The sequence below is a fragment of the Salmo trutta genome, chromosome 15, assembly GCF_901001165.1.
Source record: "Salmo trutta chromosome 15, fSalTru1.1, whole genome shotgun sequence".
Lineage (NCBI taxonomy): Eukaryota > Metazoa > Chordata > Actinopteri > Salmoniformes > Salmonidae > Salmo > Salmo trutta.
The window spans coordinates 39,645,380-39,762,812 of NC_042971.1; the positions used below are offsets into that span (position 1 = coordinate 39,645,380).

A 117,433-nucleotide genomic window follows, 5' to 3' on the forward strand; every position below is an offset into this window, starting at 1 on the left:
TCATGCTGTGGGGATGTTTTTCAGCAGCAAGGACTGGGAGACTAATCAGGATCGAGTGAAAGATGAATGGAGCAAAGTACAGAGAGATCCTTGATGAAAACCTGCTCCAGAGTGCTCAGGACCTCAGACTGGGGGCGAAGGTTCACCTTCCAACATGTTAATGACCCAAGGACGCAGCCAAGATAACGCAGGAGTAGCTTCGGGAAAAGCCAGAGCCCGGACATGAACCCAATATAACATCTCTGGAGAGACCTGAAAATATCTGTGCAGCGATGCTCCCCATCCAACCTGACAGAGCTTGAGAGGATCTGCAGAGAAAAATGGGAGAAACTCCCCAAATACAGTTGTGCCAAGCTTGTAGCGTCATACCCAAGCAGACTCGAGGCTGTAATCGCTGCCAAAGGTGCTTCAAAAAAGTACTGAGTAAAGGGTCTGAATACTTATATAAATGTGATATTTCATTCTTTTATTTTTTATATACATTTGCAAACATTTCTAAAAACCTGTTTTTGCTTTGTCATTATGGGATGTTTTGTGTAGATGGACCGTTTTCACTGTAGCTATCGGCTGGAAAGTCTCCCAGTTTACAGCATTGTAAATGTCGGATTTCTTACTGGGTAACACTTTTTGCTTGTTTGAAGCAAGCTCTCACACGGCATATTTACAGTGTGTATGAAAACACAAGCTGAAATACAGATTAGTGTCAAATTCCATAATACACATTGAATTACACCTGAATAAACAATTGTGACTAGTTTGACATATTGAGACTATAAGATGTCATATGTATAACTCTTTATATTTGTATGGGAGGAGCCAGGAATCAATGACACAGCCAATCAGATAATGCCAACATGACATGAGGGCTTGAGTATTTTTCTCTCCAGTTATTCTTACAGTATTAGTACAGCATAGTGATCACCTACAGTACAATGAAGGTATTCAATTCCTCCAACATACAGTATATACTACTCTGGATGTTTGCAGCTGTACACAGCCCACACAGCACATGCTGCAGCTGTACATAGCCCATCTGTAAATAGCCCATCCAACCAACTACCTACCTCATCCCCATATTTCTTTTTGTTTTTCTGCTCTTTTGCACACCAGTATTTCTACTTGCACATCCTCATCTGCACATATATCACTCCAGTGTAAATTGCTAAATTGTAATTACTTCACCACTATTGGCCTATTTATTGCCTTTCCTCCTTACTTAATTTGCACACACTGTATACAGATTTTCTATTGTGTTATTGACTGTACGTTTGTTTATTCCATGTGTAACTCTGTGTTGTTGTTTTTGTCGCACTGGTTTGCTTTATCTTGGCCAGGTCGCAGTTGTAAATGAGAACTTGTTCTCAACTGGCCTACCTGGTTAAATAAAGGTGAAATAAAAAATATAAAAATTTAATTTTGGAAGATAAGTACAGATACACGGTACACTCAAGTATAAAACTGTTAAAATTAAAGGCCTGTACTGTGTATGTACAACCCATTCACATAGCATTACAAACAGTAAATAATAATCAAAATGCCACTCTTCTTAGAAAAAAGATGACGACAACAACAACAATAGTAGGGATTAAAAACTAAGCAGCGAGAATTTTGGGTGAGCCAGTTGTTGAATGACCTTTGACCAAGACGTTGAATGACCTTTGATACATACTTGATGGAGCACATTTCAGTTTTATGGCTAATGATTAGTAATTGTTTTTTTTATAGGGAGATTTAAAGAATTTTACTTTACAAATATAAGTGGGAAAGCCCAACTCAAAGCCTAATGCAGAGGGATAATGAGTAGTACAGCACCTAAGCCAGAGTCACCTGGTATCGCCTGCTGAGACTCCCTGGCAATGAGGTGGAGGAGATTGTCCCTAACTACCTTTTGACCTGTCACCTTTTTAATCAGTTAAGTAAAAAACAATGTAGATTGTTCCAAAAGAGAATGTAAGGGAGAAACTGATTGCATCAGTGGCATTCATTATAAGATTAGCAGTGTTGGGGAGTAGTTTACTACATATAGTTCAACTAGCAATTAAACTAGAGTTTGCAGTAGCTTGGTTTAAATCTACATCGTGTTTTCAGTAGTTAATTATTTTTTTGCTAAAATTAAATTAAATATGGGTGAAGTAGGCAAGAATGTCCTTTATTTTCAGGCATCAGACCTGCCTAATTCTCCTCTGAAACATTGTTTTTGTGTTTAATAGCATAAATGACACATTATGTTATTGCATTTGTATTCTATGACATTTCAGATTTAAATATGAGAATTTCACGAGGTAGTCAAAGTAGCTTTAGTTAAGTAAACTGTTCTTCTTAAAGGTAGCTTTAGTGTAGCTTAACTTCTTCAAGTGTGAAGTAATTGCCAGCTTGGTAAACTATATTTTCAGAGTAGCTTTCCCAACACCCATATTTAGGGGTTCACAGCGAGGCTGTCAAACCTATTTTTATTCTTAGATTTTTTTTTCTCTTGACATGGTCAAATAACTCAAGTATAGATTGGTAACTTTTTTCTAATTTGGCACACAGAAACTAGAGGCCATGAGTAACTTGGTAAAAACAAAATGGCACGATTTGCCTATAGGTGGGTCAGTTATAAGCAGTCTCACTTAAACCCTCCACCACTATCACTAGCAGGCCCGCTAGTTTCTGGAAGCTCCGCTACAGCTAGCTTCACAGTTGGGTGCACAGTTCACATATGCCGGTGTAGGGTGTGCGTAGAACCGGCTTTATATGAGATTTTGTTTTGGCAAATTCTACACTGTGCTCTAACATTGTCTACATTCTTAAAATGCATCCACATGCTACTGTGCTTCCGACTCATTTTCCAGCTGTTGTTTTCACAGCTGTCCTTCCTTTCTCTCCTCGCTGCTAAGTGTGTGACTGTGAGCGAGTTGACTCAGCCCTCCCTCATGCATCTTTGGTTCATTGGTTGACACAGTTTCTGATTGACAGGAACAACAGGTGAGGCTGTTAGTCTGAGCAGACAGTCCGAACGAATGTGTGTGCACTTCGAATGTGTGTGCACTATATTTTATTTCTTTTTTTGTTCTTTGAATTAGTTAATTCTATTCATTTAAATCTTTTGATTATTCATATCTTAATGTTTTCATATTTTTATTAATAGATTCGGCTCTTCCGATATGCGAGCCGGCCACAACGTTCACCACAACGTTCACCACAACGTTCACCACAACGTTCACCACAACGTTCACCACAACGTTCACCACAACGTTCACCACAACGTTCACCACAACGTTCACCACAACGTTCACCACAAGAGCCGACTCCGTTCGCGAACGACCCATCACTACCACTCATAGCTGCACCCCTACACAGTCATGTAAAATCCATAGATTAGGGCTTAATTTATTTATTTCAATTGACTGATTTCCTTATATGAACTGTAACTCAGTAAAAAAATCACTAAAATCTTCCAAATTGTTGCATTTTGCGTTTATATTTTTGTTTTGCATAGTTCACTACTCCCCAGCCCTGGGTGAGAGACTTGAAAGGAAGAAGAGAGAGGAGGTGAAAGATGAGGAGACATGTCTTTGCATGTCTGTGGGGCTGGATTAGTCAAGATTTCTGCTGAGTGGTTTTGTTACCACCACCGCTCTCTTTGTTTGCTGACTCAATGTTGTACTTGTATGCAATATTTTCTGCTTCCTCAACTAAAAATGCATTTCAAATGAAAGAGAATTTACAGCATACCAGCAGAAAGTAGGGTGACTCACGTCAGACTTACCAGTACTACCATGGCCCCATACACAAAAAACAAAAGCAGGATCCTTCCTTTATGTGTGCATTTATAGTTTTTAGTATAATGATGAAAATAATGGTTTTATTCGTGAGGATCTACCTGGCTGTAGACCTGTGTTGCTTTGCTCTGCAAATTACTGAGCCTTCTTCTTTCATCTTGTTTGTTTACACACAGAGACACATCTACACACACACACACACACACACACACACACACACACACACACACACACACACACACACACACACACACACCAACGTAAAACTTTATTGCCGACTATATAGCCTATTACTAAAACAAACCTTGTAGACCAGAGTATGTTGAATCCTGGTTCTATCCATGCTGTTCGATCCAATTGAAATTACTTATGACAAACGCATTGTAATTTATCTATACAGGGAAGTCATCAAAGTATTATTTTGCTGAAGGTAGTTTTTTCTTTATTTGGTACGGATTCAAGTTGCTTTTTAGTTGTCTTGGGTCTAATAAAAGGATGCGGGTTGTGGAAAGTTATTGCTTTAATAGCTAACTAAAGACAGCAGGCGTATGTTGTTTCGCAAACACACCCCTCTAGCTGTTGTGCGCCGCTATTGGCTGGTGGGCGGTCCCACCTCCGGCAGAGCAAAGTTAGACGTTTGCTCACGAAACTGCCTGGCTTTGTGTGGTGAGCGAGACTGGGGAAGACAGAGCCTCCGTATACCACTCTCGAAAAACGGCTTCGTGATTTAATACCTCTTCGGTCTCCCCAACCCAACCCACCACTACCACACCTCCAAGAGAGTGACATAGGCCTACAGTTATTTAAAGTACAGTTTCTACGACGGTTACAGTGGCGGCCAGCATGAGCTTCAGTGCGGACTCCACCTCCCCCAACCCATTTCACATGTGTAACATCTGTCAAAAGGTGATAAGGAAAAAGGTATGGTGTTTTCAGATTGATTTCTCCAAATGTTATTTTTACTAGTCGACCAATAGCATGTTTTATCAAGGTGATTAGTCATTCCTTCCAATTTAGATAAAATATCATTGAACCCTATTAAGTTTTCAATTAGATCCTGCAGGCTTTGATTAGATCTACTGATTCAGCAGACATCCACATTTCTTTTCACAGGTCTAATCCTTCCCTTACTGATATTTTTGTATTACATTCTGTATTTCAACATCATCTATAGAATTGCTTCAGAATCTACATTGCTTTAGATTTAGGTCTATTTTAAATCATCTCAAATCTAATAATTTAGTCATCGATCATGGCCTTTTTTGCAGTCCAAGAACAACCTGAACGTTAATTACATTTACATTTTAGTCATTTAGCAGATGCTCTTATCCAGAGCGACTTACAGTAGTGAATGCATACATAAAAAAAAATATATATATATTTTCTGTACTGGTCCCCCATGGGAATCGAACCCACAACTCTGGCGTTGCAAACACCATGCTCTACCAACTGAGCCACAGATTTGATGACAATCAGGCTGTTTTTCCATTCAAACATATCAGACAACAATCTGCATTGATTTAATTCCCTGGATGGTCATCAATCAGTATGATAGCAATAGAGTTGGGGGGGAATTGATAAGAGTCTCTCACTCACTCACTCACTGCATGTAAATGAAAAAAAAGACTCATTAGAAATATATCTGCATTTTGCACACAGATGGCACATATCCATTACATAATTAATGTACTCAAAAACATTTAGCAGAACAAATAGAGACTGCCTTTGATATTAGTTTAGCATTGTGATCATATTTCCACTGCATCACTTCCCTTTACTCTGCAGATTCACTGTAAAGTACCATTTGTATTTACATTCAGCGGTAATATTTGTATAGGCATGTGAGTGTATAGATTTGGACAACTATACCATGAAACCTATATGCTAAAATGATTGTAATCTTTCATAGAATACTTTTTAAAATTGTATTATTGACTTCAAGTGTAATATTCATTTCAAGTACATTTCTAAATACACTGCTCAAAAAAATAAAGGGAACACTTAAACAGCACAATGTAACTCCAAGTCAATCACACTTCTGTGAAATCAAACTGTCCACTTAGGAAGCAACACTGATTGACAATAAATTTCACATGCTGTTGTGCAAATGGAATAGACAACAGGTGGAAATTATAGGCAATTAGCAAGACACCCCCAAAAAAGGAGTGGTTCTGCAGGTGGGGACCACAGACCACTTCTCAGTTCCTATGCTTCCTGGCTGATGTTTTGGTCACTTTTGAATGCTGGCGGTGCTTTCACTCTAGTGGTAGCATGACACGGAGTCTACAACCCACACAAGTGGCTCAGGTAGTGCAGCTCATCCAGTATGGCACATCAATGTGAGCTGTGGCAAGAAGGTTTGCTGTGTCTGTCAGCGAAAGTGTCCAGAGCATGGAGGCGCTACCAGGAGACAGGCCAGTACATCAGGAGACATGGAGGAGGCCGTAGGAGGGCAACAACCCAGCAGCAGGACCGCTACCTCTGCCTTTGTGCAAGGAGGAGCAGGAGAAGCACTGCCAGAGCCTTGCAAAATGACCTCCAGCAGGCCACAATGTGCATGTGTCTGCTCAAACAATCAGAAACAGATTCCAGGAGGGTGGTATGAGGGCCCGACATCCACAGGTGGGAGTTGTGCTTACAGCCCAACACCGTGCAGGACGTTTGGCATTTGCCAGAGAACACCAAGATTAGCAAATTCGCCACTGGCGCCCTGTGCTCTTCACAGATGAAAGCAGGTTCACACTGAGCACGTGACAGACGTGACAGAGTCTGGAGACGCCGTGGAGAACGTTCTGCTGCCTGCAACATCCTCCAGCATGACCGGTTTGGCGGTGGGTCAGTCATGGTGTGGGGTGGCATTTCTTTGGGGGGCCGCACAGCCCTCCATGTTCTCGCCAGAGGTAGCCTGACTGCCATTAGGTACCGAGATGAGATCCTCAGACCCCTTGTTAGATCATATGCTGATGCGGTTGGCCCTGGGTTCCTCCTAAAGCAAGACAATGCTAGACCTCATGTGGCTGGAGTGTGTCAGCAGTTCCTGCAAGAGGAAGGCATTGATGCTATGGACTGGCCCGCCCGTTCCCCAGACCCGAATCAAATCAAATTTATTTATATAGCCCTTCGTACATCAGCTGAAATCTCAAAGTGCTGTACAGAAACCCAGCCTAAAACCCCAAACAGCAAGCAATGCATGTGAAAGAAGCACAATTGAATCCAATTGAGCACATCTGGGACATCATGTCTCGCTCCATTCACCAACGCCACGTTGCACCACAGACTGTCCAGGAGTTGGCGGATGCTTTAGTCCAGGTCTGGGAGGAGATCCCTCAGGAGACCATCCGCCACCTCATCAGGAGCATGCCCAGGCGTTGTAGGGAGGTCATACAGGCACGTGGAGGCCACACACACTACTGAGCCTCATTTTGACTTGTTTTAAGGACATTACATCAAAGTTGGATTAGCCTGTAGTGTGGTTTTCCACTTTAATTTTGAGTGTGACTCCAAATCCAGACCTCCATGGGTTGATAAATTGGATTTCCATTGATTATTTTTGTGTGATTTTGTTGTCAGCACATTCAACTATGTAAAGAAAAAAGTATTTAATAAGATTAATTCATTCATTCAGATCTAGGATGTGTTATTTTAGTGTTCCCTTTATTTTTTCGAGCAGTGTATGTTTTGGTATATTTCTAGTTAATCCCTACTTTTATCTAACTCCACCTCTTAATTCCTACTTCTTTCTAAATCTCTACTTCGAGTCTAAATCCACAGAAAAACAACATTCTGTTGAAGAACTTCAAAAGCAGCTCTCAGTCAATGAATGATTCAATACTCTGTCCTGTCCCTGTTGCCACAGTTATCGGTTTAACAACAAAACATGAGGACATACAGATTACAATGCCTAGAGACAGCTTTGTCTGTATGCACACCGGAGTCAGCCCTTTCATGACCAACATCACTGACTGGAAAAAAAACACTTTCATGTCTGCCTTCTACAGTTACCAATAGATACTGGTAAATACTCTATGCCTCAATCAGATATACATATACTGGTAAAGGCAGAAACTATTGATATTTTATAGGTTAAAACCCAAAAGGTTTCATACAGGTTGTTCTCAACAGACAACCTATTGGTTGGAAATTAGAGTTTACTGAGAGAGAGATAAAACTGTCACTTGACATTTTACTTAATTTATCTTTAATTATGATGTAAGATTCTTGTTTTTGATTACTTCATTACTTATTTAACAAATACTTATCCCACAATTATCACACAACTGTCTATTTGTTTTTTTTGTGATGGAGACAGACAGATCCAGGCTCTTTTTAGATCTGCACAGGCCAGGCTATATAGGAGCATTTGAGCCACATCTCTCTGTATCATCTCAGGTAGTTGCATCAGCCACACTGCCCCAGCAACAGACTCACATCACACACAAAGGGCCAGACAGCCAGAGGGCAGAGAGAATAGGAGAATAGAGGGGGATAGCAAGAAAGAGGGAGGGATTACTACCAGGTTGCACCTGTCTGCAGCACAGGGCAGGTCTGTCTGTCTGTGTGTGGCAGTGGGAGACACAGGGCTTCAACCCAATTAGCTAAATTCACGGGAAATTGCCTGTCTGTTGACAGAAGGCACATTCAAAGGTCTGTTATGTAATAAGACATATGCCACTGGAACAGAGAGGGGTCTCTCTGACTCGTTCTCCCCCCCATATGTATTCAGCATACACTGTTGTTAGCTTTTGTGACATAATTTTACTGTTCTTGTTTACAATGTCCTTCATAAATATTATACCCTTCATGTAAATTTGTTCAAAATTGTATAGATTTTTTCTGTATCGGTATATTGGACTTTAGCTAAATTATTTGCTGTAATATTATATCTGCCTTTTCTGGAGGATAAAATTTAAATTGTAGCCAACTCTGTATGACTTCATTTAAAAAGGAGGATACTTTAAACAGGCATCCATTGTCAATCCACCAAAAATGTAAGGTTTTAATCTGCAAAAAGGCAAAGATACCACTCTTAAAACATTGGATGGGCCTCTCTTAGTAGCTTGCTAGAAATCCTATTTGGATTTACAGTAGATACAATTTTGGTACAATGGCGGCTTTAAGAGAGGTTTAATGTCTTTAATATTGAATAGTTTAATGCTCATGTTCGTTATATAAATATGCTCTTTTAACTTTATCTGGTTTGCCATTCCAAATAAAGTGAGAGAAAAAAATGTCTTGCATTATTTGAAAAAAGGATTCTCCTGGAGTCGGTAGAACAAGACTAAATATGTCAACTGTGAAATCACTAGAGAAACTGGTACATTTTTCCAGTTACCAAACAATTGATTCACATTCAAAATCCTATTTTCCCTAAACCTAATCCCTAAATCTAAAATAGCCTTTTTTCTTGTGGGGTTAGGATTAGTCATGTCCCCAATTTTCTTTGTTTTACTATCCTTCTGAACAAAAATATAAAATGCAACATGCACCAATTTCAAAGATTTTACTGAGTTAGTTCCTATAAGGAAATCAGTCAATTGAAATGAATTCATTAGGCCATAATCTATGGAATTCACATGACAGGGAATACAGATATCCATCTGTTGGTCACAGATACCTTTAAAAAAATGTTTAGGGGGCCTCCCGAGTGGCGCAGTGTTCTAAGGCACTGCATCACCACTAAAGTTCCTGGTTCGAGTCCAGGCCCTGTCCCAGGCAACCGAGACCAGGAGACCCATGGGGAGGCGCACAATTGGTCCAGTGTCGTCCGGGTTAGGGGAGGGCTTGGCCGGTAGGGATGTTCTTGTCCCATCGCGCACTAGCGACTCCTGTGGCGGGCCGGGCACAGTGCACACTGACACGGTCGCCCGGTGTACAGTGTTTCCTCCAACACATTGGTGCGGCTGGCTTCCAGGTTAAGCGGGCATTGTGTCAAGAAGCAAGAAGCTGGGTTGTGTTTCAGAGGACACACAGCTCTCGACTTTCACCTCTCTCTCGAGTCCGTACGGGAGTTGCAGCGATGGGACAAGACTAACTACCAATTGGATACCACGAAATTGGGGAGGAAAAAAATGTATAAAAGAAATATATATGTTAGCGTCGTGGATCAGAAAATCCATCAGTATCTAGTGTGACCACCATTTGCATCATGCAGTGTGACATCTCCTTCACAGAGTTGATCAGGCTGTTGATTCTGGCCTGTGGAATGTTGTCTCACTCCTCTTCAATGGCTGTGCGAAGTTGCTGGATATTGGCGCAAACTGGAACACGCAACCCAGAGCATCCCAAACATGCTCAATGGGGGACATGTCTCTTGAGCATGCAGACCATGGAAGAACTGGGACATTTTCAGTTTCCAGGAATTGTGTATAGATGGCACGACAATGGGCCTCAGGATCTCGTCACTGTATCTCTGTGCAATCAATTGCCATCGCTAAAATGCAACTGTGTTAGTTGTCCGTAGCGTATGCCTGCCCATACCATAACCCCACCCCCACGGGGCACTCTGTTCACAATGTTGACCTCAGCAAACCACTCGCCCACATGATGCCAGTTGAAGCCAGGATTCATCTGTGAAGATCACACTTCTCCAGCATACCAGTGGCCATCGAAGGTGAACATTTGCTCACTGAAGTCGGTTACGATGTCAAACTCTTGTCAGGTCAAGATCCTGGTGAGAAGGGTGAGCACGCAGATGAGCTTCCCTAAGATGGTTTCTGACAGTTTGTGCAGAAATTCTTCGGTTGTGCAAACCCAGAGTTTCATCAGCTGTCTGGGTGGCTGGTCTCAGACGATCCCGCAGGTGAAGAAGCCAGATGTGGAAGTCCTGGGCTGGCGTGGTTACACGTGGTCTGCGGTTGTGGGGCTAGTTGGACATGTGTACGAAACTAATTTGTCTGCCGTTGTGGGGCTAGTGTACGAAACAAATTTGTACACAAAATTTGAGGGAAATACACTTTTTGTGCATATGGACAATTTCTGGGATCACCAACACTTTACATGTTGCGTTTCTATTTTTGTTCGGTGTAGTATTTAAAAGTATTTTTACTTAATTACTTTACACCACTGCCTCTGGGAAGAGATCTCTTTAACCTCCCTCTCTCCTCAGAGCTCTCAGTACATTAAGTTCAATAGATGTACAGGTGTGACATACACAACCTAACATAAAGCTACACTTTAACATGCCAGACACACGCACGCACACACACACGACAATGTGAACCATAAAGCTGCCGTTCTTTCCTCTGCCCAGGACTTGATCCCAATGTTCCATGGCTAATGTGTGTGCACACAGGCTGTTTGCTCATCTCAAAAGGTTACAAGAGGAGGGGGTTACTTTACCTCTGAGCAAACGGATTGATGCACCAAGGCCTGGCTGTTACATTTTAGTCACTTAGCAGACATTCTTATCCAGAGCGACTTATAGGAGCAATTAGGGTTAGATGCCTTGTTCAAGGGCACATCGTTAGATCTTTCACCTAGTCGGCTCAGCGATTTGAGCCAGTGTACTTTTGGTTACTGGCTCAATGCTCTTACCCACTGGGTTTACCTGCTGCCCATTACATATAAAACCTCACTTCTATACAGTGCATTCGGAAAGTATTCAGACCACTTCCCTTTTTCCACATTTTGTTACGTTATAGCCTAATTCTAAAATTGCTTAAATTAAATGTTTTTCTCAGCAATCTACACGCAATACCCCATAATGACAAAGTGAAAACAGGTTAGACATTTTTGCACATTTATAAAATAACAATAAATACCTTATTTACATAAGCATTCAGATCCTTTGATATGAGACTTGAAATTGAGCTCAGGTGCATCCTGTTTCCATTGATCATCCTTGATGTTTCTTCAACTTGATTGGATTCCACCTGTGGTAATTTCTATTGATTGGACATGATTTGGAATATATAAGGTCCCACAGTTGACAGTGCATGTCAGAGCAAAAACCAAGCCATGAGGTTGAAGGAATTGTCCGAGCTCAGAAACAGGATTGTGTCGAGGCACAGATCTGGGGAAGAGTACCAAAACATTTCTGCAGCATTGAAGGTCACCAAGAACACAGTGGCCTCCATCAATCTTAAATGGAAGAAGTTTGGAACCATCAAGACTCTTCCTGGAGCCAAAACTGAGCAATCGGGGAAGAAGGGCCTTGGTCAGGGACGTGACCAAGGACCCGATGGTCACTCTGACAGCGCTCCAGAGTTCCTCTGTGGAGATGGGAGAACCTTCCAGAAGGACAACCATCTCTGCAGCACTCCACCAATCAGGCATTTATGGTAGAATGGCCAGACAAAAGGCACATGATGGCCTGCTTGGAGTTTGACAAAAAGCACCTAAATGACTTTCAGACCACGAGAAACAGGATTCTCTCGTCTGATGAAACCAAGATTGAACTCTTTGGCATCACGTCTGGAGGAAACCTGGCACCATCCCTACAGTGAAGCATGGTGCTGGCAGCATCATGCTGTGGGGATGTTTTTCATTCAGCGGCAGGAACTGGGAGACTAGTCAGGATCGAGGGAAAGAAGTACAGAGATCCTTGATGACAACCTGCTCCAGAGCGCTCAGGACCTCAGATTGGGGCGAAGGTTCACCTTCCAACAGGACAGCGACCCTAAGCACACAGCTAAGACATTGCGGTAGTGGCTTTGGGACAAGTCTCAATGTCCTTGAGTGGCCCAGCCAGAGCCCGGATTTGAACCCGATCGAACATCTCTGGAGAGACCTGAAAATAGCTGTGCAGCGACGCTCCCCAGTCAACCTGACAGAGCTTGAGAGGATCTGAAGAGAAGAATGTGAGAAACTCCCCAAATACAGGTGTGCCAAGCTTGTAGCATCCTATCCAAGAAGACTTGAGGCTGTAATCGCTGAAAAGGTGCTTCAACAAAGTACTGAGTAAAGGGTCTGAATACTTATGTCAATGCAATATTTCAGTTAATGTTATTTTGAATAAATTTGCTAAAATTTCTAAACCCATTTTTTCTTTGTCATTATGGGGTATTGTGTTTAGATTGAGGGGGAAAAAAACAATTTTATCAATTTTAGAATAAGGCTAATGTAACAATGTGGAAAAAGTCAAGGGGTCTGAATACTTTCCCGGGCACTGTACATGCCCTCTTTTTCACTTCATTTAAGTTTTTTTCTTTGTTTCCCAACATGGCTAAGAGTTCATTTAGGTTGTGCTTAAAGTGGGGTTGTACATCTAAGTTCCTTGTGTACTACGGTTCCTTAGCTAACCCAGTTTCCTTATCTACCGCTCTTGTCTCGTCTCAGGAGAAAGGAGTCAGAGTGCCGCGACCCTTCTCCAGTGGACCCAGTGCCTTCATTCCAAAGGAAGAGGTGAGAAAATGCTTTCGTTCTCTGTCTTGAGGCTATATTTCCCCCTGTCCTGCTTACACTCTCGTTTTCTGTCACTTTTGTTTAATCTCTAGAACTTTTTGCCCTTTGTCTTTCTTTCCACCTTTATGTTCTCCTAGCCTCGAATTTAGAGGTGTAAACCATATTTTAGATTACAGCAGCATATTTTTTACTGTAACACAATTTCAATACACACTGCCTGACTGAAACCTCTCTCTTCACTGTCCTGCCGGACCCCTTCCCCCTATCCCTCCTTCCTGGTTCCAGATTGTGGAGGCGTCCCAAGTGGACCCCCTCACAGAGCAGCTCCTAGCCGAGGCCTACTCTCCGTTGGGCCATGTGGACCACCTGACCCAGGTGATGGGACTGCACCCCCACTACCTGGAGTCCTTCCTGCACAGCCAGTTCTACTTGCTGAGGATGGACGGCCCCTTGCCTCTCCACTGCCGACACTACATCGCCATCATGGTAAACACTGGAGTAGGATGAACAAGAGATTATCATTGGTTGTGTCTAAAATTGCACCATAGTTCCCTATATAGAGCACTAATTTTGACCAGAGCCCTGGGAACAGGTCAAAAGAAGTGTACTAATATATAGTGTGCCATTTCAGACGCAGCCATTGTTCCCTGCAATGGTTGAGGTTAGGATATAGGTAAGGTAAGCTGATCCTACAGGCAACTTCTACCTGAAGCTGCATGATACAGGATAGGTCAAAGGTCAAGCTAAGCCGATGGGGATGTCTCCTGCATAGACACGTCCTCCCTTAGATTCTCCCTCCCTGCTCAGGAGACCTATCTAACTCATCTACTGATTTATATCATCTCCATATTCACCCATTTCCCTAACAACCAATGGCTGTCCCGACGTGACGGGTTATATTTTTCTTCATGGTGTTTAAACTTTCGTCTCAGTGCTGAGATTCCCCTGAGGGAGGGAGAGAGAGAGAGAGAGGTGTGCGCGCGCTTAGGCACACTGTCCACTCAACACTTCCATCTGTGGAGCTTTGTTATGCAGCCATTTCAGAGGGTCCTCCCAGCCCACCTCCAACTCACCCAGTTCCTGATGTGGCCCACAACTAGGCCAAAGTCTGCCCCCTCACTCTTAACGACGCAGCATGTTATGTCAGGAGGAACAGCTGAATGCAATGCATTGTTAAAGAACCATGTGGAAACAATCAATGTGCAGATTAAAATAAGTCATGCTTAGAATTGACAGTATACAACGTGCATAGAAAATGTTAATTTAGTATAGATCATGCATATACAGGCAGTATGTATGCTTTATATTAGTCTGCCATGCCAGCTACATGGTGAATGCCAACTAAAACAGGACTGTTAAATACAGTACTACCCAGAATATTTATTTTATTTATTTCACCTTTATTTAACCAGGTAGGCTAGTTGATAGCAAGTTCTTATTTACAACTGCGACCTGGCCAAGATAAAGCAAAGCAGTGCAACACAAACAACAACACAGAGTTACACATGGAATAAACAAACATACAGTAGAAAAACTCTATATACAATGTGTGCAAATGAGGTAAGATAAGGGGGAGGTAAGGCAATAAATAGGCCATGGTGGCGAAGCAATTACAATATACCAATTAAACACTGGAGTGATAGATGTGCAGAAGATGAATGCGCAAGTAGAGATACTGGGGTGCAAAGGAGCAAGATTAATGAATAAATGAATACAGTATGGGGATGAGGTAGTTGGATGGGCTATTTACAGATGGGCTATGTGCAGTGATCTGTGAGCTGCTCTGACAGCTGGTGCTTAAAGCTAGTGAGGGAGATATGAGTCTCCAGCTTCAGTGATTTAAAAAAAAAAATTGCAATTCGTTCCAGTCATTGGCAGCAGAGAACTGGAAGGAAAGGCGGCCAAATGAGGAATTGGCTTTGGGGGTGACCAGTGAGATATACCTGCTGGAGCGCGTGCTACGGGTGGGTGTTGTTATGGTGACCAGTGAGCTGAGATAAGGCGGAGCTTTACCTAGCAAAGACTTGTAGATGACCTGGAGCCAGTGGGTTTGGCGACGAGTATGAAGCGAGGGCCAACCAACGAGAGCGTACAGGTCGCAGTGGTGGGTGATATATGGGGCTTTGGGGACAAAATGGATGGCACTGTGATAGACTGCATCCAATTTGTTGAGTAGAGTGTTGGAGGCTATTTTGTAAATTACATCGCCGAAGTCGAGGATCGGTAGGATGGTCAGTTTAACGAGGGTATGTTTGGCAGCATGAGTGAAGGATGCTTTTTTTTGTGAAATAGGATGCCGCTTCTAGATTTAATTTTGTATTGGAGATGCTTAATGTGAGTCTGGAAGGAGAGTTTACAGTCTAGCCAGACACCTATGGTATATAGAACAAGAATATAAATAGTTTAGACAGTAGAAAACAACAAAGTATATGCAGTAAAGGAAGAGTTTTCCCAGTAGGCTATAAATAATAGAAATATGAAAGCCTCCCCTCTTGTTCTCTCCAGGCTGCAGCGCGTCACCAGTGTTCCTTCCTGGTGTCTCTGCATGTGCGTGAGTTCTACAGGATGGGGGTGTGTCTGGACTGGCTGAAGGGCCTGCAGTACATCCCTCAGAGACTGAGGAACCTCAACGAGATCAACAAGCTCCTAGCACACAGACCTTGGCTCATCACCAAAGAGCACATTCAGGTTAGAACACAGACATGTATAAAACATACACTTATTCAAGTACATCATCCACATATGCACATACTGTATCTATTCAAAAACACGACTTTTATCCACATACGCACACAAAGTAACTCGCACCAAACCTTTCTCTTCCCCTCTACTTTAGAACTTGGTGAAGACAGGGGAGCACAGTTGGTCTTTGGCAGAGCTGGTCCATGCTGTGGTCATATTGGCCCATTTCCATGCCCTGGCAAGCTTTGTGTTTGGCAGTGGCATCAACCCCCAGGTGGACACACAAAACGCCAACGGCTTCCAGGCCGTCTACATCAGCAACTACTGTACATGTGACCTGGCAAGCGACCATCACCTGGACCGAGATCTCAGCAGTACCAGCCCTGAGGTGAGATTTAAATATGTGTGTTTGGAGGGATTGTGTTGGAAATGTATCTAAGTATGTGTAACTCTATTGTCTTAATAACAGAGTTCTGGTTTGTTGTGTGTTTTTCAGACCACAGACTCGGTCAGTGAGTTGGAGGCGCTGATGGACAGAATGAAGAGGCTGCAGGAGGAGAGAGAGGAGGATGAGGCCTCGCAGGAGGAGATGGCCACACGCTTCGAGAAGGAGAAGAAAGAGAGCCTACTGGTGGGCTCTGGAGGTACTGCAACCACACCTGTTCCTGTTGTCTCTCTCTCACTGAGTAAAGGGATTATGTGATTACTGATTATGATCCATCTCCATTGTGACTCTGCAGATTTGGAGGATGAGGTGATGCCCACATCTAAAGTGTCTCAGTTTGTGGAAGATGCCACCTTCGGGTACCAGGACTTTTCTCGACGAGGAGAAGACAATCCACCAACCTTTAGAGCACAGGTGGGTGATAATGGAAAACCTTAATTCCACTGTCATGCCTGAACAACTTCACTCGCTTTCTCTCTGTCTGTAGGACTACTCGTGGGAGGACCATGGTTTCTCTCTGGTCAACAGGCTTTATTCAGACATCGGGCTGCTGCTGGATGACAAGTTCCGGACAGCGTGTGACCTGACCTACTATAACATGGCCAGTCACGAGGACGTGGACACCACCATGCTCCGACGTGCACTCTTCAACTACGTGCACTGCATGTATGGCATCAGGTAAGGCATCAGTGCCCTCTCTGTCACATACATTTCTCATTCACTATCAAGTGTGGACACTTAGCATCAATCAAGTTAGTGTGATAATGATAATATTTAAATGAGTGAGTAAGTGTTTATTGAAGCCCTGAAGTAGTCCATACTGTAAAGTGATGCTCCAGGCTTGATGTCCTGTCTGCAGATATGATGACTATGACTATGGGGAGGTGAATCAGCTATTGGAACGCAGCCTAAAGGTCTATATAAAGACGGTAACATGTTATCCAGAGAGGACCACGCGTCGCATGTACGACAGCTACTGGAGGCAGTTCCGTCACTCCGAGAAGGTTAGAAAACTGCAGATGCTCGTGTTTGTGAGAGTGTATAATCGTATGGTGTTTATGTACGTGTGTATCCTTTGAAAAACAACGTTTTGCTTTGCTTTACACTGTCAACAGCCATAAAAAGGATCTTGTGAATCCTGATATGTCTTTGTAACTAGGCCAGAGTTCAGTGGCAGGGCTGGTCATGCTGTTAGATTGTGTTTCTGCAGGAGGCTTTGGCTCATGAGTACACTAGAACTATTGAGCAGAGCTGGAGGAAATGAAGCTCTTGGCCACAGGAACATGCTGTTATTGTGTTTTGAGTTGTTCTGCAGAGGCCCCATATTGGAATCTGACTGGGCTGAAAGAGATGAAAGACGAGCTTGAGTTATTATTAGAACCAGCAGCGTGGAAGTGGGTCATTGTCTTGTTTTTAATGCTCAGGTCAAGACAACCTGGAACAAATGTCTCATCCCTGACGTAATGAGGACAGCAGCATTCACTTTAGTTAGTAATTATGTCTGTACAAGCATATTTTCCTTCGGACCCCATAACGTTTCTCAACAGAATCTCACTTGGTTTACATATCCGACTCAGTGAATTGTCTTTTGTCTCTTATAGCCTTGTGCTACATTCTGCAAATGCATATCCATTTTACATCTCAATGGCTGTCCATACTGCAGTCCATACCATTCCAGTTATATAAAGTAACTGCACTGTGTTATAGTATGTATGGTATGCTAATCCTCTGGCCACCATGCCCCTTCCAGGTCCATGTGAACCTACTCCTAATGGAGGCCAGGATTCAGGCAGAACTGCTATATGCCCTGCGCGCCATCACACGCTACATGACCTGACCAACCACAGCAGGCCATCTGTCTCCAACTGACCAATAGAAACCCCAGCCCACGTCCCCCCAACACCACTACTGGCCTTCCCCTCTCCAGGAAACTGGAAACTGTCTCACTACCAGGCACATGTCTCTAACACTGGCCTCTTACTGTATGGTTGGATGGGGACTTTGAACTATTTTTTTTAGCTTAATGCCCTTTTAAAAGAGGAAGTATGTGAAAATGAAGGAAATTGTGAAATTGTGCAAATTTTTGCCAAAATGATATTGCCAGTTTGGCTTTAGTGACATAGTGAAGGGGTTGGAGTTCATGACTAACTTTAAAAAATATATGTATTTATCCAAGCAACCTTAAAGTACTGCACTGTGCTCTAAGGAAGATACTGAATAGCCGGAAACGGTGTTGCACAACGCAGAATATACCTCTGAATGTAATGCCTTGATTTGGTTCAGTCCCACCAATATCAGGTGCAAGATGAAAATGTTATCTGATTGAGAGAGCAAGCCCTTTTGTGGCACTATTTTAAAAAGTGCAATATTTCAAAAAAATGTGCAATTTAAAAAGGTAGACTCAGCTAAATGATGTTGCCATGAGCAGCACCGCAGATATTGAGATGAGTGAGATAAGAAACTTCACTCTAACAGTCACACACAGTATCTTCGCATGTGTATGAGTTCGCTTCACACTTACAGCATGGTAGCCAGGAGACCAAAACAGAAGTTGAACGTCTGGCTTCATCACTCTTAGTTGTTGCAGAAATTGAGCCACTATGCTGTTTACTTTATGCATCTGTCATATCGCTGAGTTTACCTTTTAAAAGGCTGTGATAGAATAATTACGCTTTTCAGTATATTTACACCTTTGTCAATAAATCTGGCTATTTAAAATATTTCTAGAGAACTATTTATCTGCAATGTTTGTCCTAATACAGTCCTAATACAGAATATATATCACAGCAGGTAGCCACACGATTTTGTGGCAATGTTATCAGCAATTTTAGGACTTCTCTCATCCTGCTCTGTGCTGAATGTTTCTCACTGGGTCTGTAAGATATTAAGATTGCATACTTGTCCATTTCTACCAAAGATGCAGTGTACAGATGTTAGATCCATGAGACATTTTCAAAGCATTTTTATATTCCATTAGGAAGTACATTTTTAGAACTGCAATAAGTTATGTAATGCTGGGAATGTGCTCTTTGTTTTATAATTACTGAAGTATCACCACATGAGTGTATTCCTAATCCTAAAATCTGCACTGTTAACTTTGTCTCACCAGAATTTATTTGATGCTTATTTCTTCACCAATGTAGGGTTGAAAAAAATCATGGTGTTTTTGTGAATGATTGTTGCTCTTTGCACATCTGTATCTGCAAATGTAGGAACTGCTGATGGCAGTGTCAATCAGTTTTGCAGATATTTACTGTAGGAAAAAAACTCCCAGTTGGAAATATGCAAGAAATGTCAGTATTTCCTTAACTCCTCTCCCTCAATCTTTCTTGCATTTAATTTCTCAGATGTGAAATGTGTCATATTGTAGCACCCCCCCCATGTATAAGTTTAGTTACAATGTTTAATCAATGCCACTGTGAACTCAGATGACATTCACCAAAGTACTGTTTGCTTTTTGCCAACCTACCTTTTTAAAGGGATATTTTTTTCATTAGTACACAATCATGATGATGCTGTATTAACAGTGGACTAAAGAAAAAGTGGATTTTCCCTTTAAGTTTAGTGTTTTTCATATTTTATTTTAATAAACATCTTGTGTTAACACCAATTAGACTATGTATCATCTGAATTATAACTGATGATGGAAGCTGAGTTGTCCAAACTTTACAAAATGATAATCTACTGGTCTGAGAGTTAAAGCTGCACTTCTCTCTTTCCCAGGTTGTGCTTCAGGATTGTTGTAGTAGTTTTGGGAGGTCGTGCCTTCATCAAAGCCACATTCAGCCATTTGTCCCCCCCCCCCCCCCCAAAGCTAAAAGGACAACAGTGCAACTGAAACTGTGCCTCACACAGTGCCTGTAAGGACATTTTCAAAACAATAAAGAAGTTACAAATACATCTGTTCTGTTTATTTGATATATCAACATGCATACTGGTAACTGGATGTATGATACTGGTATGTGTGTATCTGTAGCATCAGAAAATATTAGCATAAACGAAATTCTAGATAAAACTGTGGCATGAAAATCAGGCTATTTAGAAAAATGTCTCCCACAAATACACATACTGTAAAATCAGGTTTCAAAATTGCTGTTTGACCTCAGAGGTTCAACTGGTTAGCTAGACATGATAACGTCACAGAACAATGAGCCAGATATTTCATTGGATGTATAAGTGTGAAGCATCTGCTTGGCATTTCCACTCACTGCCAAATATGGTAATGAGAGGAAGCCCAGTGACCAGCAGATGGAGAAGTTGGATTTTGGCCAACATTAAGCAAATTTTCTCATCAATTAAACGTTTGATCTCAATACTGTTTTCTGTTCCCAAACTAGAATATGTTATGAACAGAGTGGACTAAGTCATGTAGATTTTACTTTTTGCCAAATAAACAATATTGTTGTTTAGAAGGAGGCGAATTGAGTTATTGCACATGCGCATGTAACAGAGTAGGCTTTGGATGTCAATTAAGGCAGCAGAGGGGTTGGGTTGAATGCATTCAGGTGTACAACTGACTAGGTGTCCCCCTTTCCCTTCCCTTTCCCTAACGGAAATATGCAAATATATGCTAGAACGTGCCAATAGGATCTCGTTAGTGCGTGCTTGGCTCTGTCCCCCTCCTCTTAGGATCCCTAACCCTGGACCCATCTTTCTCTACTACTCTTCACTGCCTCAGCATCCAACACCTTCTGTACCACTCTGATCCTGGCAACCTCAACCAGCCTTTCTCTTACCAGACACCTCTGATCTCCAACATCATGGGTAACCCTATAGTTTACACACACAACTTTTTCCACCTATACACCTTCCTTTGTATCATGTCCTTCTGCACACTTCTCAATTTATCCTCCTCAACACTTAACGCCACTCCAGTTATCACTCCTTTCAATGTTGCCCTGCTTTCCGGAGAGGAAAGCAAGTCACAGTTCTTGACGCCAATCGTGTGGCACACGTTCACTCACTCTGGACGGCAGAAACGCAAAAAATATACACGATTCCACTTCGAGTCATCATGCAAAACTACAAATCCCTGTAAGCTCCTGCAAGTCATCTCTAGCTGATACTTTTGCTAACAGTTAGTGTCATTTTAAAACTTGCACAAGACAGTTCACAGAATTGTCCATTTAAAGAAATGTTGGCAATTTATTCATTACTACATTTAGCTAACATTAGCTAGTTAATCCAGAGATTCTTACCTTTGCCGATTCGGTAGACTTGTCCAGATCATCATGGTATTTGTAGTTATTTATGTTAGCCACATTAGCAGCTAATTAGCATTTCATTTTGGGGGGGGGGGGGGGGGGGGGGTAAATACAGGCAAATATATTGCTAAAAGTCACCTAGTCCTAGACAGAATTATACAAAACGTCACGCCAGGGTAAGCCTACATGATACACAGCCCTTATCAAATCAAATTTTATTGATCACATACACATACTTAGCAGATGTTATTGCGGGTGTAGTGAAATGCTTGTGTTCCTAGCTCCTAACAGTGCAGTAGTATCTAACAGTGCAGTAGTATCTAAAAACAATTCACAATAATACACATACATCTACAAGTAAATGGAAATATGAGAAATATCTAAATATTAGATTGAGCAATGTCGGAGTGGCATTGACTAAAATACAGTAGAATAGAATTCAAAATATACATATGCGATGAGTAAAGCTGTATGTGAACATGATTTAAACATTATTAAAGTGACTGGTCTTCCCCTATTAAAGTGGCCAGCGATTCCAAGTCTATGTATATTAGGGCGGCAGCTTCTAAGGTGCAGGGTTGCGTAACTGGGTGGAAGCCAGTTAGTGATGGCTATTTAACAGTCTGATGACCTTGAGATAGAAGCTGTTTTTTCAGTCTCTCGGTCCCAGCTTTGATGCACCTGAACTGACCTCGCCTTCTGGATGATAGCGGGGTGAATAGGCCGTGGCTCGGGTGGTTGATGTCCTTGATGGAGGAACTTGAAGCTTTCCACCTTCTCCACTGCGGTCCCGTCGATGTGGATACGGGCGTGCTCCCTCTGCTGTTTCCTGAAGTCCACGATCAGCTCCTTCGTTTTGTTGGCGTTGAGTGAGAGGTTATTTTCCTGGCACAACTCTACCAGGGCCCTCACCTCCTCCCTGTGTAGGCTGTCTCGTAATCAGGCCTACTACTGTTGTGTCGTCTGCAAACTTGATGATTGAGTTGGAGGCGTGCGTGGCCATGCAGTCATGGGTGAACAGGAAGTACAGGAGGGGGCTGAGCACGCACCCTTGTGGGGCTCTGTGTTGAGGATCATCGAAGTGGAGGTGTTGCTTCCTACCTTCACCCCCTGGGGGCGGCACGTCAGGAGGTCCAGCACCCAGTTACACAAGGCAGGGTTCAGACCCAGGGCCCCGAGCTTAATGATGAGCTTGGAGGGTACTATGGTGTTGAATGCTGAGCTATAGTCAATGAACAGCATTCTTACATAGGAATTCCTCTTGTCCAGATGGGATAGGGCAGTGTGATGGTGATTGCATCACCTGTGGATCTATTGGGGCGGTAAGCAAATTGAAGTGGGTATAGGGTGTCAGGTAAGGTAGAGGTGATATGATCCTTAACTAGCCTTTCAAAGCACTTTATGATGACAGAAGTAAGTGCTATTTGGCGATAGTAATTTAGTTCAGTTACCTTTGCTTTCTTGGGTACAGGAACAATGGTGGACATCTTGAAGCAAGTGGGGACAGCAGACTGGGATAGGGAGAGATTGAATAGGTCCGTAAACACTCCAGCCAGCTGGTTTGCGCATACTCTTGAGGACGCGGCTAGGAATGCTGTCTGGGCCGGCAGCCTTGCGCGGGTTAACAAGCTTTAATGTCTTGCGTCGGCAACGGAGAAGAAGTCCACAGCCCTTGGTAGCGGGCTGCGTCGGTGGCACTGTGTTATCCTCAAAGCGGGCAAAGAACGTGTTTAGCTTGTCCGGAATCAAGACATTGATGTCCGCAATGGGGCTGGCTTTCCCTTTGTAGTCCGTGATTGTCTGTAGACCCTGCCACATACGTCTCGTGTCTGAGCCGTTGAATTGCGACACCACTTTGTCTCTGTACTGACGTTTTGCCTGTTTCATTTTCTTACGGAGGGAATAACTACACTGTTTGTATTCGGCCATATTCCTAGTCACCTTGGAATGGTTAAATGCGGTGGTTCGCGTTTTCAGTTTTGCGCGAATGCTGCCATCTATCCACAGCTTCTGGTTTGGGTAGGTTTTAATAGTCACAGTGGTTGCAACATCTCCTATACACTTCCTGATGAACTTAGTCACCGTATCTGCGTATTCGTCTATGTTATTCTCAGAGGCTACCTGGAACATATCCCAGTCCGTGTGATCAAAACAATCTTGATGGATTCCGATTGGTCAGACCAGCGTTGAATAGATCTTAGCACAGGTACTTCCTGTTTGAGTTTCTGCCTATAGGAAGGAAGGAGCAAAATGGAGTCTTGATAAGATTTGCCTAAGGGAGGGCGGGGGAGGGCCTTGAAGGCATTTCGAAAAGATTAGTAGCAGTGGTCCAATGTTTTACCAGTGCGAGTACTACAGTCAATGTGTTGGTAGAACTTCGGTAGCGTTTTCCCAAAATTTGCTTCATTAAAATCCCCAGCTACAATAAATGTGGCCTCAGGATATGTGGTTTCCAGTTTGCATAAAGTCTAGTGTAGTTCTTTGAGGGCCATCGTGGTATCGGCTTCCCTTGGGTGGTAATACGGTCGGCATTTGATTGTGAGGTATTCTAGGTATGGTGAACAAAAGGACTTGAGTTCCTGTACGTTATCACAATCACACCATGAGTAGTTAATCATGAAACATACACTACTGCCTTTCTTCTTCCCGGAGAGTTCTTTATTCCTGTCTGCGCGATGTACTGAGAACCCAGCTGGCTGTATGGACAGGGACTGTATATCCCGAGAGAGCCATGTTTCCGTGAAACAGAGTATGTTACAATCCCTGATGCTTCTCTGGAAGGAGATCCTTGCCCTGACCTCGTCTACTTTACACGAGGTGAACATTAGCGAGTAATATACTTGGAAGTGGACCTTCCGAGTACATGCTGGTGGATGGTGTGCACTTTTCCTGAGTCGGACTAGAAATCCAATCCGAATACCTCTTCTCCGCCGGCTGTGTTTTGGAGCAGCCTCTGGAATAAATTAAATTGCCCTGGGGTCTACGAACGAAGGCTCCAATTCGGGAAAGTCATATTCCTGGTTGTAATGCTGGTGAGTTACCGCTGCTCTGATATCCAAAAGTTCTTTCCGGCTGTATGTAGTTACACAAAAACAATTCTGGGCTAATAATGTAAGAATAACACACACACAAAAAATATATACTGCAAAGTTGCTTAGGAGCTAGAAGCAGAGCTGCCATATCTGTCATCGCCATCTTACTATTTTAAGTGCTTCTAAAATCCACTATGGGAAAAATGAATGGTGGAAAAACGATTGGAACCATTTCCCTGTTTGACCGCTAGGTTTTATGGGAATTATGACTCATACTGTGGTACTCTATATTGGCAGCCATCTCATTCAGATTGCACCTCGGTTAAAAAATGCAGAGTTAAAAACGTTCAAAACAACTGGGACCTCAGAAATGTCCGACTTCAGTGCATTCAAGATAACTGGGGAACTCAAAAAAAGATATACAAAAAAGCTCAGAATGGGAAAAATCGTTTTGAATGGTCATCCAACTCGGAATTCGAAGTTGGAAACTCAGCCATCATTCTACAGCTCGTACATTCCGATTTGAAGATCATTGACATCATGATTTGGCCTCGTTTTTTGTTCCCAGTTTCTTGAAAGCACAAAAAGCAACATACGGACAGTTTGTAGAAAGGTAAAAGTGCATCTGTGAGACGTCACACACCCAAGAAGGCTCACCAATCACCCGTCATAAGTCATTAATGATAATGCCTTTGCCTCCGGCTATCCTACGAAAGGAAAAATCGCATACGGCGTAACGTCACGTTTCAACCCGTCCAGTTGGTGGCGGCAATACACCTTTTTGGGTTGCAGTCCGCCATAAAACCCACAGAAGAAGAAGGACGGCGTGACGTCACTGTTTACATCTAAAGGGCCTTTCTCTTCCTCATAGTGTGAGGAAAAAGGTACATTTCCTCGAAATTATTCCATATTAGCTTGCTAGCTAGTTGTTTTAAAAAAAACATTTTGAAATATAGTTATATTTTAGTAAACTTGTAGCTTTGGTTACTGTATGACTGTTATTTTTCTCGCTGAAAAGATAGTAAAGCTAACGTTAGCTGGCAGCCAGCTTGCTAGCGAACAACCCCGGTACACATAACTTACTACCTAGCGTAGACGAGTGTGCTGGTGTTTGCACAGCAATAATCAATACCAAGTTTGTACTAAATTCCACGCAATGCTGAAATCGTTACTAAATTTGCTTTACTAACTAGCTGTGTCGGTTGGTTAGCTAGCCATATAACTAGCTAGCCTAGATGTCTGTGTTGATTAAGTACAGTACTACTAGCTAGCTAACGTTTCTCGCCAACTACTCTGTATCTCAGACGTCCACCGTTTGATTGTTTCATCATGGCGAGTTAGCTAACTAAATACGTATTGAGTTATGTTAACGTGACATTAAAAGACGTCAAGGGATTTGATGTGTTAATAGCTGATTAACGTTAGCTATGTATGTGTTGCCCTTTATGTTCTCGCTAGCTAGCTATGTTTCCTTGGGTTTTTTATTTTTAGAGCTACCAAAAATGACAACAGCCGCGAGACCAACGTTTGAGCCAGCGAGAGGAGGGAGAGGGAAGGGAGAGGGCGATCTCAGTGCCTTGTCCAAACAGTACTCAAGCCGAGATCTGCCTGGTCACACAAAGATCAAATACAGGTGAGTGACACAAGTAACAAAACCTATACTTGTTGTGCTTTGACATCTTGGCATCAGTCTTTCCCCATACCATATGGCTTAGTGCTGCACTGCACTGCACCAGTAGTTGGGAACAGGTCCCTCTGGTTGAAGATAAAGTGATGTCTCACTGTGTCCCTGTCTCATCCCCTCAGACAGCCCACCCAGGATGCCCCCGAGGAGGTGCGTGCCCGTGACTTCCGCAGAGAGCTGGAGGAGAGGGAGCGTGTTGCTGTCCGGGAGAAGACCAGAGAGAGGGGACCAAGAGGTGGGTATCCAGGCATACACATAATCTCAGACCTGAGGTAAAGATTGAACTGAATGTAAAATATTGTCTGCTGTGTGTAAAGAAGATCAAGAGGATTTAGCATCTGACATACCATTATGCCCAAAGGTGCAGGGGCTTTCATCTCAAGCAAGTATCATTGAAATTGTGGTTTCTCTTTTTAATTTTCAGAACACACCACATCTTCATCCTCGTCCTCAAAGAGGCCCAGACTAGATCAGATCCCTGCTGCCAACCTGGATGCAGATGACCCCCTCACTGACGTAGGTGCCACATGTTCATCCACCTGTCACATTAAAGTCTGCTTTTTTTTTTTTTTTTTTTGAAAGCTCAGCCTCTAACCTTTTATTGTTTTATGTTTTTGGGTGTAGGATGATGAGGAAGATGATGACTCTGAGGACAGTGATGATGATGACACTGCAGCTCTGCTGGCTGAACTGGAGAAGATCAAGAAGGAGCGGGCTGAGGAGCAGGAACGCAAGGTAAGGCCGCCAATGCAGAGATACGAGTCGCTAGAAGATAATCAATAGCTGCAAGGTCACAGTCGTGCCAGTTGAGTCCAGCCAAGTGCAAATGGCTTTCTCTGGTATTGCTGAGTAGTAGAAGAGAATAGGGCTCAATTGACCTGCTAAATGAATGGGTTGTTTTGTTTGAAAAGTATGTGGTCACCTGCTAGCTGAACATCTAATTCCAAAAACATGGGCATTAATATGGAGTTGGTCCACCCCTTTGCTGCTATAACAGCCTCCACTCTTCTGGGAAGGCTTTACACTAGATGTTGGGACCTTGCTGCGGGGACTTGCTTCCATTCAGCCACAAGAGCATTAGTGAGGTTAGGCACTGATGTTGGGTGATTAGGCCTGGCTCTAAGTCGGCGTTCCAAATCATCCCAAAGGTGTTCAATGGAGTTGAGGTCAGGGCTCTGTGCAGGTAGTCAAGTTCTTCCACACCGATCTCGACAAACTATTTCTGTATGGACCTCGCTTTGTGCATCAGGGCATTGTCATGCTGACACAGGAAAGGGTATTCCCAAAACTGTTGCCACAAAGTTGGAAGCACAGAATAGTCTATAATGTCATTGTATGCTGTAGCGTTAAGATTTCCCTTCACTGGAACTAATGGGCCTAGCCTGAACCACAAAAAAAAAAATTGCTCCAGACCATTATTCCTCCTCCACCAAATTTTACAGTTGGCACTATGCATTTCGGCAGGTAGTGTTCCCCTGGCATCTGCCAAACCCAGATTCGGCCGTCGGACTTCGATGGCGAAGCGTGATTCACCACTGCAGAGAACGCATTTCCACTGCTCCAGAGTCCAATGGCAGCGAGCTTTACACCACTCCAGTCGACGCTTGGCATTGCGCATGGTGATCTTAGGCTTGGCTGCTCGGCCATGGAAACCCATTTCATGAAGCTCCTGACAAATAGTTATTGCGCTGACGTTGCTTCCAGAGGCAGTTTGGAACTTGTTAGTGAGTGTTGCAACAGAGGACAGACTATTTTTATGTGCTACACGCTTTAGCACTCACTGGTCCCGTTCTGTGAGCTTGTGCGGCCTACCACTTCACGGCTGAGCTGTTGTTGCTCCTAGATGTTTTCACTTCACAATAACAGCACTTAGTTGACCAGGGCAGAAATTTGACGGGGCCGCGTTGAAAGTCACTGAGCTCTTCAGTAAGGTTGTTCTACTGCCAATGGTTGTCTATGGCGATTGCATGGCTGTGTGTTCGATTTTATACAGCTGTCAGCAATGGGTATGGCTGAAATAGCCGAATCCACTAATTTGAAGGGGTGTCCATATACTTTCGTCATTGTAGTGTATAATCCTGGTCAGACATTTTCTGACTTGGATATATACATGTTGATTCAACTGTCAAACCCCATCAGAACCCAAAATATAAGATTGGAGTAAATGCCTCAAAACATGCATGAAACTAATGTTGATATATTGGATTGTCAGTCCTTGCATCTATAGCTCTGTCTATGAATTTCAGAGTGGTTACATTTGTTTCAATTCAGGACTGGTCCTTTAAACATGTCTACCTTTTTTGTTGATTTTTGAGATGCTTGCAAGCAACTATTTGAGCCTTTTATCAAGGCCAATCAGAAAGTGGCTAAAGTATTGATCTTAGCAACAATGAGAGCTTAGCACCTGGTCCTCTCTGTCCACGTTTTGTGTCCTGTACCAGGAGCGTGAGCAGAAAGCTGAGGAGGAGAGGATCCGCATGGAGAACATCCTGAGTGGGAATCCTCTGCTCAACCTGGCAGGACAGCAGCAGCAGCAGCAGCAACAGATGGTCCCCACCCCGACTGCCTTCAGTGTCAAGAGGAGGTAAACGCACACAAACACAACTGCCTGGGGCATCGCTGTGGATGACAGTTGTTTTATATCCTCTCCTGTCTCTTTCTCTCTAAGGTGGGACGATGATGTAGTGTTCAAGAACTGTGCAAAGGGAGTGGATGAGGCACGCAGGGAGAAACGCTTTGTCAACGACACTCTGCGCTCCGAGTTCCACAAGAAATTCATGGAGAAATATGTGAAGTAGAACTTACAACTCTGCTTTGAAGGCGTTTCATTTCACTCGGCTCTGTTTCCAGTACATCACTGACTGATAGGGATTCGTCTGAAAACATTGAATGAACCTGAAGAATGGAGGGACCCCCACGCACCGAATCCTCTGTATATTAATGAATCTAATGCTTGACATAAACAGATTAACTAATTTTGTTTAGTGTTAACAGCATTTTCTACCCTTGAAAGGAATGGTTGCAATTGTGACATCGTCAAAGTTTTGTTATTTTGCTTTTAGCCTTTTTTTAAGCGACGTTAATAAAAACAATAAATAAAACCTGTCTGTGAGAGGGCTTTTATGGTTTTGTCATTGTTTTAGCTTTGTGCACAGGAGTTATAATTCTGCAATGGCAAGCTCCACATCATGCCTTTTCTCTCCTTTTATCTTTTGGGGGCTTATTTTGTGGTCATTGAAAGCCTATGTGGCACATTACCTTTATGACTCATGCCTTTTAATTGAGATGAGGTTAAACCTTTCTGCAGAGGATGTTTATTTTAAGTGAAGTGTTGGTTATACTTACTGTCAGCTGCAACCCACCCCGACTGACTGCCTTCAGCATCAAGAGGAGGTACACACACACTGGTGAATGAGTCCACTGAATTAGACGGGAGATTCAGTAACTCTTTAACGGACAATGGAAGTTAAGTAAAACTAATGCAATGGCCAAAAGCCGAAACACTGGTTTTACTTGTAATGTTGTAACTTCCATTGTCCTCAAAGTTGCGAAATCTCCCCTTTACTTTAGTTTGCTCTTCAGTTCATGCACCTTGGTTGGAGAGCGAGGTTGCGGCAGTGCTCCCTTTCCTTTGGTGAATGAGTCCAGCCATAATCATCATGACGCATCACACTACTCAGTGTGGCAGAGAAATGTGGAAGGATGAATAAGTATCTGTTTTTTTGTCTGCTTTGATGAGCTAAGCTGTTCCCACTGAATGTCTTCTCTCGTTTGAATTTAAGCTTGCCAGATGTTATTTTCCTCATGGTGATAAAGGCAAACATTTAGCTCTGCAGATGTGTGTAATATTCATATGTGAATACATACCGAATTATAATTGGATGCATTTTACCGCCGTATCCTACTGTGCGGTGATTGGTTAAGACCACCCAGACGGTTAGGTCATGGCCAGTGGATCGTGGTTGGAGATAGGCGATCATGCAATTGTAGCTAGTTAAAGAGTTATGTTAAGAAACATCATGTAGTTCTGCGTTTTATTATTTTGTACAAAGCGTACAAAACAAGACATGGTGTCAGAGTAAATGGTCTTAAAAGATGGATTTTTCTGGAGTTCCTTCACCTCGAATGGACTGGGAGTCTACAAACTTACCCGATGCATGGCGTAAGTACAAACAGCATGTGGAGCTGATGTTCACGGGTCCTCTGAAGGCAAGAGGAGAAGAGGAAAAATGCAGCTACCTGCTCCTCTGGATCGGTGAAAAAGGGGGAGATATTTACAACACATGGACACTTACCGAGGCTTAATCAAAGTTACTGAAAACATACTACGATCGTTTTGAAGCATATGTTGTGCCGAAGACTAATAAAATTTTCGCTAGGTACAAATTCCATGAGAAAGTACAGGGAGCTAGCGAGTCTTTTGAACAGTTTGGGACTGAGCTGCGTCTGCTTGTGAAAGACTGTGATTATGCAAACAAGGGATTCTCAGCAACTCAGCTTTCCCTGTAGAAATGACATCTTAACATTTCAAACAAATACAATAGCAAAGCATTTCAAGGGAACTTTCAATAACACGTTTACAGTCTGGAACTCTTTTAGGGCAGCGATACGCCTACACCCTTTGACATTTCACAGGTCGAGGACAGCTCTGGGCTTGACCTCTCTTCCTGACCTTGTACGATATGATGCTGAGCATGCTTCTGTGTCAGTCATCAGTTCTTGTGGTGTTTCAGGTAAGTGTGGTGTATGTTGTGCTGTGTGTGTGTTTAGTCCATCATGTTCTCTTTCAGGGGAACAGTTCATCTCATCAGTGTGTTGTTCTTTTGTGTTCAGTAGGTGATGACGATTGTGGCGGTACACTGCTCCTTCTGCTGTGCGGACGTGATATGAACGTTCAGTGTCAGCTGGCTGGATGACGACTGCTGGTTTCCAGAGGCCATGCTCCTGGATTCTAACTGACTCACCGTCGATCAGTGGTGGCAGTGGTCTAGCTGACCTGTCATAGTATCGCTTTTGTTGTTGTTGTCTCTGTGCACGTTTTTCATGCATTTCCTTGTAGCTGACGACCTCAGGTTGCAGCTGCTGGTTGGTGCTGGGAAGGGTTGAGCGAAGTCTGCGGCTCATCAACAGCTGGGCTGGTGATTTGAAGTTGTCAACTGGAGTGTTGCGGTATTCAAGGAGACTGAGGTAGGGGTCTCTCTTGTCTGCTTTTGCTTTGTCCATGAGTGATTTAGCAATCTGCACAGATTTTTCAGCAAGGCCATTACTTTGAGGGTAATGTGGGCTTGTGGTGACATGTGTGAACTCCCATGCTTTTGTGAAGGATTCAAACTCATTTGATTTATAACAGGGCCCATTGTCAGATATTAAAGTCTCTACAATGCCATGCCTGGCAAAGGCTGCTTTCAGCTTGTGTATCACAGCTGCAGATGTGGTGCTGTGAAGCTTGTCGAGTTCGAATTATCTGCTGTAGTAGTCCACTGTTACGATGTAGTCCTCGTGGTGGTTTGAGTCATTCAGAAAATGGTCATGTTTAACCCAAGGTAATGTATATACAATTTATAATAGGGAGAATAGTGTACAATAGCAGGCCATACCCTCATCTATTGCCTGCACTAGCCATGGAACTATGTGATGACATAGCCAAGTGTCGGGTTCAAACTGTTCGGTCTTGGTCTGTGCTCTGCTCCATAACAATTTCATTAAATATGACTAATGATCCCTCGCAACAACCACACGTCCGTGATGGAGTTCACAAAGGAAGCAAATGAAGGTAAACAAAACAATGGAATGGAATGATAATCTAGGCTATACCAACTGAAGGGAACTAACAGTAAATTGGCAGTTGAATATGTGTTGTTATTAGGCCTACTGAGGGTCGAGACTGATCGTGGTATTTAGAAAGTTGGGGTAGCCTGTAATTACAACATTTGAGAGTGCCCATCCCTACAAGTTAAAAGGCTGTAAAATGTTTATTCTGCATATTGGTGTAATCGATGTGAAATGGCTAGTTAGTTAGCGGTGGTGCACGCTAATAGCGTTTCGATCGGGTGACTTCACTCGCTCTGAGACCTGAAGTAGTTGTTCCCCTTGCTCTGCAAGGGCCGAGGATTTTGTGGCGCGATGGATAACGATGCTTCGAGGGTGACTGTTGTCTGTGTGCAGAGGGTCCCTGGTTCAAGCCCAGGTTGGGGCGAGGAGAGACAAGTGTCATTTATATTTACAATTCCCTTACCCAAACAGATTACTCATTTACCTAGCTCTTATCAATAGCGTTGCAAATTACAGTGCATGGACAATGGTGTTATTTCTGTCGGAAAAAAGTCAATTATTTTTCCACTTGGTAGTTCGCTGGACCACGCGCTTAACTCAGGTTGGAATCAGGGCCATAGTGATTTGCTGCTGTAAAAAAAGGAATACTGTATGAGATGAGCAAGCTGCAATAGCAAGAGGCTGACCTGAGCTGAACAAGGGTTATTCACACTCCCATTCACAGCATCAACTGGACCATTGATCCCTCTTTGATCTCACTTTGTTCAAAGTGCCTGTATATTTCAGATCTTGTTAAAATAATGATATGGTTCAGCCTGTCAACTACCAGAATTTAGACTGACTAAATAAGGATGTAATTGAAATGTTACTCAGCATCAGCAACCATCTAATTCTCTGACATTCTACTTGGCACTGTCAAAATTAAGCCAGGAAATTAAGATAGGTTTCTCAAATTGTAATTTTTGTTTTGATGAAACAAAAGCTAAGAAAGACAATCACCACTACGTCAAATTTATTTGCATAGAATCCAATTCTAGGTAGGAGCAATGTAAAAAAAATAAAAAATAAAAGTGTTCTATTAAAATGCTCAATTTGCTGGAAGTTATGAGTTTTTCCTACAATGGTTATTGCTAAGGTCCACTCATTAAAGAGCCAGTCTTTTCCAGACATTCCATTTATCTGTAAGCTAAGTGCTTCAGTATTAAAAAAGGAAAGGGATTCCATGCTTTGGATTGAAACCCTCCACTGGCCAGACTGAAGGTGAAATCTCTCCAACTCAGTATCCTGTACCCTCTATGACCACAGTACCCTAATGTAGCAGCTACTATTCAAATACATTCTGGCACATCACACAAAAAACAAGAAAGAGAGACTGAAAGCCAGCTTCTATCTAACATCATCACATCCACAACAAGGACATCAGCCAACTGAACCACGGCCTGAAGGTGGAGACAGTACAGGTGCAACAAAGCTGGGACCGAGAGACTGAAAGCCAGCTTCTATTTTCAGACAATCAGACAGTTGACTATTCACTACTTGCCATCCCTTAAGGGTACAGTAGTCCTTCTGGCTACAATTTGTCATAGGCCTTTCCAGGGCTCTTTTGTGTGCCTGGCTTTGCATACAACATTCTCCGCTCAATCTCAGCTCTGCATAGTTATTGTTTTTAATGCAGATTTTTTTTATATTAGCATGAAAATCTGTCACCAATTGGATGGAAACCTAGCCATGGTTGACATGGTTGTTGCATTCATCAATTTCCACTCTTGTGGACTTCAACAAGTCACATTATGCTGGCTTGCAAAGTGATATGTACACTGAACAAGATATAAACAACATTTAAAGTGCTGGTCCCATGTTTCATGAGCTGAAATAAAAGATCCCAGAAATGTTCCATACCCACAAACATTGTATTTCTCTCAAATTGTGTGCAGAAATTTGTTTACATCTTTATTAGTGAGCATTTCTCATTTGCCAAGATAATCCATCCACCTGACACGTGAGGCATATCAAGAAACTGATTAAACAGCATGATCATTACACAGGTGCACCTTGTGCTGGGGACAATAAATAGCGACTAAAATGTGCAGTTGTCGTCACACAATACAATGCCACAAATGTCTCAAGTTGAGGGAGCGTGAAAATTGGCATGCATTGGCAGCTGACTGAAAGAATGTCCACAAGAGCCGTTGCCAGAACATTTTATGTTCATTTCTCTACCATAAGCCGCCTCCAACATCATTTTAGAGAATTTGTCAGTACATGCAACTGGCCTCACAACCGCAGACCACATGTATGGCGTCGTGTGGGCGAGTGGTTTGCTGATGTCAACGTTGTGAACAGAGTGCACCATGGTGGCGGTGGCGTTATAGTATGGGCAGGCATAAGATATGGACAACGAACACAATTGTATTATATCGATGGCAATTTGAATGCACAAAGATACCGTGACGAGATCCTGAGGCCCATTGTCGTGCCATTCATCCGCCGCCATCACCTCATGTTTCAGAATGATAATGCATGGCCCCATGTCGCAAAGATCTGTACACAATTCCTGGAGCTGAAAATGTCCCAGTTCTTCCATGGCCTGTACACTCACCAGACATGTCACCCATTGAACAGGTTTGGGATGCTCTGGTTTAACATGTACGACAGCGTTTTTCAGTTCCTGCCAATACCCAACCGGAATGGGACCCAACAGGGACCCAACAGGCCACAATCAACAGCCTGATCATGCGAAGGAGATGTGTCACGCTGCATTTGGCAAATGCTGGTCACACCAGGTACGGACTTGTTTTCTGATCCACACTCTTACTTAAAAAAAAATCATTATATATTTTTTTAAGGTATACAGATGCATATCCGTATTCCCAGTCATTTGAAATCCATATATTAGGGCCTAATGAGTTTATTTAAATTGACTGATTTCCTTATATAAACTGTAACTCAGTAAAATCATTGAAAATGTTGTATGTTGCATTTATATTTTTGTTCAGTGTATTCATCAAAGTGCAGCTAACTCTACTCTTAAACACCTTGATGCCGTTTTTCATAGCGCCTTTAGTTTTATCACAGAAAACAGTATTATTACTCATCACTGTATTCTTTACCAAAAGGTTGGCTGGACCTCTTTGAAGTGACATAGATCACATTCTTACACTCTTTTTGTTTACAAGCCCTGCTCCACAAACCTCACTGTTAAGATTTACAATGACAAGTTATCAAACCTGTTCACAGGATTGGTTAACTCTGGAGACTCCTTTGGTGTCTAGAGAGTTAGGTCGGTTTCCTTGCGCCTTGTGTGTGGAATGATCTACAATGCACTTAAAAAATAGGAATTCGTACCTCTAGGGCAATTCAGATGGCTGTAAGGGGACCTTTTTATTGAAGAATGTGTCTGTTTTTTATGATTGCGTTTAGCTTTTTGTGTATTGTTGTGTATAATAAAGTGTATTTTAATGTGTATATGAATTTGTAGTTTAATGTGTTTCTTGTATTTGGATGTGTATTGTGGTGGTATACAGGGCTCACCAGGAAAAATATCTTGGTCTCAGCATTGACTCCCTGTAAATGTAAAAAAAATATATAAATATTAAAGTGTGTCATTGTACCATCCTACCTCTAGAGGGCATAGTAAGCTCTGTGTCTAAATCTAATCAAATTTTATTGGTAACATACACATGGTTAGCAGATGTTATTGCTAGTGTAGCGTAATGCTTGTGCTTCTTGTTCCGTGCAGTAAATCTAACAGTAATCTAACAATTCCACAACAACTACCTAATACACTCAAATCTAAGTAAAGGGATGGAATAAGAATATGTACATCTAAATATATGGATGAGCAATGATATAGCAGCATAGGCAAGATGCAATAGATGGTATAAAATACAGTATATACATATGAGATGAGTAATGCAAGATATGTAAATATAATTAAAGTGGCATTATTAAAGTGACTAGTGATCCATTTATTAAAGTGGCCAATGATTTCAAGTCTGTATGTAGGAAGCAGCCTCTGTGTTAGTGATGGCTGTTTAACAGTCTGATGACCTTGAGATAGAAGCTGTTTTTCAGTCTCTCGTTCCCAGCTTTGATGCACCTGTACTGACCTTGCCTTCTGGATGGTAGCAGGGTGAACAGGCAGTTGCTCGGGTGGTTATTGTCCTTGAGGATCTTTTTGGCCTTCCTGTGACATCGGATGCTGTAGGTGTCCTGGAGGGTAGGTAGTATGCCCCCGGTGATGCGTTGTGCAGACCTCACTACCCTCTGGAAAGCCTTGCGGTTGTGAGAGGTGCAGTTGCCGTACCAGGCGGTGACACAGCCCGACAGGATGCTCTCAATTGTGAATCTGTAAAGGTTTGTGAGGGTTTTAGGTGACAAGACAAATTTCTTCAGCCTCCTGAGGTTGAAGAGGCCTTCTTCACCACAATATCTGTGTGGGTGGATCATTTCAGTTTGTCTGTGATGTGTACGCTGAGGAACTTAAAACTTTCCAGGGTTCAATAAAGATACTTAAGTTAACATAATTATCGGAAATTGAATGAGGGAAAGCGATAGAAAACTACAGATCCCTGTTGATATGTTTGGGACATGGCTCTCAGATCAAGCCTGAAATGAACCCACATTTAAAATCTGCAATTCTCTCATTCTTTTCTGTGAGGATATTCCTCTCTGGAATTACTGTAATTAAAAGGGAATTTACCCCTCCACATCTAGTCTACCAATGGGGGAACAGTCTGAGTGATTGTATCATTATGTACCAAACTGTTTTGGAGATTGAGCTTTCTTTTTCACACTGAAATATTGTCAAGTCATCATGGCCAGACCTTGGTTTACACAGCAGCTCCCATTCATTCAAACTGCTTCACTTCTGAACCAGAGGGCTCTCCTCTGGTCTGGGTGCAGAGTCACTGGCAATAACATCAGACTCACTCTGTTATCTGACATTAGTCAAAGTAATGGAAAGCTGGTTAATCACTCTGTATAATAGAGCATGGCATTTAGAACGTCAGGATTGTTGGTTCAATTCCCGGCGCCACCCATATGTAAAATGAATGCATACATGACTAAGTTATTTTGCAGAAAAATGTCTGATAAAATGGCATATATGTTGTATTTGTTATATTGTAAGTGGGCTGGGCTGAGGTAGTGTTCTGATCAGGTAGATTAATCACCAATCAGCTTGCTAGCACTTCCACTAATTACTTTATTACTAATAACAGATAACCGTCTGCTGTTACTGCCAGCCTGATAGATCTGAATATACATGTGTTTATTGCCACACAACCAAAGGTTTGTGATATTAGTTTTGGGTACAGATGGTCTGTCTGAAACATTCCACTATGCACACCACGGCAGTTCAACGTGGACATTATAATATTTGGTTGAGCCATTGATCAATGAGATTTCCACCTAGCCAGCCAGAAGTTTGTTGAATTCCCAATGTGTTATCACTACACTTTCAACCATTTAAAAGCAAAACAAAATTCAAATGGGAAAACAATGTCAGATATTTTGTATTTATACAAACAACTTAATGTGTTATCACTGTGATTTATTAAATAGCATAACCAAATGACCTGGATTGTAGTTGAGGTTTCATTGAGATTCTGCGCAGATTATTATAGCAATGGTGAAAATATCAATGCTTCCTTGAACATGCACGATTTCTATGATGATTAAATAACACATTTGTAGTTACAGTAACCTCAATGTGTCCATTCCATGGATGTGTTACTAATTTTAAGGTTGAATAAATACTCTTACATTAGTTCAGGGACAGTGGAGGCTGCTGAGGGGAGGACGGCTCATAATAATATCTGGAACAGAGCGAATGGAAACCATGTGTTTGATGTATTTGATACCATTCCTCCTATTCCGCTCCAGCCATTACCACGAGCCAATTCTCCCCAATTAAGGTGCCACCAACCTCCTGTGTTCAGATATCATCAACTAGATTCAGCCACGGGCCAATTCTTCCTTGAGCGGATGGTTGGGGGGCCGGAACATAATTACAAATAATTTGTAGACTGCAAGAAGCTCAAACAGATATAATATTTGACTAAAACAATAATTGTAAACCTTGCTTTTATCACGTGTCTCTTTTATGTATGGGAAAACTTGGGAACAGATTTCCAAAATTAAAATATTTTGGAGCAGATTTCCTGGTGTTTTTACAGTCTTACAGGCCAAAAAAAACACCCGGCCCGAAAGTTGGGGAACCCTGCATTTTAAGGACTCTCCTTTATCTAACCACATTGTCCAATTTCAAAAAGGCTTTACAGCGAAAGCAAAACATTACATTATGTCAGGAGAGTACCCTGACAAAAATAATCACACAGCCATTTTCAAAGCAAGCATATATGTCACAAAAAACAAAACCACAGCTAAATGCAGCACTAACCTTTGATGATCTTCATCAGATGACACTCCTAGGACATTATGTTATACAATACATGCATGTTTTGTTCAATCAAGTTTGTATTTATATCAAAAAACTGCTTTTTACATTAGCATGTGATGTTCAGAACTAGCATACCCACCAAAAACTTCCGGTGAATTTACTAAATTACTCATGATAAATGTTGACAAAATACATAACAATTATTTTAAGAATTATAGATACAGAACTCCTTTATGCAATTGCGGTGTCAGATTTTAAAATAGCTTTTCGGCGAAAGCACATTTTACAATATTCTGAGTACATAGCTCGGCCATCACGGCTAGCTAATTTGACACCCACCAAGTTTGGGGCTCACTAAACTCAGAATTACTATTAGAAAAATTGGATTACCTTTGCTGTTCTTCGTCAGAATGCACTCCCAGGACTTCTACTTCAACAACAAATGTTGTTTTGGTTCCAAATAATCCATAGTTATATTCAAATACCTCCGTTTTGTTCGTGCGTTCAGGTCACTATCCGAAGAAAAACGTGCGAAAATGTCAAAATATTCCATTACCGTACTTAGAAGCATGTCAAACGCTGTTTAAAATCAATTTTTATGCGATTTTTCTCGTAAAATAGCGATAATATTCCAACCGGGCAACGTTGTATTCATTCAAAGGCTGAAAGAAAAAAATTGAGTAGTCTCGTGAACGCGCATCTCAGTCTCACTGTCCCCAGGCTGACCACTTGTAAACTCCGCTGCTGTTCTTTGCCCAGAGACAGCAGACACCCCATTCCACTTTCTGGCGGCTTCTGAGAGCCAATGGAAGCCTTAGAAAATGTCACGTTACAGCAGAGATGCTGTATTTTTGATAGAGATGCAACAGAAGGACAACAAATTGTCAGACAGGGCACTTCCTGTATGGAATCTTCTCAGGTTTTGGCCTGCCATATGAGTTCTGCTATACTCACAGACACCATTCAAACAGTTTTACAAACTTTAGAGTGTTTTCTGTCCAAATCGACTAATTATATGCATATTCTCGTTTCTGGGCAAGAGTAGTAACCAGTTTAAATCGGGTACGTTTTTTTATCCGGCTGTGCAAATACTGCCCCCTAGCCCCAACAGGTTTTAATGGACAAAAAAATGTGCTTTTCTTTCAAAAACAAGGACATTTCTAAGTGAGTCCAAACTTTTGAACGGTAGTGAGCCTGGGATTTTAGTATGGGAACTTGTAATAGGGGTCGTCTAAAGGAGACCAAAATGCGGCGTGTGAAGTGCTCATAATTTACTTAATGAAAACACTTTGCAAATTAACAAAAATGACCGACACAGTCCCGTCAGGTACAAAGACTAAAACGGAAAACAACCACCCACAAAACCCCAAGAAAACAGGCTGCCTAAGTATGGCTTCCAATCACAGACAACGAAAAACACCTGCCTCTGATTGGAAACCATACCCGGCCACAACATAGAAAATACAACATAGAACGACAATCTAGACAACCCACATAGAAAACAGAAACCCAAAATACATAGACAAAAACACCCCCCTGTCACGCCCTGACCAATCTACTATGGAAAAATTACCTCATACTATGGTCAGAACGTGACAGTACCCCTCCCCCCAAAGGTGCAGACTCCGGCTGCACCTAAACCAAAAAAAACAACAACCCCAAACACAAAGGGAGGGCAGGGAGGGTGACAACAGTATATGGCGGCTCATATGCAACACCCATAACCTTCCTTTTCTCCCGATCCTCCAGCAACGGAGGTGGCTCTGGCTCAGGGTGAAACCTCCATTCCGCCCGTAGATTCCTCTGCTTCTGTAACATAAGCCTGTAGATCATTATTGGAGGAATCGGATTGTAGATCCTTAACGGAATCACTGTTCTGTAGACCACTCCTGGAGGTTCCGACCTCCAAGCCGCCGCTGAAAGATCTGGACTGCAGACCGCTGCTGAAGGCTCTGGGCTGCAGACCGCCGCTGAAGGCTATTGGCTGCAGATCGCCGCTGAAGGCTTTGGGTTGCAGACCGCCGCTGAAGGCTCTGGGTTGCAGACCGCTGCTGAAGGCTCTGGGTTGCAGACCGCCGCTGAAGGCTATTGGCTGCAGACCGCCGCTGAAGGCTATTGGCTGCAGACCGCCGCTGAAGGCTATTGGCTGCAGACCGCCGCTGAAGGCTATTGGCTGCAGACCGCCGCTGAAGGCTCTGGGTTGCAGACCGCCGCTGAAGGCTCTGGGTTGCAGACCACCACTGAAGGCTCTGGGTTGCAGACCACCGCTGAAGGCTCTTGGTTGCAGACCACCGCTGAAGGCTCTGGGTTGCAGACCACCGCTGAAGGCTCTGGGCTGCAAGGCGTCGCTGGAGGCTCCGGACTGAGGAGCGTCGCCGGAGGCTCCGGGCTGAGAAGTGTCACTGGAGAGGCTCCGGACGGAACAGCGTCGCCGGAGGCTCCGGACTAGGAGGCGTCATCATTGGTTCCGGACTTATGACCGTTGCTACTGACTCCATGCCATGGATCATCTCAATAGGTTCCTCGCCAAGGATCATCCTTACGAGTGTCGGACCATCGACTATCACTGGAGGCTTTTTACGAGGAGCAGGAATCGGTCTCACCGGACTGGGGAGACGCACTAAAGGCCGAGTGCTCACAGCAGGCACTGGCCGTACCGGGTTATGGATGCATACTGGAGGCTTTTTACGAGGAGCAGGAATCAGTCTCACCGGACTGGGGAGACACACTAAGGGCCGAGTGCTCACAGCAGGCACTGGCTGTGCCGGGTTATGAATGCGCACTGGTGGAAGAGTGTGAGGAGCAGGAATCGGTCTCACCGGACTGGGGAGACGCACTCAGGGCCGAGTGCTCACAGCAGGCACTGGCCGTACCGGGTTATGGAAACGCACTAGAGGAAGAGTGCGAGGAACAGGCACAGGACATACTGTGCTACGGAGGCGCACTGGAGAGAGAGTGCGAGAGGCAAGCACATGCTCGCTACCAAAAGCACGAGTAGTTGACTCAGGCCTCAACCCTTGCCCAGCCAAACTACTCGTGTGCCCCCCCCCCCCAAAAAAATTGGGGGCTGCCTCCCGTTTCTTCCAGGTAAGTTCCGAAATCTCTCGATTACCTGGCCCCAAGTCCAGTTTCTCCTTTCCCACCATTCTTCCACTGACCAGGTGTCCATATCTACCTGGGCACGCCACTTGATCCAATCATGGTGGGTGGTTCTGTAATAGGGGTCGTCTAAAGGAGACCAAAATGCGGCGTGTGAAGTGCTCATAATTTACTTAATGAAAACACTTAGTAAAATAACAAAAACCACCAACACAGTCCCGTCAGGTACAAAGATTAAAACGGAAAACAACCACCCACAAAACCCCATGAAAAACAGGCTGCATAAGTATCAAATCAAATCAAATCAAATGTATTTATAAAGCCCTTCTTACATCAGCTGATATCTCAAAGTGCTGTACAGAAACCCAGCCTAAAACCCCAAACAGCAAGCAATGTAGGTGTAGAAGCACGGTGGCTAGGAAAAACTCCCTAGAAAGGCCAAAACCTAGGAAGAAACCTAGAGAGGAACCAGGCTATGAGGGGTGGCCAGTCCTCTTCTGGCTGTGCCGGGTGGAGATTATAACAGCACATGGCCTAGATGTTCAAATGTTCATAAATGACCAGCATGGTCAAATAATAATAATCATAGAAGTTGTCGAGGGTGCAACAAGTCAGTAACACAAGAGTAAGTGTCAGTTGGCTTTTTCATAGCTGATCTTTGAGAGTATCTCTACCGCTCCTGCTGTCTCTAGAGAGTTGAAAACTGCAGGTCTGGGACAGGTACCACGTCCGGTGAATAGATCAGGGTTCCAGCAGGTCTGGGACAGCAGGTCTGGGACAGGTAGCACGTCCGGTGAACAGGTCAGGGTTCCATAGCTGCGGGCAGATCAGTTGGAACTGGAGCAGCAGCACGGCCAGTTGAACTGGGGACAGCGTAGTCCTGAGGCATGGTCCTAGGGCTCAGGTCCTCCGAGAGAGAGACAGAAAGAAAGAGAGAAAGAGAGAATTAGAGAGAGCATATTTAAATTCACACAGGACACCGGAGAAGACAAGAGAAATACTCCAGATGTGACAGACTGACCCTAGCCCCGCGACACATAAACTACTGCAGCATAAATACTGGAGGCTGAGACAGGAGGGGTCAGGAGACACTGTGGCCCCATCCGATGAAACCCCCGGACAGGGCCAAACAGGTAGGATATAACCCCACCCACTTTGCCAAAGCACAGCCTCCACACCACTGGAGGGATATCTCCAACCACCAACATACCATCCCGGGACAAGGCCGAGTATAGCCCACAAAGATCTCCGCCACGGCACAGCCCAAGGGGGGGCGCCAACCCAGACAGGAAGACCACGTCAGTGACTCAACCCACTCAAGTGACGCACCCCTCCCAGGGACGGCTTGGAAGAACACCAGCAAGCCAGTGACTCAGCCCCCGTAATAGGGGTAGAGGCAGAGAATCCCAGTGGAAAGAGGGGAAACCGGCCAGGCAGAGACAGCAAGGGTATGGCTTGCTGTCAGAGACAACGAAAAACACCTGCCTCTGATTGGAAACCATACCCGGCCACAACCGCCAGCGCAACCCCTAGCCAACAGCCAATGGGATCGCATGGCGCGAAATACAAAACCTCAAAAATCCAATAATTTCAATTTTTCAAATATACGACTATTTTACACCATTTGAAAGATTAACCTCTCCTGAATCCAACCATATTGTCCAATTTCAAAAAGGCTTTACAGTGAAAGCAAAACATTAGATTATGTTAGGAGAGTACATAGACCAAAATAACCACACAGCCATTTTCCAAGGAAGCATATATGTCAATAAAAACCAAAACACAGCTAAATGAAGCACTAAACTTTGGTGATCTTCATCAGATGACACTCCTATGACATTATGTTATGCAATACATGTATGTTTTGTTCAATGAAGTTCATATTTATATTCAAAAACAGCTTTTTACAAATGTATTCCTACCAAAAACTTCCAGTGAATTTACAAAAATACTCATCATAAACGTTGACAAAATACATAACAATTATTTTAAGAATTATAGTTACATAACTCCTTTATGCAATCGCTGTGTCAGATTTGAAAATAGCTTTTCGGCGAAAGCACATTTTGCAAAATTCTGAGTACATAGCTCACCATCACGGCGAGCTATTCAGACACCAGCCAAGTTCGGGGCAACCTAAACTCAGAATTAGTATTCGAAATATTGTATTACCTTTGCTGATCTTCATCAGAATGCACTCCAGGACTGCTACTTCCACAAGAAATTTTGATTTTGTTCGAAATAATCCATAGTTATGTCAAAATACCTCCGTTTTGTTTGTGCGTTCAGGTCACTATCCAAAGGGTAACGCACGAGCGCAATTCGAGACACAAAAAGTCAAACTGTTCCATTACCGTACTTAGAAGCATGTCAAACGCTGTTTAAAATCAATTTGTATGGTATTTTTAACGTAAAATTGCGATAATATTCCAACCAGTGTATTCATTCAAGGAGGAAAAGAAAAAACAGCATGCTCGCGGGAACGCGCATATCCAATATCTTTGTCCTCAGGCAGACTACTCAGTAACTGAGCTCCTATACTCTGCCCAGAGACAGGAGAAGGCTCAATCCACTTTCTGAAGGCTTTAGACAGCCAATGGAAGCCTTAGAAAGTGCAATGTAACAGCACAGATACTGTAGTTTCGATAGAGAATCAAAAGAAGAACTACAATTCTCAGACTTTCCACTTCCTGCTTGGAATTTTCTCAGTTTTTTTTCCTGCCATATGAGTTATGTTATACTCACAGACACCATTCAAACAGTTTTAGAAACTTCAGAGTGTTTTCTATCCAAATCTACTAATAATATGCATTTTCTCATTTCTGGGCAAGAGTAGTAACCAGTTTAAATCGGGTATGTTTTTTCATCCGGCCGTGAAAATACTGCCCCCATCCATATCAGGTTAAACCCAAAATTAGTAGATTAGTACTCAGCTGCAAAAAGACTGGGTTCGTGAAAACATTGATAGAATATGTACGTCTGCTTTGATGGCAGGTTTGAAACCTTTTATCAAAACGGCAAATGCAGGGTTATTGGATGAAATAGAGCAGGATGCTTTGAGAGCGGAATCTAACTCTGCTCACTGCGCAGTCGTGTGAGGGGTTAATACAGCCACAGTGAAAGTCACTAACAGTGGTTTCAATGGCCAAGGTAAGACAAACGTAGCGAAAAAACATCAAAGCCTAGGGAGATAGATCCCTGTCTTAGATGTGGGTCATTGGAAGAATGAGTGTAGTGGTAATGGAGCCTACTACACCCGGTGCATTCGGAGGGAATGTAGCAATGCAAGGGTTTTGCATCTTTGACAAAAGAACAGAAGCAAACACTGTTAAAGGCAGCGGGACAGGAACATTTTAAATAGCAGTGCATGGCCTCGGCTCAATCAATAGTGGTTCATAGAGATTACGTTATATGTGAAGGGAGACGTCTCACACAACTTTTTAATAGATGCCTGGGATCTATTTACCATGTCTTTCAACATAGGTCCAGTAACAATACACAGAATGAAGTGAAGACGACTTTGGGGTTGGAAAATCCTTGCGAGAATCAAAGACAATGGAGTCTAAAAGGTAACAAGTTAGAATCGGAACAGAAAAATATTCCTTGTAAACTCAGAAAACCTTGCGGGGTTTCTAATCTCGTGAGACATTTTATTTTGTCTTATTCTGAAATAGATTTATAGAATTGACAAAAGGGTGGATGGGTCACTGGAAATTAAATGAGCGTTAATATTGGGAGAAGGTCACGAGAAATTAGAGTTGGGGTTGCCAAACCTAAAATGACCTTTTTAAAATGTTGTAGTGCAGTGGTCATGGAAAATCATGGAGAAGAGAGACCAGTCATTACGGGAGTGAATCGTTGGACTCGGTGGCGAGATAAATGTTGCCGTATCTAAGGGTAGTACATGCTAAATTAAGTCCATATAAACAATGGTGTGGATTAAAACAAACGATTAATGATTGGAGGGAGGACAGTGGATTTATCATTGAGTTTGGTTTGTAATTAAAAAGTATGAGTTGCTAAGATGTAGCATAGTGAATGCCAACGAAGTGTAAACTTTCTCTTCCAGGAGAGGAAGGGGTGTCATTTTCTTTCTCTTTGGAAGGATTAGGCCTGTAAATGAGCTCCCAGATAAGTAAGGCCTGGCCGTGTGTGTTTTCACCATACGGTTTAACACACACCTACCAGCATGCAAACACAATTTACTGATAATGAATATGGGTTAGTGGTGTTAATATCGTGGGATTTATTGTCGGGGTCTTACATTTAAATGGTTTCTGAAGGATAGGGAAAGAAAGGGAAAGGAAATACTTAATGATGGTGAATGACCTTTGCCCTGACTTTCTGGTGAGGCCTGATCAATCTTACTAGAAATAATGGACAATAGGATTTTTAAAGTATAGTCTATTTTACCTTTACCTTATGGGATACAATCATTTCCTTATGGAGTTATCAAGAGTTGTAATTCTAATTGGATGTTAATAACCTAAGTTGTTTATCTTTGATTTAACAGGCAGTGTTATGTCGGTTAGTGTTTCTGTATTTGTTTTGATACATATTTCACCAGATTGGGGATGCTGTATTGTTGGGATTTCTCCCGAGAGGTTAGTGAAGTAACTCCCTGATCCTGTATCTGCTGTGTGGTAGACACTATGATTAGTAGGACAATTGGAAAATGGTTTCAACAGTGTGTGCTTATGCTCTTTGGCATTGATGTTATAGGGAATTGGGAAAGCGGAATTGAATGTGACTGGGGGTGTCTCATACATTAAGTGGGTAATAGAGTCTCTGGGAAAAGGTACCACTCTGTATATTGTTACAGGAGATAGCTTGTAGGAGAGGACAGCTAACTGCACAATATAGAATACAGAGACTAGTATAAAGTAAATTGAATGTCACACAGACCCAGATCATGGTGATAGTAGCAGAGATAGTATACTATTGTCAACTTTCAATGAGGGGTTTGTCAAAGAAGGTATAACGATTAAAAGGAAAGCCACAAATTCCTGTATACAGCAGGTCACATCAACGGAAGGGAAGTATGCTGTAATAATATCACCACATCTCCTGAAGAGTGTGATTAAGGAACATATGACTCAGAGTTTGTTAGGTTGGATACGATTCCAACGCCACCATAGGACTCATGCCACATGAAGGGGTAAGTGGGAGACCGATGGGAGTACCGGGTGCTGTTATTCACATCACAAATGAGTGATTTGGCCATACTGGGAGAGTCTATGTTGTCATATTGTCAGGAAATGACCCATGCGTTGCAGTGTGTATCTTCCCAGGTGAAAGAGACCCACCGTAGACTCCCTCAGGATTGGAAAGCACACTCACTAGAGCTGGGAGACTACGTGTGCTTGAAGGTTCATCAACCGGGTACCTTTCAGCCCAGGTGGACCAGACCCCACACTGTCCTACTAGTGACTGACACAGCAGTGAAGGTGTCGGGAAGGAAGGCCTAGATCCACGTGTCCCAGGTGAAAGCTGCACCAACACCTACTGACTTGGCAGAGGCCGAGCAAGATGGAGAGGCTAGAGCAAGTTTTGATATAGGTGATGATGGAAAAGAAGGAGTGTAGATCACTCTGTAAAAGAGCAATAATGTGGGGCCTAGGGATATTTTTAGTCAGGGTTGTGTTTTTTTTTGCGGCTGCCATAAATCACTACCACTCCAAGGGGAGAAGATCAAATAACACTTTATATAGAGTGGATAGCTCGATACGGAGATACTCGGGTTCATTGGGAGAGGGTAACATCCAAAGTTGCTGAAGCCGCGAGCGTAACTAAATCATAAGGGCATGGTGATATGGGTGGCTCCATTTGAAAATAGGTCTAGTGTCCTAGACGTCGGATGTTCTGATAAGGGGATGGTTCTCTTACAAACAGGAATTTGGAAAGAATGCAATGGACAGATAGTTTGAGGAATGAAACTAGATTCTCGCCCCTCCCTCAACTTGGCATTGTGTGCGATAGTAACTGCTGTTCTTTTAACTGGAGTCTAACTTTCAAGTTAGTGTGGGCAGAGGACAAAACTTCTGAGAGTTCTACGACACAGGACTTCAAGCCAGGTGAAGCTACAGAAACGAAAGAGAGGGAATTACAGTATATCACAGCAAGAGGTTTTACATACCTGTCACTCCGTATTACCCAACACCAACAGGAATGAAATGGTCAAGGAAGATTTTAGATTGTGAGAGACCAAGGACCTGGGGAGAAATAGCTTGTTGTGGCAATCAGACCCTGGACAATATTATGCGAAGAGAGTATAATGACCAAATAGTCCTTGTCGTTAAACGGCATGAGGAAAGTGAGGAATATGAGCAGATGAAGGCTTATTTACAGGCTCGGTTAGGCCATAATTTAGTTCATGAGACAAATATACACCAATGTGTGTGGCAGAGTGGTGGAAGTACAGGACATTCCTATGGAGTGTTGGTGTCGGATGTGGGGGTAACCCATGTAAGCCCACTCCAGGGAATCCCGAAAACCAAGGCCATAGTCTTTACTGGGACAAGAAATTGAGGAATAATTGTGACAGAAGCGGAGGGATGCCTCGCCTATAAATTAAGAAAATGGGTGATAGACTCATTAGAGAATGATACCACTCCACTGTGTAGAGTTATACAGGGAATAGTGTGTAGTGTAGGAAAGACAGTGGTCTGTGTAGAGTGGAAGGACTACGATGAGCATAAGCTCAACATGGAGGACTCTAGCAGGGTGATCATAACCGTTGCTGAAATAGTTGTACAATTTCAGACTTTAATAGCCACATATGGAGATGGTTTTACTGATGAGGGAACAACAATTGAGAGGGTTGCCACAGACCCATGTATACAGGAAGCTGTATTCGCAGAGAAAAAGCTTCAGTAGTGGTGGCAGCCCATCTGTTGCAGGGGACGATCAGGAAGCATGTGACCCAGAGATATGTAGAACTGGACACTCTCTCAACCCCACTGCTCTCTCCTCCATATCAAAGGGCAGATAATCCATTGACATACCTTCCAGAGAACTGGGAACAAGACACGGTAACAGAAATTTGTAGAGGGATTGCGGAAAAACAATTAGGGTTTTCAGAGGGGGGTGGGTATGCTGTGGGATGAGAGATGTGATCCAGATCTGAGTAATGGTAATTACTACCCGCCAGTCCCTACTGTAGCACAACATAAGGAGGCAATAGATAAGCTGGTCAGGAAAAGATTAGGAGAGGACTGGGAAAAAGGCAGGGAATATCACAAACTCAATCATAGATCTAATGGAAAAGCCGGTGATGAAAGTTACTGACAGTGACAGAGTTAAAGCTGTAACAATACTTACTGATGTTACATTGGGAGTAATAACAAAAGAGACTTAAGGTTGTGGAAGGTGCTGTAGGAACAGCATGGTATTGGACTATTGATCAAACAAGGTGGATGTTGGAATATGCGGCATGGGCAGTGTTGGCAGTGTTGGCAGTTACGGGTGTAGCTCTGATGGCATTGTTAGGATTCCATATCGTAAAGCTTTGTTGTTGAAACGCATCTATAGTGCGGATTTTCCACAAGAGGAGGTGAAATTGATTCAGGCTATGGCTTGCGTCTTTAGGGCAGCTTTAGGAGGTGAATGCAGTGAGGAGGACGTGGCTGAAAAACATATCTTGTGATCCTGTAGCCCTTGATGGAAGACTGAGGAAAAGCATAATGGGGATATTTAGAGCCCTACTTTTTGTGGACCTGAGCAGAAAAGCATATCAGTGGGTATAGGGTTCAGGGGTAGCAAGAGATTTTGTCAGTTGGGTCCCTCAAGCTGTGGTCAGAGATTTAGTTTAGACATGTATCTACATAGATGCTTATGATAATCAGTAGAATTTAGGATTGTTTTAACTCAAGTGTTTTTTTGTTTTGTGTCTTCTAGTCTTTTCTATATCTATCAAGTATGTTTCTATCACACTCTCAGGTCTGGAGAAAACCAAAAGAAGTACGTTTAGAGCCGGCAGTTGAATGATTGTTTAGTGATAGTAAACAATAACAAGCGTTTATGGTTTAATAGGGGGGACTGATGGATTCTGTCAAAATGTAACATGTTTCAAGTTAAACTGTAGTTTGTTTGTATCCTGTTTATTGAATGATTACTGTGAGTTTAGGCCATGAAACTGTGTATATGCTCATTTAGAAAGATGAACCTAATCAGATAAGAGGAAATTGCCCAGGATCAGAGAGCAGGGTCAGGCCCAGAACAGAAGATGGACAGGGTGTGATTCTGACATCTGGCTAAACAAAGAGAGGACCATGGACATTCCACAGGGGAAAGGAGGGAAACTCATTGGGGTCATAAAATGTATGGCTGGGGAGGTGACACCTACAAGGAGGGAAGAGTATAAGATGTTTTGTGAACTTTCTAAATATATGCCCTCAGCTGGCTGTCGTTGGTATTAAACACTTGAAACTTCAAGCTTTTGGTCTCAATTCCTTATTGCAAAGAGGTTGCAATAGCATTTTTCATTTTAACATTGCTTAAAATAAAATCCATTGTATTTTCCACTTTGATCCCACGTCACAATATGTTGACAAATTCCTTTGAAACACTTGATTCAACCAGTTTCTGCCCAGTTGGATGTTGCCTTTTCTCTCACGTACAGCATGACTATAGGTCTAGTAGTGCAGCATGACTATAGGTCTAGTAGTACAGCATGACTATAGGTCTAGTAGTGCAGCATGACTATAGGTCTAGTAGTGCAGCATGACTATTGGTCTAGTAGTGCAGCATGACTATAGGTCTAGTAGTACAGCATGACTATAGGTCTAGTAGTGCAGCATGACTATAGGTCTAGTAGTGCAGCATGACTATAGGTCTAGTAGTGCAGCATGACTATAGGTCTAGTAGTGCAGCATGACTATAGGTCTAGTAGTGCAGCATGACTATAGGTCTAGTAGTGCAGCATGACTATAGGTCTAGTAGTGCAGCATGACTATAGGTCTAGTAGTGCAGCATGACTATAGGTCTAGTAGTGCAGCATGACTATAGGTCTAGTAGTGCAGCATGACTATAGGTCTAGTAGTGCAGCATGACTATAGGTCTAGTAGTGCAGCATGACTATAGGTCTAGTAGTGCAGCATGACTATAGGTCTAGTAGTGCAGCATGACTATAGGTCTAGTAGTGCAGCATGACTATAGGTCTAGTAGTGCAGCATGACTATAGGTCTAGTAGTGCAGCATGACTATAGGTCTAGTAGTGCAGCATGACTATAGGTCTAGTAGTGCAGCATGACTATAGGTCTAGTAGTGCAGCATGACTATAGGTCTAGTAGTGCAGCATGACTATAGGTCTAGTAGTGCAGCATGACTATAGGTCTAGTAGTGCAGCATGACTATAGGTCTAGTAGTGCAGCATGACTATAGGTCTAGTAGTGCAGCATGACTATAGGTCTAGTAGTACAGCATGACTATAGGTCTAGTAGTGCAGCATGACTATAGGTCTAGTAGTACAGCATGACTATAGGTCTAGTAGGGCAGCATGACTATAGGTCTAGTAGTGCAGCATGCTATTGCACAGAATGAGTATGACGTTGCATCTTGGTGCAGACAGATCCCTTTACAAACCCTGCATCAGCTCCCATTTGACAGCATGACACCGGTTGTAGTGAACACATTTCTGAATGCACAGCTCATTGTTGTTTGGCACTATGACCAATGAAATGAACAACTGTCAAGCAACTTTTTGCTTGTTTAGTGGTGAAGTCTTGATTTCAGCCGGTTGAATCAGGCCAGCCCCTGATAAGGACACACCCGTTTCTATTTAAACACTTGGTTCTCTGCTAGGAAGCACAGTTCTGTTACTCTAATTGTGTTTACTGTTCTGTCTATCCTACAGTGTGACTGTACTGTACTGCTGTGTTATGGCTGGAGGAGGGGTATGGCTGAGGGGAGCAGCAGCAGGCCTGGTCCTCTCTCTGTGTCTGGTGGTGTCCTGCCGGGCCGGTAAACTCCTGGTGATCCCAGCCGACGGCAGCCATTGGACGGGCATGAAACCATTGGTGGAGGAGCTGGGTCGCCGCGGAAACCAGGTGGTGGTGGTGATTCCAGAGGTAAGTGGCTCTCTGGGTCCATCGGAACACACCATCACACTGACCTACCCCGTGCCCTACACCCGGACCCAGCTCCAGACCATTCAGAGGGCCAACCTGGACACCATCATGGCCTCCGACACCTCCAACGACATCAGCAGGATGTGGAGCTACTACCAGACCCTGACGGTTCTCAGGAACTACACCCGTAACAATTGTGACAGCCTGCTATCCAACCAGGACATGATGCAGACTCTGAGGGAGCAGGCGTTTGATGCCATACTGACTGACCCCTTTGAGCCATTGGGTGTGATTGTAGGAGCACTCCTCTCCCTGCCTGCCATCTACATTCAGAATGGCCTGCCTTGTGGAACGGACCTTGAGGCCTCCCAGTGCCCCAGCCCCCCCTCCTACACCCCTGGACGCTTTACTCACTTCACTGATCACATGACCCTGAGGCAGAGGAGCGTCAACTTCCTTTGGGCGTTGCTCCGCCCCCTGGCTTGCAGGTACCTGTACTCTGATGTCAACCCTAACCCTAAAACAGGGGTACTCAAATACCATTTCAGAAGGTCTGGTCAGACAAATTTCCTAGGTGGCAAAGGTCCAGATGGATATTGGCATTCATCAGTGTAGTAACAAACCCGCTCCTCGCAACCCATGCGATCCCAAACTGTTCACACCCCTCTTGTTGGCAGATAAAAAATTGCAGTTTTATTGCTAGTTTCCTGCAGTTCTACACATTATGCTATGGAGCGAAGGAAAAAATTCCAGACCGAATTCCCTTCCCTAAACTGTATATATTTTTTGTTAGGACCCACGGTCCGTTTTGACCCCGTTTTGGGTCTAGATCCAGTCCGCGGTCCACCTATTGAGTATGGCTGCCCTGACCTCAAACCCTTGTCCTGCAGGTACCTGTACTCTGATGTCAACGTCATCGCCTCAGAGATCCTGGGGAGAGAGACCACCATCCCAGAGCTGATGAAGAAGGCATCACTGTGGCTGGAGCGCAACGACTTTACCTTCGAGTTCCCCAGGCCTCTGATGCCTAATTTGGTGATGATCGGAGGAATGAACTTTGAGGAGCCAAATGAACTGCCAGAGGTAGCTATAAGCTAAAGACATTTTACATTTGTCATTTATCCAGAGCGGCATCTTATTCAGTGCATGTAACCAAGGGCTCTATTCAATCCGTATCGCAGAAGTTCAGCACGATTGCAATGTTTCTGCATTCACGTAGACTGCATTCACTGTAAATGCTGCATAGGTCGGCACAATTGGAAATGACCTTTCAATTTCAATCGCGCTGAACTTCCGAGGTAAGGATTGAATCGAGCCCTAAGGTCAATAAGACAATAGTATGAACTGATTATTTTTGTCACTATAAAAAAGGCCAGTTAATATAATGCTGTGTAGGACTATTGCAGAGGGTGACAGATTGTGTCCTAAATGGCACCCTATTCCCTATAGGGCTCTGGTCAAAAGTAGTGCACTATATAGGGAATAGGGTGCCATTTGGGACATATTCACAGTCTATTGATCAGATGAGCCATACTTCTAGCCCTCTTCGCTTTTTCTCAATCATCTATTTCTGTTTGTGTACACACATTAGGAAAAAAAAAACAGACAGAGGCCCAACCTTTAAAACCGTCTAGAATAGAATCTCCAGCCTGGCCTCAGGGCATGGACAGATGTGTGTTCTGAATTAGACTGTTGGTTAATTGGGTGTTCTGTGTGGTCTCTCTTTACTCTGTTGAAGAACCATCATCTCAGTGAAAACAGATGGCCATTGGCTATATTGACTGTTGTAGTGTCCCTGGGGGCCTGGCTGTATTCCTCAGCTAGTTGTTTACACTGTAGAGCCCTTATACTCCAGATACACAAACAAACATGGTAACAACAAACAGTAAACTGTCTGATCATGTCCAGAATGATGGGCACTGAAAGTAATTTTTATATTTAGCTTCCGTCATTAGAAACCATCACAGTGAGTTAGTTGATCACCTCAACAGTTCCTGTTCAGGGAGTAAATAGAACGTGGAGTAGAGAGGCTCAGTCTGTGGGTGGGACTCTACTCAGGATAACAGTGTTATTATTGATTACAGTTCTTCACCTTTAAAATAGTTGATTAGCACTGTATACTGTAATGTATTGTAATATGTACTGTAATTCAAATATTGTTGATTGCGTAACACTCAGCATTCTTTCAATGCTGATGTATTTTTGTTGATTTTCAAGGAAACCAATCTTTTATTCTTCATTAAAATAGGAGGACAAATGTAATGTATTTGTGTCACTGTGATAAAGGTGGTTTGTCAATAGTAACATTAGCTTTAACCGTAGGTGAAATACCGCTCTATATATCATATGTTAGATGTTATCTCCCCCGGACTGGACGTGTGAGTGTTTGTTTCCCAAGACAGCTGCCTTCGCACGCCACTGGTCTTTTTGAGTGTGTGTATGTGTGTTTGAGAAAGTATGTGAAAGTATGTGAAAAGTATGTCAGTGTTTTGGGTGGGAGGGGAAAGGGGAGGAGCTGAAGTTAATGATCTAGATTCCTCACGAAACACGAGGTAATACTCTGAGCTTTAGGATTAGAATACCACCATGACTCCTCCCATGGTAAGGGTTAACTTTGACTTACATGCTCTGTAATGACCTTTCACATGACTTTTTTTTTAATGTCATGCTGCTCAATGGGAAATTATTAAATAGTTTATTTTGTAGAAATAAGAAAACACTTCGAACAAGAAAACAGCCCATTTAAATTATCCATGTTTACTTTTCTTGTTTCAGTACTTGTTAAAAAAAATCCAACTGATCATAAGTATTTCTGGTACAGTTTTGCTTTAAAAACTATTGCATTATATGTCACTAGCTAGCTAATCTTGGCACCTAGAACCAACTCAGCTAACCCACTGTTAAGGTTGTCACAAGAGATTACTGGCGAGCCAATCCTGTACCTCTCTCAGTTGACCTTAAGCAATCATGAACCATTCAGCCTACAGATAAACCACAGGAAGGACTGACTGGGATTATATAACAGCCTGCCCGCAGAGGCAGACCGAGAATGAGCAGGGAGACACTCACCAACCCACCCACCCACAGTTTACTCTGAGGTCCAGCCCCCTCTAAGTAGCACTCAGTGCCAGATCTCAGGGAGGTAGTGTCCTTCTCACAACAGCTCGCATTACTGAGCTGAAAGGCAGAGAGGCATGAGTTGGGGGGAGAATGTTCCTGTGCTGGGGCTGAGGACGTGGCTGAAGATGGGGCAGAAGATGGGGCAGTGTCTGGGACAGGGTCTGCTGGCCCTGCTGTACTGCCTGGCCCTGTGTCCGGGGACCGTCCAGGGGGACAAGGTCTTGGTGATGCCTGTAGATGGGAGCCACTGGCTGAGCATGAAGCTGCTGGTGAAGGAGCTGGCGGCCAGGGGCCATGAGATGGTGGTGCTGGTCCCTGAGACATCCATCCTCATCCAGGGCTCTGACTACTACAGGACTGAGACTTTTAGGGTCCCTTACAGCAAGCCCCAGCTGGACGAGAGCGTCAACAAACTGAAGGACGGTGTGTTTCTCAAGATGCCGGAGGTAATGGATATATTTGTGAACGTGCAGCGTCTGGTTGACTTCACCAGCATGCAGGTGAAAGGCTGTGAGGGTCTGCTGTATGATGAACCCCTGATGCAGCACCTCAGAGGAGAAGGGTTCCAGCTGATGTTGACGGATCCCTTCCTACCCTGTGGATCCATCATTGCTGACTCCTTCAACATCCCAGCAGTGTACTTCCTGAGGGGGATCCCCTGTGGGCTGGATGACAGGGCTGCCCAGTGCCCCACTCCCCCCTCCTATGTACCACGCTTCCACTCAGGCAACACTGACGACATGGACTTCCTAGGGAGGTTGAAGAACATGATGATGTACAGTCTGGAGAGCTACCTGTGTACATTAATGTTTGCCAGCTTTGACAAGCTGACCAGTAGGTATCTGGAGAAGGACATAACATACAGGGAGCTGCTGGGTGACGGGGCGATCTGGCTGCTGAGGTATGACTACTCCTTTGAATATCCCAAACCCAGGATGCCCAACATGGTCAACATAGGAGGCATCAACTGTGGTAAAAGAGCTCCACTGCCACCGGTGAGTCTCTTGTAAAAATGTTTTAAAACAAACAACTGTGCAGAAACTTCCACTGTGCGGAGTTGTGCACCTTATATGTTGTATGGATCCAGGTCCAGAAACCTTAAAAGAAAACTCCACCCAAAAACTATTTTGGTATTTGTTTCATTAGTCCATTGTTGATATAGTTCCAAAATGTTTTGCATGTCAGCAATCACATTTTCAAGAGATATAACTTTCATAATACAGAAATACAGCCGGTATGCGCGTTTTGCATCATATGACGTTAAATGCCTCAGACCAGCTGTATTTCTGTATTTTGAAAGTTATACATCTTGAAAACTTGATTGCTGAATACAAAATACAGCAAACTTTCAACTTGTTTACATATTTCAAGATATCAAATTCTTATTTGGGACAATATCCCTTTTCAAGATCTTTATGTTCTAACGTGTTCTCTGAATCACTTTTTTTTGTTCTTAAAGAGACTGTCAGAGTGTTGGGGGTTGTCAGACACTCAATTAGCGACCGGCTGTAACCTGATCTGTGTTCCTCCATGAGGACTGACTCGACATAGCTCAATGTTTATCTACCATGTTCAGCTCCTCCTCATGTTATACAACATGCATTCCAACCTAATTAGCCTTGAAATCTGTTAACTGATCTCAAAACATAGTGCAGACTAGAGAACCAGCTACTTTCCTGTCTATTCTAAGTATCATGCGTTGGGGAGAGTGGAGTAAGTTGAGCCACCCTTTTCCCCTCAAACACACACTCAAAATTAATCATTTTACCAAATATTTAGGAAAGAGGTCATCATTTAATGAATCTGAAGGAAGAAACCACATGGAAAAAGTGGTAAGCAAGTTAAGTAAAAAAAAAAGAATTTTCCCCAAGCCAATTGAATTTATTGTGTTAGAGGTTTCATGATGCCTGTATCTAAACCAAAGTAGATTCTTTTAAGATTGTTTTATACATCAGTTGGGATCTCTATAAGCTTCAATGTGAGGAGCTTATAGACCTAGCATGAAAGTACATCCTTGTAACTTGGGGTAAGTTGAGCCAATGGTTGAGCCAATGGCAGTTTGAACAAATTGATGTGTTTTCTTCCCAGGCATAATACAAGGCATTATTGCTGGGATATGAGGTAACAGACCTATGTTAAAAGTGGTCAAAAAGGTGCAAAGTGTTAGGTGTTAAGCCTGTATTAATAGATGCTTAAAATGATTAAAAGACAAAAAAGCATTTGTGATTGCGATGTTGTGTTTGGGAAAGGTAGTGATAATATTTCATTCGGTACAGAAATTTGTGGGCAACTTACCCCGTCCTGCGGTTCAACTTACCACCTTTCTTGGACAAGCTATGTTTTCAAATTTGTAATGTTTACATTAATTCTGATTATTTCCCGATATACACAACATAGATATATTTGTTAGAAAGAATAGTATATTTCCCTTGACAAAGTGATGCTGAATCTGAGAAATGGCTCACCTTACCCCACTCTCCCCTATTGATAATGTATTTTGTTAATTTAACCTTTATTTAACTAGGCAAGTAAGTTAAGAACAAATTCTTATTTACAATGACAGCCTACCCCAGCTAAACCCAGACAATGCTGGGCCAATTATTCACCACCCTATAGGACTCCCAATCATGGCCAGATGTGTTGCAGCCTGGATTTGAAACAGGTACTGCAGTGACGCCTCTTGCACTGAGATGCAGTGCAGTGTCTTAGACCACTGCGCCACTTGGGATGCCAGAGTGCTATAGGAATCATGCCAAACTTAAGTTATCCTGACAATGTTTTAAGACGTAAAAGAATCAATGCACCAATAGAAATGGTGCGTAATTACACTTTCAAATGGAGTTTCTGAAAACAGTTCTAGTTTAATTGAGATCTGTTTTTCTAACCCAATCATTGAGCTTGGAGAAGGCAAAAACGACAAAGCAGATGTGCAGGGAAAGCATTGGTGTGGTTCTTCATATTTTGTAGAAAGAAGTATTGCTCAACATTAGTGTTGGGAGAGTATTCCTTGCTCTTCTCTAAACATTCTGGTTGTATCCCAAATGGCACAATTTTCCCGATATAGTGCACAACTTTTGACTGGGTCCATATGCTCTAGTCAAAAGTAGTGCACTATATAGGGAATGGGGTGTCATGTGGGACACTGGCTCTGTGCAGCCAGTGAAACCTGAGCCAGGAACAGCAGTTCTTTCCTCCTGGACTGTGGCCATTATAATCTAACAGAGGAACTGAGGGGCCCTATTGTGTTCTTCCAACCCTACAAACTTCAGGAAGGGAAACTACTCTGCAGGGATATTTCTGTAGGGTTGGGGGTTAGGGTTTAGTATGCCTTTATCTTGTATGACTACAGGGTGTGCTTTCAAAGCATGGCCTCCTTTCATAACCTCACTCTTCTTCAGCCAATGTTTTACTAGACCAACTACTGTTGTAACGCTGATGTATGGAAGTTAAGACATATTGTCCAATGTCATGTCGTGTCTTTGGCATCATTAAAACTGAAGACATATTTATCAAATAACTCTGTAATTATTATTACGCGATTAGACTGATTAATCGCACAACTGTAATTAACTAGGAAGTCGGGGCACCAAGGAAAATATTCAGATTATAAAGTTATAATTTTCCTAATATAACTTTCAGATATCATAATATCTGATCTATGAGTCTTCTGATTAATGATGTATTCGTTTACCTCGTCAGTCTCATTCCAAACGTTGTAAATTGTTGGTTATCTGCACGAACCCAGTCTTCACTATGAGTCATCCATACATCAATGGTCTTAAAATCATTTATTTACTAACTAAGTAATTCACAGAAATGCATAACAAACAGTAGATATCGTTACAAAGAAATGATAAAGGAATGTGCCCTAGTGGGCTAAACCGGCATGGCGGCTTGTTAGACAAAAGGGTGATAAGAGTTGATAATTATAACAATTGAAATGCTAATCCTTTGCACATGAACACTCACTCATTCGGGAACAATTGCAATCAATATATATATATTTACGCTCAGTGTGTCGTCGGGATCTTTATTGAAAAGTTTGTTCTGTTGGAGAGTTTGTCCTCGCGTTCTCTCTCTCTCTCTCTCTCGCTCTCTCTCTCTCTCTCGGTTAGAATGGATATTTCAAAGTGACATTCATTAACGTTGTTATAGGACAGATGTTTTGTCGGTCTTCGCGTTCAATGACACCGAATTCCTAGCTGCAGCAGACTAGTAATTAATATCAAAGACTTGTTATTATTCTGTCGGTATCGATAGTCTAAGAGTTTAACCATGTGGTATGGTTAAAGTTCAGAAAGAGGACTGCATGGTCAAACCTTGGCCCTCTCGTTATCAAGGTAAGCTGGTCTGGTGATAGGAACCCTGGGTGGGGGTTATATTCGGAATAACAGAAAAAGGCTGTCTCATGACGCCAGGTCCCGTCTGTTCATGGGGGCGTGCCGATGACTTGGTGAAACTTTAAACAGAAATACAATTCTCTCACATTAACATCTTACAAGCATCCCAACATATTCCCAATTGCTTTATCCTTATTCATTCATTTTTATACAACCATTAGATGTAAGTCTCACAACTGAGGCTATTATATAAACAGCGCCATGGTAATGTGGCCGTATTGTCTCTCATGAGTTTCACAAAATTGTACCAAATGGACCAGTTCGTAGCTGGAATCTTCACCGATCTTTTATACCTTATCCAGAACATAAATGTCGTTCGGTTCTCCAGTCCTGTGAGCTGGAAGAACTCCTTGGTTCTTTCTATGAAACCCACTCTCTCTTTATACTGTGGCCATGAGGCAGGACATTTTCTTAGGAATTTACGACCGCACTCACAGAGCCTGGGTGGGGGAGACAGAGGTAGGGGGATGGTGCATAGAAAACCCAAAGAGGGCAACGTCATGACAGTCGACTATATGGTTTAGTCCCCTACATGTTTTATTTTGTCCAATTTGAAACGTTGATGGCTACTATGAGAGAAAGTTTCAGAGTAAGAGTACACACCAGTTGCTGTCCATTTTCTGCCTGTGTACATACAATTCCATTGCATAGTGTGAAGATATTTCAAAGGATCTATATATGGTTGTACTTTCCCACTAAACTTAGTGACAAGAAAAAGTATGTGAAACCTTTGGAATTACCTGGACTTCCACATAAATTGGCCATCAAATTTGATCTGATCTTCATCTAAATCACAACAATAGACAAACAGTCTGCTTAAACTAATAAACAATTTCATGTTTTCATGTCTTTATTGAACACACCATGTAAACATTCACAGTGTACGGTGGAAAAAGGATGTGAACCCTTGGATTTAATAACTAGTTGACCCTCTTTTGGCAGCAATAATCTCAACCAAATGTTTTCTGTAGTTGCGGATCAGACCTGCACAACGGTCAGGAGGAATTTTGGACCATTCATCTTTACAAAACTGTTTCAGTTCAGCAATATTCTTAGGATGTCTGGAGTGAACCGCTCTCGAGGTCATGCCACAGCATTTTAAAATCGGCTTGAGGTCAGGACTCTGTCTGGGCCACTCCAGAAGGTGTATTTTCTTCTGTTCAAGCCATTCTGTTGTTGATTTACTTCTGTCTTTTGGGTTGTTGTCCTGTTGCATCACCCAACTTCTGTTGAGCTTCAATTGGCGGACAGATAGCCTTACATTCTCCTGCAAAATGTCTTGATAAACTTGGGAATTCATTTTTCCGTCGATGATAGCAAGCTGTCCAGGCCCTGAGGCAGCAAAGCAGCCCCAAACCATGATGCTCCCTCCACCATACTTTACAGTTGGGATGAGGTTGATGTTGGTGTGCTGTGCCTTTTTTCTCCACACATAGTGTTGTGTGTTCCTTCTAAACAGCCCAACTTTAGTTTAATCTGTCAACAGAATATTTTGCCAGAAGCGCTGTGGAACATCCAGGTGCTCTTTTGCGAACTTCAGATGTGCAGTGGCTCCTTCCGTGGTGTCCTCCCATGAACACCATTCTTGTTTAGTGTTTTACGTATCGTAAACTCATCAACAGAGATGTTAACATGTTCCAGAGGTTTCTGTAAGTCTTTAGCTGACACTCAACGAATCTTCTTAACCTCATTGAGCATTCTGAGCTTTGCTCAGTCATCTTTGCAGGACGGCCACTCCTAGGGAGAGTAGCTACAGTGCTGAACTTTCTCCATTTATAGACAATTTGTCTTACCGTGGACTGATGAACATCAAGGCTTTTAGAGATACTGTTGTAACCCTTTCCAGCTTTATGCAAGTCAACAATTCTTAATCTTAGGTCTTCTGAGATATTTTGTTTGAGGCATGGTTCACGTCAGGCAATGCTTCTGGTGAATAGCAAACTCAAATTTTGTCAGTGTTTTTTATAGGGCAGCTCTATCCAACATTTCCAATATTGTCTCATTGATTGGACTCCAGGTTAGCTGACTCCTGACTCCAATTAGCTTTTGGAAAAGTCATTTGCCTAGGGGTTCACATACTTTTTCCAACCTACACTGTGAATGTTTAAATTATGTATTCAATATAGACAATAAAAATACAATCATTTGTGTGTTATTAGTTTAAGCACATTGTGTTTGTCTATTGTTGTGACTAAGCTGAAGATCACATCAAATGTTATGACTAATTTATGCAGATATCCAGGTAATTCCAAAGGGTTCTCATAGTCATTGCATTCAACTACAGTGGCAAGAAAAACTAAGTCATTCGATAAGCGCATCTGCTAGATGACTAAGATACTAAATGTCCTTGTTAACTAACCATTCCCCCCATGCCTCTTCAGGACCTGCAGGAGTTTGTGGATGAGTCAGGAGAGGATGGCTTCGTGGTCTTCACCCTGGGCTCTTTGGTCTCCCAGATGCCAGAGGAGAGAGCCAAGCAGTTCTTTGATGCCTTCAGCAGGATCCCTCAGAGGGTAAGGACACCGCAAATACATCCCAAATGGTACCCTATTTTCTACATACTGCACGACTTTTGACCAGAACTGGCCAAAAGTAGTGCACTGTCGTTCTACAGAAGTGGTGTAAATTGGGGGTCTCCCAAACTTTCAGCACACATCTTTCAACATACAGTACGTCAGGTAGACATATATACTACTCACACAATTTGTATTGCATATTTGAAATATTTACCTGAATTCCTTACCACCCCACTAAATGTGTCACTACTGAAACATGCCGAAAAAGTTGCAATAAAGGAAGAACCATGCACAGTAGTGATCATTTTGATTAACCTTCTATTAAATTAATTGTAATATTTTTATTTGCATAACAAAATAGTAAAAAACATGATTTTAACCTGATTTTAAAAACCTTTAAATCGAATGTATTGTTTTCTGTTAAATGTCCAATGTTGATTGAATTACTTATGCATCTAATTAATTGTTGTTAGATGTTTAAAATTATATTGGCAAAACATACTGCCGTTTCAGTCTTAAGTGTCAATCATAGAGAGAAAATAACTCTAGATGGAAATAACTTGTTCTGTTGTAGACATTTCCATTGAGGGCTTCCACCATTTAAAGGGGAACTGCCTCCTAGAACCAACTTCCCTGATTATAAATGGCCTATTGGGCATCGATAGGAATCAGAAACATTCATTCTAGTGTCAAAATTTATTACAATGTCTAAAGAGGATAATTTTGGTCATAAAGTGAGTCTCGTCCAAAACGAGATTTGGAAGTCAGTGCGTAACAACGGGTATGGATGGGTTGGGTATAGATTACTTACATGCCCACTTTTGCCAATGATGTCCAATTGCCCAGAGACAACAAGGTGTGGTCCGCCCCAAGCTGCCATGTGTTGTGGACATGTCATATCCGGAACGCATGCACACTTGCAAACTTCTAATACATTCAACAATATTGCAAGGAATGGATTACATACGACAAGATGACTGTGACGTGTGTGGTGAGTAGCTAGCTAGCTAGCTATGATACTGTGGTGTAACTAGCTAAATACATATCCTCTCCCTTATGTGTAATGTCATAGAGAAAAATGTGCATAGTTGCACCTGACTTTGATGGGATGTAACAGTCAGCTTGCTATCGATAAGGTTTCAACTTGAACTGGCTAGTTAAACTCCCTATTAGCGAACGTTAGCTAATTCATTTAAATTAGGATAAAGATATAACTTACCTGGATTTGCAAGTTATGTAGCTAGCTACTTTTTTGAGAACAGGAAGGTTATTTGGGCTTTCTCTTGATAACTCTGGCCCAGGCGGCATTCTGCCTTTACTGTAATGGAACTCGGAGTTATGATCAATGGCAAGGGTAGTTAGCTAGCATTCGGGGGCTTCGTCTGCTACTAGTGCTAAAACAACATGCCTGTTCTCATAAAAGTATATTGTGTATTTTCTAGGGCAAAAATAAATGAAGGATGGTATTTGTCTAGCCTGAGTACCAGTCTTTTTAGCGAACATGCTACAAATACGTGTCAGCAAGCATTCAGCAATGTAACGTAACACGCCTGGTTGCATAGGAACGACGTCAACATCACTGGCCTGAATCTATTCTGTACTTAGTCACTTTATTTGTATAATTACTTCCAAACTAGAGAAAGTAATTTTTCCTCGCTGTATGTTTATTGAGTGATGGTATTTTAATTAAATTCACAGGCTACTTACAAAACCTGGTGGATTTGTTGTTCAGCAGTGTTATGGGAACCCTTTTACCATATCAGGAGCAGAAGGCCCGAGGCATTAGGAGGATTTATTGTACATTAAACTGTTACATTTGAAAGTTATCAAAACACTTTGTTTAGAATATCTGTAGCGCCTTCATAAAGTATTCATACCCCTTGACTTATTCCACATTTTTGTTTTACAGCCTGAATTCAAAATATATTTTTTCTTAGCCATCTACACACAATACCCCATAATGACCCATAGTTTTAGAAATACCCCATAGTTTTAGAAATGTTAGCTAATTTATTGAAAATTAAAGACAGAAATAACTAATTTATCTAAGTATTCACACCCCTGAGTCAATACATTTCATAATCACCTTTGGCAGCGATTACAGGGTCTTTTTGGGTAAGTCTCCAAGAGCTTTGCATACCTGGATTGTTCAATATTTGCCCATTGTTCTTTTCAAAATTCTTCAAGCTCTGTCAAATTGGTTGTTAAATCATTGCTAGTTTTGCCGAGCAGATTTAAGTAAAAATATAACTCGACCACTCAGGAACATTTTATTTGCTTTATTAGGATCCCCATTAGCCGGCGCCATGGCGACAGCTAGTCTTACTGGGGTCCAACATATAATGAAAGACATTACAGACAAAAGACTTGACATACATTTAAAACATTGACATTTAGTGTGTGTGCATGCATTTATCAGTTACACATACATGTCAGTATAAACACACAACAAGTAGGTCACATGGGGGAGAGGAATGTGCCGTGAGGTGTTGCTTTATTAGTGTTTTGAAACCAGGTTTGCTGTTCACTTGCGCTATATAAGATGGAAGGGAGCTCCATGACCTCATGGCTCTGTATAAGACTGTACGTTTCCTTGAAATTGTTCTGGACCTGGGGACTGAAAAGACACCTGGTGGCATGTCTGGTGGGGTAAGTGTTGTCAGTACTGTGTGTAAGTTGACTATGCAGACAATTTGGAATTTCCAACACATTTCTTATAAAAAAACAAGTGACGCAGTCAGTCTTCCCTCAACTCTTAGCCAAGACAGACTGGCACACATAGTATTAATATCAGCCCTCTGATTACAATGAAGAGCAAGATGTGCCGCTCTGCTCTGGGCCAGCTGCAGCTTAATTAGGTCTTTCTTCACAGTACTTGACCATATGACTTGACAATAATCAAGATAAGATAAAACTAGAGCCTGCAGGACTTGCTTTGTGGAGTGTGGTGTCAAAAAGCAGAGCATCTCTTTATTACGGCCAGACCTCTCCCCATCTTTACAACTATTGAATCTATATGTTTTCACCATGACAGTTTACAATCTAAGATGACACCAAGTCATTTAGTCTCAACTTGATTAGCAGCCACACCATTCATTACCAGATTCAGCTGAGGTCTAGAACTTCGGGAATGATTTGTACCAAATACAACCAAAACAGACTCAACTCTTTAAGGGTTTCATTTATTTCATTAGTTGTGGCTGCTGATGCGTAAATGGTTGAATCATTAGCATACATGGACACACATGCTTTGTTTAACCTCTCTGGGATATGTGGGACGCTACCTCGCCAACAGCCAGTGAAATTGCAGGGCGCCAAATTCAAACAACAGAAATCTCATAATTAAAATTCCTCAAACATACAAGTATTATACACCATTTAAGGATAAACTTCTCGTTAATCCAGCCACAGTGTCTGATTTCAAAAAGACTTTACGGCAAAAGCACACCATGCGATTATGTTAGGTCAGCGCCTAGCCACAGAAAACCATACAGCCATTTTCCAAAGAAGGAGAGGTGTCACAAAAGACAGAAATAGCGTTAGAATTAATCACTAACCTTTGATGATCTTCACCGGATGGCACTCCCAGGACTCCATGTTAGACAATAAATGTGTGTTTTGTTCAATAAAGTTAATCTTCATGTCCAAAAACCTCATTTGAAATTGGCGCATTATGTTCAGAAATGCATTGTCTCAAACATCCGGTAAAAGTGCAGAGCCACATCAAATTACAGAAATACTCATCATAAACATTGATGAAAGATACAAGTGTTTAACATACGATTAAAGATAAACTTCTCCTTAATGCAACCGCTGTGTTAGATTTCAAAAAGGCTTTACGGCAAAAGCACACCATGCGATTATGTTAGGTCAGCGCCTAGCCACAGAAAACCATACAGCCATTTTCCAACCAAGGAGAGGTGTCAAAAAAGTCAGCAATTGCATTACAATTAATCACTTTGATGATCTTCATCTGATGGCACTCCCAGGTCTCCATCTTAGACAATTAATGTTCGTTTTGTTCGATAAAGTTCATCTTTATGTCCAAATACCTTCTTTTTGTTAGCACGTTTAGTCCAGTAATCCAAATGCACAAGGCGCACTCAAAGTCCAGACGAAAAGTCAAAAAGTTCCATTATAGTTCGTAGAAACATGTCAAACGATGTATATAATCAATCTTTAGGATGTTTTTATTATAAGTCTTCAATAATATTCCAACCGGACAATTCCTTTGTCTTTAGAAAGGAAAGGGAACGGAGCTCGCGCTCACGGCTGTGCGCGATGAACAACTCAAGGCTTTCAGCCAGACCCCTGGTTCAAACAGCTCTTTTTCGCTCCCCTTTCACAGTAGAAGCCTGAAACAACATTCTAAAGACTGTTGACATCTAGTGGAAGCCTTAGGAAGTGCAATCTGACCCTATAGACACAGTATATTGGATAGGCAATCACTTAAAAAAACTACAAACCTCAGATTTCCCACTTCCTGGTTGGACTTTTCTCAGGTTTTTGCCTGCTATATGAGTTCTGTTATACTCAGACATTATTTTATCAGTTTTGTAAACTTTAGAGTCTCTTCTATCCAAATCTACTAATTATATGCATATTCTAGCTTCTGGGCCTGAGTAGCAGGCAGTTTACTCTGGGCACCTTATTCATCCAAGCTACTCAATACTGCCCCCCGTTCCCAAAGAAGTTAATGCCAGTGGCAGGTCATTGGTAAAAATAGAAAAGATTAGAGGGCCTAGAGAGCTAACAGTACAGCTCCCACAATTTATTTCAACCAATCAGTAATTTGTGTCAGTGCAGTACATGTTGAGTGCCCTTCTCTATAAGCATGCTGAAAGTCTGTTGTTAATTTATTTACAGAGAAGTAGCATTGTACACTGCTTAAAAAAATAAAGGGAACACTTAAACAACATAATGTAACTCCAAGTCAATCACACTTCTGTGAATTCAAACTGTCCACTTAGGAAGCAACACTGATTGACAATAAATTTCACATGCTGTTGTGCAAATGGAATAGACAACAGGTGGAAATTATAGGCAATTAGCAAGACACCCCCAATAAAGGAGTGGTTCTGCAGGTGGGGACCACAGACTACTTCTCAGTTCCTATGCTTCCTGGCTGATGTTTTGGTCACTTTTGAATGCTGGCGGTGCTTTCACTCTAGTGGTAGCATGAGATGGAGTCTACAACCCACACAAGTGGCTCAGGTAGTGCAGCTCATCCAGGATGGCACATCAATGCGAGCTGTGGCAAGAAGGTTTGCTGTGTCTGTCAGCGTAGTGTCCAGAGCATGGAGGCGCTACCAGGAGACAGGCCAGTACATCAGGAGATGTGGAGGAGGCCGTAGGAGGGCAACAACCCAGCAGCAGGACCGCTACCTCCGCCTTTGTGCAAGGAGGAGCAGGAGAAGCACTGCCAGAGCCCTGCAAAATGACCTCCAGCAGGCCACAATGTGCATGTGTCTGCTCAAATGATCAGAAACAGACTCCATGAGGGTGGTATGAGGGCCCGACGTCCACAGATGGGGGTTGTGCTTACAGCCCAACACCGTGCAGGACGTTTGGCATTTGCCAGAGAACACCAAGATTGGCAAATTCGCCACTGGCGCCCTGTGCTCTTCACAGATGAAAGCAGGTTCACACTGAGCACGTGACAGACGTGACAGAGTCTGGAGACGCCGTGGAGAATGTTCTGCTGCCTGCAACATCCTCCAGCATGACCGGTTTGGCGGTGGGTCAGTCATGGTGTGGGGTGGCATTTCTTTGGGGGGCCGCACAGCCCTCCATGTGCTCGCCAGAAGTAGCCTGACTGCCGTTAGGTACCGAGATGAGATCCTCAGACCCCTTGTGAAACCATATGCTGGTGCGGTTGGCCCTGGGTTCCTCCTAATGCAAGACAATGCTAGACCTCATGTGGCTGGAGTGTGTCAGCAGTTCCTGCAAGAGGAAGGCATTGATGCTGTGGACTGGCCCGCCCATTCCCCAGACCTGAATCCAATTGAGCACATCTGGGACATCATGTCTCGCTCCATCCACCAACGCCACGTTGCACCACAGACTGTCCTGGAGTTGGCGGATGCTTTAGTCCAGGTCTGGGAGGAGATCCCTTAGGAGACTATCCGCCACCTCATCAGGAGCATGCCCAGGCGTTGTAGGGAGGTCATACAGGCACGTGGAGGCCACACACACTACTGAGCCTCATTTTGACTTGTTTTAAGGACATTACATCAAAGTTGGATCAGCCTGTAGTGTGGTTTTCCACTTTAATTTTGAGTGTGACTCCAAATCCAGACCTCCATGGGTTGATTGGATTTCAATTGGATTTCCATTGATTATTTTTGTGTGATTTTGTTATCAGCACATTCAACTATGTAAAGAAAAAAGTATTTAATAAGATTATTTCTTTCATTCAAATCTAGGATGTGTTGTTTAAGTGTTCCCTTTATTTTTTTGAGCAGTATATTTGGTCAAATAATTTGCTAGGAGCTAGCAGCAAGCTGATAGGTCTGCTGTTAGAACCAGTAAAGGCCGCTTTACCACTCTTGGGTAGCGGAATGACTTTGGCTTCCCTCCAGGCCTAAGGTCAAAGAATTTCTTCTAGGCTTAAAGATTAAGATAAGACATAAGAGTAGCTATAGAGTCAGCTACCATCCTCAGTAGCTTTCCATCGAAGCTGTCAATGCCAGGAGTTTTCTCATTATTGATCGTTAACAATTTTTCCACCTCCCACACGAAGTTTACAAAATTCAAACTTGCAATGATTTAAAAAAATAAAATGATACATGAGTACGATGGCTTATTGTTGGTATGTCCTGCCTAAGTTTGCCCACTCTGCCAATGAAGTAATCATTAAAAGAATTGACAACATCAAAATGATTTTGTGATGAATAAGCCATCTGATTCGATGAAAGATGGAGTTGAATGTCTTTCTGCCCATCATTTCATTTAAAGTACTCTAATACATTTTTACATCATTCTTTATATCATTGATCTTGACTTCATAATATACTTTATTCTTTTTGTTGAGTTTAGTCACATAATTCCTCAATCTGCAGTAAATCAGCCAGTCAGATTAGCCACTCCTTTTGCCCCATCTCTTTCAACCATACAGTTCTTCAATTCCTCAATCTATGGAGCCTTAAGAGTTCTACCAGTCAGTTTCTTAACAGGTGCATGTTTATCAATAATTGAAGAAACAATTTCATTAATTCATCAAGTGCAGCATCTGGATGCTCCTTATTAAATCACATCAGACCAACAAATATTTTTAACATCCACATAAGTCACAGCTAAATCTTTTGTATGATATCTTACACTATTTTAGGCCCTTTATTAAAATAATTGTTTTAAACTTTGGCTTTCCTGGATGTTGCCACTGCATCCAATGGGTACAGATACAGCTTTTAAACAAATTTCTACAGTATTTGTAAAAATGTGATCAATACATGTGGATGACATTCACTGCCTTCTTGGTAAGCAACTAGTGTAGAATTGGCCTTTTGTTTTCGGTTATTGTCCTGCTGAAAGGTGAATTCATCTCCTAGTGTCTGGTGGAAAGCAAACAACCAGGTTTTTGCCTGTGCTTAAATTCCATTCCGTTTATTTTTTAACCTGAAAAACTCCCCAGTCCTTAATGATTACAAGTGTTAGGTTCTTATTTTTCAGAGTAAATAACTCATGGACACTAGAGAAGCTTTAACCAAGTTTAATTATTCCTAAAGGTTCTGTACAGCTGTAATCAGACAGCAAAACATTTATTTCTTCACAGTTATATACATCCTACTTAAAACACTCCCCCTCCAATCCTTACAGTTTATGGCTCCACAGGAAGCTAATAAAGAGGGTAACAGAATGACAAACCTTTATTACTGCCTTAAGAGAATCTGTCCTCACCTCCTGACCTCAACACATTCCTTTATCTAATCCATAGATGTCCATTGTTTTTCTTCAGAGAACCATTAACTTCTGACATAACCCAGTCTCTTTCATTTCCTATCTCAATTATCAAGGTTTAGCCGATTCCAACACAAGCATACCCATAACATGATGCAGCCAACAGTATGCTTGAAAATATGGAGAGTGGTACTAAGCATTGCATTGTATTTTCCCCAAACATAACACTTTGTAATCAGGACAAAAATGTAATTGCTTTGCCACATGTTTTGCAGTATTACTTTAGTGCCTTGATGCAAACAGGATGCATGTTTTGGAACATTTTTATTCTGCACAGACTTTGTTCTTTTCACTCTGTCAATTTGGCTAGTTTTGTGGAGTAACTACAATGTTGTTGATCCATCCTCAGTTTTCTCCTATCACAGCCATTAAACTCTGCAACTGTTTTAAAGTCACCATTGGCCTCATGGTGAAATCTGAGCGGTTTCCTTCCTCTCTGGCAACCGAGTTAGCAAGGACGCCTGTATCTTTGTAGTGACTGGGTGTATTGATACACCATCCAAAGTGCAATTAATAACTTCACCATGTTCAAAGAGATATTCACTGTCTTTTTTTTATTTTGACCTATCTACCAATAGGTGCCCTTTATATTTATTAGGGATCCCCATTCTTTTTAGGGTCCAAATATAGTAAAGCACTTACATTACCAGTCAAAAGTTTGGACACCTACTCATTCCAGGGTTTTTCTTTCTTTCTTTTTTAACAATTTTCTACATTGTAGAATAACAGTGAAAACATCAACACTATGAAATAACACAGTAAACAAAAAAAAGCGTTATAAAATATAGTTTGATTTGTTTTTGAGATTCTTCAAAGTAGCCACCCTTTGCCTTGATGATTGCCAAGAGTGTGCAAAGCTTTCTCTCAACCAGCTTCATGAGGTAGTGACCTGGAATGCATTTCAATTAGCAGGCGTGCCTTGTAAAGGTAATTTGAGCCAATCAGTTGTGTTTTGGCAAGGTAGGAGGGTATACAGAAGATAGCCCTATTTGTTAAAAGACCAAGTCCATATTATGGCAAGAACAGCTCAAATAAGCAAAGGGAAACGAAAGTCCATCATTACTTTATGATATGAAGGTCAGTCAATCCAGAAAATGTCAAGAACTTTCAGTGTTTCTTCAAGCGCTATGATGAAACTGGCTCTCGTGAGGACTGCCACAGGAAAGGAAGACCCAGAGTTACCTCTGCTGCAGAGTTAACTGCACCTCAGATTGCAGTCCAAATAAATGCTTCAAAGTTCAAGTTGCAGACATCTCAAAATCAACTGTTCATTGGAGACTGTGTGAATCAGGCCTTCATGGTCAAATTGCTGCAAAGAAATCACTACTAAACGACACCAATAAGACGACACTTGCTTGGGCCAAGACACACGAGCAATGGACAGTAGATGGGTGGAAATCTGTCCTTTGGTCTGATGAGTCCAAATTTTAGATTTTTGGTTCCAGCTGCCGGGTCTTGCAGAGTAGCTGATCTCCGCATATGTGCTTCCCACCGTGAAGCATGGAGATGGTGTGATGGTGCTTTGCTGGTGACATGGTCAGTGATTTATTTAGAATTCAAGGCACACTTAACCAGCATGGCTACCATAGCATTCTGCAGTGATACGCCATCGCATCTGGTTTTCGCTTAGTGAGACTATCATTTGTTTTTCAACAGGACAATGACCCATCACACCTCCAGGCTGTGTAAGGGCTATTTGACCAAGAAGGAGAGTGATGGAATGCTGCATCAGATGAGCTGGCCTCCACAATCACTCGACCTCAACCCAATTGAGATGGTTTGGGATGAGTTGGACTGCAGAGCGAAGAACAAGCAGCCAACAAGTACCCAGCATATGTGGGAACTCCTTCAAGACTGTTGGAAAAGCATTCCAGGTGAAGCTGGTTGAGAGAATGCCAAGAGTGTGAAAATCTGTCATCAAGGCAAAGGTTGGCTACTTTGAAGAATCCAAAATATTATTTTCATTTGTTTAACACTTTTTTGGTTACTACATGATTCCATGTGTTATTTCATAGTTTTGATGTCTTCACTATTATTTTATAATGTAGAAAATAGTAAAAATTAAGAAAGACCCTTGAATGAGTATGTGTCCAAACCTTTGACTGGTACTGTGTGTTTAATATACTATCCAGATACAAAAGTGTCTGATCACAGAACATTCCATAGAACTCTAGAAAAATGCCACCATTCCTAATACATTTGTAACTCATTCATAGTAAAAGCTATTAGTATTCTGATTACAGATGATCAAGCCTTGCAAAATAAGGAAGGCTCAATATGCTCCATCTTTGTTAAGGAATTGTGTTAATGGCAGTTTGGGAAGAAAGCGTATAAGACACACTGTTTCTGTTATTGTCTCCCCCCACCCCCAGGTGTCACCTGTTTTCCTCATTAGTCCCTGGGTATTTATTCCTGTGTTCCCTTTTTGTCTGTTGCCAGTTCAAGTCAACCAGCGTGTTTTTCCGTGCTCCTGTTTTTCCCCTTCTCTGTTTTTGCAAGTCCTCCCTGTCACCATGTACCTCCTGGACTCTGACCTTGTTATGATCATTTGCCTGTCCATGACCCTTCTCTTGCCTTCCTTTTGGATTATAATAAATATCAGCGACTCGAACCATCTGCCTCCCATGTCTGCATCTGGGTCTTGCCCTGTGCCCTTATAGTCCCATAGTAATGAAATTGTCGGGATGAGATAGGCAGGTAACGTGACCCTAAAGAACTACCTTCCAGTGCCTGCATTATAACATTGGCTGAATTAGTACTCACACACAACTACTTCATGTTTCTAAATTATTTCTTTATTCAGACGAAGGGCACTGTTATGGGATCCCCCATGGCTCCTAACTTTGCTAATTTGAATGTGGGTTACATGGAGAAACAGTCTATTTTCAATCCTCAAAACTGTTTTCTTGCCTAACATCATTATTTGGAAACGGTATATTGATGATATTTTTGTTTTATGGAGGGGTGATGCAAAACAGCTCCAGGCGTTCCATGCTTTTCTTAACTCCTGTTCTGAGCATCTGAGATGTACTTATGCACTCTGATACATGTCAAATCAGTTTTCTTGATCTTCTGATCTTGTGTGAAGATAATATTCTATACACTGATCTTTACAGGAAACCTACTGATTGTAACAGTTTGTTGAGGGCTGATAGCTGTCACCAACATCCCTTGAAAAACAGTTTGCCCTACAGCCAATTCTGTCGAATCCAAAGAATTTGTAAAAAACAGATTGACAGAAATATGGCTGAGACGCAAATAAAATTCAAGGAGAGGGGTTACAAATATGGTCAGATTAATACTGCCATTGAGAAAATTCTAAACAAAACGAGACATGACCTTTTAAGGTCAGTCCAGCAAAAAGAAGCATCCTTGCGTTCTAACTACCCGCTATTCAAAGTGCTCTGAACAAATTAAGGGAATCGTTCAAACATTGGCACATTCAAGATCCGATGATAGTATTGGTAATGTGTTTTCGAACCTTCCCTTGGTCGTATTCTCGCGGGGCAGAAATCTCAGAGATAAACTGGTAAACTCTGATTTACCACCCCAAGACATCCCTGCACAACGTGTATTTGCGCCCCTACTGGATGGAAACTACAAGTGTAATGGCTGCGCTCAATACAATGGCACTTATAAATGTAGATCTTTCAAACACCCCCAAACAGGGAAACGGATCCCAATCAAAGGTGTTATCACATGCAGGGGCGAAAATCTGATATCAACTTTGGAGGGGACAATTACATGACATTTTCTCAAGAACAATTCCTGAGGGGGACACCAAAAGTAGTGCTGTAACACATAGCCTACATTGTAATATGGTAAATGTATATTGAGGAACCAAAGAAATAAGGTGTTTGCTGTACTCCTAACTACCGGTACCCAAAACTACACAACTAATCACAACAGCAATACCATTGCCTTAAACTGGTGACTGAACTAAGATTTGTTAAAGTTGAGAGTGGGGGTATCCATGGCATTTTCCAATTATGTTCCTATTTTACAAGTCAAAAAAATTGAGAACCTTTCATAATGTTACGAAACAGACTCAACAAACTTACCTGAGACTCCCTGTCTCTGCCAGTCTGTCCCTGCATATCTGTCCCCAACTCTGCTGTCTGTGTGCCATCTGTTGCCTGCTCTGCCTAATGACATCATTGTGAAACATTTCCATTAGAATTTCATTTCTTTCTTATGAACATTTTATCAACTAGTCTTTGAGATATTAGGCTACTAGGGTTCTTACTATGCGTTTTGGTGTATTGAAAAATACTCTGATGTCCGTCTTTTATTTTTCTGCCATTTTTCTACCTGGCTGGTTTACACACACACACAATGTGTAGGTTATTTACAGCAGGAGATGGGCTTCTATATCATCTTCAATCATTCTATTTGGGCTTCGATCTAAAAGGTAGCTAGCAAATGTGAAACGGATTAAAATGACGAGTTGACAGCTGTATGAGTTCACCATTTACACAACATATGCTGCAACCTTTTGTAATTTTAATAGTTTGTTTCATATTGGCTGGCTTCCAACAATAGCTGAATTTGCAAAGCTAGCGAGCACCAATTCAGTTTCAATGGTGTTTGCTATAATCTTTGCTACCCGGGTGAAATAAAATAAATAAAAGTTCCCTTGCGACAATTTAGCTTTTGCAACGAGACCATTAAATATATTTAAGACAATGGTAGAAGAGAGTGTAGTTCTGTTCAGTTTGGACTTCAGTTTATCGCTAACCTTATCACAGGAACTTTGAAGCACTAACTTACATCATCTGCATGCTGATCTTGGAATACATTGACGATAGCAAAGATTCCACCTTTGACGAGGCCACATAAATGGAATAGGTGCTAGCTAGCTTAATAGTTAATATTTGCGCGCTAGCTCTGCATATTCAGCTAGTGTGTGTGTGCGCGATTGACTGGATGAACCTCACGGCAGTTACGTGCAAACTAAGGAACTGGCAGTGGATCAAACCATTGTGAGGCAAAGGGCGGGGGGGTCGCAATCTTTTGAAACTTAAAAACGCGCTATTAAGTGTCTATAATCAGCACAAGTGCTTTCATTGCGTATTATTAATATTATTTAAATTACATAGTTATGTTTCAGTGATATATTGGGGGGGACAAATCATATTTTTCCCAGGATGGTGGGGTCGTGTCCCCCCCCGTCCCCCCCAATATATCACTGAAACATAACTATGTAATTTAAATAATATTAATAATACACTAAGACAGTTATTTATCTTATAACTTGTCCTTGTGGTAAAAATTATGTGGGTAAAACAAAGCGTGAATTAAAAGTACGTATCTCAGAGCATCGCAGCACCATTAGGTGCAAAAACTCGACTTACCCAGTTGCGGCAAACTTTTTGGAAGCAAACCACTCAATTTTGCCTCTACGTTATATTGGCATCGAACATGTCACCCTCCCTAGGAGAGGGGGTGACCTTGATAATTTATTGTTAAAATTAGAGGCTGCTTGGATCTTTAATTTAAAGACCCTTGCTCCCTTCGGTCTTAACGTAGACTTTGATCTGAAGCCGTTCTTGTGATTTTGCTATTGTAAATGTGATTTTGCTATTGTAAATGTTTGTAGGCTTCTGTAGCCAAATTGTATCTATGATCGTACACTATCCATTTGTTTTTTGTATGCTATTTTAATATGAGAATTAACCAATGATATCAGGCCACACCCGGCCATGATTACAGACAACTGTGTGTGTCTTGACTATCTATCTATCTATATATATATATATATATATATAAGCGAGTCACCCTGCAGTGTTTGTCATTATACCCTGATGAAGACAGCTTATCTGTCGAAACAACATTTTTGCATCTGAGCTCCTGGAGTGTGTGGCTCTCCTTTTTTTTTTGGCAGCGTTTCTCAGCCAGTCGAAATCATGAATCAGCTGGCATCATTTTTATGGATATATACAAAGAAACGTAAATTGAAAAAATGTAAAACAAAGTGCACCTAGTTTGCAGTCTTTCCAGCTTCAGTTTGAAGTGATTGTGTTTGTTGTGTTGTTGGCTAGCTCCTCTGAACAACAGAGTCCTGACGAGTGAGCACATTTTCTATGCCAGGTGAAATCGTGCCTCGTTAGCTCATTGTTATGGATGTATCCAAAAAAATGTCACTAGAAAACAGCTTAACATATAAATATATTGATTTTTTAAAAAGTTTTCATGTATAAATTACAATATTTTCTCTAGATGTCCTTTTATTTTCTCTCATTTCAAGAACTACAGACAATTACACTAACTTTGGTAAATTACATGTAGTTTTACAACTCTAAAATAATCTAAATGTGTGTGTTGTGCAAAGTATTTTTATTCTCAGTCCACAGAATAGAACATCCAATCATTGAACCATGATAACGTGAGTTACCAATGATATACACTATTAGTTTCTGGGAAAAATATCCTTGTTTCTATCGCTTCTAGCATATTTATTTTGACTCCATTTCTGAAAGCTCACCCTGCCAGGAACACATATATTTGTTCCCCCACAACGTAGACCCTTTATAACAATCACATATGTATGGATTATGTCTGGATTTAGGACTAGCAGAGCATACCTATAAAGCAAGGGGGACCACAATTGTTCAAGTGTTGCATATACATTTTTTTAGTATCTCGATATTCTGTTATGTTAGAATGTCTAATAAACAACTATATTGTATACATTAATAATATTGTTTTATCAGAAATATATAAATATAATAATAATAATAATAAAGTTTTACCTGCACCTGCATGCCAACGATACAGTTGTGTACTCTATCGTCCACCCTGCTGATCATGCTCTATCTGAAGTACATTATGCTTTCATTATTTGCATAAAATCTTTATTGACCTTAAATTATTATTGAATACGTGTAAAACTAAGTATATGTTTTCTAGAGTGTACAACAATTTTTCTAATGATTGAAGTTGTATTAGTATAGACGTTAAGCTGACTTTCAAAAAACATATTGATGTGTTAGTTAATTAAGATGCCGAATATAAAAAGGGGTTTCTTCTATAGAAATAGGTCAGGCCCCTTGCTATTTTAATAGTACAAAGCAGATCATTCAATCTATGTTCTTACTGGTTCTAGACTATGTTGATAAAATCTATATGAATGCAGCTGCTATCATTAAAACGTTTAGATGCATTTGACCATAGATCATTTTGTTTTATAATGGGTACAGGTTCAGTACACATCCCTGCATTCTCTATTATAAAGTAGGGGGCTCCGTTTTGAGTTCACGTAGGTCAATTTGTTGCTCTCTTTGCCTTTTATACTGTAAACTCCCTCTGTAGCTAACATCTACAATAACCATTAGACGTACGAGTCAGAGTTATCATACACCGTGTCAGGGATTGCTAACTCTGGAAATTCCTTTGGTCTGTACAGAGTTAGGTAAATCAGCTCTTTGTCCCTTACATGTGGTATAATCTCCAAGCTTCTCTAAACATTGTTTTGGTGTCTCTAGGTTAATCTCTAGACTGCTGAATGAGGCCTGTTACAACTTACAAAACCTTTAACTTGTTAGGGATATGGGGGCAGTATTCGGATGTTTGGATGACTGAGGTGCCCAAAGTAAACTACCTGCTACGCAGGCCCAGAAGCTAGGATATGCATATGTGTGGTAGTGTTGGATAGAAAACTCTAAAGTTTCTAAAACTGTTAAAATTTTGTCTGAGTATAACAACTGATTTGGCAGGTGAAAACCCGAGGACACTTTTTTTTACATACGCTTTATTTGGGTCTTTTTCATTTAGCCTGTTGCTTGGGTCCCGCCATTGGAAGCTTGGTGCATGTACAAAGAAAAAGAACACAATTCAGCCATTGATGGATTGTGACGAAAATAATAACATTGCAAGTAGTCATGTTAAGGTTTTATTGACAGTTTTATGGATTTGCATATGACTGTGCATTATATGCCGTAATAGGGCAGAGGATCTGATCACGCCTATTGGTATTCTTGATAAATTATTGATCCAAAAAGACACCTGTTATGGGGTTAATTCCACATCTGTTTGCATTGCTTGGTAGTGTATTAGCATGGTATGCTAAATAAACTGTTGTCTCTGTTTCAGGTTGTGTGGAGGTACACAGGGGTGGTGCCTGAAAATGCTCCAGCCAACGTCAGAGTGATGAAGTGGCTTCCTCAGAATGATTTGCTGGGTTGGTTTAATCTCTAATCAGTTATAGTGTTATATATTTATAATAAACCATCTAGGGCAAGTTACAGAAGGGCACTATTCTCAGTGAACCCAACACACTACTGTTGTTTATGTTGCAAGATAAATACTTAATCTTCTCCTTTATTTTGATGTTAACACCCTCGTGGTGAATGTTCTATGTCCGGTTCTAGGCCACCCCAAGGTCAAGGCCTTCATCACCCACGGAGGAACCCACGGTATTTACGAGGGGATCTGTAATGGCGTTCCCATGGTGATGCTGCCATTGTTTGGTGACCAGGGTGACAACGTACACCGCATGGCAGTGAGGGGAGTAGGGGAGGTGCTCAGTGTGTTCAACGTCACCTCAGACAAACTGGTGGAAGCCCTCAACAAGGTCATCAATGACAAGAGGTCAGACATCATGCTAACATGATACTAGGACGTAATAATGTTACAAGGACATCATGTTAAAGGTAATTCCATGGTAACGGAATTACGCTTTGATTCAGACTTTTTACTTTAAAATGTATGCCAAACGATAACCATTGATTTAAAAGGTTAACAAACCATACAACTCTATGCACAAGGATTACTTTGAACAATTTACACAGAAAATTTCACAAAGGCACATTTACTGGAAGAACTGTTTGGTAACAGAATTACGGTAAAATCTCCCTCTAGTGTGTTCTACACTCTACTGTGATGTCCAAACTTGTAAAACATAGAGGTCCATGATTGGTTCAGATTTTGTCAGGCCAGGGCAGACTGACCAAATTTCAACTACTTTTCAAAGTCCAGTAAGAGCCGGGAGAGGAGACATTAACTGGAGAGAGAGAAGAGAGAGTGCGGGGTTGTCCAGACTGTTTTCACAGTGTTGCTTTAACCATCAGACGACAGAAAGAAAACATTTATGAGCTGAACAAAGTATACCAGTGAAAGGGAGGACAGTAGCAGGAGACACTATGAACTGAACATAACAGTATGGCAGTGGAAGGGAGGACAGTAGCAGGTGACCCAACTGTGGTTTGTGACTATGATTTTGCATGGTAGCCAATTCAATTGAAGTAATTCCGTTAGATTTTTTTCTGTAATTCCGTTAGCGATTTGGGAACAGAATTACGAGTTTTAATCACTTAATTATTCATAAAAAGTTGATACCACTAAAAACACGAACTAATTGGTAAGTCTACCTTTACTTATTACTTCTATGAATTCATTATCCTCCCTCATGAGGTTTTTGGTAACGGAATTAAGGCACAAGGCAATGTTTCTTAAACGTACAGAAGACAAATAATTTCTCAAATGAAATCATCAAATCAAATTTATTTATATAGCCCTTCTTACATCAGCTGATATCAAAGTGCTGTACAGAAACCCAGTCTAAAACCCCAAACAGCAAGCAATGCAGGTGTAGAAAGAAACTCCCTAGAAAGGCCAAAACCTAGGAAGAAACCTAGAGAGGAACCAGGCATCTTCTGGCTGTGCCGGGTGGAGATTATAACAGAACATGGTCAAGATGTTCAAATGTTCATAAATGACCAGCATGGTCAAATAATAGTAATCACAGTGAACAGGTCAGGGTTCAATAGTCGCAGGCAGAACAGTTGAAACTGGAGCAGCAGCACGGCCAGGTGGACTGGGGACAACAAGGAGTCATCATGCCAGGTAGTCCTGAGGCATGGTCCTAGGGCTCAGGTCCTCTGAGAGAGAGAAAGAAAGAGGGAATTAGAGAGAGCATACTTAAATTCACACAGGACACCGGATAAGACAGGAGAAATACTCCAGATATAACAGACTGACCCTAGCCCCCCAACCCACTCATAAGTGTTGATATTGGCAGGGTTCTTTAATTCAACATTGTGTTTTGATGTATTTCTAGTACCTTTTAAGACTTTTTCTGGTAGTTGATGTCTAAGACCCTTTTTCCATCTGTTTGACTAGAAATAAGTGTTTTCTTATTCCTAAGTATTTGGATGGAAAATTGTTGAAAAATGTATATATGCCTTGATAAAAAAAAATGTACGCATAGCTTTCATTTGACATGCTCCTATGAACTTCACATGTTGGTGGTCATGCGTCCTTTTAGATGGAAATGTCTTTATACTGTCAACTCAAGAAGCAGTGCAAACAGTACAGAGACCAAATCCTAACTTGAAATCCACACACATTGAGTTTCAGTACAAATATATGGTCAGCAATCCATTATTGGAGGTGACAGTTGGAGTTCCTCGTTAGAGGAACCCACTTCCTTCACTGGTACAGTATTAGCAGCCATGAGTTGTCTGAGGAGATGGCAAACCTTGATGCATTCCTCATGTTCTCTATCCTTCCTCCTCAGTTACAAGGAGAAGATGCTAAAGCTGTCAACGGTGCATAAGGACCGTCCCATTGAGCCGCTGGACCTAGCCGTGTTCTGGACAGAGTTCGTGATGCGCCACGGAGGAGCCGACCACCTGAGACCCGCTGCTCACGACCTGAACTGGATCCAGTACCACAGTCTGGACGTGTTCGCTCTGCTACTTACTATAGTTCTCACTGTTGTCATGGTCACCGTTAAATGCTGCAAAGTCTGCTTCCGCAAGTGCTGTGGAATGATTTGGACAATGAAGATGAAGAGTGAGTGAATGTCCTTCCTGTGGCTTAGGCTGGGATTCAATCAGAGGCTGGTTGTAGTGCGCTGTCAACAATAATGTGCCTTTTTCAGGCAATGTTTCCGCGTTTGCTGTGATCGCATTCACATTATACGCTGCAGATGTCAGCTCAATCAACTCAAATTACCTTCAAATGTTAAGCGCGCTACAACGCTATGGATTGAATACCAGCCAAGCCTTAAGGCACTAGAGTCCAGTGAAGCTATACTGCCACATCTAGGCCCTGTGTGTATAACAGGGAATATATGCTGTAGGGTACTGTAGTTCGAAGTAAAGGAATGCCAAAAAACTGCTCAGTAAACCCAGTCCTGGGTTTGTATGGTGTGTGAGTGAGAAGGGTTTGTGTGTAGTGGGGGGAGCTTGCTTCATGTTTGATATCTCAGGATAATGTCAAAGTAACTTCATGCATCTGTTATCAATAAGGCCTGAGGCCTGCATCCAGCAAGACATAAGTCCCATTTCTCAGCCACTGTGCCTTTGGAAGAGTATGGCCTAGATGAAATCTGTATTATGGAAGATCAGTGCAATAGCGCGATTGACATTTAAAGGCAATGTTCCTGCATTTGCGGAGACTGCATTCACAGTAAATGTGGCTCAATCGGAAATTTAAATTGCATTATAACGCAGATCTTCCACGATATGGTTGAATCTAGCCATGACTCCAAAACTGTTGGCCTTTCTAGTTCAGCCAGTGTCATGCTGATTCAAGACCCTGTTAAAGGCTCAGTGCAGTCAAATTTGATTTCCCTGTGTTTTATATATATTTACACCGAGTTTACCATAATTTTCACAATATTATTCCAATGTCCTTTTAGTATAAGATCTGTTTAAAAAGACCACCTGAAATGTTATCCTGTTTAGGTGGGATGGAGTTTTGGCCTGCCTGTTGACATCTCCATGCTGCAAATGAGTTAATAGACCAATAAGAAAGTTCCAAACCTATTTTCCAATAACAGCTAGTTTAGTTTTCCGCTCCCCACTCAGACCACTCCTAGACAGTTCCAGCTAAATACTTGCTTGAGAATATTTGTTGTTGTACAGTATTTTGGATCATGTTTGCAGTCACATTGCAAGTGATTATTATTTTTTTTTAATCTACAAATACATTTGAATAAAAAGTTTTGTCCCTTTTCATTGCCGTTAGAGTGAGAGGAAATAACTTTCCAATGAGCACTTGAACGCAGCCAAATAGAGAACTACATTACCCATGAGAGATGAGAAACCGGAAATAACCACAGCTGGCTGTTCGGCGAGTAGGCTATAGTAAATAAAAATTTCATACCACTTTTTGTTACCGTTAGATCTCTGCAGGAGACTTGCTAACTGTACATTTATGTAGTTAATCGACACTTATCCAGTGCGACTTACAGTAGTGAATGCATACATTTTTCATACTGGTGCCACAATCCTGGCGTTGCAAGCACCATGCGCTACCAACTGAGCCACATGACCCTTAAGCAAACCAATAATAGTGTGGAAACAGCCAACAGTTTTGATTGTTAGAAAGTTTATGAATCTATCAGGATACATCAGGAGGATAAAGATGACAACTCCACCCGAGGAGTTTATTAGCTTGACTGACTTCACGAGCTGCGGTAGCGACCAAACTTTCTGATTGATTTTATCAAGTAGTGTAGAGAGTTGTTTACCATTGAAAGAAATTGTCACAGTTTTAGTCAGCTTAAGGGGTGGCTCTCCTGTAAGCACCAATGCAATAGCAGCTGGGTCTGGTCTACTTAGTTCATTGACCGTATATGAACCAGGAAAAAGAGGAAGTGGGATGTCTTGCTTCCTCTTCTGCCATTGATCCTGCCACAAAATACAAAACTGTTACGAAACCTATAACTAGCCTACGGATATTGTTGCACTTGGTTGTCTAGGGGTCCTAGGCCTAGTTACATGGTCTGTAATCTGAATGAATATGTGCATTTATGTGAGAAATCAGTATTTGAGGACTGTTGGATACACATGTGCCCAGGGAGACAGCAATCTTACCTTAGGTCCAGGACCAGCTCTGTCTCTTGACATCTTGTCGGCCAGATCAAGCGGAATATTAGTTCTTCAAAGATGACCAAAATAAATATATATAAACAATGAAACTACAAAAAAGCATAAATAAACTCAAGATCAAAACCAAATGAATGACCTCATGGTCACCAAACAACCCATCAGCCTCACAGCTTCCAAGCTGTGACTGACTGACGATTCACCCTCATTGGCAGCAGCTGATTTGCTTATCATCCAGGCTTAGCATCTCGACAAGGTTTCTGCTGCCCCCTGGGGGAATGGAGTGTGGAAGTGTAACCTGGATAGTCTGTTTGCCTATGTCCTAATTAACCTTCCCCCCCATATAATAACAAAACAAAGAATACACATTTTTATGTTACTCTCATTGAAAGTATTTTCTTGAGAACTACAGATGTATCATAAAGAATGTGAAAATGTAATTGGATGCATTTGCTCTTTTTAAAACCCCCTCACTCGTTGAGGGTGTGGCTTTAATGGACCATATCAAACACTTGTAGTGCTTTAGAAGGCATGTCATACTATAATCATCAATATCCCAGATGTGTATAAACTGTATGACTGTCTCTATCCTCGGCTGAGTTTCAGTGCTAGAGACGGGCTGCTGGTCCACACCAAGACATCAGCTGACTGGTGGTGGGCGGAGCTAGGTCTCTGTTGCTTACTTTCATCTGGTTACCTGCAGCCAGCTGTGAAGGACAGTTACCTGAAACATGGTGAACAAGGTGTGAATGGTTTTGTTTAGAAAGGCTACCGCTTTAGTCAGATTTCATAGTAGATTAGGAGAACTTACTCTGCAGGTTAGGATAATTAATGTAGCAGGTTAAGAGAATTGGGTTAAGGTTAGGAAAAGGGTTAGGGTTAGCTAAAATACACACAAAGAAATATACTTTTTAGATGAATTTGACAAAAGCTGTACCCTTTCTAGCCATGACCAGTTTCAGTTTATGGTGTCTCTCTCTCTTGCTCCAGTTTGAGTCAAATCCAATCAAATGTAATTGTCACATGCGGCAAATACAACTGGTGTAGACTTCACTGTGATAGGCTTGCTTACGATCTCTTCTCAACGATGCAGTTAAAAAATAATAAATAGTAACAGAAGAGGAATAAAATACACAAGGATGGAGCTATATACAGGGAGTACCAGCACCAGATCAATGTGCAGATATATACAGGGAGTACCAGCACCAGATCAATGTGCAGAAGTACAAGGTAGTTGATGTAGATATGTACATGAAGGCAGGGTAAAGTGACTAAGCATCAGGATAGATAATAATAAGAGTAAAATAAAGAACAGAGTACCAGCAGGATATAATTAGTGTAAAACTGTGTGTGTGTGTATTATGTGTGTGTCTGTGTGTGTGGGGGGGGGGGGGGGGGGGGGGGGGGGTCAATGTAGCGTGTGTGAATGAGTGTGTACACTGAGTGTACAAACATTAGGAAGACTGACCAGATGAATCCAGGTGAAAGCTATGATCCCTTATTGATGTCACTTGTTAAATCCACTTCAATCAGTGTTATACCAATAAGATCCTCTCAAATCTCCACAAGTGCATATAGGGTCGTAGGGTTTAGGGGTCGATTTGGAATGGGGCCTCTGTGTGGCTGTACCCAAAGTCAATTTGGAAACACGAATATACTTTATCTCCATATAAACTGTTTATCTGTTTTTATCTGCTGGTAGTTTAGGGGATGAAGCTGTTTTTGCTGAAGATATTATGAATGAAAAGCTCACCGATCATATAAAGACATGGGGGTCTGATGAAGGCCTGATGATTACGACATTATATTACATGATTTCTTTAGAAGAATTCTCTAATAAGTGAGTGGCTATTACATCCATTCTGTCCCCCTACCATCATCCATCATACCTGCTATTTAAAGACCCCTCCTCTGTTTTCTTCGCGCACCACGTGGGCCCAGGTATCCGCCTGCTGTAAGGGCTCTATTCAATCTGTATCACTGAAGCTTTAAATTTAAAGGTCATTTCTGATGGACCGACATATGCAGCGTTTACTGTGAATGTAGTCTCTGCTAACGTGGGAACATTGCCTTTAAATTGTAATCACACTAACGCTGAACTTCCGTGATACGGATTGAATAGAGGCCTAAGTATGTACAACGTTATGTAAGTTATTATTATTATTATTATTGGATCCCAGATAGAGGCTCCAGTGGAGGGGTCATGGTGGGTATGCTTTAAGAGATTGAAGATGATTCAGATGAACCCCCAGACTAACCACAGATTAACATGTTTCTGTCTGAAGACAATGGAACAAAACAAATGAAAATAAGCCTTGTTGTCACGCCCTGACCTGAGAGATCCTTTTTATGTCTCTATTTAGGTTTGGTCAGGGTGTGATTTGGGTGGGCATTCTATGTTGGTTTTTCTATGTCTGGGATTGCTTTGTTTTGGCCGGGTATGGCTCCCAATCAGGAACAGCTGTACATGGTTGTTGCTGATTGGGAGTCATACTTAGGCAGCCTGTTTTTCCTTTGGGTTTTGTGGGTGAATGTTTTCTGTTTAGTTTTGTAACCTAACAGAACTGTTGCTGGTCGTTTTTGGTTTATTTTGTAAGTGTTCATTCGGTCCACTAAAATCTTTCAAGATGAACACATCCTCCGCTGCACCTTGGTCTCATTTTGACGACGGCCGTTATAGATTCACCCACCATAAACGGACCAAGCAGCGTGAGAAGAAGGAGTAGAGGTTTCAGGATTCGTGGACGTGGGCGGAAATACTGGACGGAAAGGGACCATGGAGACAAGCTGGGGAATATCGCCGAACGAAAGAGGAGCTGGAGGCAGCGAAAGCTGAGAGGCGGTGGTATGAGGCAAGGGAGCGCAACAGGCATGAGAGGCAGCCCCAAAAAATGTTTTGGGGGGGCACACGGGGAGTGTGGCAGAGCCAGGATGGAATTCTCGGCCAACTTCCCGTGCTTATCGGGAGCAGCGTAGTACTGGTCAGGCACCATGTTATGCGGTGAAGCGCACGGTGTCTCCAGTACGCGCTCATAGCCCGGAGCGCTACATGCCAGCCCCTCGCAAGTGCCATGCGAGAGTGTGCATCGAGCCAGGGCGGATTGTGCCAGCTCAGCGTGTCTGGTCTCCAGTGTGCCGTTTCAGTCCAAGCTATCCTGCGCCGGCTCTGCGCACTGTGTCTCCGGGGCGCTGGGAGGGCTCAGTTCGTCCTATGCCTGCGCTCCGCCCGTGCCGGGCTAGAGTGGGCATTCAGCCTGGAGTAGGGGTGTCAAGCCTACGCACCAGAACTCCAGTGCTCCCCCACAGCCTGGTCTATCCTGTGCCTCCTCCTCGTACCAGGCCGCCAGTGGGTCTCCCCAGCCTGGTCTATCCTGTGCCTCCTCCTCAGACCAGGCCTCCAGTGGGTCTCCCCAGCCTGGTCTATCCTGTGCCTCCTCCTCGGACCAGGCCTCCAGTGGGTCTTCCCAGCCTGGTCTATCCTGTGCCTCCTCCTCGGACCAGGCCTCCAGTGGGTCTTCCCAGCCTGGTCTATCCTGTGCCTCCTCCTCGGACCAGGCCTCCAGTGGGTCTCCCCAGCCTGGTCTATCCTGTGCCTCCTCCTCGGACCAGGCCTCCAGTGGGTCTCCCCAGCCTGGTGAATCCTGTGCCAGAGCCGTATTCCTGAAAGCCGGATTAGTGATTCAGCAAGATCTGTCAACCAGGAACTTGTACAAACTCCAGCTCCAGAAAGAAAGCTTGAAAGAGAGCCCGATCAGAAACCATAGCAACGAATGCTCTGAAGTAAACCTGCAACCTACTAGGTTAACCTCTATGGGACCGGCGGGACGAATTCGTCCCACCTACGTAACAGCCAGTGTAATCCTGTGGGGCGATTTTTAAAACGTTTGAAATGCTATTACTTCAATTTCTCAAACATATGACTATTTTACAGCTATTTAAAGACAAGACTCTCGTTAATCTAACCACACTGTCCGATTTCAAAAAGGCTTTACAATGAAAGCAAAACATTAGATTATGTCAGCAGAGTACCCAGCCAGAAATAATCAGACACCCATTTTTCAAGCTAGCATATAATGTCAGAAAAACCTAAACCACAGCTAAATGCAGCACTAACCTTTTATGATCTTCATCAGATGACACACCTAGGACATTATGTTATACAATACATGCATGTCTGTTCAATCAAGTTCATATTTATATCAAAAACCAGCTTTTTACAATAGCATGTGACGTTCAGAAAAAGCATACCCCCCGCAAACTTCCGGGGAATTTACTAACAATTTGCTAAATTACTCACGATAAACGTTCACAAAAAGCATAACAATTATTTTAAGAATTATAGATACATTACTCCTCTATGCACTCGATATGTCCGATTTTAAAATAGCTTTTCGGATGAAGCACATTTTGCAATATTCTAAGTACATAGCCCAGCCATCACGGGCTAGCTATTTAGACACCCGGCAAGTTTAGCCTTCACCAAAATCACATTTCCTATAAGAAAAATGGTCTTACCTTTCCTGTTCTTCGTCAGAATGCACTCCCAGGACTTCTACTTCAATAACAAATGTAGGTTTGGTCCCAAATAATCCATCGTTATATCCAAACAGCGGCGTTTTGTTCGTGCGTTCTAGACACTATCAGAATGCTAAATCACGGTCGTGCGCATGGCGCAGAATGTGACAAAAAAATTCTAAATATTCCATTACCGTACTTCGAAGCTTGTCAACCGCTGTTTAAAATACATTTTTATGCAATTTATCTCGTAGAAAAGCGATAATATTCCGACCGGGAATCTGCAATTAGCTAAACAGCCGAAGGAAAATACTCCACGGGGGCGAATCGCGCACGCGCCTAATTCTATTGTCCACTGATGGGACACTTGGAAAAGGGGATTCTGTGTTTCAGCCTGAGGCTGCCTCGTCATCGTTCAGGTTTTTCCCGGGTTCTGAGAGCCTATTGGAGCCCTAGGAATTGTCACGTTACAGCTAAGATCCTGACTCTTCAATAAACAGAAGCAAGAACAACAACACCTTGTCAGACAGGGTACTTCCTGCATGAAACCTTCTCAGGTTTTTGCCTGCCATAGGAGTTCTGTTATACTCACAGACACCATTCAAACAGTTTTAGAAACTTTAGGGTGTTTTCTATCCAAACCTGAACAATAATATGCATATTCTAGCTTCTGAGTTGGTGTAGGAGGCAGTTAAAAATGGGCACATATTTTTTCCAAAATTCTCAATGCTGCCCCCTAGCCCGTAGAGGTTAACTTATCTTAGCCTGTCCTGGTGAATAAATATGGAACCTCTAAGCCAATGAGATACTTGTTCATCATTATGCCCTGTCCCTTCTTGGTTAAATCCACTTGACATCGGAGCCTGCGCTGTTCTTCATGCTTTACAAAGGGAATGTATTTTCTGGACCTCAAATACATCCTTTAGATCTGGGGTTCCCAAACGTTTTCACTCTGGGCTCCCTTTCAAGCTTTGGGGAACATCCCGCACTCCCCTTGCATGCTGCGTCTATTTCTATGGGCACAAGCACTGTTCATGGCACAAACTGTTCACACCCCGCTTGTTGAGAATTTTGCAGGTTTAAAGCTTGTGTCCTGCAATTCTACACATTTTGTCATGGCGTACAAAGACAATTTTGCAGTTTTAAAGCACATTTTCCCATGTCTAATGTGTATTCATGTGATATTTGAGTGACAAAAAAATTACAACAATATCTGTGGGCAAATTCTTTTTTAGCTGACATGGGCTAGTTGATCTGGACATTTCTGACAAGTTATAAATAGCTCTCTAAGGTACGCAATGACTAACATGACAAGAAGATCTGATGATGCACTACCCAATTTTGAAATTGCACCTTGTGGATTCTATTTTTACAACTTTCAAGAGTAAGTTTAAAGCTGGCCTAATTCACGCCGCAGATTTTCCAACATCATTGGTGCTAGAGATGGGACACATCCCCCATTCAAAGACCCTCTGGACCAAACGAAGGAGACTACGTGAATAGAACATCTTTTCACAGCATAAACAATCAGGTACCTATTGAATACTGTAACCTACACTTTCACCAAACCAAATCATTTTCAGAAACAGTCATTCGATTCAATGATCTTCCTCACTTCTTTTGTCTGTGACTCCCTTGGGGTTACAACTAAACATATAACACATTGCTGCCTGTGTTGTCATGAAAAGCACTATGAATTCAGTACATTATTATTCACCCTACATAAGCTATGGAATGGGCCTACCATTACAATTGTGACATAGGCTACTACAACTTACAGTACATATTAAACCAAAGCCTTGACACGTAATATCACCAGTGTTGCAATAAAAGTGCTCTATAAAGTGAAAGCATTATTACTAATCAGGCATATGTGTATGCTAGGCCTATTAGATATTGTAATCGTGCCACTTCACTTGCGCATTTGCTGTGTCTGCAATTTCTTGCCAGGCTCCCTCTCTGGCTTTGGCAGTGTCGTGTAATCAAACTTGTTTGTACGTGAGTAAAATAACTGCTAACGGTGTGTCTTTATGAAGGCACGTTTATTGCTAATTTGACGTTGCCACAAGAGAGAGAGATGCTTTCCTCATGAACACCACATCTCCCCTTTTCAGAGAACAAAGGGTAGACTGCCTTTGTCGCAACAGACCTCAAGGGATTATTCTGCCCTTATGTTGGTAAGTCTGTTCCTGCCTAGTTCTTCTGGAACATGTCAACATAGTAATCAAGATATATTTTCTGTCAACTTTAACCCAAAATGCATCTCTCATTTCTTTTAACACAAATCTACCCCAAAGGTAAGTTAGAACTGTAACAATTTGACAGGTGTTGTTTTGTCTTTTTTTAGCTTTTTTTTAGCTTTGAGCTCAGTCTTTTGTTCTTGTTGCTTTGACTTATAAGTCCAGTCTTTGAGGTTTAACTATTGCTCGCCCAGACCTTGTTCTGGGTGTAGCAGGAATATCCATGATTACTTTTGGTGTTGGTGGTTCTGGCAATGCGGTGTGTCATTATGGGGTATTGTGTGTAGATTGACAAGGGAAAAAAATTATTTAATCAATTTTAGAATAAGTCTGTAACATAACAAAATGTGGAAAAAGTCAAGGGGTCTGAATACTTTCCAAATTCACTGTATTACACTAAGCGTGAAGACACTTGAATCTTCACCTGCGTAGCGTTGTTGTTCTCAGGTCCATTCATAGGGATGAGGTGATGTCTGTTCCAGCGGACAGACCCGTGGGAAACTTCCACCATGTAGGATTGTGGTGCTGCATGTTCCCTCAGCACTGTTCCTGTGACTTTTGAGTCAGTCACACACACCTGTTTTCCAGGTGGGAGTCTGCTGAGATTGCTCTCTGTGACGCTTGTTGAAGCGTTATTGTTCTGCACTCCTTCTCTCCTTTTCATTTGAGCTGACCGTAGCTGTGTTATAGAGTGATGGGTCTAGCAGCGATGGGAGTGTTGGCACTGTGGTATGAAGCTGTCATCCCATCAGCAGTTGCGCTGGGCTGAAGCCATTCTAGAGCAGAGTTGACCGATAGGCCAGCAAAGCAAGGTAAGGGTCAGCTGCTTTCTTGAGGAAGTTCTTCACCGTCTGAACGGTGCGGTCTACCTCTCCGTTGCTTTGCGGGAACTTTGGACTGCTGGTGACATTGCAAAATCCATACTCTGCAGCAGGGGGGTCTTCTGGAGAACGGAAAGGGGTCTTCCGGAAAACTGAGGCCAATTGTCCGTAACCACGACCTCAGGTACCCCATGGCAGGCGAAGATGGACTTCAGATGAACTATGACTTCCGCAGACTTTGTTAGTGACAGGTTTGCGATTTCCACATACCCTGAGAGGTAGGTGGTGATTTTCAGAGTGAACAAGTCTGTTCCCAGTCTTTGACAGGGTCTCTCAGGAAGTTGTGATGGTATGAGTGGGTGTGGATGTCAGCTCCTCCTTCAGCTCTTTGAAGGCTCTGACTTGGTCGGCCCCCCAGTACCAGTGGTTTTTCTTTGAGAGTAGGTCTCTGAGAGGTTTGTCATTTTCTGCTAACTGAGGGGTGAACTTTCCCAGTTGGTTCACCGTTCCTCGAAAACTCTGCAAAACTCGCTGATGTTGGATGGCTTCGCCTTCTCCTTTGCAGCCTCTGTCTTTGCCGGGTCGGGCTATCCTCCTTTGTCCGAGATGTGACCCAGGAACTTCACTTCCTCCTTTGACAGGTCACATTAGTCCATGTTCAGAGTTAAGCCGGCTTTTTCCATCTTCTGAAATGCGGCATGAAGTCTTGTATCATGCTCCTCCTGTGTTTGGCCCAAGACCAACACATCATCCATGTGACAGACCACACCTTCCAGGCCTTCAGTGACCTCTGCCACCATTCTGTTATGGAAGTGTTCAGGTGCTGAAGCGATGCCAAAAGGCAGACGGTTGAAGTAGTAATGTCTGAAAGGTGTGATGAAGGTTGTTAGCTCAACTGACTCCTCGGCTAGCAGGATCTGCGAGAAGCCCGTGTTCGCGTCAAACTCACTGAAGATCTTCGCCCCGGCTAGTGAGCCAAGGGTCTGTTCGACAGTGGAAAGTATGTATTTTTCTCTACACATTGAGACTGGTGAAATTGACACATATCCGCACGTCCCCGTTCTTCTTTAGGACAACCACCATGCCGGCGCACCAGTCCGTGGGCTCCTTTACTCAAGTGACAATCTTGAACCCTTGAACATGCTCTAGCTCTAGCTCTATCTTCACTTGTGGCAGCAATGTCAGAGGAATCCGTTGTGGAGTGAGTAGGGCTCTGCGCCAGGTTTCAGCTTGATGGTATATGGTTGTTCTACTGTGCCAAGACCACGGCACAGCTTAGGATAGCTTTCTTTCAGTGTCTGTAAATCAATGCTGTTGAGTCGAGCAACTAGCTCAAGCTTTGTAATCGCTGGTCTGCCTAGTAAAGCTGTGTGTAGATCTCTGATGACATACACCTCCACCAGTGTCTCCTTTTCTCCCTTTCCTAGATCCACACTTGTGTCACACCGGTCATGTCCCGCGGCGCTCTTCCTGGTTCTAGTAGAGGTTTTGTTTGTTTTTGTAGAGCTGGCTTGCTGGTTCCTGCAAAAATGTGATTGAACACATTGTCTGGAATAACAGTCACATCGGCACCAGTGTCTATTTAGAATTTCACATTTCTAAATGTGATCCCAGACAATGTGTTCATGAGCCATAAACGACATTTCTTCTCGTTTACGGCTCATGATGACATACACACATAATGTCCATTTTTCCCACAGGAGTGACACACTACTTCATTAGCTGTACACTGTGCTCTTGGATGTGCACTTTGACTGCTTTTTGTCATTAGCATTAGCCTTTTCATGGCTAGCTTTCTCACTCTGGAATTTCAGTTTCCACTCGCTGCCTTTCCACCTTGCAGGCAACCTTGCTGCTTTTTAACTTCATCAATTTGCCTTGCCATCTCTAATTAGTTCATTGTGCAAAAGTCCATAGTTGCAATACTCTGCTATGGCATATAAGGCCATAGAAGAAAAGATTCCACTGTTTCATTTTCATGTTAAAGCGTGCTCTCATAGATCACGTTCTTTTTTAAAATAAAGAATGCATGAAATCCGTCTCTTATTTGTCCATACTGTTTTTGCTCGAGTTCATTTAGGTTTAGACCCCTCAAAACGTAATCTGCTTCGTCGCCCATACAGTACGAGAGTATTTATCTGGTTCTCCTCGGTAGATGTGTGAAGATTACTCACATTACGAAAGTGCTCAAACCTCCTAATCCATTTGGTCCATTCTTGAGGTTTAAAAAAATCTAACCGCTCCGGCGGCTGTATGCTAAATGTAACACTTGGACCTGTATGCGCTTGTATCTGTGCCCCTCCTGCTACACCTTGCATGGGTGGTTAGCCTCTTCCAGGCACTGCTCCTGGTGGCTGCTACACTTCTCCCGTGACGTCTTCCATGCTGATTAGCCTCCTCGATTTTCTTCCCCAAACTTTTCAACCCGGTACTGTAAGCTAAACTCTGTTAGCAAATACACTCATTCTAGTCCACTTCTGACACCATGTCATGTAAACAAACTTGTCTGTACGTGAGTAAAATAACTACTAACGGTGTGTCTTTACGAAGGCACATTTATTGCTAACTTGACGTTGCTTCTCATTACAAGCCACACGAGAGAGAGATGCTTTCCTCTTGGACCCCTACATTCCCACAGGCCCTCATTAGCATATGTATTCCTTTTTTTTGGTAAATATTTGAACATATTTGTTGTATATTGTTACAATTGTTTCTTGTTCTAGATCAACCAACCTGCGCTTCCCTTAGCCTAATACAGTGCATTTGGAAAGTATTCAGACCTCTTGACTTTTTACACATTTTAAGGTTACAGCCTTATTCTAAAATGGATTAAATACATTTTTTCATCATCAATCTACACACAATACTCCGTAATGACAAAGCGAAAAGATGTTTTAGAATTTTTTCGCAAATGTATAAAAAATGTAATACTTTATTTACATAAGTTTTAATACCCTTTGCTATGAGATTCGAAATTGAGCTCAGATGCATCCTGTTTCCATTGATCATCCTTAAGATGTTTCTACAACCTGATTGGAGTCTACCTGTGGTAAATTCAATTGATTAGACATGATTTGGAAAGGCACCACCTGTCTATATACAGTGGGGAGAACAAATATTTGATACACTGCCGATTTAGCAGGTTTTCCTACTTACAAAGCATGTAGAGGTCTGTAATTTTTTATCATAGGTACACTTGTGAGAGACTGAATCTAAAACAAAAATCCAGAAAATCACATTGTATGATTTTTAAGTAAATCATTTGCATTTTATTGCATGACATAAGTATTTGATCACCTACCAACCAGTAAGAATTCCGGCTCTCACAGACCTGTTAGTTTTTCTTTAAGAAGTCTTCCTGTTCTCCACTCATTACCTGTATTAACTGCACCTGTTTGAACTCGTCACTTGTCCACACACTCAATCAAACAGACTCCAACCTCTCCACAATGGCCAAGACCAGAGAGCTGTGTAAGGACATCAGGGATAAAATTGTCGACCTACACAAGGCTGGGATGGGCTACAGGACAATAGGCAAGCAGCTTGGTGAGAAGGCAACAACTGTTGGCACAATTATTAGAAAATGGAAGAAGTTCAAGATGACGGTCAATCACCCTCGGTCTGGGGCTCCATGCAAGATCTCACCTCGTGGGGCATCAATGATCATGGGGAAGGTGAGGGATCAGCCCAGAACTACACGGCAGGACCTGGTCAATGACCTGAAGAGAGCTGGGACCACAGTCTCAAAGAAAACCATTAGTAACACACTACGCCGTCATGGATTAAAATCCTGCAGCGCACGCAAGGTCCCCCTGCTCAAGCCAGCGCATGTCCAGGCCCGTCTGAAGTTTGCCAATGACCATCTGGGTGATCCAGAGGAGGAATGGGCGAAGGTCATGTGGTCTGATGAGACAAAAATAGAGCTTTTTGGTCTAAACTCCACTTGCCGTGTTTGGAGGAAGAAGAAGGATGAGTACAACCCCAAGAACACCATCCCAACCGTGAAGCATGGAGGCATTGAAAATGGGTCGTGGCTGGGTCTTCCAGCATGACAACGACCCGAAACACACAGCCAGGGCAACTAAGGAGTGGCTCCGTAAGAAGCATCTCAAGGTCCTGGAGTGGCCTAGCCAGTCTCCAGACCTGAACCCAATAGAAAATCTTTGGAGGGAGCTGAAAGTCCGTATTGCCCAGCGACAGCCCTGAAACCTGAAGGATCTGGAGAAGTTCTGTATGGAGGAGTGGGCCAAAATCCCTGCTGCAGTGTGTGCAAACCTGGTCAAGAACTACAGGAAATGTATGATCTCTGTAATTGCAAACAAAAGTTTCTGTACCAAATATTAAGTTCTGCTTTTCTGATGTATCAAATACTTATGTCATGCAATAAAATGCAAATTATTTACTTAAAAATCATACAATGTGATTTTCTGGATTTTTTAGATTCCGTCTCTCACAGTTTTAGATTCCGTCTCTCACAGTTGAAGTGTACCTATGATAAAAATTACAGACCTCTACATGCTTTGTAAGTAGGAAAACCTGCTAAATCGGCAGTGTATCAAATACTTGTTCTCCCCACTGTAAGGTCCGACAGTTATCAGTGCATGTCAGAGCAAAAACCCAGCCATGAGGTTGAAGGAATTGTCCTTAGAGCTCCGAGAGAGTATTGTGTTGTGGCACAGATCTGGGGAAGGGTACCAAAAAATGTCTGCAACATTGAAGGTCCCCAAGAACACAGTGGCCTCCATTATTCTTAAATGGAAGAAGTTTAGAAGCACCAAGACTCTTCCTAGAGCTGGCAGCCCGGCCAAACTGAGCAATCGGGGGAGAAGGGCTTTAGTCACGGAGGTGACCAAGAATCTGATGGTCACTCTGACAGAGCTCCAGAGTTCCTCTGTGGACATGGGAGAACCTTACAGAAGGACAACCATCTCTGCAGCACTCCACCAATCAGGCCTTTATGGTAGAGTGGCCAGACGGAAGCCCCTCCTCAGTAAAAGGCACATGACAGCCCGCTTGGAGTTTACAAAAAGGCACCCAAAGACTCTCAGACTATGAGAAACAAGATTCTCTGATCTGATGAAATGAAGATTGAACTCTTTGGCCTGAATGGCAAGCGTCATGTCTGGTGGAAACCTGGCACCATCCCTTCGGTGAAGCATGGTGGTGGCAGCATCATGCTGAAGGGATGTTTTTCAGTGGCAGGGACTGGGAGACTAGTCAGGATCGAGTGAAAGATGAACGGAGCAAAGTACAGAGAGATCCTTGATGCGCTCTGCTCCAGAGTGCTCAGGACTTCAAACTGGGGGTGAAGGTTCACCTTCCAACAGGACAAAGTCCCTAAGCACACAGCCAAGACAACGCAGGAGGACAAGTCTCTGAACCTGACAGAGCATGAGAGGATCTACTGAGAAGAATGGGAGAAACTCCCTAAATACAGGTGTGCCAAGCTTGTAGCGTCATACCGATGAAGATTCGACGCTGTAATCGCTGCCAAAGGTGCTTCAACAAAGTACTGAGTAAAGGGTCTGAATACTTATGTAAATGTAATATTTCCGTTTTTTATTTGTAATAAATTTGCATGGGGTATTGTGTGTAGATTGATGAGGGGAAAAATGTATTTGATCAATTTTAGAATAAGGCTGTAAAGTAACAAAATATGGAAAAAGTGAAGGGGTCTGAATACTTTCTGAATGCACTGTATATAGGGGGGTTTAGAGTTGAAGTGATTCTGAGGGGAATTGTGGCTGTGTGCTGGCAATGTTATGAAGGGAAATGTAACTTCTAGCATTTGTCTGAACCTAGGGTAGAAACTTGGTGGGGAGGATGAACAGGAGACAGATCTGGATCCACTGGGCGTTGGGGATGAGGTACTGGAGCCCTAACCCCAGTTCTGACAGAAAATCCAGTGAATGACTTGGAACCTCAGGAAGCTGAGGGCTATTGGAGCCTTAACCCCAGTTTTCGCAGGGGAACGCCAGTTTAGAGGAAGGCTGAAGAGAGCCTATCAGGAGATGAGTGAAGGGCTAAGATAGAGGCCGGTGAGCTAGCGGCCCTTTCAGTTAAAATTGCAGAGGTGATGGAAATCTTGAAGGAACTCCGGGCCTATAAGCAAATAAGGGCTATTACTGACCTAGAAACTGAGACTCAGTTGGAGGGAGAAACGGATGTTGAATTGCTGGAGATACTGAATCTTTATGACTAGTCAGGGGAAGGTATGAGCCAGGTGAGGATGACATTTTGAGGAGTCTGCCCGGGGTGGGGTGAAGGTTTTGTTTTGATTGATTTGTGTTGCTTAGACTGGCTACAAATAATGAGTGATGTAAATTATGGAAAGAAATGTAATGACAATGCTTGTGTATGTGTACTGGATTTATTCATGGAGAATATGGCCAATGTGGGATCAGGCAGATGGAAATTGGGACGATAAGGCTGACAGAAGATAAGGCCTATTGCACCAGATGCCTAGAGACCTATGAAAATCCCTGCGAACCACCAATAAAGGTGATTGCGTTGACGACTCCCTACCCCGGGGACCTATCAACAGGGGATATTCATAAGTACAACAGGTGCAGATGGAGGGTTTTGTCTTAGGAAAACCAAGTGTTCAGGGTAAGGGATATGCTCAGCCTAATCTGCCTAATCCAAGCCAATTTGGCTACGTACACCCTATGAGTGTACTTACTTGGGGCACGCCCTATCATGTTAAAGTACGTACAGTCCATAATGAGACAGGAACTGGTATATATTAATAACCCCAAGAAAAAGTTTGTATACAATGCAAGGGTAAGGAGCCACAGGTCAAGGAGGGAGTGTCGCGAATGAGCCTGGTCAATATGACCTGATGAGTCCTTCAGCCTGCTGACAGGACTCTGGTAACACTGAAACAAGGAAGAATAAGAAGAAGCTTAAGAAGGACAAGAAGAACACCCAACCACAAGCAGTTAGAGAGCAGCATAAACACAGGGAGGTGATGGGTGCGAGTAGACTGTATGAAGATGTTCCTCTGCTGGAGGGCGGAGGTTCATCTTATATGGCAACACCCCTGTTGAACTCAGGCCCTGGGTCAGAGCTGGTGGAGCTGCCGAATGGGCCATGAACAGATTACACTGTGGATTGCCATAACATATAAAGGAAACAATGTTACAAAATTCTGTGTAGATATCACGTGTAAAGGAGACATTGTGTTATGTAACTTTGCTTAAATGTCATGTGCAAGGGGGAGGATGTGTTGTGTGGCTGTAGTCAAGGGCTTGGACAAAATGTATAAATACCAATGTAAAAGATAGGAAAAGAGCAGAAGCTGATTGATGTATTAGAAGAGTGAAGACTGGGGCAAGGTGAGCATCGTGTTTCATTACTATTGTTAGAAGCAACTGTGGAGTGCAATTGCTATAAAAGAAAATCAGTAAAATCCATCAGCTGTAAAGCTGGGGAACCAAAAAGAGAAGTGTTACTGGTTTTCATTTACTAGTTAATTTATTTGTTGAATAATGTGTTAAGAAGTAAAGTAACATTATAACAACTATAGGCTTAGGGGGTTCACCTTAGGTGCCCTCCTGCCAGACCATATTGTGGGCTCGAGCAGGAAACCAAAGGGGACCTTGAGGGTAACTGTCGAAGGTACATTAATGGAGTACTGGGAGTCTAGCCTATAGGGCCTTTGTCTCTGCCTTCAGCTAGAGGATTTAGTTGAAACCCTATACCTGGGACTTAGCGAGCATGACTCACCTGTGAGGGTGCTGTCCAGTCAATTAGAAAGGAAGGACCAGCCGCTAGCAGGAGTGTCTGAGATTATGCTGCGCTTGTAAAAACTAGTGTAACCCCGTTGTGGAACGTAACCTCCGTGCACAGTGAGAATGAAGTAGTAAGAGCCGCGCCACTAATGAAAATAGCACAGAGCGGACTATAAATAAATATTGGATTGCTCATTGGTGTTATACACAAACATAGCCCTCGCTGACGTATTGTATACCGTGTCACAAACTACCCGTGAGGTGTAATCAGTAGGAAGGTGTGAGCTAACCTCTGTAGCAAGCAGGGATAGACCAAGAGGGATGACCAGTTGTTAAAGTGGAGTTTAGGGCTCTACTGTTAAAAACAGATTAGGGTAGGAAGACAGGGAGACTGACTCCCCTGGAAAGAGGCTCATACCACAGGATAATCCAGGCCTACATGTGGTGGGAGTTGACCCACCCTGTGAGGTCAAGAGAAGATCCACAGGCAAAGACTACCCACACGTGAGTGAACCTAGCCAGGGAGGAGGCCCGTACTAGTCACCTCGACACTAGCTAACAAAACATAAAGTACAGATAAATTCTTCAAATTCATTATCTTACACAATATTTTATCACAGCACTGGGAAACCATGGTTGGCGAACGCTCTGACCTTTGTCCCGTCATAAGAAGGTTTATGTCCATTCTAATATTCTAAATCCTAATTTATAATTCTATACCCGTGTGGCTCAGTTGGTAGAGCATGGCGCTAGCAATGCCAGGGTTGTGAGTTTGATTCCCACAGGGTACCAGTATGAAAATGTATCCACTTGCTACTGTAAATTGCTCCTCTGCTACATACCAGAATTGTATTTGTCTTTTTTAAATGTATGCTGGGTATCCTTTCCTCTTTTGTCTTTACTGATCTAAATATAGACAAGGTGATCCAATGTGGTGGATGCCTACCAGGCAGGAATTTGCCTTCACCTGTCCCCTTCTGTCGGTGCAGATGGACCACTTTAGACCATTGAGATGCAGCCGTAGCTTGGTAACATCAGGTGTACTCTGGGAACTGTAGTCCTCGTAAACCAACAAATCACAAAGGTGTTTTTGATTTTGTAAACATTTTTTTTGTTGAAGACAAAAAAAACTCAGTTCATCAGACTTTGCTGTAGGCTACAGTACATTCTACATTTACATTTACGTCATTTAGCAGACGCTCTTATCCAGAGCGACTTACAAAGTGGTGCATTCACCTTATGATATCTAGTGGAACAACCACTTTACAATAGTACATCTATATACTTTTTTTGCGGCGGAAGGGGGTTAGAAGGATTACTTAATCCTATCCCAGGTATTCCTAAAAGAGGTGGGGTTTCAGGTGTCTCCGGAAGGTGGTGATTGACTCCGCTGTCCTGGCGTCGTGAGGAGCTTGTTCCACCATTGGGGTGCCAGAGCAGCGAACAGTTTTGACTGGGCTGAGCGGGAACTGTGGTTCCGCAGAGGTAGGGAGGCGAGCAGGCCAGAGGTGGATGAACGCAGTGCCCTTCTTTGGGTGTAGGGACTGATCAGAGCCTGAAGGTATGTGTGCGGAGGAGCGGGGTGACGTGAGAGAACTTGGGAAGGTTGAACACCAGACGGGCTGCGGTGTTCAGGATGAGTTGTAGGGGTTTGATGGCACAGGCAGGGAGCCCCGCCAACAGCGAGTTGCAGTAATCCAGACGAGAGATGACAAGTGCCTGGATTAGGACCTGCGCCGCTTCCTGTGTGAGGCAGGGTCGTACTCTGCGAATGTTGTAGAGCATGAACCTACAGGATCGGGTCACCGCCTTGATGTTAGCGGAGAACGGCAGGGTGTTGTCCAGGGTCACGCCAAGGCTCTTAGCACTCTGGGAGGAGGACACAATGGAGTTGTCAACCGTGATGGCGAGATCATGGAACGGGCAGTCCTTCCCCGGGAAGAAGAGCAGCTCCGTCTTGCCCGAGGTTCAGCTTGAGGTGGTGATCCGTCATCCACACTGATATGTCTGCCAGACATGCAGAGATGCGATTCGCCACCTGGTTATCAGAAGGGGGAAAGGAGAAGATGAATTGTGTGTCGTCTGCGTAGCAATGATAGGAGAGACCATGTGAGGATATGACAGAGCCAAGTGACTTGGTGTATAGCGAGAATAGGAGAGGGCCTAGAACTGAGCCCTGGGGGACACCAGTGGTGAGAGCACGTGGTGCGGAGACGGATTCTCGCCATGCCACCTGGTAGGAGCGACCTGTCAGGTAGGACGCAATCCAAGACTGAGCCGCGCCGGAGATGCCCAACTCTGAGAGGGTGGAGAGGAGGATCTGATGGTTCACAGTATCAAAGGCAGCAGATAGGTCTAGAAGGATGAGAGCAGAGGAGAGAGAGTTAGCTTTAGCAGTGCGGAGAGCCTCCGTGACACAGGGAAGAGCAGTCTCAGTTGAATGACCAGTCTTGAAACCTGACTGATTTGGATGAAGAAGGTCATTCTGAGAGAGATAGCAAGAGAGCTGGCCAAGGACGGCACGCTCAATAGTTTTGGAGAGGAAAGAACGAAGGGATACTGGTCTGTAGTTGTTGACATCGGAGGGATCGAGTGTGGGTTTTTTGAGAAGGGGTGCAACTCTCGCTCTCTTGAAGACGGAAGGGACGTAGCCAGAGGTCAAGGATGAGTTGATGAGCGAGGTGAGGTAAGGGAGAAGGTCTCCGGATATGGTCTTGAGAAGAGAGGAGGGGATAGGGTCAAGCGGGCAGGTTGTTGGGCGGCCGGCTGTCACAAGTCGCAAGATTTCATCTGGAGAGACAGGGGAGAAAGAGGTCAAAGCATAGGGTAGGGCAATGTGAGCAGGACCAGCGGTGTCGTTTGACTTAACAAACGAGGATCGGATGTCGTCAACCTTCTTTTCAAAATGGTTGACAAAGTCGTCCGCAGAGAGGTAGGGGGGGGGAGGGGGAGGAGGATTCAGGAGGGAGGAGAAGGTGGCAAAGAGCTTCCTAGGGTTAGAGGCAGATGCTTGGAATTTAGAGTGGTAGAAAGTGGCTTTAGCAGCTTTAGCAGTGAGATTGGTAAAGAACAGCATCTAGTAAAGATGAGGTCAAGCGTATTGCCTGCTTTGTGAGTAGGGGGGGATGGTGAGAGGGTGAGGCCAAAAGAGGAGAGGAGTGGAAAGAAGGAGGCAGAGAGAAATTAGTCAAAGGTAGACGTAGGGATGTTAAAGTCACCCAGAATTGTGAGGGGTGAGCCATCCTCAGGAAAGGAACTTATCAAGGCGTCAAGCTCATTGATGAACTCTCCAAGGGAATCTGGAGGGCGATAAATGATAAGGATGTTAAGCTTGAATGGGCTAGTGATTGTGACAGCGTGGAATTCAAAGGAGGAGATAGACAGATGGGTCAGGGGAGAAAGAGAGAATGTCCACTTGGGAGAGATGAGGATTCCTGTCCCGCCACCCCGCTGACCAGATGCTCTCGGGGTATGCGAGAACATTTGGTCAGACGAGGAGAGAGCAGTAGGAGTAGCAGTGTTTTATGTGGTAATCCATGTTTCCGTCAGCGAGGGACTGGAGGGTAGCATAGGCTGAGATGAACTCTGCCTTGTTGGCCGCAGACCGGCAGTTCCAGAGGCTGCCGGAGACCTGGAACTCCACGTGGGTCGTGCGCGCTGGGACCACCAGGTTAGAGTGGCAGCGGCCACGCGGTGTGATGCGTTTGTGTGGCCTGTGCAGAGAGGAGAGTGCAGGGATAGACAGACACATAGTTGACAGGCTACAGGAGAGGCTACGCTAATGCAAAGGAGATTGGAATGAAAATTAACTAAACAACTGGGGAAGCGAGAGAGCAGGGCCTCCCTCACTAACCATTCGCTGAAAGACTCAAATATAACTATTCCAACTTCCACTTAGAAATTATAATTGATGTAAACTACAGTGGTTCAATGTTTCCAGGAATATGCTCAAACTTAGTTTATTCAGCTAGATAACTTGGTACAGTATTCTTCCGTGAAACCCACCCAGTGCACCGTGTCTTTTGACGCCGTAGCTAACTAGCATGCTAGCATCCAATAACACACAGTTAGCACCAATACTTGGTTACAACAAACTACCAATGGATCATTCGTGTCCATGTCTAGTTCCTTTCATAACGCAGAAGTAATTAAACGTTGTCTAGTAACACAAAGTCAGTCCTGCTAGCTACACAAGTGGACTACACAACTCGAAAGCTTACGTTGCAAAAATCTTATTGACTAAAAATGATACAGTACTGCTAGCTGGTAGCTGGTAGAGTTGGCTAGCTAGCAGTGGCTGCGTTTACCTTTATCTTTGATACAAAGACAACTATGTAGCTAGCTAATGTTACACTAATCAAATTGTTCCGTTGTAATGTATTTAGTTTCTACAGTACCGATAGTTGGTAAAGTTGGCTAACTAGCATTGGCTGTGGTGATGTGATGTTGACGCCGTTTGGAAAACGGCGTGAACGAACGAATACAGCTGGCTAGCTGGCTAGCTAACCTTGTTAGTTTCTCAAAGTTAGTTTCTCAAAGCTACACCTACACCTTTAGCTACACTTTTATCCTTGATGCAAAGACAACTATGTAGCTAACTAGCTAACATTACACTAATCAAATCGTTCCGTTGTAATGTAAGGAATGTAAGGAAATGTAATATTACCCGCAGAGCGAAGAACAGCACGACTACTCACTCCAGCATCCGGACAGCATTCTGACTTGTGTCCCCTTCCCGGTGGAACAATTTTTTTTTAAGGTCATTATACATTCCCTTAAATTGATAAACAAAGAAAATGTAAAGAGTGTAATGATGCTGTATCTGGTGTGTGATCACCATCCTGACCTGTCCCCACTAACTGAGTTGACCCTGCCTGTTAAGTGCATCCATGTACATGGATGAAATGTCGCTTTTCATTTGCACTAAAATGGTTTGAGATGTTTTCTTTACCTTTCAATAAAAGCCCTCAATGACCATTTTGTCTTTCTGCTATTTTATACGAGGGGGTGGGGGGGATTAGACAGTTTGGAATGAAAATTCAATGCTGTCTTAGTCTGCCTTGCATAACGGTCTGGAGTATTAATACACATAATTGTGTTTTTCAAAGGATGTCACATTCCCAGGAAATCAGGGCAGCAAAGTTATACAAACAATATAATTACTTGTTGAGTCAGATGAGCATCATTTCATTTATAACTGAGTTGATCACAGAGCCAAAGCAACGTAGCAGTTACTGGAATTATCACTCAAGGATAAAGTGTTTTACAGAAAGTAAGCATAGGAAACATTCAAGACATTGATTCACACCAACTGACATAACAGTAGCTTTTGCAATTGCCATATCAACAGAGTTGATTGGAATTTGTTTCAGTTCAGTTTATACAAACAAAAACAGTATCACAACAACAAAAAAATCCATACAATTATTCATATTTAATCAATAGATCGAGGGCCACTGTACATACTAGTGACAACTGCTAACCAGAATAGTACTGTCCTCACTAAAGTGCCTGTGAGAGGAAGCTAACAGACTATTGAGACGCAGCCACAGTGTGTGTCCTCAAGGAGAGGTGATGTTGAAGGTGCACCCCCGGGGGTCCTTGCGAGTGAACATGATGACGTTACTCAGTTTTCCTAGTAACAGGAACTGCAAGAAGTCGGCCATCATGGCGCAGAAATCCAGGTGCTGCAGCAGGTACAAGGAATAACTCCTGTAACAACTCCTGTAACACAAACGTCAGGTTATGTTGGAAACGTAGGGGTTGTGGTTTAAAAATAAAAGCAAGGGGCTAGGGTGAAAGTAGGGGGTAAAGGTTAAGGTTTAGGAACTTGGAGTTCATCTGCATGTCCTCATCCCTCACCAGACGCTTCTTCTCAAACCCTGGCATATCATCCCTCACCTAGACACAACACACAAACATGTAAATAGGGGAACACTCATAAGTGTGTATGCGTGTGTACCTGTGTGGGTACACACAGTGAGCAGCAGGACGCTCATGTTGACGGGAGAACCCATCTGCACTCAGCTGGCTTAAACAGGAACAGGATATGACATCACACAGGGGATAGAGATGGCAGGAGCAGTGGTGCCCTGTATGTCCCAGGTTTCTCTGTTGTTGGCCGGTTTACTGTAAACTGGGACAACAGTCCTTCTGATCCCAGATAAACCACACACACACACTTATGAGTAGGGCAGACTAAAACAACTGACATATGCACTCCACACACATGCAAGCACACACTCACATATGTGGAGGTTGGGCCAAAGGAGAGAAAGATCATGTTTTCCAGGACGTTCTTCCTCAGAGGGAGCAGCCTCAGAAGCAGCAGGTTAGAGCCCTCACACGCTAACCCCTTCAGAGGACAGAGGGTAAGACACAGTCTGCCTCCTCACCTCGCGCACACACACACACGTTATATACCTGAAGGCTGTAACCTGTAACAGAGCACATAGGGAAACACACGCTCTGCCCCCTTTCTCACAGTAGTGACTTCATTCCCCACCAGCTGTCCTCACGCTGGACCATGTGACACTTCCTGTCCAATCGGTGTTCCTGAAGCAGAGAGGAGAGGACTGATGGGAATGTAACTTTGTAGAGTTAGATGTTTTAGTCTACTAAGGTTTTGTGAGATGATCTAGACTAGTCTAGCCTGTGTGAACCAGTTTTGTCTGGTTCAGACTGGCTTACCTTGACATACTCATGGTGGTTCTGCTCCAGTGTCTCCAGATTCATAGGCAGGTAGAGAAACAGAAACAGTAAAAAAAGACTTAGAAAGTCCAAGTCTCAGACCCCATCTCAAACTTCCTTCTCCACCTGTGTCTCGCATCTCCCTCCCCGTCTTACCAGTGATGTCTGTACAATAGGGAGTGTTGTCGATAGCTCAATGGCTGTGTGTGTGCAGCAGTTTGCTCCCCGTGACGGGCCCTGTCCAGTCACCTTGAACTCTCCCAGCTCTTGCCCCCCTTGGACACAGAAAGTCTTCAAACATACACACTCCAGTGCTACACATCTGCGGTCCATACACAGAGCACGCACAATTCAAGTACCTATCAAGCAAGCACATCCTCACATGACTAGCTAGTAGCCTATAAGTAAGTAGCCTGTGTATAAATGGTTAGCAAGCTAGACACACAATACAATATCAAGTAGTTACTTAGCTAGCTAGAGATTGTAGTTGTCACGTGCACAGCCGCTAGGTAACATTAGCTGGCTACAGCATTACATTTATCAAGTCACTCAACTAACAGTTGTAATGATTTGACCAAGAACACAAATTACACTCAACAGAGACTGTGTGGCTAGCTACTGTAGCTGCACTAGTGATAAGAGAATTATCTATTAAAGGTAAATGAATCAATAGACCATGATGAATTATTAGTCATACAGAATGGTTAATGAATAATCAATGTAATGATCAATGTAGGGATCTATAAGTTTGATTATTTCTGGAAAGTCCAGGAACCATGGGATAGGGAAAGAAATGTGTGTATACAATTAGGAGGGGCACCAGGAGACAGATGGTCCTGGGAGTAAAAGCTTCAAAGCATTTCTAACCTTGAGGGAAAGGAACAGGCGAGCTCGGGATAGTGATAAAGAGTGTGAGAAGTTTGTGGGGGAAGCAGGTCACCAACAGTTTGTGTGTAAATGCATGTGCGTAAGAAAGCAAGAACTATATAATGACTGTTTTGTTATCCTGACCTCAGAACATTCTCTGAATAAAAGCTACAGATACCTTTTGCAGAAAGCTGAGTCCTTGCCTAATTATTTTAACCCATTGTCTTACAAACCTTGGGCATTAGTCAAGGCGAATTGATTATTGATTATTATCATCAAAGATATAAAATTCCTTTAACAACTAGTAACAATAAATGCACCCAGTTCGGCAACACCCTCCCTTTTACCCGCCTACCTTGATAATGCTTGTTTTACGATATTCTAAGTGAAGAAAGCAGAACGAAAAAGGCAGATTTCTGTCAATTTTGCACAACTTGAAATAACAGATAACAAGCGGTGAAATGATTCTGTCATGCTGCTTAATGAAGGATAACCATTGGCCACAATATACACTGACCTAATTCAGTAGTCATTTCAACATCGTCTTCTCTCTCCTAGTAAGTCCTGTAGCTAGCTACATGTCAGAGCTGTGCCTATACCCGACAACCCTCGTCTCACTGCCTTCACCTGTTGCTGCGACTCTTCCTAGTCTCTGTGAATGAGTAATTACAAATGTTGTTACAACCAGCAGCACATACTGAGTGTCTGTCTCTCTCAGTCTTGTCTGCAAAGCAGACACTAACCTAGACCAGTGTGCAAAATTAAATAATTAAATGTAGTGTTGAAAGCAATTCACCCAAACCAAGCCACATTCAATCTGACCCAGAATGCAGTTCCACCTTGAAATTCCAGCCCTGGGTTTAACATCACCTTGGTGATCATGGTGCTTTACCCCCTCTGATGAATAACCCTGTTCTGAAGCAGTACTCTAAAATCAGTATAATCTCTGTGACATACCAGTCTGTTGTCTTTCAGATCACATCTTTTGGACTGGCTGGAGGAATGACCACCAAGGAGCCTGTGTGGAGAACACTAACAAAACTCCTGACAAATGCCATGAACTGGAGAGGGGCCAATGGGAAGGAGGCATTCGAACCACTTGCCCTGGTGGCACTGTTTTTGTCACAAGTGTTAAAGTTTCTGGTATCAGAACAAAATAGTCAGCACATAGTAACTTCTGATTTATTTGTACTTTAATTAATGCAAACACGTGTATGGTAAATATGTCGTTCGTATACAGTCTCTCTGTGACACCTCGCAGGGCAGACAGAGAAGAGAAAGTCACATCCTATTGTTCTCTCTTATATACTCTGACAGAGATAGTTCCCGCTCAATGCTGGCCTGTCAGAGGGAGGAGGAGCGTGGTTTAAACTTGCTCCTCCTATCGTCGGCGTGCAGGCTGGTCCCAGCCTCGTGACGCACTTCCTGTCGCCGGGTGTAAGTTCTTGTCTTCAGCAGTTGACTTATCCATAGTTTATATACTTAATATTGTAGCATAGCTTCCCCGGTATATTATATAAGTTATGCAAACAAATAGCCAGTTCAACCCTAACACAAGGTATGGGTCTCTCTCTCTGGGTTTGAATTAAACTAGTGCTTCTATTTAATAATTTTACCTACCATATTGACTGTCCAAGCTCAGTGTTGAGGCAAAATACAAAACCTCTCTTTTGGAAACAAAATGATCAAGTGATATAATTATATTCATATATAGGTTTAAGCTCATGATCTTATTGAGTTGATGCAAAAGGGACAAACTGGCTTTTCCATAACAAATAGAAGAAGAAAAAACATTCTGGATTCAATGACCAACAGTGGGAATAGATTAATACTCCTTTAAAAGTGCCTTCCCAGTAAAACAATCTTGAATCCTCCCTCTGTTGTCTCTGTTTTCTGCAGGTGCCAACATCAATGCTCAGATAGAGGAGACATCAGTAATCAGTGATGGTCTAACATGTGTTGAGTCATACTGCTTTTTTAAAAATAACTTTGCATGAGTGAGTTGGATGGATGGTCCATTGTGTCTACAACTGTCTCCACACTGACAGGGAAAGACATGCACTGCTGTGAAGGATCCTGACTGACCCAAATGGCACAGTTACTTAAGAGGCTGTCTGTTTGACAGGCATTTATCAAAAGGAAACACCCAGAACACTATCCCTAAACACAGTGAATAAAGTGATTGTTTGATTGAACCTGTTTTATCATAAACTAATTACATGTTGACTACATATTTTGTTACCCTTTCCTGATATAATTTCATAAATCCTGACTGCTAGCTCCAGTTTAGTATTGTCTGGCACAAACACTTGTAGCTGAATGCATTGCTAATACCGCCATTCCCATCCTGTTTAATTTTATGTATCTCATTAATAATTTACCTAAACGTCTGTGTGTGCTGCATTGTAGTATTTTTTCCTGTGTTGACAGTTGTAATGGTCAAAATAATAAGCATTAGAAATGTATTTATACATTTCTTTCTTTGATTTTGGTCTAGGTGTGTAGTGGTCTGGGTGTAGCTGGTGCAGAGGAGTCAGGCTCAGGACAGCAGAGATGAGTAACCCAAGTAACTTTACTCAAATATTCCAATAACATGTCGTAAATACCGAGCCCACAATAACAGACCGAACATACATAAAACAATCACGCACAAAAACCATAGGGAAAACAGAGGGTTAAATAATGAACATGTAATTGGGGAATTGAAACCAGGTGTGTAAAACAAAGACAAAACAAATAGAAAATGAAAAGTGGATCTGCGATGGCTAGAAAGCCGGTGACGTCGACCGCCGAACGCCGCCGGAACAAGGAGAGGGACCGACTTCGACGGAAGTCGTGACAGAATCCCCCCTTGACGCACGGCTGCAGCAGCGCGTCGACACCGACCTCGGGGACGACCCGGAGGATGAGGCGCAGGGCGATCCGGATGGAGACGGTGGAACTCCCGCAGCAACGAAGGGTCAAAAACGTCCTCCACCGGCACCCAGCATCTCTCCTCCGGACCGTACCCCTCCCACTCCACGAGGTACTGAAGGCCCCCCGTCCGACGCCTCGAGTCCAGTATGGCTCGAACAGCAGAGGGGGCGGAGGAACCTCCCGCACCTCAGACTCCTGGAATGGACCAGTCACCACCGGCCTGAGGAGAGACACATGGAACGAGGGGTTAATACGGTAATCGGGGGGAAGCTGTAACCTGCAGCAAACCTCGTTAAGTCTCCTCAGGACTTTGAATGGCCCCACAAACCACGGGCCCAGCTTCCGGCAGTGCAGGCGGAGGGGCAGGTTTCGGGTTGAGAGCCAGACCTGGTCCCCCGGTGCGAACACTGGGGCCTCACTGTGGTGGCGGTCGGCGCTCGCCTTCTGACGCCTCATGGCCCGTTGCAGGTGCACATGAGCAGCGTCCCAGGTCTCCTCCGAGTGCTTATTAAACCATTCGTCCACCGCAGGAGCCTCGATCTGGCTCTGATGCCAAGGTGCCAGAACCGGCTGATACCCCAGTACGCACTGGAAGGGGGAGAGGTTAGTGGAGGAGTGGCAGAGCGAGTTTTATGCCATCTCTGCCCAGGGGATGAATGCCGCCCACTCCCCCGGCCGGTCCTGGCAATAAGACCGCAGAAACCTACCCACATCCTGGTTTACTCTCTCCAACTGCCCATTACTCTCGGGGTGAAAACCCGAGGTAAGGCTGTCCGAGACCCCCAGACGTTCCATGAATGCCCTCCAGACCCTGGACGTGAACTGGGGACCTCGATCAGACACTATATCCTCAGGCACCCCGTAGTGCCGGGAAAACATGTGTAAACAGAGCCGCCGCAGTCTGTAGGGCCATAGGGAGACCAGGCAAAGGAAAGAGACGGCAGGACTTAGAGAACCGATCCACAACGACCAGGATCGTGGTGTTACCCTGTGAGGAAGTCCACCAATAGGTGCGACCACGGCCGTTGTGGAATGGGTAAGGGCTGTAACTTCCCTCTGGGCAGGTGCTTAGGGGCCTTGCACTGGGCGCACAACGAGCAGGAGGAAACCTAAACCCTCACGTCCTTGGCCAAGGTGGACCACCAGTACTTCCCACTAAGACAGCACACTGTACGACCGATGCCAGGATGACCAGAAGAGGGTGACGTGTGGGCCCAATAGATCAAACGGTCGCGGACAGCAGACGGAATGTACAGACGCCCAGCTGGACACTGGAGGGGAGTGGGCTCTATACTTAATGCCCGCTCGATGTCCGCGTCCAGTTCCCACACCACCGGTGCCACCAGGCAAGAGGCCGGAAGTATGGGAGTGTGATCTATGGACCGCTCCTCTGTGTCATAAATCCGGGACAGTGCGTCTGCCTTAGCGTTCTGGGAACCTGGTCTGTAGGACAGTGTAAAAACAAAATGGGTAAAGAACATGGCCCACCTTGCCTGGCAAGAGTTCAGTCTCCTCGCCACCCGGATGTATTCCAGATTGCGGTGGTCAGTCCAGATGAGAAAAGGGTGTTTAGCCCCCTCAAGCCAATGTCTCCACGCCTTCAGAGCCTTGACAACAGCCAACAGCTCCCGGTCCCCCACATCATAGTTTCGCTCTGCCGGGCTGAGCTTCTTCGGAAAAAAAAAGCACAAGGGCGGAGCTTTGGTGGCGTGCCCGAGCGCTGAGAGAGCACGGCTCCTATCCCAGCCTTGGACGCATCCACCTCCACTAAGAACGCCAAAGAGGGATCCGGATGAGCCAGCATGGGCGCCGTGGTAAACAGAGCACTCAGGTGACCAAAAGCCCTGTCCGCCTCAGCCGACCACTGCAGTCGCACCGGTCCCCCCTTCAGCAGTGAGGTAATGGGAGCCGCTACCTGACCAAAACCCCGGATAAACCTCCGGTAGTAGTTGGCAAACCCTAGAAACCGCTGCACTTCCTTACCGTGGTGGGAGTCGGCCAATTACGCACGGCTGAAATGAGGTCACTCTCCATCTCCACCCCTGAAGTGGAAATGCGGTACCCTAGGAAGGAGACAGACTGTTGGAAGAACAGACATTTCTCAACCTTGACGTACAGGTCATGCTCCAACAGTCGACCAAGCACCCTGTGTACCAGGGACACATGCTCGGCGCGTGTAGCGGAGTATATCAGAATGTCGTCGATATACACCACTACACCCTGCCCGTGCAGGTCCCGGAAAATCTCGTCAACAAAGGCCTGGAAGACTGATAGAGCATTCATCAACCCGTACGGCATGACGAGGTACTCATAGTGCCCTGAGGTGGTACTAAATGCCGTCTTCCACTCGTCCCCCTCCCGGATACACACCAGGTTGTAAACGCTCCTGAGATCTAATTTTGTGAAGAAGCGCACCCCGTGCATTGACTCTATCGCACTGGCTATGAGAGGCAGCGGGTAAGCTGTACCTCACAGTGATTTGGTTGTTACCTCGATAGTCAATGCACGGGCGCAGACCTCCATCCTTCTTCACAAAAAATAAACTGGAGGAGGCAAGTGAAGTGGAGGGCCGAATGTACCCATGTTCCAGGGATTCGGAGACATATGTTTCCATAGCCGCCATCTCCTTCTGCGACAGGGGATACACGTGACTCCTGGGAAGTGCTGCGTCTTCCAGGAGATTTATCGCACAATCCCCCCGTCGATGGGGTGGTAATTGAGTCGCCCTCTTCTTACAGAAGGCGAGAGCCAAATCAGCATATTCAGAGGGGATGCGCACGGTGGAGAACTGGTCTGGACTTTCCACCGTAGTAGCACCGACGGAAACCCCTAAACACCTCCTCGAGCACTTTCGTGACCACCCCTTTAGAGCCCTTTGTTGCCACGAAATAGTGGGGTCATGACAGGCTAACCAGGGTAGGCCCAGCCCCATGGGAATCGCAGGAGAATCAATAAGGAAAATACTAATTCTCTCCTTGTGACCCTCCTGCATAACCATGCCCAGTAGAGCGGTGGCCTCCCTAATTAGCCCTGACCCTAATGGGGCATATCCACAGGAACATATCCACAGGAACAATGGGGATCCCTAAACTATGGGCAAATGCTCTGTCAATAAAATTCCCAGCTGCGCCTGAATCTACGAGCGCCTCAGGAAAATGTATAAACAAAAACATGTGAGCAACAGGGGGCTCTGAGTGAGCCTGGTGCCGACTCACCTGGGGTGACACGAGAGTGCCCTGCCTGCTGCCTCGAGTCCCAGAGGAACCTCCCCAGCACCGACCAGCAGTGTGCCCTCTGCGGCCACAGATGGTAAAGTGAACGGCCCCTCCTCCGTTCGCCCTAAGTGCAGCACCTCCCAGCTCCATGGGCGTCGGAGCGGTGGTGCTGGGGGATGGAACTGACAGGCCCCGATCCGGACATCCGCGGGTAGCCAGCAGGTTATCCAGCTGGATGGACAGGTCCACCAGCTGGTCAAACGTGAGAGTGGTGTCCCTGCAGGCCAACTCCTGATGGACGTCCTTGCGCAGACTGCACCGGTAGTGATCTATCAGGGCCCCGCTTTAGGTATAACGCCAGGAGCCTCTTGTGAATGAGAATGGATGGAGAAGTCGGTCCCTCTCCTTGTTCAGGCGGCATTCGGCGGTCGACGTCACCGGCCTTCTAGCCATCGCCGATCCACCTTTCATTTTCCATTTGTTTTGTCTTTGTCTTACACACCTGGTTTCAATTCCCCAATTACTTGTTCATTATTTAACCCTCTGTTCCCCCATGTTTGTTTGTGAGTAATTGTTTATTTGTATTGCGGTTCGTATTTGTGGCCTTGTATTTATACGACTTGTATTATGATATATTTGAGTAAAATTGCTTTCATTACTCATATCTGCTGTTCTGCGCCTGACTTATCTCACCAGCTACACACAGACCACTTTACAATGGTGCTGGAATGTATAGCGGACGTTTTACGGGCTCCTGACCAATTCAGCTATTTAGTTTTTTTGCGCTGATCGTAACTTCTTTTTAATTTAGTTTTTCACATAATATTTTTGCAATAGTTTCCTATGACCGAAAATAGCTTCTGGACAACAGAACAGTGATCACTAACCTCGATTTGGATGAAGATTTCTACTTCAATTAATTGGCTGCGCAGGACATACTGCTCACCCCGGACCAGGCCCTAATGCCCGACACTCAGAATTTGCTATATATTTTTTTTACCTTTATTTAAATAGGCAAGTCAGTTAAAGAACAAATTCTTATTTACAATGACGGCCTGCCCCAGCCAAACCCGGACAACGCTGGGCCAATTGTGCACCGCCCTATGGGACTCCCAATCACGGCCGGATGTGATACAGCCTGGATTCGAACCAGGGACTGTAGTGATGCCTCTTGCACTAAGATGCAGTGCCTTAGAGCGCTGTGTCCGTGTGTGTGTTAACTGTAATAGAATGCTTAAAAGGCCGCAATTTTTTAAATATCGGTTAATGGTATCTTTTTTTGGCAAGGAAGATATTGGATATCGGTATCGGCCAAAAATGTCACAGTAATAACTACATGTATATACGACTTGCATCCTTGGCACAAACTTATATTATATTCTACTCAATCCATAGACTTCATTAATGTCATTCAGACTGTTTTGAAGTGGATACAACTGGCTATGATAGCTGAGGTTCATAGCTAGGTACTGAACTAATATGTATGCCAAACGTTTTAGTGTCTATACACAGATCGGCTACATAGCTAGCTTCAAATCCATAGGCATACAGGTATTTTTATCCTCCACTGCACAATAAGCAAGAAAATAGTTAGCTAGCTACGTTATTTCATATATCTGCATTGCATGGCAAATATCAACCAGGGAGGCTTACAAAATTGTACATTCCATTTGCAATAAATGCTTTAGCTAGCTAGATTATTTACATCCACTGTTCACAAGATGACAGCCTGGTTTGCTGGTTGTTTCAGGAGTCCCTAAAATATTAAACAACCAGAATTACAATTTCATACTCATGTCACAACACCCATCAAGCAACCAGCTAACGTAAACTCACCCCATTCCGTACACATGTGCGCAACCGCGACATTCAAGCAAGGCTACAAAGAAAACTAATGGGACTGTAGCGACTGTGTTGACTTCAAAATCTGGGGTGTGAACTACATTTCTATTCAAGCGTGGATCGACATGGTCCTGCGTGGCTCAGTTGGTAGAGCGTGGTGTTTGCAACACCAGGGTTGTGGGTTCAATTCCCATGGGGGACCAATATGGAGAAAACATTTATGAAATGTATGCATTCACTACTGTAAGTCGCTCTGGATAAGGGCATCTGCTAAATGACTAAAATGTAAAAATGTAAATGTAATGGCTCTATAGTATTGGAGAAAAGTTGAAAAAAACTGACCCTCCATTACATCGTGACGTGTCATGCCGTAACGTACAGCACGCATAAAGCAACTATTTCTGTCTTACAATCTCTCTCCACCAGGTGTAGCACTTCTTTCATCGTTTAAAAACAAGAAATGGACAGGGGTAAGAGGGGGATACCTAGTCATTTTTTGCGCCATCACTGTAAGCGATCATGACTCTCAAAGCCGTTGTTTACTTCTGAAGATCACTTTAGCACCGCCCTAAAAACCCGATTCAAATTCAACACAAACCTTCAAATAGGTATGTAATGACACATTATATAAACTCTTTATAGTGTTTTCTTTACATTTTAGAGGCGATAAGGTGAGCTGGCTAATGTTAGCTAGTCAGCTAGATTGCTAAATCGCAATTTTCGTAAATTAACTTTATGATTTAAAAAAAAATTGCATAATCGTTTGTCTCTACACTAACTAACATATTCTTCTCAACTGATTTGTTATGATGTTATAATCACTTACATTTGCTTCCATCCTAGTATTTTTGTCAGCCATCTTTGCGTTGGGTTGCATAGTGTCAAATTCGTCATGGGAACCACTCGATATGATTGGTCATTGTCCAGCAGTCGCTGCTTGTGATTTGCATAAAGTTGGATAAAGTTTATTTTTCACCACCTCCCACCACTTTCCTTCCATTGGAAATAAATGGGAAGCGGTGGTTCACCGCGCGGCATCTTCTGCTAGTGTACACCGGGCATTAGCTAGCTATAGCAAGCAGCTTCGGCCGTTTCCATATAAATTACATCGGTTGATACAATACAAAACAACCAAGTCATTAGGTGACTATATACAGCTAAAAACCAACTATTTCCATGAGATATAGAGCAACTATTTCCATGAGATATAGAGCAATCATAAAGAGCACCACCGCTGATGGAGCCTGTACCAACCAAGTTATGACATTACTTGCTAATCTTTGAGCTATTATCCAAATTTCACAGTCAGCATCAAACATCGACAGCACCAAACACATATCTGCGGTTTACTTATTTCACTCACCTCGACATCATTGCTTTTCAAAGTGCAAGGACGTGTGCGAATCCGTATCACCAACCAACATAGATAAAATCCTCTTTCACAGTGAAAAGTCAATGTCTGCTTCAAGGCTGTCATTTTGAGGAATTAATTAAAAAAACGTTGAAAAGACAAATGACAGCATACTCTGTTTCCGGTTGATGACAACAGACACGCGAATACGACTACAGGTTGTTAGCAAGTTAATTTTGCGATATTGACACACATATTATTGTTAGAAAAACAAGGCCGTTCGCGGCTGCTATAGTAATGTAATGACAGTAATTTAAAGAAAGACCATCAACGGCCGCTATCGGTTCTAAATTAAGTCTGGAGGTTCTGATCGCCTGAGTTTGAATACTTCATCCCTTAGGAAATTTTTTTGCAGTCATTGTGCAATATAACTGCAGTATGCTGCAAATACTGCGTCCAGAATAACCGTTTTTTTTTTACTAAATACCACAGTGGACTGCAATTACTGCACTATTACAGTTTCTGCAATAATTTTTTTGTAAGGGATGATAAGCTGTAGAGCATACTATTTACTAAGAGATTTTATCTATATTTTTCATAGCTGTCTATTTAACACCAAAACCCAATGCTGGCACAACCGCACTCATCTTCTTCTTCTGTGGGTTTTATGGCAGACTATACTGCCGCCACCAACTAGGCGATTTGAACTCCCCCCCCCAATGTTTTTTTAAACAAATAAATAAATGTATCCATACGTAATAGTGAAACTAACTTAATCCACCCTAATAAAAATAGTACATTGTCAAAACTCCTACTTCTTCTTTCTTTTAGTTCTCCATATCTTCCTTCTCGGGCTCTAGGACCTGAGAGGGTGATACAGCTTGTGCCAATATTGCATGTAACTCCTTCGCTGAGAAATCTTTCAGCCCCAGGAACCGCAATCACTATGATTTCTATATTCCTGGACTTTCTCTCCACCTTGGCAGTGCCACTAATTGCCATAGCTATAAATGCACTTTCTTACCATTGAAATGTCAGGATCCTGCTGGTGAAAGGCAACCCCGGCATCCTGCAGTGTAGGCCTATCCACTACCATGGACTCTTCTGGTGCACCATTCAAACCCTCAACCCTTTTCACAGCTGCTGTATATGAAATTGTCTGTACAACCCTGACTTTGGCCACATCATTCTCTTTCACCCTTGTGGGGCATGCGGAAGACATGGAGTCATGGTTCCCACAGCAATAGCAACATGTCACATATTCATCACTTTTATAACACATAATATGATCCTTTCCACAACTTCGACATCCTGGCTTCTCACTTCTGCAAACACATGCTACATTACCAAAAGCTTTACAATGATCACACTGCATTGGTCTTGGAATAAATGCTCTGACTATGTAGTTAATATATCTTAACTGCACTTGAGTAGGGAGAGACTCCATATAAAAAAACCAAAAGAACAGATAGACTCTTCACTTGTTCACCATTCACCACACGATTCATCCGCCGTGCTTCAATCACTCCAGGAATATTTTTTAATGTCTTCAAAATCAACTTTCCACCAGACGCCAGATATAACCCCCTTGACGGGTGCCCTGTTCCGAAGAGCCACACACAACACTTCAAACTTATGAAATCCGTTAAGACATAATGCACGTTCCTACTGATCCGTAGAAGCACAAAAAATCAAAACAGGCCTGCCTCTCGTGATCCTCACAGCCTTCACTTTACCCAGCACTCTCTCCACCAGTTTGGATAACTCAAATGGTTTCTTCAAGATTGGTACTCTGCTCAGCTGCTCCTCATTAACAAACCGTACTCCTACTAGATACAAAGGGTCATTCTCATCACTGTACACTACTTTGCTCCGTACAATACTCCAATTCTCCTTGTTTCTTCCGCCATTGTATTCAGAATCCACTTCATCATCCGCTTCCGCCATCTTTCGTTCTCCTCAAGACTGCACTCAACAAGCTGTGTAGCGCCATAAGCAAAAAATTATGCTCATCCAGAAGCAGCGCTCCTAGTGGCTGGTTATTTTAATGCAGGAAAACTGAAATCCGTTTTACCTTATTTATACCAGCATGTCACCCCAGTTTTGAAAGTGCAGTAACTGCAGTTGACTGTGGTATTTTGGACACAGTAATTGCAGAATAACTGCAGTGTACTGTAGTTGAAATGCAGTTATACTGCATGGTAACTGCAGTCACACTGCAAAATTACTGCAGTAAATTTTTATTTATTTTGGATGCAGTATTTGCAGGATACTGCAGTTATACTGCACTCTAACTACAGTTATACTACAGTGTACTGCAGTTATACTGCACTCTGACTGCAATCTTTTTTCGTAAGGGACCTGTGCAGCTAGAGGTGAAAAAAACTCTAGATCACGTTTACTCCACACACAGAGACGCATACAACGCTCACCCTCTACTAAATAAAATGTGGTGGCACACTGACACACCTACTGATGAAGATGAAGCCATAAACAACTCATGGTTATGGCCAATGCGCTGGTCGTGGCAATAGCCTATTTCAAGATGATCTGCTTTGAAATACAGTGCTGCTGTTAGCTACAAATTGGGAGTTGATTTAAAAAAAATTATATTGATTCTTCTGTTTCCAGCAGTAGGCATTTGCTTTCCAATCGCTACGTTTTCCCCGCAATTGTATTTTGAAATCTGCAATAGGCAAACCGACAGCCGCAACCAACCATATAAATATAATCCATTGATGGTAGTTCCCATTCCAATTGGGACTGGCATCCATTGCTAGCGTACCCTATGAGTTTAACAGTCAAATTGCCAGAGTAAAAGGTTACAAACCCTTCTATAGATTATATATCTATGGCCACAATGTGAGGCTGTTTACATTTTAGAAGCAAGCGATTGGCTGCCTTCATCCCTAGGGATA

General features: G+C 43.0%; 3 protein-coding genes across 7 annotated transcripts; all 3 read left to right on the plus strand.

Annotated features, from left to right (window-relative positions):
* Nucleotides 1-4,412: 4,412 nt before the first annotated feature.
* On the plus strand, nt 4,413-20,131 carry LOC115149007 (sestrin-3). Its single transcript, XM_029691443.1, has 10 exons — nt 4,413-4,685; nt 13,041-13,106; nt 13,392-13,592; nt 15,612-15,794; nt 15,943-16,176; nt 16,285-16,432; nt 16,529-16,647; nt 16,721-16,911; nt 17,093-17,237; nt 17,984-20,131. Exons 1-10 carry the CDS (start codon nt 4,608-4,610, stop codon nt 18,068-18,070), a joined length of 1,452 nt encoding a protein of 483 aa, XP_029547303.1. The 5' UTR covers nt 4,413-4,607; the 3' UTR covers nt 18,071-20,131.
* A 5,112-nt stretch (nt 20,132-25,243) lies between these two features.
* LOC115149008 (protein CWC15 homolog) lies at nt 25,244-30,168 on the plus strand. The gene is made up of 7 exons (XM_029691445.1): nt 25,244-25,353; nt 25,961-26,102; nt 26,276-26,388; nt 26,578-26,669; nt 26,778-26,888; nt 28,595-28,737; nt 28,822-30,168. The coding sequence occupies exons 2-7, from the start codon at nt 25,972-25,974 to the stop codon at nt 28,949-28,951; spliced, it is 720 nt and encodes a 239-aa protein (XP_029547305.1). The 5' UTR covers nt 25,244-25,353; nt 25,961-25,971; the 3' UTR covers nt 28,952-30,168.
* Nucleotides 30,169-51,146: 20,978 nt separating this feature from the next.
* LOC115149009 (UDP-glucuronosyltransferase) lies at nt 51,147-81,452 on the plus strand. Of its 5 annotated transcripts, none has more exons than XM_029691447.1 (6): nt 51,147-51,982; nt 52,385-52,577; nt 61,396-61,527; nt 77,581-77,668; nt 77,859-78,078; nt 80,006-81,452. In XM_029691447.1, exons 1-6 carry the CDS (start codon nt 51,306-51,308, stop codon nt 80,289-80,291), a joined length of 1,596 nt encoding a protein of 531 aa, XP_029547307.1. In that variant the 5' UTR covers nt 51,147-51,305; the 3' UTR covers nt 80,292-81,452. The 5 variants fall into 5 exon arrangements, with proteins under 5 accessions (XP_029547307.1, XP_029547309.1, XP_029547310.1 ...); XM_029691449.1 differs by lacking the exon at nt 52,385-52,577 and adding an exon at nt 55,405-55,609 and having other exon boundaries at nt 51,257-51,988; XM_029691450.1 differs by lacking the exon at nt 52,385-52,577 and adding an exon at nt 55,184-55,609 and having other exon boundaries at nt 51,259-51,749.
* The last annotated feature ends 35,981 nt before the right edge of the window (nt 81,453-117,433 follow it).

Excerpts from the sequence above, each read along its gene's own strand:
- LOC115149007 (XM_029691443.1), top strand. The coding sequence starts at position 4,608 with ATGAGCTTCAGTGCGGACTCCACCTCCCCCAACCCATTTCACATGTGT. Across the intron at positions 13,107-13,391 it reads CCTTCATTCCAAAGGAAGAG|ATTGTGGAGGCGTCCCAAGT; the intron begins GTGAGAAAATGC and ends TCCTGGTTCCAG. Across the intron at positions 15,795-15,942 it reads TCACCAAAGAGCACATTCAG|AACTTGGTGAAGACAGGGGA; the intron begins GTTAGAACACAG and ends CCTCTACTTTAG.
- LOC115149008 (XM_029691445.1), top strand. The coding sequence starts at position 25,972 with ATGACAACAGCCGCGAGACCAACGTTTGAGCCAGCGAGAGGAGGGAGA. Across the intron at positions 26,670-26,777 it reads CAGATGACCCCCTCACTGAC|GATGATGAGGAAGATGATGA; the intron begins GTAGGTGCCACA and ends TTTTGGGTGTAG. Across the intron at positions 26,889-28,594 it reads CTGAGGAGCAGGAACGCAAG|GAGCGTGAGCAGAAAGCTGA; the intron begins GTAAGGCCGCCA and ends GTCCTGTACCAG.
- LOC115149009 (XM_029691446.1), top strand. The coding sequence starts at position 54,689 with ATGAGTTGGGGGGAGAATGTTCCTGTGCTGGGGCTGAGGACGTGGCTG. Across the intron at positions 77,669-77,858 it reads TCCTCAGAATGATTTGCTGG|GCCACCCCAAGGTCAAGGCC; the intron begins GTTGGTTTAATC and ends GTCCGGTTCTAG. Across the intron at positions 78,079-80,005 it reads AAGGTCATCAATGACAAGAG|TTACAAGGAGAAGATGCTAA; the intron begins GTCAGACATCAT and ends CTTCCTCCTCAG.